Source organism: Fistularia commersonii, chromosome 15, assembly GCF_037954325.1.
Source record: "Fistularia commersonii isolate RoL2024-O1a breed Wild chromosome 15, RoL_Fcom_v1.0, whole genome shotgun sequence".
Taxonomy (NCBI): Eukaryota; Metazoa; Chordata; class Actinopteri; order Syngnathiformes; family Fistulariidae; genus Fistularia; species Fistularia commersonii.
This window is the reverse complement of record NC_141298.1, coordinates 18,561,431-18,697,500: the sequence shown is the minus strand read 5'-3', so window position 1 is coordinate 18,697,500 and position 136,070 is coordinate 18,561,431. Positions and strand designations below refer to the sequence as shown.

General features: G+C 52.1%; 4 protein-coding genes across 4 annotated transcripts; 1 reads left to right on the top strand and 3 right to left on the bottom strand.

Annotated features, from left to right (window-relative positions):
* Nucleotides 1-14,770: 14,770 nt before the first annotated feature.
* ftr83 (finTRIM family, member 83) lies at nt 14,771-19,515 on the bottom strand. Its single transcript, XM_086160299.1, has 7 exons — nt 18,856-19,515; nt 18,567-18,662; nt 18,184-18,417; nt 17,227-17,386; nt 16,847-16,903; nt 16,214-16,282; nt 14,771-15,572 (listed from the first exon to the last, which is right to left on the bottom strand). The coding sequence occupies exons 1-7, from the start codon at nt 19,432-19,434 to the stop codon at nt 15,046-15,048; spliced, it is 1,722 nt and encodes a 573-aa protein (XP_086016425.1). The 5' UTR covers nt 19,435-19,515; the 3' UTR covers nt 14,771-15,045.
* Nucleotides 19,516-22,763: 3,248 nt separating this feature from the next.
* On the top strand, nt 22,764-28,524 carry ftr82 (finTRIM family, member 82). The gene is made up of 7 exons (XM_086160300.1): nt 22,764-23,667; nt 24,708-24,803; nt 25,246-25,479; nt 26,634-26,793; nt 26,877-26,933; nt 27,040-27,099; nt 27,304-28,524. Exons 1-7 carry the CDS (start codon nt 23,077-23,079, stop codon nt 27,822-27,824), a joined length of 1,719 nt encoding a protein of 572 aa, XP_086016426.1. The 5' UTR covers nt 22,764-23,076; the 3' UTR covers nt 27,825-28,524.
* Nucleotides 28,525-29,849: 1,325 nt separating this feature from the next.
* On the bottom strand, nt 29,850-31,657 carry atp5mg (ATP synthase membrane subunit g). Its single transcript, XM_086160333.1, has 3 exons — nt 31,498-31,657; nt 30,890-31,050; nt 29,850-30,010 (listed from the first exon to the last, which is right to left on the bottom strand). The coding sequence occupies exons 1-3, from the start codon at nt 31,547-31,549 to the stop codon at nt 29,912-29,914; spliced, it is 312 nt and encodes a 103-aa protein (XP_086016459.1). The 5' UTR covers nt 31,550-31,657; the 3' UTR covers nt 29,850-29,911.
* Nucleotides 31,658-40,483: 8,826 nt separating this feature from the next.
* igsf9bb (immunoglobulin superfamily, member 9Bb) lies at nt 40,484-96,427 on the bottom strand. Its single transcript, XM_086160409.1, has 21 exons — nt 96,257-96,427; nt 92,448-92,553; nt 86,883-87,074; nt 79,964-80,110; nt 77,053-77,204; nt 76,424-76,541; nt 72,369-72,510; nt 68,248-68,393; nt 62,936-63,078; nt 62,633-62,773; nt 62,423-62,539; nt 61,800-61,950; nt 60,539-60,650; nt 58,642-58,817; nt 57,592-57,818; nt 55,757-55,841; nt 53,292-53,456; nt 52,823-52,868; nt 47,776-49,413; nt 42,524-42,651; nt 40,484-41,291 (listed from the first exon to the last, which is right to left on the bottom strand). Exons 1-21 carry the CDS (start codon nt 96,425-96,427, stop codon nt 41,077-41,079), a joined length of 4,518 nt encoding a protein of 1,505 aa, XP_086016535.1. The 3' UTR covers nt 40,484-41,076.
* Nucleotides 96,428-136,070: the final 39,643 nt, after the last annotated feature.

The following is a 136,070-nucleotide window of genomic DNA, read 5'->3' as shown; positions in this document are numbered from 1 at the left end:
CCAATGCATTCAGCTCCTTACCCCATAAGTTAGTCCAGCTCACTCTGGTGAAACGTCATGTGCTAAGCAGAAGTAGAGACCTCATCACTGACTACTACAACAACTACAGCATGAGGGTTTCTTCAGGAACAATTTCATCCAGCTGGCACAAGGTGGAGATTGGCATCATCACAGGGTGTACCATCTCTGTGACATGATTCTCCCTGGCCATGAATATGCTCACCAAGTCTGCTGAGCCAAAGTGCAGAGGGCCCCTGATGAGCTCTGAACAACGACAGCCACCCATTAGGGCATTTATGGATGACCTAACAGTCACCACAGAATCAGTTCCTGGATGTCGGTGGATTCTGAAGGGGCTGGAGAAGATGATGGTGTGGGCCCAAATGAGCTGCCAAATCTAGGTCGATGGTGCTAAGGAAAGGGAAGGTAGAAGACAAGTTCCGCTTCAACATCGCAGGTGCAGCAATCCCTACAATCTCAGAGAGGCCAGCCAGGAGTCTGGGCAAGATGTTTGACAGCTCTCTCAAAGATGCAGCATCCATCCAGACAGCTTGTGGGGAGTTGGATGTCTGTGGACAAGTCCGGTCTACCTGGAAAATTCAAGGCTTGGGTCTACCACCACGGCATCCTCCCCAGGATCCTGTGGCCGCTCCTCATCTCTGCCGTCCCACTCTCCACAGTAGAAACCCTGGAGATGAAAGTCAGTAGCCACCTCCGAAGATGGCTGGGGTAACCAAAGAGCCAGAGCAGCATTGCTCTCTATGGGCGCAACAACAAACTGCAACTGCCCTTCAAGTCCTTGGAGGAGGAGTTCAAGGTAACCAGAGCCAGAGAGGTGGTGCTGTGCAGGGATTCCAGCGATCTGAAGGTGGCTAATGCTGGAATTCAGGTAAGGATGGGCCGAAAGTGGAAGGCAGAAGAGGCCGTACAAACAGCTGAAGCTAGGCTGCGCCATAAGACTCTGGTGGGAGTCGTCACACGGGGCCAAGCTGGCCTGGGTTCCTTCCCAACCCCCCGAATGAACATCAGGGGGAAGGAGAGGAGGCGCCTGGTCCAAGAGGAGGTGAGAGCGGCTGTGAAGGAATCGAGATCTTGCAAGGCGGTGGGCATGAGACAGCAGGGAGCCTGGACAAGATGGGTAAATGCGCTTGAGAGGAAAGTTACCTGAACGGAGATGTGGAAAGGTGAGCCTCATAGCATCAAATTTCTTGTCAAGGCAGTGTCAATGTGCTGCCCAGTCCATCGAACCTGCATACTTGGGGCTTAGCAGAGTCGCCAGCCTGCCCATTGTGTTCCAAGAGAGGCACCTTAGAACACGTCCTAAGCTGCTGCACCACGGCATTAGGAGAAGGGCGCTACCGATGGAGGCATGACCAAGTCCTGAGGACCATCGCTGAGGCACTCAGCACAGGGCTGGCCACAAGTGACCAAAGTCCTGCGACAAGTCGCTGCGGAAGGAGATCTACACTGATCTCCACAACATCCTAGAAGGGATCAAAAGCACCACCATGATGAAGTTGGATAGAATGGGCGGGCTGATCTATGCCTATGGAGCGGAACGGTTGGGTGTGGTCGAAAGCAAGCGATCACACAAAGCAGTTCCTACCAAGTCCAGAAGGCAAGCAGAAATAGACCGCCTAGTCAAGGAGAGGAGGCAGCTAAAGAAACACTGGCGGAAAGCCACAGAGGAGAAGGAGGGAATAAACCTGCTGCAGGAAGAAATTCAGAGTAGGCTTACAACACTGAGGAGAGCTGAAAACCTCTGCAAGCAGCGCCGAAGGAAGGAGCAAACAAGATCACCCTTCTACAAAGACCCCTTCCACTTTGTGAAGACTCTCTTCACAAAGGAGAAGAGTGGAAGTCTCTCAGTGTCAAAGGCTGACCTGGAAAAATATCTGGAAAAGACCTGCACAGATGACCGTCACCATGAAGAGGTTCCCCTCCCAACTGACATGCCACCAGTCAACCCACCACAGTACGAGCTAGACATTAGCCCACCCAGATGGAGTGAAGTGGACAAAATTGTGCGTAGAGCAAGAGCCGCGTCAGCCCCAGGCCCCAACGGAATACCATACAGGCTCTATAAAAACGCACCAGATGTCCTGCGATTTCTCTGGAGGCTGATGAGAGTGGTGTGGCAAGAGAAGGAAATACCGACGTCCTGGCGGAGGGCTGGAGGGATCCTTATCCCCAAAGAGAAGGATTCATCAGAAATCAGCCAGTTTCGCCAGATCAGCCTTCTAAATGTGGAGGAAAAAATCTTCTTAACCCTCTCAGGCTCAAATTAAGTTGTAGTCACAGGAAAAATCTGATATTTGGCTGTCGCAAATCTGCAACATCTGCCTGGAGAAGGTTAAGTTTGGTCACTCATAGACTGGCAGGATTCCTGAAGGAAAACAACCTGATTGACACATCAACCCAGAAAGCAGGCATCTCCAGCTTCTCCGGATGTGTGGAGCATGCTAGTATCATCTGGCATCAGATCCAGGCTGCCAAGAGAGAAGGAACAGATCTTCATGTGGTGTTCCTGGATCTTGCAAACGCCTTTGGCTCAGTCCCTCACAACCTCCTGTGGACAGCCTTCAACTACTTCAGCGTCCCACCAGCTCTTACAACCCTTATCAAGGCCTACTTCCAGGACATTCAGCTCTGTGTGACAACTGCAGAGTACACCACAGCATGGCAACAGCTAGAGGTGGGGATCATGGCCAGCTGCACCATTTCCCCCTTGGCCTTCACCTTGGCCTTCACCTTGGCCATGGAGGTCATCATACGGGCTTCACGATGGGTGGTTGGCGTACAGCGAATAGGACCCGGACTGAGGCTGCCACCAGTCAGAGCCTACATGGATGACCTCACAACACTCACCACAACCAAGGCTTGTACAGAACGGCGAATAGGCAAGCTCCAAGATAACATCAAGCTGGCTTGCATGAAGATCAAGCTGAGCAAGTCCAGAAGCATTTCCATCGTCAAGGGGAAACTGTTAGACCACCGCTTCTACTCACTGGCTCTTAATATATAAAATGAAACTTATCCAGACAGTACAGGACCAGAGGAAAATCAAATGAGAACGGTGTCACCTTTGTATAACACTTTAAATTGTGGGCCCACACCTACACACCAGCTGGTGATCAGATAAAAAAAAATAAAGATAAATAAACCCCCAGTTACAGGCCTGATCGACACTAAAGAACGTGGGAGCCAAAAAAACGTACAGGCCCTTTCATTCGGTTGGTAGGAGAAAAATAAGAGGCGAATTCTCCCTCTTTGAGCAGAGTCAGCAAACAAAATGAAGCGGAATACTCACTCTGAGAAGAATCAATGTCAGCGTTCTTTACTTCACCTCCTGACAGTGCAGACTGGAGGAGTCGGCTGAGGCGGCGGGCGGGAAGGGATGATCGCCGTTTCCCTCGTCGCCAGAGGAGCTACCAGGCTTTTCCTGGTCACCTTGAGCGCTATCTGGGCGGCAGTGGATTGTCGTCCGCGGTTAGCGATCCAGTTAGCGTAGCCAGCTAACTAACACGGCGGCAAAGTCCTTCTTTGGTGTCGTCAAAGTGTGTTTTTTTCTTGTCGCGCCGCAGTCCAGTCACTGTAGCAGGTACAGTGTTTCACCGCTCGGCACTTTACATCAAGCAGAACCTGAATTTTTTCAGTCCAGAAAGTCCTGCAGGTGCAGCTCTCCTGCTCCCTCTCGTCTCTCCCTCACACCCAAACCTGGTTGCACCTAAACCTGGTAGCACCTCACCCTGCCTTACTCCCGCCCCCCAGCCAACTGGAAACAGAAAACTGACGAGACGATTCGACGCCCAATCACAGGTTGCAAAAGAAACGCTGCTAGTTGCATACTCCACCACAAGATGCTTGGATTGGTACAAAAAAACAACAACAAAAAATATAATACAAATCTCTAAAGCAAAATTACTTTTAACATGAAAAAAACAGTAGAGTCTAAAAATACTGAAATTCCTTGAAACCAAAATAAAATGTATATGATTAAAGAAATACCAAATTTCCCAGGGGTTACATGTACAACTCTGGATCTCCAGGGGCTCCACGCCAACGTTCCGGGAATCCTTGTCCAAAGTCAGTGCATTATTGCTGGCCTGGAATCCCAAACACCCCCCCCCACACACACACACACACACACACACACACATTACCCCCACCTTGACTTCCCCACTCATTCTCATGTGCATGTCGGGAGCTCCCGGAGCTCCACACCGACATCCCGGGGATCCGTGTCCGAAGAAAGTGCATCATCGCTGGGCAAGGGCTTCACCCCCCCCCACCCCACCCGCACGCGCACACTCACACGCACAGGCGCTACGACTCTAAACACGTGCGATGTTCTATAATGAACATAAGCATCTTTTAACAATACATTCATACATTTTCAAAGGGGGGAGGGACAAACCTCTTTTCTTTTTTTCGCTGCGGTGTCCCCGTCGTCTGTCATCTTCCGGCCCCGGGAGTCTCTGCTTGTGCCATATTTGACGGTGGATACGTCGGTGCCCCTGGTATTCCCGAACCGCGGGGCTTAGTTTAGGGCGGTCCGGACGGCTCGCGTGTCCGGTATTCTCCGTCCCGCCGTTCTCGTAGCGTGCACGTTGCCCGGCGGGAACCACGAGGAGGTGAGGACCTTTATGGCTCCCAGTGGCGTTAACCAACCGCTGACGGATTCCACATTACCTGCCATGGGTAACCCTTATCCTCATCCTCAGTCTTATACTAACGCCTAACCCTCGTGACTAAATTTACCCAAATATTTACTTGAACATTTTTAAAGAATGTGGTTCAGACCTGCTCTACATGGAAAGTATCACGAGACACTTTGATGCTTTTTTACAAAGTCTGACCTGACATGACAAAAAACACTTTCTATTTATGTAGACAGCAAGTCAAACAAGGACCAGGAGTGTGGTCGTCCCACCGATTTGAATCTGTTTCTGTACATGAACATTTTTAGTATGATAGAATGGAAATCGTCCCTCCAGCCTGATATTGCTATTCAAATCGTTTTCTTGTTAACATTGCCAAAAAGGAGAATTTGCGACAGGCTGGCTGAGCACCTGAATTTGATTCTTTCGTATGCATTATGGCCTAGAGAGGTGAACGAGATCAATGCCGTCACATAAAAACGTATGAAAGTGGTTTCATTTTGTTTTCAAAATGTTGATGTGGCTCAGTGTGTTATTACAGAGCCAAAGATTTCACAAAATAGAAAAGAAAGACTTGAACACGGTTAAAGATGAGCTCATTTGTCTCATCACAGAATGCACACAAGCTAATGAATGTTAAAGATGAAATTTAAACAGAATGCTGCTCGTGACTTTCAGGGCTCGTTAATGTGATTTAAAGGTGATCACGAGACACACAGCACATTCTTCCCACCACCTTTAAAATGTCCTCCTCTGTTGAGTGACAGCACAAGATGAGTCAAGTGCATATTGTCAAAAGCCCTATGCCGACACAAGACAAAAACATTTATAGAAACCATTTAGATCCAAAATAACAGAAAATAATTCTATATACTAAGTTTATTTGCTGCTGACGAGGCTCAGTTGGTTTCTTGTATCGATCTTACACACAGGCACTCACGCACACACACACGATTATTTTGTTTATATTGTGACAGCAGAAGGACAGGTACAACTGATGATTTTGTGGAACTGATGACCCCCAAGCTCTTGGCAGAGACGCCCAGCATGATTTGACTGAAGGAACTCAAAGATGGTTTCAGGGAAGTGAGCGCAGGACGTCTCCACGCCCCTTCCTCTTGGTCTCTGGCACCACATGGTGGACGTACATAGGAACGATGATCTCGCTATTCCAATGTTCCCTGACGATTGTTTGCGCTCCTCTCCGCTCCGGTTCAATATCGATGGCACCATCACATCTGAAGAGCTGAGGAGTGCCATGGTGAAGTTACTGGGTGAACAAACCTGCAAAAAGAAAATTGAGGTCCTGGTGAAAGAAGCTGACAACAATGGAAATGGAACTTTTGACTTTGAGGATGAGAAACGAAAACATTAACATGGATGCATTGGGTTTTTTTGTTGTTTTTTTTTAAATTGCTATAATCCAAGTCATAGAATTTAAACCTAATAGAATGAATCATCAAAATATATTTTGTGTGTAAAATACCATTATAGTGCCAAATTATTGACCTTGCAGTTGTAAAAAGGGACACAGGGCTCAATATCCTCTATATGTGACATCCTGTCATTATTTCTAAACATTATTCTAAACAATTCACCAGACTGATGGTGACACAGCAGGCTGGGAAGAAGAGTTTAAAGAAGAATCAGTACCTGGAATAGAACCGGGTTCTATTCCAAGGAATAGGAAGTGGGACGAGGCCTTCATAGAAACTCCTCCAAAGTAAGGCAAGCATAGAACAGACTGTGGGTCAAGTAGACCCGTATCTATTCTCACACCTTTAGTTTGTACAGGAGAAGGTCAAGGCCTCAGTTCTCTAGCTTTAATGCAGCTTTAGGTAGGTTCTAAAGATTTTGATTCGTTTTTCAATTGTGTCCATTCATTCTATTTAGCTCTCATTAAAATCGCCAATGACCTCTTAATGGCAGCTGATTCCAGACACCTTCCCATCCTTATCCTCCTCGACCTTAGTTCGGGCTTCAATACCATCTGTCACTGTAACCTCCTCAGCAGACAATCCTCCTAACCCTAACCCACACTCCACTAGACTGGTTCATGTCTTATCTCACTGGCTGCACTCGTTTCATTCAACTTCAGTCCTTCAAATCCATCCCTTCCCCTGTCACTACAAGTGTGCCCAAGGGCTTCGTCCTGGGGTCCCCTGCCTTCTCCTCTGCAACATCTTCTAAAAAATCAGCTCTACCTCATCACTAAACCCTGGTCCACCTCGCTCACTGACTGCATCTCCGAAATACAAACCTGGTCAACCCTAAACTTCCTCAAATAAAACAGTAACAAAACCGAGGTTCTCCATAACGATCGACGAGTCGTCCGTCTCTCCCTCCCCCAGGGTAAGAGTCTGGGTGTTATCCTTGACACCATCCTTTAAGTCCAACATCAATAACCAAAACTCTACTACGTCTAACCCATCACTAACATCACCTGGCCTGCCAACTTCCACCTATGTAACATTAATCGTCTCCGGCTCTCTCTCACTCCCATACCGTCGCCATCCTTGTCCTGTCAGCCTCCCTCACATATCCTTCCAGAAACTTCAAGTGTTCCAGAACTCAGCTGCCCGTATCATCACTGAGAACCCTACCCTCTACCACATCGCTCCTGTCCTCCAACAGCTCTGCTGGTCCCTGGTTCATTTCCGTATTCAATTCAAAATCCTCTTGCAACATTCAAGGCAGCCGACGGCCTTGCCTCCCCTTACCTGTCCAGCCTCCTCTATGTTCCAACCCTCTACGCTCCCTCACATCCTCTTCCCATCTCACCACCACAGGGAGCAGAGCATTGGGCCGCTCTATATGGATATGGATACATCTAAGTACATGCGTTTTTTGTTTTTTTAAAACACATTTTCACTTTTATTGTTTTCTTTTAATAGTGTCTTTGGATCTATATTCTTTGTATATGTATATGTCTGTACAGTATCCCTGAGTGTTTGATAAGACGCCTCAATTAGAGCGGATCATTATTGTTATTATCATCATTGTTCAGTTTACTGGGTTCCCGGGCCCTGAGTCGCTGATGCTCTGCATGTCGGAAGGACAGCGGCGCACGTTGAACAGTGAGGCTCTGACTTGGTCAAAAACTCAACAGTTTGTCATGCTTGTAGCAGTCGCTGCTTCAGCCATTCGCAGAGGAGCCTTACCCCGCTGCAGCTGGCCCAGGAGATTGCGCCAATGAAAACTGCCGTGCTCAGGATCACAAAGAAACATCAAGTTGTTGCTCCACGGTTGTGAAAGAGAGGAGCTCCTCCCTTTTGCTGTGCAGCAAGACAAAGCTGTCAAACACCTGCATCTACAATAGCCAAACACAAAAAACAGTGATTAAATCGTACCAGCTCGAACAGCCTTTTATTTAGACCTCACCGTGGTGCAAGATATGAACATAAAAATTCGTATGAAACATCTCTTAGCGCTGGTTCAAGACCAGAGAATTCCTCGTTAGGTAAAAATGTATCGTAAATAAGACAAAACCTACAGCTACTCATCAGCAATAAAAATCAAAATTGCTGTCAAAGTGAATACTGATCGTTGTTCATGCATAACAGCTATGCCTGACCTTTACTTTGAAAATATCCCTGTGACAATTCTGTCCTCGCTCAACTGTCTGTCCTGCAGAAATCTTTGGACTAGAAACTCCATCTTTGCGTGCATCCCCCTGGCCTCTGCTCACCATGAAGGTCCAAGCACAACAGTGGGGAAATTGACATTCTCTCTTCCTGCACTTTCTTAACAATCCTGGGGCAGCACCTTCTTGAGCCCTTTCTAAAGTCAAGGGCACTGAGGTCACCTATTCTGTTACTTGATGTGCTATGAAGAGTCTACTGAGGAGGAATCGCACACACAGTCAGTAACATAAGGAATCAATGCAGTGTATTTTAAGTATTCAGATAAAAATAACAACGTTACCTCAAGGACAGACTCTATGCCCGGGCTACCATCAGCGAGGCCGGCGCTGACAGTTCCTCAGCTCATCCGGGTTAGGTTTGGTTTTGGAGCAGCTACCCTCTGATCAAATATCACAACAGCATTTGAAAATGAAATACATTAAAAAAAGCATTGGTAGTATATCCACTTCAGAAATCATTAAACAAAAAAATACGAAAATACAGTTCTTTAAATGATGCAGAGGTTGTGACCTCGGTCAGTGTGCTTGGAAGCCACAGTCGACTCGGCCTTCAGGAAGAGGTTCAGTCTGACAAAGGTGAGGAGCAAAAATCAGCTCGGCTATCACAAAGACTTGGCCTCTACCACTTGTGTCCTGAAAGGTAAGAGTGAGCAGATCTGGACCTGAGCATGTCGTCCAGGGAACCTGAAGCAACATCTGACCACCCATATCTTGCCTTTGGGCCTCCTCACTCACATCTCAGGTCCCTTTTGAAAGTGTTGCCCCTTTTCACTATGAACGGGAAACGTGGCTTCTATTCGTAGCAAGATGCACAGCGGGGCAGCTGTCAAGCTGATGTTGGTGCTTCATGGCTAGCGACTCTTTGATTTGTTCACACATCACATTCTCCACTAAATAACTTCTCATTTTCTTCGCTGAGGTTTCAACAACCACAGAAAAGACTGCACGACAAATGACAATCCACAGCAGAGTCTGAATTTAATGGATCACACGCCGTGACAAGTTATCGGGACAATCTACCAAACCTCTGCATCTTCTTCATCTTCACCGACCAACTTCCTGTCCTCTTTCCCTCCATTTATGAACTTCCTCTATGGTCTTTCCCTATACATCCTGCTCCAGGTCCAACCTCAGACGACAACTCTTACCCTCGGTTGTCTCGGTCCACGGCAGCGGTCGCCATCCCGAGAAGAACTCCGACATTCAAATCAGAGCGAATTAACAGTCACAATCATTCAATGACAGGATGACAGGATGAGCTGCACCTCACAGTCTGTGATGTCATCACAGTGGGACAGGGCGAGTTTCCCCACATGCCTGGAATGTGTGTGTGTGTGTGCGTGTTCATCTGAATGCCATGAAACCAGCTTGTAGGCTCCTCAGTGACATCACTGGCATCAGGTTGTAAATGGAGGTGAAGGTGCCAGGGTTAAAGCAAAGACCTGGCATGGAGATGAATTTGATCCTTTTCATTTCATTTGTCGTCGGCTTCGGCTTCGGTGTGGCCTACCTGTTCTCCGCCTTTACCTGTGCAAACTCCACCAAATAACTTACCCGACGCTATATCCTGAATCTGAAGACATTACATTACATTTGGCAGACGCTTTTATCCAAAGCGTCTGCCAAATGTAATGTAATGTAAAGACAACCCCGGTCAGGTTTGGCCCGGATACTAACCCCAACCCGAACCCAAAGCTGGTTATTAACGCTAACCTGGTTACTAACCCTAAACCTCCCTCCATTATTTGTACTCATCCATTCATCGATGGCCATTCCCAGCAGCCAATCACCTGGGAAGGTTTGATCATTGACTGACAGGTGTCGTATCTTCTGAAGAGTCGCTCCTGAAGAAGAACCCTATTGTCCACAGACTGGAACTTGTCTGATGGCCTCCTTTTCTACACTGCAGAAGGATGCTGCCACATGTCCTTGTGTTCAGGCGCCAGGAGGCGGAGCATCGAACAAGTGCTTCTGAAGATCCTGGCGACAGAAACACCTTAGTTTCTTATTAGTCCCAACTTTTATTTTCAGATTGTGAAGACAGGAACCCCGGGGCCGTTCCTCAGGCACGGGACGTGACAGGCTAGCAGCTTCTAAGCTAACGGACCTGTGAAAGACATCCAGTTCATCATTAAATTTGGGATTTCTGTGTCGAGAATAATTTTTTGTTCAATATTTCAAGACGGAAACTCCAGTTTTGCCTAACCCTAACTCTGATCTGGGGGCGGAGAGTAAAGTTGCTCCTGAGGAAACTGGATCAACTCTGCTCAGGGTAGATCAACCCGACACACAGCACCTGGTGAGCACCACGCTCCAACACACACCACACAAACCTACGCAATGTCCCCAAACACTTCAGCACACACAACACACTCATGATGTTCCAGTTGTGAACGAACCATCTTTTTGAAGCAAACAAAGGGAGACGGCTACTGATTGAAAGCCAATTCTTTTTGGTTTTTGCTTTTTTTCAGTTAAAGCCATGGGCGATTGTCCAAAATATGAGGTGCGGTCTGCGTGCTCACATGGGCAACGACAGTACGACTTGGAAGGGCCTGATTGGGTGGAATGGCTCCCCAGATATGAACCCGAGAGGTGTTTTGTTATTGGACTTCTATGCTCGTTACAGATTGTCCATAACAAACACTATGTTCGGGCATAAAGGTGTCCATATGTGCACTTGGCACCAGCGCACCTTAGGACGCAGCTCTTCGACCTTGTGGTTGCGTCGTCTGACTTCTGTCCTCATGTCCCGGACACTCGGGTGGAGAGAAGGGCGGAGCTGTCAACTGATCACCACCTGGTGGTGAGCTGGCTCCGATGGTGAGGGAGGATGCTGGTCAGGCCTGCCAGGCCCAAGTGTAACATGAGGGTCTGCTGGGAACGTCTGGCAGAGTCCCCTCTGAAGGAGTTTCAACTCCCACCTCCGGCAGAACTACAACCACGTCCGGAGGGAGGCTCAATGGATCGATGGATCGATGGCTTTTCAGACCGAAGTGAGACGCTGAGGAGAATAAGGGAAACAAAACAGAGTAAAGTCTGGACAGATTTCAATGTCATGGACAGTTGAAGTGCAAAGTGTAGACTGCTATGTGGAAACTTCATATTGATTAGGCTCCACAAACAACCTGCACAGATGTATGAGAACAGTCTGTCTGTCAGTGCAATTAGAGGAAAAGAGACAGACAAGGTAGACATGCTATGAATGAAGGTGCCAGTGTGTCCTGCAACTGCTGCTTCTCCTTCAACATCTACTGCATCTACAGCTTCTTCCATTACACCAGCACAACAACCCAGAACTCTGAAAGTTTTTACTGACGACTATGACCCCAATAAAAAAAAAAAAACACATTTGATGAAGAACTGGCTAAAATGATTGCACAAGACTTTCGTCCATTTTCAGTTGTGGAAGACAAAGGATCAGAAGCTGCACTCATGCTCAATCCAATGAATGCACATCCAAACAGGAAAACACGGCAGAAAATCATACCAGATTTCTTTTTTTTGAACATTTATTAGAACAGGTTCCTTAACAGAGTCACACATTCTTACAAAACCTCATAACAAGATATACATTATACACTATTCTTTATAGGTCACTTATTTCCTCAATAGCAAGCGGAAAATAAAATAAAACTGAAAAAAAAAAAAAAACCACAAAAAAACATCTAACTCAGTCAAATAGAGATAATATCTTCAACCCTCCAAATATTTTTTAATGGGTGCCCATTTGTCAAGATATATCATACCAGATTTCTATGACAGAGAGCATGCTTCATGGCAAAAAAGGGTCCAAAATGCCAGAGTTGTCTGGCAAGTGACTGCTAGTCATCCCCAACCACCGCAACCTGCATGCCAGTTACATTTCACTTTGGTGAAAGTAACAAAATGGTGTGCTGTGTCCTGGATTGCTTTGTGCTCAGTGACAGACACTCTTCTGAGAACCTAGCAGAGAAGCTGCTCAAAGTGGCAAAAGAATGGACGTAGAAAACAAAGTAATGTGCTGTGTTAGTGTCCAGCCTAACATACTTCTCTGCCACTCCAGACTTCCTCATATAGTACCAGAGTTTCTCTCTGGGCATCCTGTCGTTTGCTTTTTCTTGGTAAACAAAAGTGCAATGCAGCTCCCTCTGGCCTTCCCTGTACTTCTCTATCAGTATTCTCAAAGCAAATACTGCATCTGTAGTACTCTTTCTAGCCGTGAAGCCATGCTGCTGCTCACAAATGCTGACTTCTGCTCTCAGTCTAGTTTTCACTACTCTTTCCCATAACTCCATTGTATGGCTGAACAACTTTATGCTTCTATAGTGACCACAATTCTGCACATCCCCTTTTTCCTAAAAATGGGGACCATCACACTACTCCATTCTTCAGGCATCTTCTCACTCTCTAAGATCCTGTTGAATAATCCAGTCAGAAAATCTACCGCTGCCTCTCCTAGACACTTCCACACCCCCACAGGTATATCATCAGGACCAACTGCTTTTCCACTCTTCATCCTCTTCAATGCCCTCCTCAGTACACCTTAACCAATTTCTGCCACTTCATGGTCCTCAACGTCACCTTTTCTACCTTTCCCTCGCTTTCATTTTTTTTCATTCATCGGCTCTTCAAAGTACTATTTCCATCTTCCCATCACTCTTCTAGCATCTGTCAATACATTTCCCTCTCTATCCTTAATCACCCGGACCTGCTGCAGGATCTTCCCATCTCAGTCTCTGTTTTACCAACCTGTATGAATCACCCTTCCTCCTTACTGTCCAACCAAGCAGACAGGTCATTGTACGCTCTTTGTTTGGGCTTTTCCACCTGTACTTTTACTTTGCGCTGCAACTCCCTGTACGGTGGGAGTGGGAAAAAAAGAAGCAACTGTACTGTTTTCATGGCCAAAGAATTCCCCTCACAGGACACTAAATGTTTATCTGACCACAATCAAGGGGCTGATGAGAGGGAAGCAGGTGCTGACAATTAGCATCATCATCATCATTATGAGGGGGAATTAGCTATAATGTCATAAGACCAAGATGACATATGCAAAATACATGATCTACAAAATAGACAGAAGGAACAAGAAAAAAATAAGTCAACTTCATGAAAAAATATACTAGAAGAAATTAAACTATTACTTATAAACTGTTGAAACCTGAGAAGGAAACCAGAAGAAGAGATGGATTCTCAAAGTCTGTGTGAGCCTACCTCTGCTGTGCAGACATCAGTGCAAAGGTGCGGAGGTGAAGAAGAAAAAGCAATCGACGGCGCAGTGAGCCGACCCGTCCCCTGGGGGCGCCATGTTGCAGTGTAGAGAAAACCACAGTCCTGATTGATGAGTAGATGTGGAGCACATCTTCAAAGGCTGGCAATGAATAAATATAGATTGTGGGTTCTTACATATGAAGTGTTGCACCTGTGCATTTTTGCTGTGTGTTATTCAACTGCGATGCGGTTTAACGATCCTCTCAAATAAACCTTTTCGGATGCAGAGCTATGTTTATTTCTGGTATTTGTCGTCTGAAAAATGGAGGCTTTGCACGCTATCGGCTGACACGATGTCTTGATCGTGACTTTTTGTGCACATCCAAATCTTTGAATGCGGTCAATGTGCATTTATCTGTTTGGCATCCTTGATCGGACAATGAGCGAAGAAGTAAAATCCACAGCTACATCCCATGGCCCGATGTGTGAAGACACATCTCCTAAACAGTGGCTTGCTGGAGAAGAACAGCAGATTCCCGAGACACCACAGAAGTCAGGAGACTCTTCAGAGGAAACAAAGTTACACTCTTTCCTCCATTTGTTAAAGAAGAAACAGTGCAATTAATGAAAGACAATGGAGAATACATGGAGGTGCTCTTGGCAGAACAGATAAACAGTTCACCGTGTGAATAGAGTCTGTTTCATTAAGGATTCAGAGCACGATGAGGCACCTGGCTTGTCTTCATTTCATCTCCATGTAAAGTCACCCTCAGCTGCCATTCCTCTGGGAGAATCCCCCAAACGTACCGTGAACGTGTCACCTGATGTTTGGCCGGCCTTCTGCCCACCACCTTGAACAGCCCGGAGAACAAAACACACAACTTTTTGCTTGTTTCACATCGTCAGCACTATGACTGTTCTTGTTATGTTGTTTCTCATCATCTTCTTTTCTTTTGGGCTGCTCCCCTCAACGATCATCACGATTAATCACCCCCCTTCCTCCATTTAACCTTCTCCTCTGCATCTTCTCCTCTTACACCAACCACCCTCCTGTCCTCCCGCATCTTATCTATAAACCTCTGGTCTTCCTCCAGACCTCCTGCCTGGAGGAGCAGACAGCCGGCGATTAAAAAGCAGGGTTTTTCTGCAAGTCGTTTTCCACAGAGCAAGTAATTTCCTTCCATCTTCCCCTTGGTGTTTGGAGATCGGAGACTGGAAGATTACGAGAAGTAACGAAAGAAAAAAATAAAATGAGATAAGGGAATAACCTCATTATAAAACCTTTATTGATACAAAAAAGCTTCTGGAAATATACTGATTGTCGGCGACCAGATCACGTATCAATCACATGTTTACTTTCACTTTGATCGTTTGAGCTGAAAATTTGTTGCCTCGCAGAAAACTTGCATTTATCATGAGCACGACAATCCCACTCCCCCGACCCCCGACCCTCACCAGCTCTTAACTGGTCATGATAGAATGTATATGTATAAAATATATGCCATATGTATATCTGCATTCCACAGGTGGCTATTGATGGAGGACTGGTCACAGCTGGATGATGTTGACTGCAGACTCGTACCAAACCCAGAAGCCGGGATAGACCGGCTCGCTGAAGGAGGCCTTGAAGCGGTGGATGAGGGACATGGTGTCCTTCACAGCGTAGAAGGACAGGGTGCCCCCGGCGTGGTCCAGGAAGACCCCGATGCGGGAGCAGTAGGGGGCGCTAATCTCTATCTGGTCCTTGTTGTGGCGGGCAGAGTAGCTGGAGTCGGAGCAGAAGAGGCTCCAGGACTTGCGGTTGTAGCCGATACGGCAGCTATCTCCGTAGCCTGTCCGCTTGATGCCCCTGTAGGTGACCCCGATGGCGGCCCCCTCCCCGCTCCAGTCCACCTCCCAGTAGTAGGCGCCCCCCGACAGAGCCTCCGCACAGAGGACCTGCGGCAGGGAGTCAAATCTGGCGGCGTTGTCGCCGAAGGACTGGGGTTCTCGCTTCAGGGCCGCTTTTCTGTTGCCCCGGGACAAGTAGAGCTGCCTGTAGGCTGTGTTGGTGTCCAGAGTCAGCTGACAGGCGTCTGGGGAGCACATGGCGCAAGATCTTCAACAATTTTTGCGGCAGGCTTTAAAATCACATGTAAAATGGACAAGAGCAAAAAACAAGAAAAAAAAGACAACCCAAGATCAGGAGGCCTCGTCCTCACCGTGGCCAAAAAGCCCTTCACCTTTGCACCAGCAGATTTACAGAATGTCAGTCAAGTCCCACCCCTCTTAGATGTTTAAGCAACCTAAACAATAATGAGATTTAAAGGGAAATAAAAAGCCTCTCTGGCTGAACACAAGAATCAAAATTTTTCCAGGTGTTAGACGTCCATCTTCACCTGCCCGCTGTGAACCTTCACCGCTGCGGATCAGAGTTGGTGAGACACCCGGTGGCCTCGGCCAGTTCTGCCCGGCCTATTATCTGGAATCGCACAGGCATCGACAGCGGCCGTGAGTTTGGCCGCAAGCAGAAACGCATCCTACAAAGTTCATCTTTAATTTTATTGACTCTCTAAAGTCACGCGGGCCACCATTAATAAAAATGCTCAGGTTGTCTTTGTCGGGATTTTTTTTGTTTTTTTTGTAATTAGCCACGGGGTCTGACAGGGAAGCGCGCCTGACGTCAGATTTTCATGCTGTAAAAAGTAGCGGGGGGTGGGGTGACGGCCAGACTCACATTTGAGGAAATCGTCCCGGTGCTGAGGTTCCTGGACGGGGAGGGACCTGTACACGGGAGCCTCGTCAGCTGGAGGAGGAAGCAGAGCCCCGTCAGGACACACGCTGGACTCATGACCTTCTCTCTTCAGCACCAGACCACACCCTCACCTCCTAGCAGGTCCTTCATCTACTTTTAGTCCATCTATTCATCTTTTTTTCTTTTTTAAATACACATTAAATATGGTGTGTGCGTGTGTGTGTGTGTGTGTGTGTGTGTGTATGCAGCATATACTGTATAGTGACAGTATACATAGTGACTTTTGTAGTATTAATGGAGCAGCTCCAAGGCATTAGGGCTCAGGTTCAATCATTGGACCGTGTCACTGATCACACACACACACACACACACACACACACACACACTAACACACACACACACACACACACACACACACACACAACCCTCATGGCTTCCTGAGTGACAGTTTCCCTTTGAATGAAAATGACCCCGAGGGCCAGTACAACTTGAAATGGAGTGTGAGAACGGTGTGTGAGGGATGGATGTTGGGGTTGATGGTGAGATGAAGGGGACACTGTGTGGAATTCATTTTCAAAAAAGTGCTTCAATATGCCGTGTTTCCGATTGACTCACCTTTTGTGGACCGTCTCTTCTTGGATTCCTCCAGTTGACAGAAGGTCATTTTGTTGACTGAAATACAGAAAGGGCGCATTAACCTTGATATGGCTTGACTCATAATGCATTCACACCAAATCCACGTGTGTTGAAATTCATCTCCGTTGTAACTGGAGTGGCCGCGTGGCCGCGTACAAGGACCTAACTCCTGAGCTCGGGTAAACTTTCTTTTTCCAGAGACTCCCTAAGGAGGTCTCGTTTGGCCAGAAATGACTTGTTGTTCTCAGTTAATGCCGACTTTTCACATTATCCAGTCCCACCTGATCCCAGACTGACAGATGAAGGACAGAAGGTTTAGATGAATCCTGCAAGTGCTGAAGTCGTTTTGCTCCACTCACCCGTCTTGGCCACTTTGACCAGCTCCTCATTTCCAAAGTCATTAAGGTGCTGCTTCATTTCCGAAACAGCCTTGGTGACGGGGCCGAAGCTGAAGTATGGGTTGACGGTGACGGTGGGGAGCTCCTCTGCCTCCGTCTGGGCGATCAGCATGTGGTAGCTCTGATGGGGGGATCGGCAGCGTGATGACCCATGCATTGAAAGTAACGGCTGGCGTCACAGTTCAGTTTTAATTCAGTGAATATTTTAAAAAGCATGACGGCTGTTGGGCCTTCCCAACCTCGTTCATGGTTTTTAGTTTTCACCCACCGGCCGGCGGCCTTTAAGAATTAGCTTCTCATCAAAGACCAGATCAACCCATACTTTGTTGGATCCCAGCTGCATGTGGCAGTTTGTCCTGATATGGGCCCAGATAGTGGTTCATAAAGCTTTATTACCTATTAACAACTTGACAAAGACATTCAGACTAGGAGTGAGTGAGAAAAAAAAGTTGTCCTTCAAAAGGAATGTTAACATTTAAACATTCCTTGTTTTTGATAAGAGTCCTGAGAGCATTATAGGTTTCTCTGACTTCTTGGTTTGTTTGACTGATGAAGATAAGAGTGAAATAGAAGCTTGTTGAATTTCAGAGGTAGGACAAAGTCATGGTTCCTTGAACGCCTCAGCAGATCGGTAGGTCTGAAGCACCTCTAGAATATGGCGTTAAGGCGCATTTTTAAATGGGCACCTTTATGCAAAAACAGGGAAATAAAGTTGAGTTGTCTAACATTTAATGCTCATGAAACCAATCAGTGTGTCTTGAAGTTACGAGTCGTCGGCGTCAAAGTCCGGTTGCGAAAGTCTTTTACGTCTTTTACGATCCTGTTGGGTAAATGTGTGTCATCAAAGTCCGCCCCTCTGTGAACCCCTGCCGGCCCAAAGGCCAAGAGCCAAGGCTTCACGGGCGTCGCTCGGCATACCTGGATGAAGTGGATGTGGTCCTCGGTGCGAGACAGCTGGGTGATCTCATTGTCCCGCCTCTTCAGGTCGGCGATCTCGTGGCTCAGACGCTCCATGTGACCCTCAGCATTGCTAAGGGCCGCCCTCTTGTTGGTGGAGATCATCTTGACCATCTCCTGCTGCATCCTCTCAATGGAGCGCATCATGTCTCCAAACATCTTCTCGCAGTCCTGCAGGGCCCTCTGGGCCGAGTTCTGCACAGCGGTGGGAGCGGGGGGGCAGGGTGGAGAACAGAGGCCGTAAATCAACACCGATTCAACTCACGCACTCGGAGCCGTCAGCGGCAGGAATTCTGCCCGCTCCGGCGACTCTTATCTGTCAGATGGGTGACGGCAGCGCAAACCTTGAGGGAGTCCACGGCCTGTTTCAGCTCTTCCATCTGCTTCAGTCGGTCATGGATCTTCTCCTGGATCTCGGCCTGGGTGGCACCCAGTCGTTGCTAGGTGGAAAACAGCGTTTGTAGAAAAGCTACGGTGAACCGATAGACCATAAAGTGGCGAGCACATCGGGTTTGACCTCGTTATTCCATTTCTGCCCATCTCTCAGATCCCCTTATCTATGACTTGCCCGGACCTGTCCCTCAGCCGGAAAAGCGTGCCTTTATATACACCAGCCTCAACACTGTTGCCTACCTGCTCCTCAGCACGTTCCTGCTCGGCAGACACCATGTCGTGACCTTTGTGTTCCTTGACCGTGCACAGTACGCAGATGCACATCTGATCGGTACGGCAGAACAGCTCCAGGCCCTTCTGGTGCTGGGGGCAGATCTGCCTGTCCAGGTGGCCGATCTCGTCCACCAGCTTGTGCCGTTTGAAGGTGGCCGACTCGTAGTGGGGCTTCAGGTGCTTCTCGCAGTAGGACGCCAGGCACATCAGGCATGTCTTAATGGCCTTGTGCTTTTTGCCGATACAGATGTCGCAGCCCACGTCCTGGGGTCCTGCGTAGTTGTAGTCCGGAGATGGAGGCGGTGGCGGGAAGGCTTCGGCGCTGCGTTGCAGGGTAGAGTACCGTGAGCCTCCACCCACCCGCCGTGGCGTGGGCCTCTTGTTGTAGGAGACCCTGCACTGGGGGCAGAGGAAGGAGCCGGTGTGGTCGGCATGGTCCCAGTATGTCTTCAGACAAATGTTGCAAAAGATGTGTCCACATGGAATGGACACGGGGTCCCTGAGGTACTCCTTACACAGGTAGCAGTTGTCCTGGTCGGACGCCATAGCTTTCGGGGACTTGCTTTCCTTTCTGAGAGCGCTGCGACAGCGAGGGACTCGTGCATGCACAGTGGCTAAGTGCTCCCACAGGTACTACCAGCACAGGTTATATAGAGTAAACAGAGAGAGAGAATAAACTGGTTACACCGAAACCAGTAAAACAAGGGCGGGGCCAGGAAAGGACACAGTGAATGCCTTTATCAGTTACAGTATGCGAGGGGAATGAATGAAATGTGTGATCGCGGGTGCCGCTGTTTGGTCGGCGGCAACAAGGGGATAGGTGTTTTTTTTTGTTCCAAATGTAGAAACCCAGCATCTGAGGGTCCGACCCCGTAGCCGGGAAGAAGAACAAGCTAGGGCCGGAGAACGGCTGATTGCATCTGACTCTTACAAAGAACATGATTGCGTTCGAAGGCGTTAATAAAACAACGGCGTGCAGGAAATGACGGGCGTGTCACCACTTTCCCGTTTGATACGCTCTAATTGAAGGGCCTCGGAGTCTGATGAGGCCTGCGGCGGACGGACGAAGACCACAGAGAACTGGGTTTTCTTTTCTCTGTTTCTGCAGATTAAGAGACCGGCCGACTTAGCCCGACGAGTTGTGAGGCAAATTTTTACTGCTCCGCTGGTTTCAATTGGTTTACTTAAACCTTGACCTCGCCGCTGCCAGTTAATCATCAACCCGTTTTTGTGTGTGTTTCATTGCATTTCATTGCGAGCCACCTCTCCGGACATCCAGCATGCGGTTTCTCTCAAAACATGGCTGAGAGCGTCTTCCTGCCTCTGAATTCAACCCCAAACACTGAAATTCTCATGACCCCACGAGGACAAGCTCATTTCTTCCTTTGAGTTACAAACCTCCCTCTGGATATTTAATTCTATAGTGATGTAGGTGCATGTCTCACACACACACACGTGAGCGCGTGCATACACACACACACACACACGCACGCATGCATGCGCACACGCACACACACATACACCCGGGCCAAGATGTAGTTTCAGGGTTGTTGAAATGAAGATAGGAATGTAACTCCACTGGATGGGCCAGATAACAGGAGGCCTGAGAAAGTCTGCCTCAAAGATTCCATTGTGTCAAAACCGACATGGCGGAGCGGCGTGTTCTGCTCCGCTGTCCGTCAACAACAGAAACCTCAGCTGACACATAAAACAGCACGTAGAGGACGATTTGAGAAAAGGTAAAACGAAAATAAACCATTTCAGTTGATAGGGGTTCCACACTGCAGAGGGAGTGACGCAAACAATGGAGGTCATAATCAGCTAGATATAAATGTAATACAACTGGTATTCAGTTGCAGTAGCTGTTGCAGTTGTAGTAGGAGTGGTCATGGTAGCAGTAGTGGTACTAGTACTAGTAGTAGTTGTCGCTGTAGTAGTGGTGGTAGTAGTAGTTCAAGGCTTTTCTTTCAGACTTTAGAAAAGTGAATGTGTCAGTGCATATCTTTTGTTATAAACCCTTTCAGAAGAGATAAACACAATGCATTTTGTTTTTGTGACGATGTACATTGCCAAGGATGCTTAAATGAATATCGAAACATCTTAGTTATTAGTGTTTGTGCCATTTCAAATGAAATGCACGTTTTACTCGCTTACTCCATCCATTAAAAGTAAAATGGATGCTTCCTCTCTCTATTTCCTTTAAGTGGATGAAGAAGAAAAAGAAACAATGCAGAGGAATGGATATTATTTTGGCACGAGTTCAGAATGTCTTTGGAGTTGTGCTGTTTTTCATCAGCACATCATGTTGTTTCTCTCACTTTGTTGTGAAAAAACTTTTAAGGTCCAGGATTCTCAGAACATATATAAACATAGAAGTACATTTTATAGTCATTTCTTGTGGAAGTTTATGAATCACGTTGCAGAGCCTGATTGATTTCTCAGTGCTTGCTCATGTGCACGTGCAGTTTCCACTTCTAAAGTCTGGACGGCCTGTCCATCATGTTCAGCTGCAGCTCCTCATGGCTGCACTTCACGCAGCCTCTTCCTCTCTGGCCGCAGAGTTGCGGCAATGAGCTCACCCTCCATTTCCCGCAGCGCATGTGGATACGGAGTCTTCCTGTTTGCATCACTCACACTTGGGGAAGCGGCGCTGTCCGGCCCCTCGCCACAGGACAGCTGACCTTTCCGCCTTGAACTTGGATGACTGCGGTCGCTCTGTCCTTCGACAAACACTCACTTTTTTACACTTACCCGCGATTAGGGCTAATTAAAGTCCCCTGTTTCTAAACACTGGATCCATCTGGTTCGAGGCGTCATGTAAACGGACACGGCGCTCGCAGGATTCTGTGTATTATGCAAAGTTGTGTCCCTTGGCAACAGGTAGTTAATCTGTAAGCACAGACTGATCCCGTCGCTCCGAGGCGAGGAAGGAAGGAAAACTGGCTTATCGCAGTCCTGACCTAATATGGAGGGCCGAACTCCCGAAGCCAGATATGAAATAAAGGCGTGGGCAGCTCTTCTTGCTGCTTTACGATTACGCGCGTTTTTTTTTTTTCAGCCAAGGTTTTCGTTATTCCCACTAATACTGAGAAACGAGAAGAGCATAGGGACTTCCATGGTAAGACGAATGAATGGAGCCGGAGTTGTTGGAACCCTTTATTGAAATGCTAATGAGTGAGTGTGATGTCAGAGAATGCACACACACACACACACACACACACACACACACTTCATGTTGCCAAGAAGCTCTGGGGATTTTTTTTGATGTTGTAGCACCAGATCAGGAAACCTTCCCTTCCAGCAAGTGATGAAACACTCAAATATGCAAAGCATCTTCTGCAGCCACACACCTGCATATCACAAGAATGCTCATGCATGTACGTTTCCATGACTATGAATACACACAACACGCGCGCACACACACACACACACACACACACACACACACACACACAGACGTCAACGGCCTGGTTTGACTGGTGACAGTGTCAATAGGGCACTCTGGCTGATCTTGGGAGGGGGAAGAAAAAAATAGAAAATAAAGACGGCAGCAGCAAAATGAAAGCTTCAGCTTCTATTTGGGTGAAAAAAAAAGTGTCAGGAGTGCCGCTGGCTTTGGCTGGCAGAGAGCGTGTTTGTTTATTGGGTGGTCCCTCGAATTCCTCGCTACCTTCGGCCGCATTGGTGTTTGTTGGACTGTAACCGGTTTAAGACAATGGCGATTCTGTCCGACAACAATGGCAGGAAATGCAGCTGTGGAGAAATGTGCGCACCTCAGCCGCCGATGAGCCACAGGAGAACTTCTCCGGGAGAGGAAGCTACGAGGAATGGAAGAGCTTTCCCGCACATACGCTGCGCCGATCTCTTTTTTTAATCAAGCTTTTCCAGTTTCATTCATTCCCTTTCTGGTAGTTTCACTCGCTCCTCTGCCTGCTTGACCCCCCCCTTCCTCGCTCGACCTGCTTATCTGAGCTGGGCAGGGCTCGATCTACTCCCGGCTCAGGGGGAGGGCCTTGTCTGCTTTCAATCAATAACCTCTGGAATTCAGAAATACAAGTAGGTCCTGTCTCTGGCAGGCTGTACCACTGCGGAGGGCGGTCTCCCAGGCGGGCTGGGCCAAACCTCCATCTGCTCCGGGCATTCTCTCTCTGCTCTCCGTGGTCTGACGGCGCTCTGCCTCCCAGCGTCATGGCCGATCACACTTCCCCGGACTACTTCAGCTGCTCTCTGTGCGTGGGCCTGCTCAGGGACCCCGTGGCCATCCCCTGCGGCCACAGCTTCTGCATGGACTGCATCAGCGGCTACTGGAACGAGGCCGACTACACGGGGATCTACATCTGCCCCCAGTGTAAGATCACCTTCACCCAGAGGCCCGTTCTGCGGCCCAACGCCACCCTGAGCATGGTGGCGGAGAAGATCAAGAAGAGCGGGCTGAACTTGAACGTTAACGCGTCCCCGGGGAACGTCTACGCCGGGCCCGGCGACGTCCCGTGCGACTTCTGCTCTGGGAAGAAGCTGAAGGCCGTGAAGTCGTGCCTGAACTGCCTGGCGTCCTACTGCGAGAAGCACCTGAAGCCGCACTACGAGTCGGCCACCTTCAAGCGCCACAAGCTGGTGGACGAGCTGGGAAACCTGGACAGGAAGATCTGCCCCCAGCACCAGAAGTCCCTGGAGTTATTCTGCCGCACCGACCAGATGTGCATCTGCGCCATCTGTACGGTCAGCGAGCACAGAGGCCATGACATCGTGTCCGCCGAGGCCGAGAGGAGCGAGAAGCAGGTAAGAACACCTGCCTCGGGGGAGCAGAGGGGTGTGTGAGCAAACACATGTTTCGGAAAGCTAAACTTTCCAGGGGCAAAGACGCGACTCGGTGTGTTTTCTGGAGCGTTGTCTCTTTATCCTGCTCTGCGGCGACTCCTGTACTTTGACCCATTTCCATCTATCACAAACCCTGGCAGGCATTCGCCGCCAAAACAAACGCGGCTCTCCGATTAGCCGAGGAGAGCCTGAAGGGGGCGGGTCTTAGCCTTTGCCAGCGGGAGCCGCTTTGGGAGGGTGGGAGGGGGTCCAGCTGCGGGGCAGAAACTGGGCTTCCTGCGCTTCTTCCCACCTGTGGGAGTGTGGAAATACCGGAGTGTCACGGAGTCAAGCCCTCTGGCGGGTCGCCGACATGACCACATGACTCAGCGGCTTGCTGGGAAACAGCGGCGGGAGGATAAAGGCCGCCGCCTGGTCCCGACGTGGAAACCGTCAACGGGTCCTCCATCCCGGGCGCTCGTGAAGGACGGGTTCATCTTAACCCAGATGATCCATCCTCAAGAGTTCTTTGCAACACAGAGTCTGGTTCCTCTCATCCCAACCTTGTTTTCACACATCGCCCGCTCTCCCTCCCCTCCCCCTCATCAGCCCCCCCGCCAGATTCCCCGCATTCCTCGAGCTTATCTTGAAGAATGGGTCGGTGGGCTTGAGGAAAGCAAAAGAGCCAAATTAGAAAAGCCCTCCATTCTGTGTGTCCGCGCTGAGAGCACCTTGAACCATCTCTTTAAAAGTCAGCCAGCGGTAGTTTCACATTCCTGTCGTGGACTGAATTCCACGGGAGACTCTAACGCCCCCTGACAGCGTCTCCAACCCAGATAAAAGCGCACGTACTCTTTCAATAGGCCACATTAGGAATGCTGACATCCATCCAGACACTTTCTTCTCTGCATCGTCAAAACCAAAAAAACTAAATCCCCTATAACACACCTCTGCTGCTGGACCCAAAGCAGCCCCCCCCCCAGAAGTTTTTATCAAAACCACTGAAAACATGGTTTCTGCAGAAACTGCTGGGAGTTTCAACGGCTGAGATCAGACAGAAGTGCCAGGAGAGGGTGAAGGAGCTGGAGGAGCTCAAGACGGCGGTGGATTCCCTCAAGGTCAAGACCCACCACACACACTTTTGTACAGACATCTATCAACACATACACTCTATACACACACACACATATACATACATACATATATATATATATATATATATATATATAAAAAACGGTTTCCTTGCCAACATTCTGTTTGATTGGTAATTAGTTTATTATCCCATTTTCAGAGCAAATTATTGTTCATTTTCCAGCACATTCAGGCCGGGTGACTCACAGTACATCTTTCTGAGAACCGCAAATTAGGAAGTTATTCAAAATTGATGAAAGGGGCTGGTTATCCTTATAAAACATAAGCTATAATAATAATCAAAATAATGACAATTTCACCAACATTTTCTAAACAGTGCGCCAAACACAGCAGTTCCTTCAGTTACAAACTGTGGAAAAGGGCCGGCCAGCCCCTCCTGGACACTGACGCTCTGAATGTCTTCTGCAGAACTCCGCCCAGAGGGCCATGGTAGAAAGTCAGAAGATGTTTGAGGACATGATCCGTTCCATCGAAAGGATGAGGTCGGAGGTTACTAAGCTGATTGGCATCAACGAAAAGGCCGCCTTCAACCAGGCGGAGTCGCTGGTGGAGCGACTGGAGCAGGAGATCGAGGAGCTGAAGAAGAAAGAGGCGGGCTTGAAGCAGCTGTACGGCACAGAGGACCACATCCACTTCCTGCAGGTGACAGGACATCCACGTTTTAGCCTACTCTGGGTCGCGGGGATGCTGGAGCCTGTCCCAGCTGCCATCGGGCGAGAGGCGGGTTCATCCTGCCGGACTGGCCGCCAGTCGATGGCAGGGCCAGGACAGACACATCTACATGTGTATAGTGCATACATGTTCAACATATACCAGTGGATCTTCTCCTTTCGGCTTTCCCCTTCAGGGGTCGCCACAGCAAATCAACCTTCTTCATCTAACCCTATTGTCTTCCTCGAGACCTCCTGCCTGGCAGCTCCAATTCCAGCATCCGTCTACCAATATGTTCACTCTCCCTCCTCTGTCCATGACCCAACCATGTCAGTCTGGCTTCTCTGACCTTCTCTCCAAAACATCTAACATGAGCCAAAGAGAAGAGAATGCAAAGAGAACCTTAGCATTTGCGTCTCTGCGACCTCTAGTTCTGCCTCCTGTCTTTTGGTCATTGTAACAGATTCTAGTCCAAACATCATCGCTGGTCTCACCACTGTCTTGTACACCTTTCCTCTCATTCTGGTCGTTACTCTTCTATCTCTTGGTACAAGACACTTTTCTCCACCCATTCCAACCTGCTTGGACCCGTCTCTTCACCTCTTTTCCACACTATCCGTTGCTCTGGACTGTTGACCCCAAGTACCTGAAACCCTACAACTTCTTGATCTCCACTCCCTGTAGCCTCAACATTCCACCCGAGTTCCTCTCATTCACACACACACATATACTCTGTCTTGCTGCGACTAACTTTCATTCCTCTCCATTCCAACATATATCAGTGAATACTGAGAGAATATAAGAGCCAGCTGTGCCTCTCATTCTACGCTTGTTGATGCAGAGGATGTTACCGGCCCAGGATGAGAAAGGGTCGCATAAGAACATACACTGAGATGGCAGTTCCAGAGAGAAGCTAAGATGTTTTCCATCTTAAAAAACTGCAAACGGTCTTAATGCAAAGAGCATATTTATAAACATCTGACTGACGTGGGCAAACAAACATACAGATTTCATTCTACAACTCATTCTGCCACGAATTTCTATCTACAACCTTCAAGTCTTTGTTATAAATTAGAATCCAGGCATCAGGGACAGAGGGGTCCTTCGTCCACCCACCCTTTGTTAATCCACACTTTTGACTTCAGAACTTCAACTACCTGTGCACCCCCACCGAGGACGGCTTCATTCCCAGGGTGACGGTCAACCCGGACTTCTCCTTCGGGGCGGTCAGGAAAGCCGTGGCCGAGATCAAGGAGCGCCTGGAGGAGTTCGGACGAGAGGAGCTGCTCAAGATCTCCAAATCAGGTCTGACCTCGGCGGCGCCGGTACGGAGCCACCCTGAAATCTGATGTCGGGATTATTTAATCTCAACCCAGGCTGTTTTGCAGTGAATGAGGTTCCGGTTTACACCACAGAGAGCCGGACGCTGGAGAGACGGAGCAGAGGTGAGCCGCCGGTCTCATCACAGCCCACTAGGAGACACCTGGAGGACAATTAAGGGAATGAAAAGTATATTTTGGACGGGCAGCTGAACGTGTTCTTCTTCTGCAGGCAAAGATACCATGGACCACAGTCCTTCAGAGCCCAGGGGCAGAGCAGACTTCATCAAATGTACGTATCTTGATTTAAAGACCCTTAACGTTTGGTTAGTCTCCTCTGTGTACCGTGAGTACAACAAAGTATTACATATACATATACATACATGATGTACGTAACCCTAACCCCCTTTGAACATCGTCATGAGGATGCAGAGTGCAGGAGCTTACACTAGCCCAATAGAATAATGTTGTTGATGCACACGTTCATGTCTGCCAGACTTCTGCCACTTGAAGCTGGACGCCAACACGGCCTACAAGGAGCTATACATCACTGACAGCAGCAGAAAAGTCACTCGCACTCGGGACCTGCAGCCCTACGGGGAGAACCCGGAGAGATTCGACAGCTTTGCCCAGGTGCTGTGCAGGGAGGCCCTGTCCGGGGGGCGCTTCTACTGGGAGATCGAGTGGAACGGGGAGTTCTCCATCGGCGTGGCCTACAAGAGCATCAGTCGCAAGGGCAAGGGCTCGCTGTGTCTGCTGGGCTACAACGACAAATCCTGGAGCCTCCTGTGCTCGGACACGGGCTACTCCGCCTGGCACAACCGGGTGGACAAGGCCGTGAGCGGGCCCCACTCGCCCAGGATAGGCGTGTACCTGGACCACATCGCCGGCGTGCTGGCCTTCTACAGCATAAGCAGCACCATGACCCTCCTGCACCGGTTCGAGACCACGTTCGTGGAACCCGTCTTCCCGGGCTTCGGGGTAGGAACCTCGGTCAAGATCTGCAGTGTCAAGTAAAATGTGAGAATATCTGTATACATTTCCAAGATATGCCTTTGGAATATATTATATTTTTACAATACCAAACCACCCGAGTGACAATGTATTACTAACCGAAGCAGCGCTTTCCTACTGCGTGCATTATTACACAAAGCAAACGTGACACAAAACACTGCGCCATAATCAAAGCCGTCACAAAAGTCTTATAGCCTTTAGCACCCAATAGCCTCGGCCAGATAACGTTATAACGCCATGATAGGTGAGACGTGGACAAGCTGTGAACGGTTACGTTGGCAAATACCAGTTACAATGCATTTCACCAAAAGTCATTACTTCCCACAAGGCTGTGAGGTATTTCAAGCGACGATGTCACTCCGGCAGTTGCTCTTCATGATCACTGAAAGCCACATGAAAGAAGACAGAAAGGATTCCCTCGTGGCTTTTCGTACATGTTCACGTTACTGCCCGGATACATCGTCCTAAAGCTGTTTCCCCACCTGAGTTTTGCTCCCCACTTCAACTAACCCTTATTTAATTTTGTGCATGTTTACTCACAAATATATAAATGATATAAAAACCACCAGAGTATAATTGTTATCCACAAAATACTTTTGTAACAGAATTGTTCATTTTGAATAAAGAACTACTTTTGTATTGTTGACATGTATCTATTTTTACACGCACAAACTGAAACAATAAACTGGGAATAAAATGTAAACCAGAACAGTAACTGTGTTACTTCTCTGAGCGCTGATGTTTCAAAGAGACACAAATGACCTTGGAGAAAGAAATGTGCTTTTGGCACTTGGAAACCCATTGAGCCCCGCGGCTTCCCGCTGGCCCACTCTGTGAAAAGACCTCCAATAAAGAAAAAAACAGGAACGTCTGGTTTCTGTAGTTTTGATGGGAAGCATTAAATCAAATACTCACCTCGGCTTGAGGAGCATCCATAGAAACACATTTCATGTCTTCTCTCATGAAAATGCTTGCACTCCTACAAATGCCAGGAAACGTTTTGGTTGACGGGTCCATGTTAGTCCTGTTACCCATCAGAGCAGAGCAAGGCACGCGCACACACATACATGCACGTGCACACACGCACACGGAACGGGCAGGTCACATGACAGAAATGAGCACCAGAGGCTGGAATCCACCTCCCCCTGCAAAGAGCAGCAACGCAAAACATATTTGACTTTCCTGCTTCCATTGGGACCAGCCGGACCGTGTTTGTCCTTCAATGGAAGAACAAAGATGTCTGCCATTGACTGGCGACCACTCCGCGGTGAACCCGCCTCTCGCCCCATGGCAGCGGGGATAGGCTCCAGCATCCCCGCCACTCTGAGTAGGGTAAGCAGAAGACAATGGATGGATGGACATCAGATGTTTGGCTGGCACACACACACACACACACACACACAGCCTTTTCAGTGTTTGCTCAGCCACAAGTATCTGAAGTAAATACTGTAGTCATGAGGAGGAGCCGGTGAAGACATCTCCTCCCACATTGACCATGACCTCAAAATGTTTCCAGGATGTGAGCATCCATTCTATAATCCAGGTTGTCCTTGGCTCACTTTCCAAAAAGACGGGGTTCTGGACAGCCTGCCAGCCAGTTGGTAAAACTGTTGGTTTAAGCAGTAGCAAAACTGCTATCAACTTTGCAGAAACTCACGTGGAGTGTGATTCACATGGAGTTCAAACTGGGTTACTCAGAGGAACAACCTGAAATACCACAAGCAGAGCCACCAGGGCTTGGAAAATAAAGGAGACCACGTCACATGGAGGAAACACATCCTGAACATTGAGCGTATACTTTTGATTTCTAGCATTTGATCTTTTTCTCTGCCACTGAGCCAGTGATACCACTGATGCTTTGCATGTCTGAGGTCCAAGATTCAATCCCTGACATCTTTGATAGACGTCGCTTTGGATAAAAGCATCAGCCAAATGACTGTATTCTATTCTTCATTTTAAAGTCAATTCAAGAGCCTGGTAAAAAAAAACAACAGTCCATGCGACAAAGAGAGAGATGAGACAAACAGCTTTTTGTTTTTTTAAACAACAGATAGCTTTTATTGGTTCCCCGAATTTTTGCAGTCCAGTATTCAGACATCGTAGCCAATGATGCCTCCTTTGCCGATGCACTCGCCGATATAGAACCACATGAGCACTTCAGTGGCCACCAGTCCGTTCCTTAAAGCATCCTGCAAGGAAAAAGCATCCCTTCTGTCAGCTTTAAAAACAACGGTTGTATTATGCTTCCAGCCTAACAAACCCAGTGGTGAGTTTTAACCTGATTGCGCTTATTGCTCAACTAGGAAGCTGCCGACACTACAATTACAAACTGCTTCAAAGTTGAACTGTTTCGCGACCTTTTAAATTAACGAATAAGGTAAAACACAACTGCTATGAGCAAAACTGCACTGCACATGAATCCACAGATAAAACTCAATGACACACAGCTCTGCACACCTGCAATGAAAGGCGGTGGACTCCTGAGGTTCCTGATCAGAGGGCGTTACAATCATGCCAAATGACACCAGGGCTCTTACATTCCCAGGAGATTATTTTAGCACAAATTTCCCATATTCTTGGCAGTGAGCGTGGCTGTGACAAACTAAGTAAATCCTGTTTATATTCTGTCCCCACTAGATCGTCATGTCATCCATTGTCAAAATGCTGGGAGAATGAATTAAATATGGCATTTGTTGGTGCTCAAACACTAACATGGCTGTCCATCAATCTGTTAACAGAGAACGCCAATCAAGACCGTATTGTGCTGACAGAGGATTACCTCTCTAGTCAATTACAATCACTGTAATGTCCGCTTGTTTTTTTTTCTTTAGCACAGGAGGAGATAGTCGGTAATCAGAGGTTGGCTGGTTTGGTCCCCGTTTCCTTCATGCAAGGTGACCATGAAGATGGTGCCCCCCTAACTTGATCGTGGGGCCTTCAGTATATGAAAGAAGATATGTTGCACCATAAGCATTTGGTGGCGCGGAATGCTGTCGTGCTTGTGCGGGCCGTTGGACTCGAACACGGTCGATCCACCCAACAGACTTTGGCCCTAGATCTCCTCTCACCTTGACGGTTGTTTGACCCAGGCGTCCGCTCTGGAACCCCTTGATCAGGTTTGTTGCCCCCTCGATGGCCTTGGGGATCTCGGCGGGGGACGGAGGGACAAGCTCTACTCGGGCGTAGTGCCAGAAGGTCGCCAGTCGGGGTTTGGAATAGGTGACAGCGGCTAAGAGACAGCGAAAATATGAGGTGTGACATAATTGTTGTTGCTGCTGCTGTCTACCGGGTTTGTATAAAAGACGAGAAAGCAGCTGTTGACTTCTAATTAGCTTTGGTTACGTCGCTCGCTGAGATTACACTTCGCGTTAGCAGCTTCCACTAGCAACACAGCTAGCTAACATCAAGAGTCCGCGTAAACACTATTTGTACTCGTCACTTATTGACAACAATTAAATTCACTTCCTGAAAGAAAAGAGTTTCAATGGAAAGGTAAACCAAGTGTTTCTTGCAAAGACCGCGGAAATGAAATTCATTTCACGCAGCTGGCAGCCAGCAGGGTTCTCTTTTTAGCACCGGCTATGCTACATCTTCTCTCCCGATTTAACGCTTTAAAAAACGGGTTGTCCGCAACAACAGCAGAAACTTCGCAGGAAAAGACAAGGATTTCACGTACCGCCGACGAGGGTTGGCACTTTAGCAACCAGTTTTTGCACAGCCTGTGCCATGTTGGACGTTCACGATGCACAGCGCGCTGCACCGCCTGCTAGCCGATGAATGTCACCTCCAGCTCGAAGGACCCCGAGCCGCAGCGGAGGTGACCGGACGCTGCCTGAACACAAATACTGGCGGCGTTGCTCTTCTTCGTTGGTATCGACGGCGAAAGAAAACGGTATCAGAAATACGAGCGCCGCCGACCGGAGGGGAGCGCGGAACGGAAAATTTGCAGAGAACAGAAACATTTCAAGCCTCGTCCGTTTGTAGTGATTCGTCCATTCCTGGTTCTTCACAGACGACCAGGGCAAGACCTAGCATTTGACTCTTCGTAGCAACTGAAATTCTTTTTCTTGACCTTGCCTGCCCTGTAGCTCTCCAGTACCCCCGTCATAGTGCACAGAATGCCCGCCAGTTTCAAATTCCTGCAGTTTGTTTGCATGACAGTAAGTGCTTCAGATCTGGTGATGGTAATCTGAAGCTCTACGCCCGGATATTTCAACCCTGATGCTCACTTGATCAATTTTTCTTTGTCACATGGGTTTCATCTAATACTCCATGGAAGATGCGTCATTGGTTGTTTGTTCAAAGTTGCATTTGAGAGCCGCTGTGCTCGGAATGATCGGTTGTGGCCTGAATAACCCAGCCACACCCTAGTTTGTTTATTCTTCTCCAGATTATGTGTACATAAGAATTGGGGGTGGTGTGGCGCAGGAGGTTGAGCGATCGTCTTTGGAGGTGAACAGTCCCGGTTGGATTCCCGGCTCCTCCAAGTGTTGTTGAGCAGGACACCGATCCCCTCACTGCTTAGCAGCCTACTGCTCATGGTTCATCCATGATGGCTTCATAGCAAAGAACAAATTTCCCCACGAAGGATTGATAAAATAAAATGCATTATTATCATTATGAGTATTTGTTTTTCAGGCACCGGACCTTACATGCAAACTTCCTTGCTCAGTGTCGAACAAAGTAATTCGATCTGTAATCCCTTTCCTTTTCTAGTGTCTAAGAATCAATCTCTAAATGGCAAGTCTTACTATATCAATTCATTTTAGGGTGTTTAAGCCAACAAATACCACATTATTGCTACTTTATCATATGTTTTTTATCCAGCAGTTGCACCTTTGCTGTGTGACCAGTTGCAGGGAGGGTGGAGCACACATGTGGTTGTATTTGCATGGAACTGCATGAACGCATAACATCAGGACCCATTTTTTCAGGGACTTTAAATTTAGTTAATGTAAACCTCATCCAAAACACCTCACTTGAAAAGAATGCAATGAGTATCACTGTTAGAAGCAAACGATCCCTACAGCGAAATGTTCCGCAGATATATATATATACATATATATATGTAAAATATTTTTAAGATATGCTACTGAGCTTGAAGGCATCTGTGTGTGTGTGTATTTCTCTGAGTGGGTGGATGGGTCACTGTGTACAAGGGAGGTGGAAGGAGTTACTCAATATTTCTATAACAGTAAACACACTCACAAACACACACATATTCACACACACACACACACACACAAGCGCATACCAATTTGTCAATATGCACACAAGCAGCACAACCTGACCTCCACACCAACACACCCACTCTATTTTTTGTTGGATAAAATCATTTAATTGGCTGAGGAGCTTTATAATATAACAACAACAATAAGAACAGAGGCTGTGAAAACCGGATTGGATTTATCTCCATGAAAAATAGAGGAAAATGGGTCAGTCTGGAAACAAATCATAAAAAGTGCATTTTTGTTCTGCAGGACGACATCCAAACCTGGATTTCTGGTCTCCTGATGACGGGATCAAATGGTTTTGCAGTTTCGATGGGAGTGAATGAGCAAAAATGAGCATCATAAGAGTTTGTTGGCTGTAAGCTGCCTTATTTTAGACTTATTTTAGAGGCTGGAAATGAATTGAGCATTGAAATACTCCGGATGTCAGTTCTACAGATTCACACTGACTTCGTTATTTAAAAACAACCCCCCAAAAAAGCGCACATGAACTAAGAAATCAATGTAAACTGAAGTAGGTGCAAATAATCTTGATCATAAGCAGAAATATAATCACTCAAACATTCAGGTGGCTCTGTTTTGCACCCAAGACAGCAGCGAGTCCATGGGAGTGGAACCCTGTTGAGTAGAGAAAAAAAAAGTTAAATTGAAAAATAAGTGAACCACTGTGACGCTCCCATTTGCTCAAAAACAGGACAAATCATCATAGAAAATTTAAACATTTTAATAAATAAAAACTGATGTAATATACACCATTATGAATATACAACTACAACAAGCATACCAAGACATTTGAAATACAAAAAACTGACAGTTCAATTTAGATGCTTTTCAAAGCTTCACTTTTCAGAAGTGGGGTGAACAGGAACTACAACAGCCATAGATTCTCCTAAGTGTTTGTGCCGATAGATAGAAAAAGCATGATGTTGATGTGTACCAACTCCTCGGAGACCGAAAGAACGTGAAAGAAAAAGGATGGTCAGAAGATTTCCATTGAGATGCATTCTGAGGTACTGAGTTGTCTACGGTTGTAACTAACAGTGAGCACACTTTTTTATTTTTCCAGAAGGTCGTCAAAGCAAAAAATTTCGCAAAACTCAAAGAGGAAGACTGAACAAATAAGAAGGCGGTGAGTTCAATTTGTTCTTCTTCCACTGTATTGCAGCTTCTGATGGAAAAAAATCGTACGACGCCAGCTTCATGAAATATGTCAATATAAATGCTGTCATTTATAGAAGCTCCACAAAGGTCAGGTGAGTGTTTGCAGCAAAATCTCTCTTTGTTCTCTCTCTTTGTTTTCTTTTAGAAGATCGTCTTTTGAAGCGCCGGTCTTCCAACACACTGAAGTAACGCTGCAGGAAGCCTCTGGGGAGACCGTCTCCCTCTGGTGGTGGAGACACAGAAGACAGGATGCAAAGGACCTGCAGGTGGATCCAGTGGGTTTCTTTGACCTCATAAAAAGATTACGGCGGGGGGGTTAAATATCAAAAGTCATGACGAGCACATCTGAATGACTTGCTATAATGTCTTTTCACCGTTGCTCAGCACCAAATGTATGTGTTTATACTATTTGCAAACCACCGGCACGTCGTTAAAGCACTGTGAGATTCAGACCCAAGAAACCGACGAGAGAAAAGTCACAAATTCTGTTCCCAGAAAAAAATTAATGATGGCGGGTGTTTTCAAAATGACCGTTAGCCCGTTTGATTTCCTTGCTCTGAAGTTGACCACTCAAAATGTTATCTGATCCGTGCGCTCTGAGACGGCAGCGGTCAGAGGGAGACCGGCGGAGCGGGTCCAACAGTACAGTACAGGATTGAGACGCTACATTTTGTCCGAAGCAAGGAAATATCCAACTTCAAATTAAAACCAACAGAAAAACAAAAAGCACCAATGGTGTTTTAAAATAGCACCAGTTTTCTGAATGTACAGGTAAATGACGTGTGAGTGTGTGTTTCTTCTGGTTTTTTTTTTTTCATTTTTGGCAAAACAGCACTGAATTGAAAGTCGACCGATGTGCGGAGTCACTCAGGCGGCTGCTGCGACGTTCCACCTCCTTTCTGGGAGTGAAAGGCCAAAAACATTCACGGCATTGAGATGCACATGCTTATGCTTCAATAGAGATAATCAAAAGGAAATGCAAACACACACACACACCCACACACACATCCACCCACACACACTGATCCCTTCATGTCAGATCAAAGCAGAGCCATGACACACTGCATGGGTTACACACATCATGTAAATACGCACGCTGGCATCGAGCGATATGCTCCGCGTGACACCGACTGCCAGCGCATTCAAACCTCAGCATTCTTTCATGCCCAAAAACAACCAAACACTCAAAATGTTCTGCGATGGGTTTGGGTGCAGGACAGCAGAAGCCCCCCTCCCCGCAGTATTTTGAAAGGACTAAGTAGGAGATAAGGTTGTTGTTCCCCTAAAAATGATAAGACCCCCCACCCCAACCCCTGCGAGTCATGAACTGGTACATCTGCAATTCAAAGCAAAGCGACGCTGCTGTGAAACCTCTGCTCGTGTGTGTGTGGTGAAGTGGGATATACAGTATGGTGACAGCCATTCTTTTTGTTTTCTACACAGATGGAAACTTCACACACACGCAGGCACGCAGGCACACAAGAACACACACACACACACACACACTCTCACACACACACACTCTCTCTCTCTCTCTCTCTCTCTCTCTCTCTCTCTCTCTCTCTCTCTCTCTCTCTCTCTCTCTCTCTCTCTCTCTCTCTCTCTCTCTCTCTCTCTCTCTCTCTCTCTCTCTCTCTCTCTCTCTCTCTCTCTCACACACACTCACACACACACACACACACACACACACACACACACACACACACACACACACACACACACACACACACACACACACACACACACACACACACATACACACACACGTGTTCTTTGATTTTTTCCCTCTATATTGTGTAGGATTCTGCATTGCTACAATACAAAGCAACAAATGGATATAAAAATAATAGAATATAGACTTATACATTCTTGAAAACATCTACGGTCTTCAAATATTCAAATATAGATACTCATATAACCATTTGGCTCCATATGTGTCTGTGAGTGTATTTAGATATAGTATTCTTATATTTTTTTTTCTCTATTTCCTGGCTCTATAATATTTAACAATTAAAATCTAATTTCTAGTTTCAAAGATGTCCATCACTCATGTTGAGACGTTGGTCTGTTAGACTATTATAACGTCCTACGCTACTCAGCTCCGTCCAGTCTCCAAGTTGATGTGCGTTATATTCTCTTCTACAAAAAATATAAGTGACAAGGTATGCTTGTTTGAGATATTATTTACAAGGTGTGGAGATTTCCTCTCATTTTTTATGAATTTTTTTCTCTTATGATACACTCGGATTCCTTGAATACTTTTCCGGGGCGTTTGGTTACGGACCCACTACCGGCGAGGGCGCGGCGCAGCACCTCGACGCCCAGGAAGAGCAGGGGTTTGGTCTGGAGCCAGCGTCTCTTTCACCTCCGCAACAGGGTATCAGAAAGCAAGCATTAGGTTGTCTGTTCTTTTGTTTTGGTTGTAAGGTGTTCTCTCTGCGTCCTTGGGGGACAGGAGCTCCTTCTCCTGACTGAGGACTGACCGCTGATCTCTGTTGTCGCTGTGACGGCGCAGGATTCTGTGGTGGTCCGCAGTCCTGTCCGCCGTCCTCGCTCTGCCTTAGGAGGGCATGTCGCCCTTTGAAACATGTCTGCGGACGGCGTTCGACCTCGAGCGCTCGGCGAAGGTCAGAGACGACGTGGCAGCTCGTGATGCGATCGAAGACAAAGTTGAGTTTTCTTGAACTTCTCGTGTTAGCACCAGAGATTCTTCTCCTTTGGCGAGTGTAGAAGTCAAAGGTGTCGCCGTCCGTGGCGGTGTCGGGTGACCAGTGTGTGGGAGCGCCGGCTCGACCCGACGGGCCCCGGACACCCAGCGGTACAGTACTAGGATTTTCTTTACACGTTGAATTCTTACAAAAATATGTGTTTCTTTACCAAACTACAAGTATCATTGATGCTAAGCTATGTTGGGTCTCTGCGGCGCCCCCGTGCCTTCATTAATGATGGGATGTACAGCGCTCCAGGGGCCTCCATAGACTCAAATACAAGGGAATCCGACGCTCCTTGTATTCCAGTCACGGATCTTGGAAGCCAAGATGGTTTCTCGTCAGTGAAACGGCTGGTTTGAAGGTCGAACGCCTGCTTGCTCACCCATTTCCCTCCTTGGGCTCGGGATGCGGCGAGGACGTTAGGGGGGCCGGAGACGGAGGGCGGCCGGCGGGGAGGAGCTGTTCGACGTGGTCCCGTGACCGACGCCGCCGGTCTGAATCCCCGTCCGACCTGCGCTCGGCAGCCCGGCGTCGTGACGACCAGACGCCTTTGGGTATTTCATTCTCCCCCGTCTGTCGCTGCCCGAATAGCACGCCCCTCAGAGATGAGGCCGTGTCATTTTCCAGCCAGACGTTTGTTTTCGACGTGGAGAAACAAAAGCAAAACGTATTCTTCTTTTCAGGACTGGAGCAGCTCAGCCACCTTCCTGGTAAGCGCCGTCTCCATCAGCCCACGATCAAACATCACGTCCGCAACTTCTCTTCCTGGTTCGTATCAGTTATTATTTGTTGTTTGTTTCCATGCAGGTGAGATATCTAAAGGTAGGGCTTCCTCAGAGGCATGGAGAAGCACTCAGTGCTGCCGTGGCCTCTCACTCGCACTCAAAGCCCTTGAGGGGGAAAGAAATGTCACTTTTCACGTTTTTTCTCCGTCTTTTTCAAAGTCGTGTTTTTTCTCCTCTCGGAATTCAGTCAAAAATAAATCATTAGGTGAAACTAAATCCAAAAATAATGAGACAGTGACATTGTCGATTAAATATTTCAGCGTAGAAAGGCAGGGGTTGAATGAAGTCATGGGTGATTATGAATGACTTCCTTTCTATTGACTCAATGCACTGGCTTCATTTTTAAATAGTGATTTTGATGTTAATCACACAGCAGTGTGCCGAACATCTGGCTGTGGTCCACATCATCTATAGACAGGTAACCTGGTGTCAGGGCTCCACAGGCGTCCCAGAGCCCCCAGATGAAAAAAAGACTCGAAAACTGAAGTAGCCAAATTCAAAGGAGTGAATTTCGTTTGTACTTTCTGTCAGTCGAACACGAATCCAGTCCGTTTTAATTCCATGTGAAAGGAACGTCACTGCTTCTACTTCTCCACTTGCTGGTATCCACACCCGTTGGTCACTTGACAGACCAGTCGCAGAAGAAGACTAGAAGAATGTCTGCTTGCCAGAACCCAAACCCACCGGCCTTCTCCTTTGGTTTGGTCGATCTGTTCCGCCAACATCAAGCATCCTTCTGACGGAGGTGCTTCTTTCCAACAGCAACATCAGAAACCAGCGGAACCGAATGCCAACAAGTTCAACTGTCACCGCCGAGAAAAAGAAAAAGGGCTTTGGAGGAAAAGTTTCTGATTGGCTGCAATTGTAACTGGATGCTGACCAGTAGGAGAAGAGGCTCGGTGCTTTGTAATCCCCACCAGATCTTCGGGAAGGCACCAAAGACAAGGTTAGTTGGTCAGCCCTTCGTCACTCGGTGCCTTAAAAAAGACGAATGCCAGGCTTTTGTAACCTTTTCGTTCCTCCAGCTGCTGCAGGGCCTCCAAGTCTCCTCATGCTTGGAACCAAATTGTGTCTTCATTTGGTTTCTGTGGGTCAACGTGACCTTTGACCTATTTTTAGGTGATTTCCACGTGATAGAGCTCAGAGGGAATCATCAACTGCTGGTCACCAACTCCGGAGAACGCACGAAGCACCAAGAAAAAGGCACGAGCTAATTTGTGACTTTTTTCTTATTCTGCATGCAGGACGTGTAGGAAAGTAATTATCTATGATGTCGTTCTCGGGGGAAACTTTTGGATTGGCAGAAATGGAGAAAGAGCCTCTGCTGAAGATCTCACTGAAACCCTGGCGGAGACAGGGAAGATGAAGTTCTGAGTAAAAGCTGGAGAAGCAGCAGGTCAAGGGTGAAGCAGATCCTGGTTCTGCTCAGGTTGGAGGCCAAGGCTCGTTACCACAACAGATAACTCCTGAAGGAGCTGTGCACCTTCTGAGCAAGACTGGAGAGACGGCAACGCATGTTCCATCCCTACACCCACCAACCAACCAACCAGCCCGTCTATCTATCTATCTATCCAACCATCCATCCATCCATCCATCCATCCGCCCAGCCTTCCATCCATCTGCCAACCAATCTGTCCATCCAACCATCTGTCCATCCATTTGTCCATCCATCCACCTACCAACCAATCCATCTTCCCATCTGTCCGTCCATTCATCCATCCAACCATCCGTCCATCCATCCGTCCATCTATCTCCCCAACAACCAATCCATCCAACCATCAGTCCATCCAGCTTTCCATCAATCTACCAACCAATCCCTCCATTTCAACAGGACATATTAAGTATCTGACGTCTATGACGGGTCTCTGCCTGGTCTCTGTCAGATTATCTCCTTTGAATCCATCCCTCCATTCTTCTATCCCTCTGCCCTCTGAGAACATGTTCAACCTGCCAATCACCTTGCAAAGCAGAGGTGTGAACAGATCTGCTCGACCCAGTCTTGGCCTTCAGGTATCACGTGGTGGCTCTCTGCCTGCCTCTTCTTGCCCCCTTATCTCTTTAATCAGAAGATGCCAAACAAAGAGACTAAATACAAAAGCTATGATAGAAAATGGCCATAAGTGACAAACATTCTCCCCCACAGACGCACGATTGTGTAAAAACTGCTGGAGACAAAGCTGAGGTTGAAGAGAAGCAGGAACCAAAGAGAAACTCCGTCAAAGCCCGACGATGGTTCTCCGGTCCCTGGAATATGTATGAAAACACTCACTCAGTAAAATATGGCACAAAGTCCTGTCATTCACTACCAGCAGTTGTGTTTGATGGTTTTCCTTCAATTGTTTTGGCTTGATGTTCTGACCAGGGTTCTGAGCCCTCTACGCTAGCCTAACAAGAAGACCGGGGGTGCGGAGACGTGAAGGATCCCAAGCGTCGGAAGGGTCATTTGTAGATTTTGCTCCAGTGCAAACTGTTAGGGGGAGACCAGCGGCATGGGGATGGTGAGGAGAGGATGGAGACCAGCCTCGTGGGGATGGACACCAGCGGCGTGGAGATCCAGCCGCGCCTAATTGTGGGGAAGAGATGTTGAGCTCCAGGTGGACCTCCCCGCTCACTGGGAAGGTCAGTGGGCTGGCGTGCGTGGAGGTGTCAGTGGTGAGGGTCATTCACGCGTCAAAGGAAAAGCATAGATTGAGGTGTAAAAGACAAAGAGCAGGAAATGGACCCCAAGGACCAAGACAGCGAGAGTCTGCCCGACCCCGAGCCGTGGCCCCGCCTCCGGCGCTCTGAGGTATATCTGGCAGCGGCCGCAAACCCCCGTGAATGTGAGGCGAGAAGATCCAGCGGGAGGTGCTGCTGTAAACGGAGACCTGAAAAGGTTTTGTTTTTTTTTTAATCGTTGGTCTGGAGACGCGAGACGAGCCTGGAGGAGCCTTCGCACCCATGAAGGACCGAGAGAAACTTGGACATTAGCCGGAGAATGGCCATGGAGCTTCCACGTTTGATTCATAAAATCTGTTTTGCACTGGAGTAAAACTCAGGTCAGAGGGGGGAACGGCCCTCAATTTAAGCATTCTCTGGAATCAGACAGTAAAAATAATTTCAATCTGGGAATCCGTTGCGGAGAGCAAGAGGAGGGCGGCGCTTTGGACACCATCGGTCTTCAACCTGAACGGAGCGACACGCCAGTCAACAGCCGGCCCGATGTGGATGGGATTAATAGGGATGGAGGTACGGATGCTTAAATTGAGCGCTGTTCCTTTTTGCGGACGGTAAACTGAAACGTCTGAGACGGCGGTTCTTCCAGCTGTGGGTATCTGGGAATGGCAGCACCAAAGCGTGTCTGTGACCTTTTTGTCCTGATGGGCTTTCAGAGAAGGGTGGTGTGGTCTGAGTCTATGTTGTCCATGCAGGCCAAGATGGCCTTCTGGTCCTCCCGTGGCGGGCGGCGGTACAACAGTGCAGAAAAGCGGGTGTATGGGTCGGTGAGGATGGGCCGTTTCTTCTTCTTGCAGAGGTAGAGAGCTTCTTCGGGCTGGAGTACCTGAGAGGTGTAGGCCTGCTGGGTCTGAGAGGTGGAGACACCTGGAGGAGGGATGACAACAGGAAGGTTATGGCCTGAGCACAGCTGGAAGTGGACTAGAAGACACACACACACACACACACACACACACACACACACACACACACACACACACACACACATCAAACTGCAGTATTTGTACTGACTGTTCTCACTAATTGTCCCATTAGAGCTGATCTTCCTGGGTTGACACTTTGTGCCGAGTAGTTTTAGCTTGTCCTCTTGTGGATTTAACAGACCGGACGCACCAACACATCCCATTAGGAAAGTCAATGCTGGATGTCTCAGAGAATCGACAGTAAATAAGCCAGTGAATCCAGGTTTTAATCCACTGATATCTACTGAACATATGAGTTTTACATGTATATGTATATATCTTCCCAAATACTGAAACTCGGGCTTTTGCGCAATTAAATAGGTTTTCAAACCAGAGTTTCGAGCATTGGTCCTCTCATGTGATCCTACAACCCTTCCTCCTCACGCCAGAGCTTCCTGACAGTCACCATTCTTAGACCTGAGGTTGTCGGTGGTCCTTTGGGACTCGATCAAACCAAGGCTGTTGTAAAAAAGACCAAGATGTGTGTTTGGTTTGCGGAGCCGGTGAAGCTGCCTCCCAGCGGAGCGCACAGATTCTCCCGGACTCAGACTTTCTCATCTCGTTCGATACGGTAAAGTCATCTCCTGTTGCTGGTACAAATGTCGGCGGCGACCGGCATCATGAATGATCCCTCTGCCGGTCGCTGCCGACGGAAAGAATAAAGTGTGCGCGTCCCCGCCAAAGATAATCTGCAGGATCAGATGCGCCGCTCATCGTTGTTACTGTCTGAACCGGAAGGCCTGGCGTTCAGAGAGACTGGCCTGTGAATGCAGAACGTCAGAGCCAGCTGGGCTCCTTCTCCCTCCGTGTGTCAGATGCAGCTTTTGCTTGTCATCCACAGACAGTCAACCTTTGCATCCATGACAGGAAAGGGCCAGAACAACCAGGATCAAGAATTGGGAGCCTTTGGGCCTGGAGAGAGCCGTTTGAGACCGGCTGATCTCCGAGGAGAGAGGAACACCGCGAACAGATCATTCGCTGAAATAAGACATTAGAAACATAAGACACGAGTGAAAATAAAGTGGGCGAGGACAAAGAATAGATGGTTTTGTGGAGAGGAGAACATCCCGGGCTACAGATACGTCTCAGCGGGAAATGGAGACGTATGGGAAGCCAGCGCAGGAACACGGTTCGCACCTGCTTTCTTCCTAGCCTTGGAGTTATTGTTGTTCATGGTGATCTTCTTGGCCTTTTTCACACGTTGGTATCTCAGTGCATCAATCCTCTCAGACCCCGGAAGGGCACTCGGCGCACCTCGACGTTTTCTGGATAAGGGAGAGCGAGAGGAGAAAGAAATAACGGGTAACTCCGGGCCAAACGTGGATATCAACCTGTTTTGTTTGTGTTTGCGCTCTATCGAGTATCCAATCAAAAAAGGACAAAACGGAAAACCCACGCAATCTCAAAAACAGCACCGCTTGGCCAAGCAGGAGGTGCGGCACATCGCCGGAGAATCGATGTGAGACACCTTAACAGCTGCATCTTCTCAACAGCGTGGTGAGAAACCTCATACCGTTCACTGGTGCAATCATCTTGAACGTTATCTGGATTTACAGCAGATTACTTGGAGATCAAATTTATGAATCGAATTCAATAAAAAGCGCCCCTTGTGATTCTGAGGCCTTTCGGGGAAATGCATATATATTGCTCAAATTGATCCAAACAATCTCTAACCAAGATGAAAGAATAAAGAAAGACAAAATAAGGAAAAACACATCTGCTGAAACTGAGAAGCTCATGGACGGATTCTGGACGGCCGCTTTAGCTTTTCGGAAATGTCCACATTCAAGACTTGCACTGTTGGTTTCAGAGGAATGTTCTCCAAAAGAAAAGAGTTTGAACAGGATGTGAGCGGGACGCTCAATGAAACACCTGCAGTTTTTAGGGTTCTCTGATGAGTAATAATCGAGCAGACTCTGAAAATAACAGATGCAAATGTTTCATTGGCGCAGAGCCGCTCGTGACTGCATCTACAGACCTCCGGCCTCCCTGCACCGAGGCACTTAGGACTTGGCAGCACCAGTGTTCTGCCATGCACACACACACACACACACACACACACACACACACACACACACACACACACACACACAGAGTTCACTCAAGGTACAGAAAACAATTAGCAATACAGAGAGGGCCATCTTCCCGCCGTAGCTGAAGAGAGAAACCGAAGGCTGTTAGTGGAGGAAGAGAATCAGAGCTGAGCAACAAAGCATCTTCAATGTGTATTCATAGACATGGATACTGTCTACAATGGGCTTCACCATGCTGACAGGGGGAGAGATGGCGGGAGGGGAAATGACTACGCAGGAACAGTCACATGATGAAAAATAAGCCAAAGAAAAGCGAAGCACTAGGACAACAAATGTAACAAGAATTTATCCATATATATATATCTTTTTTTTGAAACGGAGGAGCACTAGTTAGCAATGGCATGCATGGCAGTTTGCACATGGAACAGAACTTTAAAGGGGAATACATTCAAAAACTTTTCATCGGGCAGTTCAGTGTGGAACACTGGGGAATCCTCAACCATCCGTGTGCCATCTCTTGCAAGCCCACACAAAAATCTTTGTTCCTTATGATAAAAAGTACAAGATCTGCGTTCTTTTTCTTGGGGACCTTGCTTCGACCTTGGGAACTGTTCTGCAGTCAAGCTTACGGGCGAGATGTTAAACCTGGAGTGACGGTTTGATTGGTGCGCTATATGGATGCTTAAAAACGGAGGGTTAAGGCAAAGTGTCCGCCAGCAATGTGTCTTTTGTTATTTTTGGCTAAACAGATGCTTGTCGGAAGCGCCGGTGATGGTTTTCTGCTTCAGCTGCGCTCGTTCAAAAACCCGCTGGATATTTGGGGAGTTAATGTTTAAGCAAGAGTCTTCTAAAGTCTAGACGCATGCTAAGCTCCTTACGCCACCAGGAACATGCAACAGCAATTCTGCCGAGGTGTTAATGCAAAAGAACAGAGGCGTGAATGATGGCTCGCAGTGGACACACACCTTCAGGGGACATCATAACGCCAATCGAGCAAAAATATTCATTGGAGATCGGGGTCCAACATATTTTCAATTGGTGTCATAGAAGAACAAGCATCTGTAGAGTGTCAATGTCTGAATGTGTCACACTTGAGGTGAATGCTAAGAGGGCTTTTACAGAGCGATCGTCTCAGAACGAAAACCCAAGTCAACGTCATCAACCCTTTCATAAACAAAAACGGACGGGGAGCCGCTCGGCAATAAAGCATCGAAATCGGGTATGAAATCTATCTAGTAAAATGACAGAACAATTCTAAACTTGCAGCAGCTTTGCTGTTAAATTAAAAAGAACAAGTTACCGAGAAAGCGCAGGTGGCCATTGAAAGTACTTCGCTCTTTGCTATTGGCTGTTCTTGAACAAAGAGGCAATGAGTGAGGTCATATTTTTACTTTTTGTATTATTTTTTTGCTTTCCCTCTGACCAAGGCTGACACCCCCAACCCCAAAACCTTTGGGACCCAGTGGGCAAAAGAGGACAGTGAGAGGAAGTGTGTTGGGTCAGCAAGCGTGAGGATGGCAAGGCAGCTCCAAGGACTCCCCAAAGGTGCCAGGATTTAAAAAACTGCAGGCATCACATGTTAACTGAGGGCCTTGACCAGGCCTTTGGCCCGAGTACTACCATAGAGTTGGGCACTTGGCAGTACTTCTGTCCATCCCTGCTACATGAACGTACCAATGACCCTGTCCCTCAACGATAAACCCCTGAGCCCCAGCTGCGCGATCGGTCAAAAAATGAATACTTTGTTGAGCCCCAAGAGAGAAATTTTGTTGCAGGAGCTCCAATTTGGGGGGTTATGGGCACTAACTAAATGAAAAGATATAGTGCAGCTTAAGGTTGGCGGTTGTGAGTCGGTGCGTTCAGAGGTCACATTGATTCAAGCAGAATATCCTGGGCTGACACTACCTGTGAAACAAGCATGGCGAAGTAGTTTCTCCACTTTGTTATGTCATTGAGCAGTTCTCGGTTTTCCTAGCTAACTGCACGATAAAGATACCGAGTTGCTTTTGGGGAGAATCTTATTCGAGGGAAATCAATCGGGGAGTCCGTAGAGGGCCGAACACGTACAAATTAGCCTCATCCAACATTTATTTAACGTTTGCCGGACGACAAATCCATGAGTGAAACGAACCCAACCATACAGGTTCTCTCTCTGCGGTGGAGTTTGTTGACCCTGGTCCTCAGGAGCTGCTGCTCTGCCGCCGCAGGGTCAATGAAACGGAGAGACCGTTTACAACCTTTCACCGGTCTCAGTTGTGTCGAAGCAGGAAGGAGTTTCACACTCGGGAGCTAGACCCAAACCCAAACCAGGGCCGAACCGACCCTGGACCAAATGTTTGTTGTAGAGGTGGCCCTTGTCCAGCTCAACCTGAACCTCGGTGGAGGTTTATCCCTGGTTTGGTTGACTTGCTCAGATATTGTCAAGCCTCAATGGCAGATTTTAACCGGCAGGTTGAAGTGGAAAAGTTATTGTTGATTTTTATGGTTATATTTTTCGTATGCCTGGCTGGTAGCAATACCGAGAAACACTTGCCTGATTGACGAAATGCCAACGCACGTCCTGCCAACACGAGCCAATCAGGCACAGGCAGACGCGGCTGTTAATACATAATCAAAAGTGTACAAGGTCGCAGATATAGGCCTTAGAATTTAGACCTGACAGGACCAGGACCAGGACAGGGACCGGGACCTGGACCTGCACCAGGGTGCAGAGTTATTGCTGGAGACTAAAGGGGTCTGTGGCTTTTAGCCATGCGCTTTGAGGACAGGCGGGTTTAAGGACATGCGCGGTGGAGTTCTCAAACAGCGAGACCCTGTTCTATATCAGAGGTGATCAATTAAGCCCGGCTTATCCCCAGAATCAGGCAACTAACGAATGAAAATACGGACAGGATCGTGGCGTTTACGGATGTGGCACCAGAAGTGGAGTACTCTTATGGAGAAAAAAAAAAGGCAACGCATTGTCTGGTCAGTTAGCAAACCACTCAAGCATGAGATCATGTCGGCGATAATCTCTGAGCGGATCATCTATGAAATAAGAGTTGGCATATGCATGTCAATAAGGAGGCCTTCTGTGCTGGGAGACTGCAGAACTTAAAAATGCATAGCCACTTGGAGAAAAAGGTGGGAAACAGCAAAGAACTGAAAATAAGTTCACGGTCGACTGAAGGAAGGAACAAATCACACAAAAGACTCAAAAGTCTTGTATTCCCCTTTAAAGGACGAGGTGATCAAAAAAGTCCCACCTGCTAACCCCCCCCTTTCAGACATGGATCCAACCCTTACCTATTGCGGTGTAGAGGACCTGGTCACAACAACGCTGCCCAGATAGCTGAGATCAATCAAAAACAAAGCAGGTAAGACTCCAGGAGTCATCAAGAACCACCACACTGCCCCTATTTCATAATGATGGAGACATTGCGATACATGAGAAGCGGACAGGCCCTGTGACACACTTTGCCCAACAACCTTCCCTTGGTGGTCAGACCTGGGGTTGTCCTGGGGCAATTAGAGAGGGTTCTGGAGACGAGGGTTACAGAAAGGGAAGGGAAAGTAAGGTAGGAAAAAACCAGCAAGGGGCGGAGGGGAGGGGAAATTGGTTATGAAGTTAGGTTACTAAGGCCGAGGATGGGCCGCAGGGCCTGCCAAGATGAACTCTTCTGAAAGCATCCCTCTGCATGACAAAGGCATCGTCAAACGCTTGGAGCTAGACATAACAATGGGTGACTTGTCTGGGGAATCGGTCGGATGAGTAATGTGGGATTCCTCCTGTCGGGTGAAAGCAGGGAAATGCATGGCACGAATGGAAAAACAGAGATCCCGCGTTGACGTCTGTTGATTTCCGGGCTTTTCGGCGCCGGCGAACAAACAAATTACACCTTGCGCCGCGTCGACGACAGACTGCAGCGCCAAACGGTCTGAAACATAATCTGCGGAGCAAATGCACGTCACGCTCATCTTGCGAACGACACACTCGGTAAATCTTTGGTCGCTCACTCGGCGAATTTCTCCCTCTTCTACGGCAATAATTTGGACGGATGCTCGACAGAATCAGACCGGAGACCTATTTGACCCGGGAAAGGCAGCGCTGACCGCATTGGAACTAAACTGAGAACTTGGAAAGGTCATCAGATGAATGGCTTAGAAAATAGCCGTCCTTCAACAAGAATTGTGTTGTTTGTGAAACGAAGAAAAAAAAAACACGTGAAAAAAATTCAAACTATGGAACGAAAATGATGGATCAAAATGAAGACACTCTGTAACGAAAAGCGTCAAAGCAATCGATACACGCAAGCGTCATGGGTGACGGCGGATGACTCGGATGGTATCCCTTCTCTGCATGCCCACTGCACCTACCCTGAAGCTGACAACTGGGATGGAGAGGGCTCAGATGGAAGTATCTCCTCCTCTGTCCTCCTTTGAGACGGTATCTGCCCAAATATGTTGCTGCTTTCCACGGGGGGTGACGGGGACTGGGAAGCTGGATAGCTGGTCGCAGTGGTGGCAAAGGCCAGGTGGGAGCGATAGCTAGGACTTGCTCTCCTGCTACCCTGGCCTTGGGCGGGTGAGGAGGAGGGGGAGGATCTCCGTGAGAAGCTGGCTGTGGAAGGAGGGAGGAGGGTAATCTCAGACATCTCCGGGGGCTTGGAGGGTTGGACAATGCTCGGGCGTGGTCGGGGACGTACGACTATCTCGGGGGATCCTTCGTGAGAACTAAGGGGGCTCTGGGTGAGGGGGGAGAGTCGAGAGGGCTGCAGAACCACCTGATGCACGCCAGAGTCCATCCGACGGGCCTGCCTGGGACTGAAGCGGGTGGCGGTTTCGAACCATCGCGTGTCCAAGCTACTGAACGTGCTCGGGACAATGTGGGCCATGGGATCGGCGTAAGGCAAAACTGGAACGCCCATACCGTGGCTCGTGTGTCGTAGCTGCCCTAGATGTGCCTCTTGCATAGCTAAATGCTTGGCTGGGGAGCTATGAGGCTTGGCCTTGCTGGGTGATTTGCTGGGGTGGCTCTTTGGGGCTTGCAGCGGTAAGACGCCCGGGTAGGTCGGCATCGGGAGCGGGGAGGGCTGGAAAGCACTGAGGGGAAGCACGTGGGGCGGGGGAGGATAGGGGGAGTCGCGGCTGAGGTGCAGAGGGCGACGAGGCGGAAAAATGAACTGGGGACCCTCCAGACTGGTGAAGGTGAAATCCAGTCCTTGCCAGATCTCCGGCGAGCGGGAGGAGGAGGTGAGAGTCAGAGGGAGGGGAAAGCCGGACACAGCATATTGTGGGAAATCACCCTCTGCCATTTCTTCAGGAATCACAGGGTGACCGAAAGGACCTTCGGCCAGGTACGGAGGGGAGGACATGACAGAGCTGAGCGGGCTGCTATCAGGCATGTAAAAAGGAGGTGGGGGATCGTGATCCCCGGGGGCGCCCAGATAGCCATAGAACGCTCTGTGATGGAGAGAGCCTCGGATCTGCCCCGTGGCCTGGAGCCGGCTGCTCTCCATGATGGTCATACCTTCGAACGGCCTCTGGAAACGAGGGCTGTAGGCCGGAGGCTGCAGGTAAGACTCTTGACTGGAAATGGGGGAAATCTGGTGAGGCCGAAGAGGGGCCATGACCGGCGGGAGAGGCCTGAGGTCGTCGTTCTCTTCGTCGGACTGCCGAAATTCGGGATAGAGGTCCGATTCTTCCACGAAAGGGAAGCCCTCGATCCGCCTGGGCTTGACGGACATTTCCGCGTCCGAGGGATCCACCACGAAGCGTCCGTCGGGGCCTCGGCTGATCAGTTCGATGGGTGTCGTGGCTTCGGCTTCGTGCTTGGAGATGCTATACTTCTTGCTTGTTATTGCTCTTTTAGTCTTCTTGTACAAAGACAACTCCTCCTTCCTCCCTGGGCTCGGGGGTGGTTTCTTTCCACGCTGATCCTGGCTGTCCTCGGAAGTTTCTGATGGGGACGCCTTTGAACGAATGCTCTCCGGGCTCACCTTTCCTGATGATGTCCTAAGAAGGAAAATATAAAAAATGTCAACACGCAATACAGTCTTGTCTCGCTTTTCTGCTCTATTGGAATTTAAATAAAACCAAACAACAAACCCATCATCTGGCGTTCTGGACTGCAGCACAGTTGGGCTTGGTCACAAATTCAACCATAAATAAACTCACTCATGACAGAAAATGCGATGTTCAAAAACTTATTTTGTGAAGAAGTTGAAAGAAGGGATTTCAGTGCACATTCTGACATGTAGAGGATGCATATATGCATGTGTGTTCTGTTTGGACAACCAGACAGGTATTTTGATTTGGGATTATTGTGCGAGATATGAAAGTCACAGCACGTCATCTCAGACAGAACTTTGGCCAGCCGGTCCCTGAACGCCTCATAGAAATCGTGGAAATCTCCCAAACCAAGCAGAGGAGGGGATTTGACTTGGGATAATCTACGCCTAAAAGCCAGGGGCTTTATTCGCCTTTGCTTCTATGCCATCTAATCCTTTCACTTGCACAGCCGTCTTTTCAGGCTTCTGGCAGGAAGAAGTCCGGCCAGCGGACACGCTCTGCCCCTCTGCGACCGCCGCTGCTTTAGAAGCTAAGCCCGGAAACACAGCGCCTGAAAACTCAGCTTAGCAGAGGAAAGATGGAGCGCTGCGATAAAAACGACAACTGGTCTGTCAAGCAGGCAGGATGCTTGCACTCTCTCTCTCTCTCTCTCTCTCTCTTTCACACACACACACACACACACACACACACACACACACACACACACACACACACACACACTTGTGTTGATGCAGAGTGCCACAGCACAAAATGAATGAAGTCCTGGCTTCTCCCAACTGGCCAGTCTTAACATGCGCTGTGCTGATGTAAAGCGTGATATTGTGTCTGTGCGTGTGTGTGTGTGTGTCTGTGTGTGTCTGTGTGTGTTTGTGTGTGTGTGTGTGTGTGTGTGTGTTTGTGTGTGAGGACAAGCTTTAACCCCCACATTTCCAGCAGGAATCTTGAGCAGGTTTTAAAAGCAGTCCATGTGAGCTGATCCTCCCTCTCAGTCCACATGGAGTCCAGAGCAGAGGTGAACGTCATGGTCACCTACCGTCTAGGTTCCACAGAAGAAGCTTAAACCCAGTGCGTTTTGTTTTCCATCCAACAATAACAACACCTGCGGTGACCGTCCAGGACAGAGGCCTCCATCCTGTCCCCCCTACCGTTTTCAGAACCCCCGTCCAATTCCATATTGAAACTTGCATGAGAGAATCAGCAGAGTGGTTGGATGACGGCTGAATTCTTAGCGAACGCCTCGGCCATCCCGGTCCCTGAGGGAAACGGCATGGAGTTCAACTTCAAGAAACAGGACGGTGTTTTGCGGGGACGACGCCTTCGGGCATTTGCACGGGTAGAAAGCGCAGGTTGGATCGGGTGCGAGCGACAAATTGAAGCACGTCTGCGTTTGTTATTCTGTATGGCAGATGATCCATCCTGAGCTCTGCAAACAGAGCGCTGGAAGGATTGCTGCCTTCAAAAGGTCACCGGGGAGGATGCGGGGACGGACGCTAATGGAGGATTGGATGGCTTTCAGTTTGATTTGTGACATGAAGATGAAATACAGACACACAGAGCAGAGTGGATTATCAAGCTGTCAATGTGCAAACACACAGAGTGTGTGTGTGTTTGTGTGTGTGTGTGTGTGTGTGTGTGTGTGTGTGTGTGTTGGTCATTTAAACAGCTTCCCACCAAGGAGCAGACGGGGAAAGTAGATCTGCCGGACCAAAGCAGAGCATATTAGCCCTGTGTTTGTAGAAACTCCGATGAAGCGTCCGGATGCCGGCGAGCCGTACGGCGGTCGTACCGAAGCACCTGGAGGAGGGTCCGGCCAGGAGAGCGTCAGAAAAAGCTCCGGCCTTCGACTCTCCCTTCGGAGGCTTCTTTGACCGGGCGGACGGAGATGATCGGATCCAAACATTAACCCGTGCCGCACGAGGCCGTGGCGTGCACACCAGCGCCCCAAAGTACTGTCCTGTGTCCACTCCTCTTCACCTCCGACCTCCAGTACAACTCCGGTTCCTGCCACCTCCAGAGGCTCCAGATGACTCTTCCATCGTTGAATGCATCAACGAGGAGGAGGAGGAGGAGCACAGAGGTCTGATTGCAAGACTTGTTGAGTGGAGCAACCAGAGCCGCCTCCTACTCAAAATCTCAAAGACCAAAGAGGTGATTGTGGACTTCAGGAAGAATCGGAGGAGACCGGTCCCGATGAGGACGCGGAGGTAGCGGACGGACTCCTACGAGTACATCTGGGTCCATATCAATAATAAATTGGACCGGTCACACGACACTGATGCCCTCTACAAGAAGGGTCGGAGCAGGATGTTCTTCCTGAGGAGACTGAGGTCGTCTGGGGCCTGTAGGTCCTCAAGACCTTCTACCGGTTGACAGAACACAACTCTGACCGGCCTGAGTGCACCTGAGCTGCTTCCACAATCTCACTACTTCACCCATTCATGTTCCAACTCTGCTGTCTCTCCAATCCCTCTTTGTCCCAGCACACACACATCCTGACTGTCTTTTTTTATTGATTTTATTCATTGCTGTTTATTTTTGTCACTCTATTTATATTGTTGTTTAGTTCTAGTTGTGTATTTTTCACCCTCACTGTTCCTCCATGTTGCCCATCGATATCCCTGATGTTGTTGTTGTCTGCTGTCTATTTATCTGCTGTCTATTGATTCCTGGATGTCTTGCTATCTTCTATCTTCAAATTTATATTCATATTTATTTTTCTTTTTTTGACATAACTGTTACGCTGCTGTGACAAAGCACTCACATGCACAACCAGTCCATAAACACTCTCTCTCTTACACACACACTCTCTATCACATACACACACACATACACACACACACACACACTCAGCTCTTTTAATCGTAGCCTGCTAATGAGGCTCCAAAGGGATCCAGGATTTCAACTAAAATGGCACAATAGAGGTAAAAAGCTCGGTGTCTGAGGTGAAACCCTGCCGAGATATTAATCGTGCGCTGGAATGAAGCTCTGATCACCGGACTGTAACCCCCGAACCAGCGGGTTGACCTCAGGTCTTTTCTCCAGGAACGCTGAACAACAGCCACACAGGACGACATGATTGTGACGCCGCAGCACCGGTCGTGTTGTTGCACAGAGGAAGACGCCGCTGGCCTCCAAGCAGAGGACATCCTATGTGATGCTGGACCAGAAGAACACCGTTGATGCTGGACCAGAAGAACACTGTTGCCCTCAAGGTTCATGCGGAAATTATGAAGAGCTTGTAGGTGAATCGAGCAGCCAAAAAACAAATCCTGGGTTGTACAGAGCAGTGCGGAGTGGAGATTTGTGTGTGAGTGTGTTTGTGTGTGTGTGTGTGTGTGTGTCGGGTACTTACGGAGTTTCCATGCTCTTTCTGCAGTGGGTGATAGAAAGGGGGGGATCTGGAGGACAGAAGAACACGTGAAGGTCAGACGCTTATTCTGACTTTATTCAGAAGAAAGGGCTGAGGGATACGTCTTTATCATGAGCATGTGTGTGACACCTGATTACCAGCGTACGGCTGTGAACACACACCTCATGTGAACACACATGTGGTGTGAACGCACACCTCTTGTGAACTCACCCCGGTGTGAACACACAACCGGTGTGAACACACACCTCGTGTGAACTCACCCTGGTGTGAACACACACCGGCTACACCGTGCGAAGGTCCGGGGCGGCGCCAGTGCAACGGTGGGTAAATACAGGTGTACGATTATCACTGTGCTGCATTGAGCCAGGCGAGCCATAGCCGCTCCCGTGGCAACCATGGGGGTCCAAGCGGCTACTGTGGGCGTCCCCGTGGCTACCAGGGGTTTCCTTACCTTTCTTCCTCTTCAGCTTGCGCCGGCGCTGCTTGTTGACGAAGCAGGCGGCCATGGTGCTGAAAAGGACGGCCGCCGCCAGGAAACAGATGGTGGCCACGATGCCGGCCACCACCGGCCGCGCCAGCCCGGCCTCCTCCACCATCTCTGGGGGGGGGAAGAAGTCTGCGGGTCCAGGGGGCGAGAAAGAAGAACGCAGGAAGGAGGATTTGTTAAAAAGACAGAGCGCAGAGGAGAAACACAGCTCCTCCTTTCCTGACCACGTCTCCTCGACTCCACCCTCACACACACTTACATCCACACCCTCAAACACACACACAGACACCCACATCCACACCCTCACACACACACACCCACATCCACACACACACACACACACACACACCCACATCCACACCCTCACACACACCTCCATACAGACCCACACCTCCATCCGCCTCATCAGTCTGCTACACTCCTACAGTCGTGGCCATAGGTTTTGAGAATGACACAAGCATAGAAACATCTGGCAAACACCTAAAAACCCTGAAGGAACAGACTCAGTGAAAGTGTCATTCTCAAAACTTTTGGCCATGACAGTCCTGCACTAAACTGTGCAGGAGTGGAGACTCGTGACTCTTTGGCAGAACTAAGAAACAGATTTCCAACCAAAACAGCCAGAAGAAATCGTTGTGCTTCACTCCTGCAAAGAATTCACATTTTCTCCTCGGCCGTCGGGACATTTCCACTGAATTATTCCTCGTTCGGCGAGGGTTTCGCTTCCTCCCAGACTCCGTCCACCTCGGCCCCCATCAGCACGGACTCACAAATGCATCAGGGACACAGAAAGCGCGCAAATCCGTGGTCGCGGCAAATCCGGGCTGCACGCCAGCCCTGGTTATGGCTGCTGGACGACGACGCCGGCGTGGGAGGGAGAAGTGGCCGAGGTGTCGGCGGCGATGAGGACCGTATGGTGGGCTGCGCTGCGACAGGGAATCATGATACAGCAAAATGCAAAGGCTGCGTGTCAGAATGCAGACAAGCGAGCAGGAGCCATTCGTCACGGCGCCGCTCGCCATGTCAGCAGTAGGGGGCAGCAAAGAGCCGCCAGCGGGACGGGGCCTTCGCAGCAGATCCTCAAAATATTCCCCAAAGCTGCTCCGGCGCAGGAAGGGAACACCAATCGTTGATCATCCACTCTTTTTTTCGGCGTAACTTTCCATGGATCGAACAGCCGAGCGGCGACGTGGTTCCCCGGCCACAGGGGGACGCCTGCACGTACGCAAGGCTGCCATTTAGCAGAGAGTGGATTGTAACATTGGGGCTGCTGCTCGTGGAAAAGATCCTCAGCCTCGACCTCTACCGGACATCAGCACAGCCGACCTTCGGGCTGCTGCTCGCCACACGGCCAACGGCCGGCAGGGACAACAACCACCGGCGCTGTCTCAGCCCCGCACAACATGTCAGGTGTGGTCAGGTGTGGTCAGGTAGGTGTGGTCAGGTGTGGTCAGGCGTGGTCAGGTGTGGTCAGGTGTGGTCAGGTAGGTGTGGTCAGGTGTGGTCAGGTAGGTGTGGTCAGGTGTGGTCAGGTAGGTGGGGTCAGGTGTGGTCAGGTGTGGTCAGGCATGGTCAGGTGTGGTCAGGTGTGGTCAGGCGTGGTCAGGCGTGGTCAGGCGTGGTCAGGTGTGGTCAGGTAGGTGTGGTCAGGTGTGGTCAGGTAGGTGTGGTCAGGTGTGGTCAGGCGTGGTCAGGCGTGGTCAGGCGTGGTCAGGTGTGGTCAGGCGTGGTCAGGTGTGGTCAGGTGTGGTCAGGTAGGTGGGGTCAGGTGTGGTCAGGTGTGGTCAGGTAGGTGTGGTCAGGTGTGGTCAGGTAGGTGGGGTCAGGTGTGGTCAGGTGTGGTCAGGCATGGTCAGGTGTGGTCAGGTGTGGTCAGGCGTGGTCAGGCGTGGTCAGGCGTGGTCAGGCGTGGTCAGGCGTGGTCAGGTGTGGTCAGGTAGGTGTGGTCAGGTGTGGTCAGGTAGGTGGGGTCAGGTGTGGTCAGGTGTGGTCAGGTAGGTGTGGTCAGGTGTGGTCAGGCGTGGTCAGGCGTGGTCAGGTGTGGTCAGGCGTGGTCAGGTGTGGTCAGGTGTGGTCAGGTAGGTGGGGTCAGGTGTGGTCAGGTGTGGTCAGGTAGGTGGGGTCAGGTGTGGTCAGGCGTGGTCAGGCGTGGTCAGGTGTGGTCAGGCGTGGTCAGGTGTGGTCAGGTGTGGTCAGGTAGGTGTGGTCAGGTGTGGTCAGGTGTGGTCAGGTAGGTGTGGTCAGGTGTGGTCAGGTAGGTGGGGTCAGGTGTGGTCAGGTGTGGTCAGGTGTGGTCAGGTAGGTGTGGTCAGGTGTGGTCAGGTGTGGTCAGGCGTGGTCAGGCGTGGTCAGGTGTGGTCAGGTAGGTGTGGTCAGGTGTGGTCAGGTGTGGTCAGGCGTGGTCAGGCCGGTCAGGTGCGGTGCCTCACCTGTGCTCGACACTCCCACAGTGTTGCTTGGCTCGCTAATCATGTCATCCATGACGGCCATGACACGGAACTCGTACCAGGCTTCCTTTGAGCGGGACAGACAGGCAGACAATTTATGAATCGTTCTTATTGGGAACTTAAAAACAAACATTGAGGAAAATGTTGGTGGAACAGACAACAGACCGAAAAACAAGTGTGCTTGTGCTGGAAGGAGACAGGAAGCGACGGCACAGACGGAACTGAGTTTGGTGTCGGTGATGTTATTCATTCATCAAAGACCAGGAAAACATCATCTCTGGAGGGTGAGATTCTTCAACGGAGATCTCTTCTGGTGTGAGATCCTTCAATAGCGATCTCTTGAATTACAAAGACTGAACTGAGCTCTCCACAGAGAAGGGGACGGATCAAGAGACCAAAATGTTAAAATCACGTCATCTCCGAACGTCCCATCAAACGGATTCAGAATAAGAGATACACAGGCTCAGAAAGTGTGTGTGTGTGTGTGTGTGTGTGTGTGTGTGTGTGTGTGTGTGTGTGTGTGTGTGCGTGTGTGATGGAAGGAGAGATGAAAGCATCTGCATGGAACCTAAAGCGGTCATTGCACAGAGAAACAGGCTGGTAGAATCATCTGACATGAGAGGGAATCCAGAGGGGAGGAGAAGAAGCCCACAAAGAAGCCCACAAAGAAGCCCATGAAGCCCACAAAGCCCATGAAGCTCTGTGGAAGGTTTCTCCTCTCCACGCATGGACTGATCAGTGCCAATTATCATATAATTATAAGCATTGATTGGCAGGTTTCAGCCCTGGTCACAAACACCTGGAGGTTTTTTTTAGCAGGGGTGGGGATAATGGTGTTGGTGCGTACCTGCACTGTTACCATGACAACCAATGGGAGTGAAGGCACATTAATACAAAAGACAAATAATTAAGTCAGAGGTGGTGCAGGGTCAGTCGCCCAAAACTCCCCAGACCTTCCAGATCCTACAGACCCCTATAGACCCCATAGACCCTCCAGGGGTCGCAGACCCTCCAGACCTCCTAGCGCCTGCAGACCCTGCTGACCCTCTAGTCCCCCAAGACCCTCCAGACTCCCCAGACCCCGCAGACCCTCCACTGGAGCCCAGCCAGGGCAAGGAGGCCACTCAGATGTTCTGGAGCCACAGCGTTGAAGAGGCCCGCCAGATCTGAGTCTGTATCCTGTGACCACACCGAGGAAGTGACGGTTCTGGACCGGGGAAGATTCAAGATTCAAAGCATTGATTGTCACGTGTACAGTCTAGAAACAAGTTTCCCTGCACAGTGAAATTCCTACTTTGCTGTCCACAGTGCATTTGGATACGTGCTGATAAACAGGTGCATGAAACCATGGAAAGACCTTCATCTTCAGTCAACGGCAGTGACCTCAGAATCTCTTCACCCCTCCACCCCAGGTGGAGGCCCCCATGTGGCCTTAAGGAGTATCTCATTGCAGATCTGGACCAGCGGAGACTCGGCCTTTACTTTGTAAGTTCACTTCTACCTTCCTGACTGATACTGTACGTCCTCGAAAGCTCAAAGTACAATTCTTAAGTACAATACTAGACGCGTGACTTGAGGTTCTGCCAAAGTCAAGAGAAACTCGACAGTGAAATGTTCCTCGCGGGGAGGACAACATCCGGGGGGGGATTCATGGTCGGCCACCACTGGAAGCACACCTGTCATGCACCCCGGATCGGGAGATAGATGACGGGGTCGGTTGTTGGGTCCAAAAGCTGCAGAAGGTTCAGAAGCTGAGACCCTTCTCTAGCCCTGGAGAAACATGTGGGCAGCTAAGCGGGTCAGAGTCCGGTCTTTACCTGGATCAGGTCTCGGGCTAGTAGCTCCGTCTCCCCGGCAGGAATGCCGTCATCGAGGACCTCCCATCGCTCCCCCAGGCGGAACTCCATGATATAATGCTGGACAGGTGCTGTGTGATTGGCAGGTGGGATCCAGGTGAGCAGGACTCCCTGCTGCGTGCGATTGGCTGTGAGGCACCGTGGTGGGGTTAGCAGCACCAATGGTTCAGGGGTAGTTATAGGGAATACTGGAAGAGCACAGGAGAGCAGAGATTACACCGTGGGCCTGAAAGTCCACGCTGGAGTGAATACAACCCTTCACACGGAGAAGGTATTGACCACGCGTGACATGGAGACGGTTTCAACCGTGCGAGGCTGCATGTGATGATGGTTAACCAACTTATCTTCTTTGCGCCGCCAAGCAACCGTGTCCGAATGAAGGTTTGATTTCCCACCCGATGCAAAGCTTTGCCCCCCCGTTCTCTGTGCTCGGGCTGAAAATGACAACTTGGTCACTGTGAATCGAAGACAAGCCTCTGCTAACGTTTGGCAAAGTCAGAAGGTCTCTCCCCCACAGCAGCTCCAATCCGACTCCTAATCATCATTCTGTTTCCAATAGAGGTCGAAATCTTTTCGTGTCAACTGGACTTTGAATGTCTTCAACTGGACTTGAAGCCAAGAGGCGGAAGTAGCCTCTCGGTCAGAGGTGAAACCTCTTCAAGGGAATGAAATTCAAGTCCGGTCGGCACGTAAGGGTTTGGACAAGAGTTAACCTTGATGACCGAGAAGCTCCCTCCACGTTCTCCCCCTTTCAATGGGACTTCGGTTTCGGGGCCAGAACTATTAAAGAGGCGGATTTAAGAGCCAGATGCTGAGCCTCCATCCCATAGTCCTGAGAAGGTGAGATGTCGGTGTTTGAATCTTCTGCTGTCTGTTAAAAGCACGGAGACACGGCGATGGTGTCGAACCTGATGAACCTGCTGTGGAAAATGGCCGAACGTTATGTTAAGCGGCAAACAGCTTTTTAACCCTTTCAGCTCCGGCCTGCCCGCGGCGCCGTGGCGTCCTCACCTAGTGTGTTCACAGTGACGACTTGGCTGAAGGGGCCCGTGCCCAGCTTGTTCTGGGCCAGGACGCTGAACTGGTAGGTCGTTTCCGGCTCCAGGCCCGCCACCGTCATCCAGTCGTGCCCCCCGGGCACGGGCGTCGACAGCCAGTCGTGGGGACCCAAATGCTCCCTCTTCAGCCTGGACGAGGGTGGGGGGGAGAAGAACTTGTGAGGTGGACACGCAGAAGACAGCTTCTCCTTGAGATCTGCCACATGGGCTCCCCCCCCCCCCTGCCCACAGCTCTGCCGGCAGCTTGAACGCCTCCTCACAAAGTCCATGGTGAAGCCCATGCTGCAGGTTTGCACAGTGCTGGCCAGTCATGCCCCCCCCACACACACACACCCACACACACAGAGAAAACCTCTGACTGATCCTCATGCATGGAGCCCATACATTGATTTGTGCTGCCATTGCTTTGCGGTCTGCGGTCAAACGCCATGCAGGATGTCGATCACAGCCTGGAGACGATGTGAAACCGTACCTTCTGCTGGGGACAGTTTGACAACCTTCACACTTTGACTTAGACATGTAGCCTTTCGCCTTGTTAGCATAGCGTTCCGTTCACTGGCTTGAGGGTGGAAATCTATTCGCGGCAGCGACTCTCATCATGTGTCTTTTGTCTCCTAGACGACAAATTCATGCAGCCTTAGCGGATTTGTTGAAGTGAAATAAGGCGTGTGAGAGTAACAGACCCTTCCACGGCCGTAAACCCATAGATTACCTGCTATCGTCGGGTTTACAGAGGACGATGTCTCCCATTCCCACCTTCCTCCCCGTCCCGGAAACCGACAACCACAGCTCGGTCATAAAGGTCACCACAAATATCTGGTCCACCTGCAGACACCTTCCTCAATGGACGGGATAAAGGTAACAAAGACTTGTTGAGATGCCTTTTTCCCCGTCTCCGCTCCAAGCCGGCGTGTCACGCTGCCGTCTTCTCACCGCTACGTCTGTCCTGGTAGCAAGCGGACCCCCCCCCCCCTCAGTTTAAGGGAGTTTTCCAAAGCTGCCGTCTTAAATCCGAGGCGTCTGCCTTGCTTTCCTGCAGGCGCCCTTTGGTTTCACACCGAAGAGCTCCGAGCTACATGAAGGCGTTGCGATGCGTTCAGGGTCAAAGCGACCACCGGCAACGAACGGAGCTGAGACCTACCAACAATCCGATGACCTCCCCACACCACTGCATCTGGTGGTGAATCCAGAGACGACGTCAGGAACTCAAGCAGGTCTTCTGAAGACCCACTTGATGGAGAGCACCTTCCAGGCCAAAGCGTCTGCTTTTCACCCTCGATGTCACGCAAATGCCTTCGAGTCCAAAAGAGAGGAGCCTCTCCTGCGTTAACCGTTGTAGTTTTTCTCTGCCGTCTTGTATTGTCTGACCTCGCAGTGAAAGCATCCCACTGGCAGGCATGTAGAAGAACCTCGGACCGCCACCCGTGTCTGCACTATCCGGCGGGCCTGCATCCGCTGTTGTCACACTAGGTGTCCGACCCCCCCACTCATTGTCAGGTGCTCCAGGAAGCTCATTTTAGCATCGAGACAAAGCCCTTCGACTCTTTGGCGTCCCGATGCGTCGCTATCCGGATGCTCTGCACAGAAACACCTCACCAGGAGCCCGGGTCCCGCCCGCAAGTCAAGCAGAGGCAAAGCAGCGGCGGCGGCGGCAGCAGGACGGAGATGCTGGGGTCGTGTTCAGAGATGCAACGGTTTGTCGTTTCCCGCACGAGTTAGAACGTACTCACGCCGGGAGCATTCACTACGGCTCTGAACACAACTCTGGAAACACAGTGGAGAGGTCACCAGTGGAAGAAGAGAAGAAGCAGGAAGCAAAGCATGCAGGGATGACTCACACATGTCCGTACCAGACTGAGAATGTCTGCTGGAAGCCTCCGTCGTAGCCCGCCTCCCAGGACACGTTGGCCCAGGTGGAGGACGCCGCCACGTGGACACTGGTGGGAGCGTGAGGGCTTGTGCCTGCAGGCAGAACAAACCACAGTGAGAAGGTCGGACCGATTCAGAAACCTCGGGACGCAGCTTTTCCCGGTGGGGAGGGTTTGGTGGCTCCAGGAGGGATCGGCTGATTTTGAGGAGAATCCTCTCTCGAAGGCGTCACAATGTCAGCCGTGTGGAGACGCAGGTGGGCGCCTGAGCTCCGGGAGGACGGAGACATCGGCCCGCTTGGCTTGGCCTTTGGACTGATGAGCAAAGAGCGTGTGAGGCCTCTCGCTGCCTCCATGGTCTCCTGCAGGAGTGACTGTCCTCCATCATGCATGGTGACCGAGAGAAGCTCCTCGCAAAGATCAAAGCGGTTCCTGAGGGTTTCTCCGATGCTCTGATGTGAGAGGAGACCAAGAGCTCCTCCTGCCTGCCAGAGGAGGTCTGAAGCCAGCAAGGAGCTGCAGAGATGGAGGGCTTTGAGTTTCTTAGATGAAACTTATGAAAGTTTAACAAAGACACATTCAGTGAAATTACTTAAAGGCTAAAAATAGCTCAGATCCGGGGTTGGCCATGCCGCTGGAATGAGTGTGTGTGTGTGTGTGTGTGTGTGTGTGAGCGTGTGTTATGCAGCGGCCAAGCCTCGCTTCTGAGGTCTGCATTGCTGCAGAGCGTGGCCCCGTTCCTGTGGATGTGCACGTGAAGCAGCTCCTCAGCCAGTTTGATGCTCGGAGTTTTGGACGATGACTTTATTCCAGAAAATGAACCCTCACTGATGCTGCCGGGAAGGTGAACAAGGGACAGTGCGTTTATCTGCACACCTTGAACGAGAGCTGCTGGTTTCCTTCTTCTAAGGGGAGGCAGGACCAGAACTCTGTGTGGGTCACATCAGAAGCTGTTCCTGCTGATTGCTCCACACCAGCAGGGATGAGAAGACAATATTATTCTCTCTGTGGAACTAAGGCTGCTCCTCAAACACCAGAGCAGAATGACCATCCTCACATCTCTGCAGAGAGCACCACCTATTCAACTGTAACTGTGTGTGCAGGTGTGCGTGTGTGTGTACACGTGTGAGTGTGTGTTTGAGTGTGTGCTTGAGTGTGTGTTTGTGTGTGTGTGTGTGTGTGTGTGTGTGTGTGTGTGCGTGTGCAGATGTGTGTACTTGTTTGTGTGCGATGGAGGTCATACCTATGACTTGGACGTGGGTGTTGGCAGTGATGCTCGTAGCAACGTTGGTGGCGACACACTCCCACTCCCCGTGGTCCTCCTTGGTGAGTGACTTGAACTGTAAGCTGCCTCGGGGCAGGACGTTGTGCTTGCTTTTACTGGGCTTTCCAACCTGCGGGCCGGAGAACACAGCAAATCCCATAAAACACAATATCATGGTCTGATGGGTCTGTAGGACATGTAGGAGCAGAGAACCTCAACCATGGATATAAACGTCTCACAGAGGCAGAAGGTCCACAGACCAGAAGTGACAGGTCGCGAAAGGAAAAGGGATTCACCAACTTTCAAAGGAACTGTCCTCCGCGCACTATGGATGTTCATCACGTGAGCGGTCGGGGCAATGCGCTCGGTGAATGCATGTGTTATAACACACTCCAGCTGACCTTGGAGCTGCAGGAACGTGCGTTTGATGAATTCAAGTAGCGCCGACACATTCTGTGGCCCGGCATACATGTACGAAGGACAGGGGCGAGGAAGAGGAGCGCTTTAATTTTTTCCCTTTACCAGCAGGATCGCAGCAAACACTTGGCATTCGCTTTAGAAAACAAACATTGGACGTGACGGTGAAGACAAGGCCACCCTACCTTCCTCCATGTGATGTTGGGAAAGGGGTCTCCCTCAGCCTCACAAGGGATGACAAGTTCTCTCCCTGCTTCCTGCCTGTACTCCCCGCCAGGGACCACTGAGAATTTGGGAGGGTCCTGCCCCCAGGTGGACAACCACAGCCGTTAGTCGAAGGCACACGAGGTGTCCCCGTGTCCCCGGACCGGAGCAGTTCAGTGGGTATGATGTACCTTTAGCACCAGGGGAGCAGGAGTGGACCATCCCATGGAGCCCAGAGCATTGTAAGGCATGCAGGTGTAGGTGCCCAAAGAGTCCTCCGTCACCTCGGCCACACGGATGCTCCCGTCCTCCATTTGACTCCAACCAGGGTACTGGGGACGGGCCGACATCGGCGGTGGACGAAGGTCATTGATCGAGACCAGAAATAATGAAAGATGAAAAACAGCAATGGAGGCGAATGAAGCTTCAGCTGAAGAAGCATGGGGGCGGGGGTAATTGAGCAGAACCAAGGGTGTAGTCCTGCACCGGCGCACCTTATCTATCCGGAGAGGGAGGCCATCTTTCTTCCACTTCACCATGGTCACAGGCGGATTGGCATCTATAGGACAGCGGATGAAGCCGGGCAGACCAATTGCTGCGTAGATGACAGGTGGCATGTTTACCACTCGGGCAGGATCTGGAGAGCAAAACAAAAAGAAGATGAATGAAGACGGCCGGGCTCACCGGGATGGCGGTCGTGTGGCGATCCTAGCAGCTGTGGAGAGACGAGTGAGAAACGGCAGCGTTTATAGGCGTTGGGCTCGTCATGAAATGATAAATGACTTCCTTGGAGAGCAGGTGGTCCGGGAGCAGCGTTCGGACGGCTTCGGGAGAAAGAGTCCTCAACACTTAGAACTCACAGACATGGCAGCGCAGGTGATCACATCTACGGTAAACCACACGCTAGCATGTGTCCACCTCTGCCGCACCTTCCAGTCAAATTGAAACAGTGGTGATTTCTTGCCTGAGCTTCAGGGAGAAATCGCGATGTTTCTGCTCCCTTACTTGGACGAATGCTCTTCATTAGAAGATCCTTCAATGGCATCTTCATATAAGCTCTTGCCCAAAAGGAACAAGTTAGCTAGCCCCAAATCAGCCCCAATGATCACCACTGGAGAGCAGAACCATTCAAATCTTCTTGAAGAGAGACCGCTGCCAAGCTATGGAGATCCTGAGGAACAGAAGTCAGCTTGCTTTCAAACAGGAAAACAAAAACAAAACTAACGCGTCTGGGGTCCAGAATCTAGGTTAGTTTTGAATATCCCTGACGACAAATGCAAGCAGGAGTGCAAACCCAGTCTGCGCCCTGTTGTTGGGAAAGAGGCATGGCAGCCAAAACCTGAACTTCGCTAACCTCAGAATGCTAACGCGGCCTTCCAGCTGCACTCGACACGCTTCTTATTGCATCTCCGTCAGGGACGGAGTATTGAGTACATCTTAAGTACCTGGTACTTCTTCAGTACCAAGTCCATCATCAGTACCTGGTACCAGGCACTAGAGAATTTCCCAGTACCTCTTCAGAGCCCGGTACCTCTTCTGTATCTGCTCTGATGAGGATCAGGGCCAGCCGGGTCAATACAAAACCCTGACGGTAACAGACTGGTCTTCACTGATCAAGTCACTCCGCTAAGAATTGAACCTGCTGTGTTAAAAAGAACCTGCTGGAGCGCTACATCTTAGCATGGCTGCTGCAGCGTCTCGCCACCGGTAGCCCTCTCTAGATCCTGTCCTGCGCAGCGGAACAAGACGCTACAATCGGGGCAGCGGGTCCAGCACCGCCTCCATGTCCTGCATAGTTTGGGTTTAGCGTCACGGCAGCTTTTCACCTCTGTGTAATGACAACGGGTCCAAATCGAGGAGGAACTATGAAGTCACTGAGAAACACCTGGAACGAGTGGAGTGGAGACAGGAGGTGCTGGAACAGTTGTGGAGAGGTGAACCAAACACACCTGCAAAGTTGACGCTGATCTGATTACCTTCAACACTGCGCAGCTGACACTGCGGGGCCTGCTGTGTGCTCGCGGCCAAAGAGCCGAGGTCTTTCATGGAGCGGGTGTTGGGCCACAAACGACAGCAGCTGATGCAGGTGAGAAGCATCACAAGTGTCAATTCCAATCGAGATGTTTTAACCCAAAACAACCCGAAGATGAAGCTGTGGATGAGTCAGGTGTTTGGCAATCATACTCTTAGCCATCTCGATGTCTGCGTTCCATCTGAACCCTCGAGTCAATTACGAGTGGAGTCCATCAACGCTCCAGCCGTAGATCCGGGAGCAGCCACACTCTTCTCTAACACACAGACTGCTTCATCCACATGACATTACTGTTGATGCAGTGACGGGGAGGAGATGGCAGGCAGCAGATGTACCGCCTCCTACATACTTCAACATCAGGGGGAGTTCGTCCCGATGGATGGAGGAATGAACCTTTAGACAAGACCAGAAAAGTCATCAGAACATGGCCCGTCAATTTTATGCTTCAATTCAAAAGTCATTCCTTTCCAATTCCATCATGCATGGTCCGAGGAGACTGGCCGTCAACACCGTTTGCATGAAATGTGTTTGTTTCCGGTACAAATTCAAGAGTCCCAAGTCAAGAGTCACCGCTGTAAGCCTGCCAGCGATCGGCTGACAACGTGTCCTGTGTAGGACCGAACCGATCCAGAAGGCCGAAGGGTCCATTAGACAGGCCGTGGAAGACGGACACAATACTTGACGCCGCAGTTTGTTCGGGATGTCAAACCCAGAAACGTCACGCGGGAAGTGAATCCTGACACGGTGAGCGAAGACCTGAGGCTTCTCCTCCAGGGGGATCTCGGAAACCCCGGAGCCCCAGAGGAATGGAGGAGGAATAGACAGGGAAGAAGAAGAAAAAAGGAAGCCCTTTATTGTCAAATTCAGTTTTGACGCAGCATCAGTGCAATTTGAGAACTTCAAGTCATCACGGATAAACCTGAGCTGAGCAACGACATGGGAGCAGGAAGGGGTTCAGGGTCCTGCTCAGCAACACTTGGACAGGCTGGGAGGAGCTCGGGAATCCAATGGGGAATGTTGGCTCCTGAGACGAGCACTCTGACCCGAGTCACGTCGCTCCTGCCTTAGACGCAGAGAAAAGGTGCAGATTTGCGTATATATACCCCTCACGTACAGATAAGCACATTTTGGAGCGTTTGACAGCTCAGCTCTGCCGCTATAGAACCCTCCGTCACACTTCTCTACCCAAACTATGGCGACACCAGGACGTCCAGTAAAATCCTCTGCTTTACGCCCAGCGTAACAAAACCGACTCCACAGCGGCCTTTGCCTCCTGCTCTCTCTGAAGCTCTGGCCACGCCCCTCAAGCGGAGATGTGCACGCCATCAAAGAAAATTTGTGGAGAGGAAGGAAACGAGGGCCGGATGCTAAATTATAAAGAGAGGCGGGAGCGGCGTGGTGCCCAAGGCAGGTCAGGAGCCGGATCCTGGGAGAGAAGGCTGAGTGATAAGGAGAACTGGATGCTATCAGAGCGGTGACAGCAGCAGCAGCAGCAGCAGCAGCAGCAGGACAGGTGAGGGAGGGAGGTGACGTAATGCAGAGGAGCCGGCGCAGGAGGAAGAGGAGGGGATGCTGACGGTGAAGGTGAAGAAACGGCGCCAGTGATGCTGCACCGGAGCGCAGAGGGGAGGCGGAGCCGGAGGATGATTGACAGCTGGACAGAGGGACGGAAACACCGACGGATGATCGACCGGGCCGTCGCCACAACATCTCTGCGTGACGGCCGCTGCCGCCAAAGTCTTCACAGCCTCCCAGACCTCCGAGGAGCGCCGCCGGAGCTCCGCCTCCCAGAGACCCGAGGAGCGCCGCCGCCGCCGGAGCTCCGCCTCCCAGAGCCCCGAGGAGCGCCGCCGTGGGCGACGCAGACAGGGACGTCAGCCAAGGCACTAAATATAGCCCTCAGACAACGCTATCGCTCAACGCACGCCGGCTAACACTGCAGGATGCTTCGGAGAGTCGTTCATGCCAAGCACTTCAGGGAGGAGGAAGAAAGCGGGAGGACGGAGAGAGAGAGAGAGAGAAAGAAAGATTTAAAGGGAATTAGAGAAAGAGAGAGAGATGAAATGAGAATCTGTGCAAATAATGGGCCAGAAAGAGGGAGAGAGCCCTCTGCAGTCTGATGGAGGGACGTCCCACTCTCACAGCCATGATGTCATCCCCCCAGAGCCTGCCTACACACACACACACACACACACACACACACACACACACACACACACACACACACACACACACACACACACACACACACACACACACACACACACACACACACACACACACACACACACACACAGATCGCGAGTGTACAGCCACTGGAAGAGGCAAGAGAGCGAGAGAATGCAAAATGTCTGTTGTCGTGACGACAAGCGGTGGCTCCCAGCCAGAGACAGATGCTTTTCCAAAGTGACAAAACACCCAGACTCATGTTTCTGCAGCGTTTGAGAGGGGGAGGAGGAAGAAGAGGAAAGGAGGAGGAAGAAGAGGAAAGGAGGAGGAAGAAGAAGAGGAAAGGAGGAGGAAGAAGAGGAAAGGAGGAGGAGGAAGAGGAAAGGAGGAGGAAGAGGAAAGGAGGAGGAAGAAGAGGAAAGGAGGAGGAAGAGGAGGAAAGGAGGAGGAGGAGGAGGAAAGGAGGAGGAAGAGGAGGAAAGGAGGAGGAGGAGGAGGAGGAGGAAAGGAGGAGGAGGAGGAGGAAAGGAGGAGGAAGAAGAGGAGGAGGAAGAAGAGGAGGAGGAAGAAGAGGAAAGGAGGAGGACCATAATGAGGAGACCAGAGAGGTGTGTTTATCCACATATACACAAATCAAGAACATTATAGGGAGCATGAACGTCTGCAAAACCACCAGTGGGATGGAGGGATTAGAAGTTCCAGAGAACATGCCCGTGGAGGTTCTCAGTCCTCTGGGTCATGGTACATTCTTGTTGAAATCTTCTTGTCATGGCAACTGGACATAAATTTCTTCACTTGAAAACATTTCACGCTCATCCCAGAGGCTGCTTCAGCTCTGCAGAACTGAAGGTTTATTCCACTGGGAATATTCCACTGAGTTTTTCTACTGGGTTTAATCCATAAGTTTATTCAATTGGGTTTATTCCATTGAGTTTACTCTATCGGGTTTATTCTATTTGGTTCATTCCATTAGTTTATTCAGTTGGGTTCTTTCCACTGGGTTTATTCTGTTGGGTTTATTTTATTGGGTTTATTCCATTAGTTTATTCAATTGGGTTTATTCCACTGGGTTTATTCTGTTGGGTTTATTTTATTGGGTTTGTTCTATTGGTTTATTCCACCTTGTCAGTGAGCGTTTGGAGTCATGATCTCAGCATGATACACACTAATTATGTAATTTAGCCCCACCGTCCTCAAACAGGCGCCTCATAATTAGCAGCAACGTTGCTTATCACGACGTCTAACCAGGTTCAAACCTTGATAAATATTTTCACCCTGAATATCTTGTAACATCAGAGTAATCAGAGTACTTATATCTTGTTTCACTGTGATGGTAGAAGCAGCTTCATCAGAAATGGAAGCAGCTTCTCTTGGAGAAATGGTCTTTAAGTGGGGGTCTCAAGCGCAGTGTCCTCATGTGAGGACAGCGGTTAGTACGTGACCTCCACAAACACCTCCGCGGTCCCGGTGGACCACGTCAGCGACCTCCCCGGTTCGACCCGAGGCGGTCGGTCACAACAGGTCTCCTGCGGGCGCGATGCGAAGGCAAAGGGAACATCTGGTAGCCTGGCGGCCCCGCTAGTCGGAGGAGGTCGGGACACTCACACTGCACGGCCAGGTAGGCGTCGGCGGTGGGGGGCCGGCCCAGGCTGTTGCTGGGGGCGCAGGTGTATCTGCCGGCATCCTCCGGCTTCACCTGGGCGATGATGAGGGAGCCGTCGATGAGGACGCTGACTCTGCGCTTCAGGTCGCTGTGGAGGCGGCAAGCAGAGGAGATGTTAGGGGAAGCCCAGGTGACCCGGGCGAGTCTAACCGCAGGAGGCCGTTCATCTTCTGGACGCAACCTAGAAATCGAACGCCGTCGCGCCCGGGAGACTTCCTTCCCTTCCCGCTCCGAAAACCGCACATGGAACCGGTCGCCTGCGGCTTCTGCTATCCTGTCACGGCGGACAAAGACCTGCTCGATTCAGGGTTCAAGGGAGACCATGGCCACGTCCACCTGAAGGTCTGCTTCGAGGGGAGCCGGAGACCACAGGGACACTTTCTACCCGGGCTTCTTCTGCTCTGCGGGGACAATCTGGAGATGAACCATTCAACATCCACACTGGTTTGTGTCTGGATGCAGGATGACGACCGTACAGCTTGAGATGGACACCTTCATCCAGGGTCTCCAAGGGGTTTAACGGTCACCTTGCTCCAGTTACAGTTAGATTGTACCTCACCGAGAAGGTCCGCCCCTTTTTGAGATCCGGCCGATGTGTGCGATTCACGGATGGATGTTCTACCAGGGGACCGAGAACCTGTGAACCCCTTAGACCTTTTCACTTCTCAACGCATCTTTATTCACGGACAAGTTCCCGTATCTCTCACCGACTCCCAGTCCCAGAGTCCAGAATCAGAATCCGGAGTCAAAGGAGAAGACAGCCTTCAAAAGGGAGAGAACTTCCTCAAACTTCTTCATTTAGTCCTTAACTGGAGTGAGAGGGGAGAAGCATCTGCACCATCTCCCTGGTCTGAGGAGCATCTGCAGCACTTCCACAGTCTAAGGAGGGAGGAGAGTCTGCATCACCTGAACGCTAGACCCCATGACTTAGTCCAGACCAGACCCGACCCTGTCCAGGAGATTCTGCTGTCGGACTCATGGGATGGTTGAGGAATATTTTTTCGTCATCAGGCGACGCAAGCAAGGCCACGCTCTCCACGCCAGGAGCAAAGCTGGCCTGCCGTTGGACGGACAAACCAAAACTTAACAGAGCGGACCGGCTCGTCCGTGCAGGAAGCAAACATTCCCGGTTGGATTCCCGGCTCCTCCTGGTTTGAGCGAGACTCTGAAGCCCTCGCTGCTGCCCTGGCAGCCGAGTGCTCGTGGTTCATCCATGATGGCTCCATTGCAGAGAACAAATTTCCCCATGGGGATTAGTAAAGGATAATAATAATAATTGTAACAGTAATAATGATATTATTTTCACTATCCAGGTCTTAGTAATCGGACGAGGGATGAAACGTCTTCGAGTGAAGAAAGTCAAGTCCAGTTGCCACGACAAGAAGATTTGGACAAGAACGCCGACCGATCCCGTCCTTTAGAAGATGTCAGTCCGTCTATGAATCCGACCTTCATCCATTGATTCTGCACTCGACCTGCTCACGGTGAATCTCCATCAACATGAAATGAGCACTCTATTCAAGTCCCTCCAAAGCAGAAGGTCCTCTCCCAGGCGCCCAGTTCATGCGCAGAGCGGATCTCCTGTCCGTGCGGCCAGGCGGAGGACGATGCCTCGTGACTGCGCCTCAGAATTGCAAGCGGCCCTCCAGGTATCCTGGCCGCGGGGCGCTTTGGGCCAAAGCAGAACGGACAAGTGCAAGGGTTTCTGCCCGAGCAGCTTCCACACACCGCCAGAGGAAACCTCATCACAACAGAGAGAGAGAGGCTGTTTTCTTTCTCCATGGAACTGATGGACGTTCTGGAGATCCTGCCTGTTTCCTGTGAGGAGATTCACTTGGCGGCAGAGGCTCGACGCTCCGAGAAGGTTTGTCTTCAGTGCAGTTGAAGATCCAGGAGGTGATGGATGAAATTCAAAGCAAACAGAAAGAGACAGATCAGGCCGTCTTACCGGTGGAGGTGAAGATCTACAGAGCCACATCAGGACAGAACCAAGGACGTCCCGAGTTCCAACCGGGGTCTTTTGCGGGAGTGGGGGCTGAAAGAGGACAACCGAGGACAAGTCTCAGCCTCCAAAAGAGTGAAGTCCTTCACAAAGTCAGAGAAAGGACAGAAAGGACCAGATGAGTCACGAGGACAAAGTCAGATGGTCGTTGGAGGTCGTGGAGCCTTCTGAAGAAGTGTGAGGGAGTCTGAAGGGAACGCCCCTGAAGGACTCATTGACACAAATAAGATTTATTGTTTGTTAAAAAGGCACTAGGCATCGGTCTTCCTTTGAAAATCACAATTTATACTATATTTGAACCTTTGGTTGCAGCCATAGTTTGACAAGCGCAATGCACACGTCCAGCTTCCTACAGAGGAGAAGAGAGGGAGTGGGAAATTGCTCGTGGACGTTCACAGCTTCCTGAAGGTCCACGGCCGTGTTCTCGCCGCCTCTCTCCGGATGCGTTTGATGAATTTAGCGCAGCTAAGCTAAGCCGCTAGAAGAGCTCACGGGCACGGGCTGGTTTTAAGCAGACAAAAGCTGACCACGAGTCAGCGTCAGTGCGGCGGCCGGAGGTCTACAGCAAACCGTCCATGCCTGATATCAGACTCTCTATGTTAGCATAGCAACGCAGTTGCAGCACAGACACACACACACACACACACACGCACACACACACACACACACACACACACACACGCACACCCACTGCTGACTAGCCGCCTCCGGTCTCCGTGTTCTCTTTGTTGTTGTTGGTCTTCATTTTGAAGCTCGTTTGGACTTCTGTCTTCAGCGTTCTCCTCGCTCACGTCTCTCTCGGGTTCAAACGGGAGGATTCACAGAAGAAATGTTTTGCATGATAAAATGAACGGGCCGAGGCCGGCCGTCCTCATGGCGACAGCGCTCAGACCGCTCTGCCACAGGAACAACAACGGCGCCCGTCAAGCAAAAGCTTTCTTTACAATTTGATGCCAGCTAAGATCGGTGAGAGACTTTATCACTGTTTTTATGTGGCTGGTGCAAATATTGATCAAATAGGACCATAATTGTAGAAACTGGGGATCCCTTGAACAAGTCTGACGAAGTTTGGAGGATTCTGATGGATTCTGAAGGCGTGTGAAGGATTCCGATGGATGGATTCTGAAGGATTCTCAAAGATTCTGAAGGATTCTGAAGGCATGTGAAGGATTCCGATGGATTCTGAGGGATTCTGAAGGATTCTCAAAGATTCCGATGGATTCTGAAGGGGTTTGAAGTCGTTTGAAGGAGTCTGAAGGAGCCCCCCCGTTCCTGAACCCTCCAGAATGCCAAACTTAGTTTGGACTCCCGGCTTCCTCCTGAAACGCCACTGAAGAAAAACTGAGTTTGTGACAAGTCGAAGAGGAAAAGGTTCTTCTTCCTGTTTTGCAGGAACAAAGAGCCTCGCTGAGGTGTGAAGGTGCCAGTGGGGGTTCAGAAGAAACAAAAGGAGCTGCACATATTTGCAGTTTAATGTGGAAGCAGCTGATGCGTCTGACATCGTCACCGCCAGGGAAAGCTGCAAGTTCAAAGCTCGCTGAGAAACCTCCCTCTGCTGAACATCTCTAGTATCTTCCACTCGCAGAAGACCTCATGTCTCAGCAGCTCTTCTCAAACCTTGCAGAGGACTGGATTCGGCTGAAGACCGACCGGCCGGCCTGGAACCCGGAGAACCGGCTGAGCCACGTCTCCGGCAGACGCCGCTGAAGCTGCACACATACCTTCACGTCAGGCGTCGGCTTGGGACGTGGAACCCTTTCAGAAGAACTGAAATGATTCCCAGCCAGACATTATGGGACAGGTATCTGACAGAACCATCACAGCATCACGGTAACAATGCTAAACATCCTCAGAGCCATTTAAGAATCTGCCAGAGCAGTGGAGATGCTATGTCTTTGACACTCAGGGAGAAGAAGAAGGAGAAGGAGAGGGAGAAGGAGAAGGAGAAGGAGAAGAAGGAGAGGGAGAAGGAGAAGAAGGAGAGGGAGAAGGAAAGGAAAGGAAAGGAAAGAAGAGAAGAGAAGAGGGTTCAGATGACAATGAAGATCATCATAACTTTACTTCTTGAAGAAGACATTGTCCTCCTCCCAGAACCAGGTGTAGGTCAGGTTGCGAGGGTAGGCCTCCGCCTGGCAGGTGAAGAAGGCGTCCTGTGAGATGTTCACCGTGATGTTCTCCGGTGGTGAAACAATGAAGGGAGGGCCTGGAGAGGAGAGCAGAGGGTCAAAGACAGCAGACACCTCCTTCTTCTCAGGCTGGGGCTCCAAACTGAAGATCAGTCCACCTCCGCACTGCTGCCAATAACCAGTTTCCAGCTGGTCAAAGGTCCAGTTAGCTCTGAACAATATCTTGGTTCACTTTTCCTCTGTGGATATCAAATATGTGTATATATCTACACAGACATATATAACGCTGTGTGTGTGTGTGTGTGTGTGTGTGTGTGTGTGTGTGTCAGCCCTGCTTTGGTGACTGCTGTCGACACTAAATTACATGCACAGCACTAGTTTGGGCAGTGGGCGGGGCTAGTTTGGGCAGTGGGCGGGGCTAGTTCCAGCGGTGGGCGGGGCTAGTTCCAGTGGTGGGCGGGGCTAGTCACACAGACCTCAGTGGCTGTCAATCAAATGTGTCTGTTCAGAGCCGACTCCAGACCGCTGGTTGGGCGAACGTCAAAAGAAAGATGGCGGACAGCGAGAAAGAGGGTGGAGGAGACGAGGGTGAGGGCTGGCAGAGGCAACAGCCGATGCGAACAGCAGCGACAGCAAAGCGGAAATCGAATTTTTTTATTCTCGATTCTCTCGGACACGGCGAAGTTCACGCAGACGGTGTCGTTCTCGGCAACGGGGTCGCATTGGACAGTTCGATCCCTTCTGGTGTCTCCAGGTGGTTACAGATGTCGTGAAGCCAATGATCCCTGATCAGAGGTCGAAGGTCCATCCCCGAGTCTCCCGGAGCTCATGAAGGAGCCTGCCGGAACCGATGGGGCAGAGGGACCCCAGCTGATGAAGTCCATCCAGCACCAGCTTTCCCTCTCCTGTCAGACCAGGTTTCTTCTCCGTTCCCGCCGGATGTCCGGCGTCTTCCGCAGCTTTGATTCCGCCGACAGCTTTGAAAGTCGCCTTCTTGGGATCCGGACGTCCTCGTCTTTGCTCCTCGGCTCTTTTAGCTCTACCGAGTGGGAAGATGGAACCCCGGACGACCATCGAGAAACAAAGCATCACGGAACGATGGCTGGGAAAGGCCCTGCAGACGTGTGTGGACACTCACCGGGATTAGCAGCTGCAGCGCTCACGGCGTCTCCTGCTCGGCGCCAGCGCCGACCCTCGGAGCTGAATCAGACTTATTCTGCACTCAGGAAAGGATTAAGAGAATTTATCGAGTGATCCTCGCCGCGGCAGATGGATCATCCATTCCTGCTCGCCGGGATATTTTTGTATCATCACAGTGGAAGGAAAGCAGGGATTGATTTCCTGTCCTTTCCGTGTCCCCATCACAACCAAGTCAAACAAAGGCTTCCATCTTCTCCCGGGAACACCAGGGACTTGCATTCATCTGGAGGACCTCTTGAAACAGGAAAGGGAAACATCCTTTCAAAGTAAGTCCACTGTATTCATCCTTGTAGAGGCTGCGGGGTTTCCCAGGTTTTTAACAACGCGGTTTTGAGCAGCAACAAACCGCACCGCCTCACAGACAACAACCGCTGCTTCCAAAATAGTCCCTCGACATCACGTTAAGGATTTGTTTCAAAATGAAGGACGACTGCTCGCTCCAGAAGGGGTCCAGATCATCCAGAGCAAAGAATTAAAGGAGCACAGAGGTCGCGGTCATTGAAATGTTCTCGGGCCGAGTTTGTATCGTCGTGGTTGGGTTGTTTGTGGTGTTTGCGTCTTCCAAAGCGAGGGTGCCATGAGCGGAGATAGACTCAAAGGAGGTGGAAGAGAGTTCTAGTCTCCTGGTGGGAATCCTGATAGGACACACAACGGCCAAGCAGCCAAACACCCGGTGGCGTCTTGGAAGCATTCCCTCGGACCAGCCGGGCTGAAGGCTCACACTTTATAAAGTCCCAGAGAAACAAATGTCAAGAAGTCCAGATGTTTGCCTTTGGTCCCAAGTGAACCTCGGGCGGCCTCAACGCCACCAAGAAGGCTTGAGAAGGCAGATTGGTGAAGCTCAGCTTCTCCCGGTGACCCAAACACTGCCGCTCGGTCCAGAGGCGGCGCCGGACCTCAGACTGCTAGTCCTGATTTGGAGTCCAAAAACTGGACCTCCTCACAGGCAGAGCTCTCCATCTGCCAACCCTGAGCTGGACAGGCAAGGACCAGTGTGTGTTTGTGTGTGTGTGTGTGTGTGTGTGTGTGTGTTTGTGTGTGTGCCAACCTGCCCTATTTGGAAGCAGCTGATGTGCAGATTTGTTGGCAGCGTGGTCCTCTGGTTGATCTGCTGCTCAGTGGCTTTCCAGGAGGGCCTCCATTAATCCTCTTCTCCCATAAAGTGCAGCAGGACGCTGTGGCTTTGGGACCTCGGTCCACATGTCCACCTTGCCGCTCTGTGACCATTGACTGACCATCTGACCGTCAGGGAAGCCTCCTGTGGCTCGTGATGAACGCCGCACTTGGTGTTCGACCTCTTTTCAAAATGTCCATTGATCCCTGGTGTCTTCACCGAACAAGCCGAGCTATCAAAGACAGTGAGGAGAACATTCTCTTTCATGCCGACACGCCAAGATCTTCATCGGCTGCTTTGAAGAGTCCGGGCGGCCAAACGCTCCTTGGAAACGACCGCAGAACCCTTTACATCCTTATTTAGAGGATGTAAAATACTGAACCAGAGCAGTGAAGGCATCAACGGAACACAGGTGATGCCTTCATTGCCACTGGACAGGTTGGGAGACACCAGCTCTCCAGCACTGAAGAGGTCGGCGGAGAAGCCAACAAAACACCACCTTTGGTCCTTGTCAAGATGCATAATGTAGACCAGAATGCCTAGGTCCGGGGCCAGCGGCCCATCCGGGGGCCCGGCTGGGGGCTCCGGCTGGGGACCCGGCTGGGGGCCCGGCTGGAGGCACGGGGCTGCATCCGATCCTCCTCCGTCCACTGAGGAGGATCCATCCAAAGAGACGTCCACAAGTCCCCATTCTTTTAAACAGTGTTTCCAGGAGGTTTGAAGATCTTTGGGTCAGAAGACGGTCTGAGAAGGTCCAGCAGAGCCGGTGGGTAGAGGGATGGTAGGTCTACATCAGACGGGGTCGTGGAGACACACCCTTTTTAAAAGCAGGATTAAAAAAGGAGGACGGCGGCAGCTCGCAACGGAGCTGCTGAATACCGAGGAGCTGCTTTCTGAAATGACGAGAAGCTGTTTGGGTCACGAGACCTTCATGCAAGCATCATCCTGAAGGAGGAGGACGTCACCTTTAACACAGCTGGAGAACTGGTGAGTACTTGTTACCCGGTCGGAGAGGAGGCTCCAGCAATCACCCGGAAAGCCCTTGAGGACTCCTCATTCACCTGAACTTTCTTCACCCTGTCAAAATTCTCTCTGTACTCATGGAGACCAGGAGATATCTGGGGTGTCTCTATGAAGAAGAACCCTGCCATCTTCTCTCCAGGGTGTCAAGGGTTCATGGTCTGGATGTTTTTTGTACTGTATTTTCTGATCATCTCAGTGGGGTCAGACCTTTGTGCTGCCGTCTTGGACCTCAAAGCAATCAGGCTGCAGCAGAACCTGGCCTCCTGCCTGGAGACCAGGTTCTGCCACAGAACACTTTGACTGCCGCAGTGTTTTTAGTGGAGAAAGATCAGCCCGGACACGCCTTGCTTAGACCTTCACGTCCAGCCCCCTCACCTGTCTAATCCTACAAAGATCTTCTCCGGTGGCGTCTCGAATGTTTCTGAACTTTTCTCCGAGTCAAACTACCTCCTCGAAAGTCCTGTCAAGCCATGCACTGGATCAGGCGGTCTTGAAGGTTGGAGAGAGTCTTCACCGCTCACAGACAAACCTGATCAGATGTTCCTGTCCAAAAAAAATGGGTTGCTCTTCTGTCGTCCTCCACCTCCTCAGAGGGTTTCATATCTACTTTCTTAAACGGAGGGCAAAGGTTCCTCTCCGCCTGGACCACCCACCTTGGACCAGCAGCCGTGTTGTGTGAACGGCCTCTCCCTGGGGGCTGAAGGCTCTGCAGGTGTAGGCTCCTCGGTCTTCTCTGGTGATGGACTGCACCGTCAGACCCCCGTCGGACACCTACAAACACATCACACTCCTTCACTGAAAGAACGAGTCTCCCTCTGGATCACAGAGACGAGCCTGGGACCTCGGCCTTCGAGGGCCCATCGCCGTACCGCCTCTCAGCCTCTGAACCTCTGAACCTCTGAATCTCTGAACCTCTCACCTCCATGAACCTTCATGTGGACATCTCCTGTTACCAGGAGAGAGCAAGCGCTCGCACTAAATCTCCAGCATTCGATTTGGGATCCAGTCAGGGAGCTCCTGCTCCTGCTCCGGCTCAACAACACTGGGAAAAGCTGACGGTGGTCAGCTGGGGTCAGCTGGGCCAGCCTGGACCATCTGACCCCAGCTGACCTCTGCGTTCCAGCTGAACTCTGAAGTAGTGAAAGCATTCCTGCAGAGCGTGGCGGGAAACGGTGACGGGCTGAATGATTTACTCCAATGTTCAGACCGCACACACCTGAGGCTGGAGGAGATTCACGCACCGGCCCAAGAGGACGAGGAGCGCTGGGTGAAGAAGAAGTACCTGGTATTTGGCACCGCTGACCAGCAGGTTTCCTTCGCGAAGCCAGCTGACGGAGGGTTTGGGGTTTCCGAAGGCCATGCAGGTCAGGGAGATGCTGCCGCCCTCCTTGGCCTCCACGTACTGCGGCGGCGTGTCTGTGAAGGTGGGAGGGGCTGAGGAGGACAGGAAGGAGGAGGTGGTTATTCATGAGGTTCTGAGCGGGTCCGGCTCCACCTCACCAACACCTGTTTAACTGCAGAGGTCTGAGGTCTCAGAGAATGGAGACCAGCGTGGAGTCTGTCTCCCGCCATGCAGGAGGACATCTCTGAGGCTTGAATGGACGGATGGACAGGAGAAACTGTTCTCCTTTCAACGACGCGGCTCCTCGGCCTTCAGAGATGTTTCTTGCTCTATTTTACAAAAGGAGTGGAATCAGACCACGTGTGTGTGTGTGTGTGTGTGTGGGGGGGGGGGGGGGGGGGGATTGGCTTCCATTCATAAACCCATTTTTAATCCCCTCTGATTGGGGCGTGGGGTTATACACCACATTCTGGCACGTCTTCCCACCAAAACACACCAAAGCTGCATTTGTGTGTGTGTGTGTGTGTGTGTGTGTGTGTGTGTGTCCTGCCCCCGTATAGCCACACCCTGAAAGTGGTTCAATACAATAATTCCTGTTTTGATATTCTCAAACTAATCACTTTAGGCTGCAGCTGATCAGCTTACACGAGTAATCCTGCACACTCCCTCCGCTAGCTTGTCCTTCCATCTGCAACCCAGAGCCGCGCTGAGCGGCGGGCCTGCAGGGATATCTCAGCTCCAGCCAGGCCTGCAGAGATGTCTCAGCCTCAACCGGGCCTGCAGGGATGTCCCAGCTCCAGTCGGGCCTGCAGAGGCGGCAGGAGGAACTCCTGGAACCCGCCTCGAGGTAGCTTCCGAGCTTCCAATGCAATTAGCTCATTGAATCTTGTGTGACAGTGGGAGGCCGTAATATCCTTCCTCCTGACCGCAGGAGACACGGCATCTGAAGAGCCAGGCCTCGTCTTGATCAGAAGACGGAAGTCGACGTTCATTAGATCCCTCACAATGGCCTCGAAGATCAGGTTCAAGCCCCAGTGGTGCGGCGCTCGTCCATAATTCATGCTTTTTATCGGGCAACTCAACTCAACTCAACTTGAGCTCCCTTGACAAAAAGACATGTGAAGGTGGTCTTTCAGGAGGGACCCATAATGATCATATCTCCACGTTCCAGCAGCAGACAGAAGAAAGGGAAGCATCGATGTCTCCGAAACCAGGTGAAACGGGTGGAAGTAATGGAAGTACCCCGTGACACACATTGGGTCACAGACGAGGTCCGACGTTCCTCCGCTGGAGATCTAAAACAATCCAACGAGGCCGGTCGTACATAATCGCGGGGCGGCAGAGGAGAAGACGTCGGCCTACAGAAGAAGCGAGAGCTCTCCCGCCGCCCGCCGCGCATCTCTGCCGTCTGCTCGCGTGGCCGAGACCCGGCTGGGAGCCATCGCCCAGCGCCGCTGATGGTTGACAAAGACGTGAATATAAATAGAGCCGCTGCCGAAGCAGCCGAAGTGGCAGAGAACCCGGGAGATCCTCCTTCTCCCCGGGAAATGGACGGCCTTCTCCGCACTCGTTCGGCACCATCTCAGCGCCGAGGTGACGGGAGGCCGTCCCGACATCTTGGGTTCTGTTTGCTGCGAAGTTCCACTGATGTTCTGCTGCTGTCAGACAGTCAAGTCGAAAGAACCGGAGCAGCGCGTGACCGCTACGTTCGGCCCTACGTTAGGCAGGATCCACAATCCACGCTGACACACACACACACACACACACACACACACACACACACACACACACACACACACACACACACACACACACACACACATACACACACATACACACACATACACACACACACATACACACACACACATACACACACACATACACACACACACACACCGTGAGACTTGAGTTTTTGGAGCGTGGAACCCGAAAGCAAAGAATTTCCGGAGATGCACTCCAAAGTGAGCAGCGATACGAAAGAGAAGAGTCTCCTGCCGAAGGTCCTCCCATCCAAAGCTCCGACACCTGGAAACGCAGGTGCTAATAGAACGTCTCCCGGCCGAGCCGAGCAGCTGCGCCATCAGACGAAACACCAGGAACGCACAAAGACCACTGAGCTCTTCGGCAGAGCCGCCTCCGCTCCCATGACCTGCTCGCTTCCCTTCCTGGGTTCTTCCAGGTTCTTCTCCCACGCCGCACCTTCAACCAGATGGTCTGCCATCGAAACCTCACGGGTAACCCGAGGGTGGCTAACGTCGGAGCCAGAGAGACGCCGGTCTCCAGGGATGGCTTCTGAGCTTGTGGAGCATCGGTAAAGGCTAAACAATCCACGACAGCGAGGGGCTTAGCTTATCTTCAGCAAGGCAACCTCAGAAGGAGATCGGTAGCAGTCTGCAGATCAGGGGTCAGGTCTCCTGCCGCCAGACCCCGTTGCTGTTCTCAGAAAAGCGTGTCTTTTGTTAAGACCTGGAAACGTTCACCTGCAGCAGAGACGTCACAAACATCTCGAGGTACCGACACAACCTACCAGGCACTCCTGCCTGCCTTGTGGGCAGATGTCGGCTCTGAAGGCGGATTACGAGAAGTTCCTCCTGCCAAGTCTAGGGTGAGCATGATTCTTTGGCGGACGTAAATAAAGTGGCATTAAAGGTTGTGTAAAAAGCACCGCCAAACCCAAACAGGGCTCCTCATAACGGGACCTGTGTCCTTGTCCGGATTCCACAAATCCCTCTGCGGTAAAACTCTCCCGTGTCAGCTTATCTCCAAGGGTATCCCCTCGTCCGCGGTGTCATTTTTGTCTAAGTGTGTGTTCGTGTGCGTTCAGGGACCGCGCACACGTGGCTCGTACCGTTGACAGTTAGATGAACCCAGCTGCCGTTGTGGAAGGTGTCATATTGCTGCTCCAGCATCAGCACCTTACACTCGTACCAGCCCTGGTCGTCGGAGCGCACGCTCTGGATCCGCAGGGAGGACTTTCCGTGCAGACTGGCCCGGCCTGAGGAGAGAGAGGAGGCGTCAGCGGGAAGAGGGAGGGGACAGTGATGGAGGAGGGTAGAAAAGGGAGAGCGGGCGCATGTTGAAGATCAACCTTCAAACACCTGGGATATAAATAAGCCGGGATCAACAGCTCGCGTGGCGGCGGCGTGGGCGTCTCGCCTGAACCACGAGCGCATTCCCAACGCCCTAACTGAGCGCAACGCGGCATCACTGGCCGGCGAATGCGGCCTGGAGGGTCACGGCTTCCTGCGAGGAGGGGGAGGAGCCGGCCGGGCCGACAAATCTGTCACGACAGATAAACTTTTGATTTGGAGGAAAGCGGCGGAGGAGAGGCGGCGTTTCACCGAGCCGGATCGGATGAGCGGCTGCGCGGGGGGGGTAGGATGGTAACCGGATCCTAACAGATGGTGAGCGGCAATAAGGACTAAACAAAGGGCTTCCAGGGAGCAAAGCACAGCCCGGCCAGTTAATCCCCCCCCTCCCGTCCGCTAATTCTGTTTGGCTTCCCGAATCCCCTCGGCGGCGCCTGGCACACCAGGTGCAAACCTCGGCCCGCCGGCAGCTGTCCTAGCAGGTTAATTTAAAGCAGCGTGTGCTTATGTATCACATTATATTCATCCGCCTCAGACTTCACGTTCCACGCTGAGAAGGATCTGCCTCTCCTGCAGAGGGATGGAGAACGTCTGTGTTTCGACGCCGCTTCTCTTCAACCGAGCGCACCTACAAACGCCGGTGTCGTCGGCTCGCCCGCCGCCTCCTCCGCCCAATGGGTTTCCGCGTGAAGATGAACGATCAAGAAACTGAGCTGCAAACGCCGGAATCTACTCTGACCTTCACGATGGAGGCCCTCTGGCACTCCACTGACCTCCATCAGCTCCCTGGAGTCCTGACCGTTTTTTTTTTTTTTTAAACGAAGCCCAGGAAGATACCGTTCATAATGACTGGAGCCCTAAAACACATCTCCGCTCTATGGGGTCCAGACACTCCAGTACCAAAGGCATCAGTAGATCAAGGATTTCCAGTCCCAATGTCCATGTTGGGGTACATTTTCCTTTCTCATCTGTTAGATCAAACTCAGAGGCCCCTGGTTACAAGCCGCCTTGAAAAGCCCCAGGGAACGTAACCGCAGATCCAGGTCACCGCTGAGGGTTGTCAACCCCACGGTAGGACTCGCTCGGTGGCGCCGGGACAAAGGTCTGCAGAAAGGAGGTCTGGAGAAGCACGTTCATAGCGCTTCACATGACTGACAGATCCGGAACGGACTCTGACAGCATTTCAGGTTACCCTCCGGACCAGGAAGGAAAGCACGACAAATTCGGTCACCTCTTCATGAAGCCACCACAGGACCATCAGTGCTGTGGTGGCTTCCAGTCAACAAATGTGTTTCTCCATCCTTGTGACCTTTCAGTGGACACTGGTACTTTTAGTGAACATGTCTCTGTTAATGAACACCATTTCAGATAGTGAACAATTCAGATAGTGAACATGCTTCAGCAATCTTGTGAAGAAGTGAAGCATCATTATAAATGTTTGATCCTGGGAATCTCAGAAGGTCAAGACTTAGGAGGCCTCAGCGCCGTCGTCGGTCTGTGTGCCGAAGGCTCCGGTCTTCTAACCGTGAGATGTATCCCTGCCATATTTGTGCTCGGGTGTTTTGTAACTTCATAATTCTAACGTCCCGTAAGATTTACGCGAGCACACGTCTGACTGCGGGGACGAGGCGGCCGACCGGACAACAAGCCTTTGGGAGAGTCCGAACACATCCGTTCCCGCTGTACGCTACCTCAAGCTGGGAACGCGACCTAACAGTTCTTCATCCTTTCCTCCTGGTGTGAAGAGGTGGTGTTAACACGCTGCTTTCCAAAGCACATCGGCGATACGAGCGCTTTCCTTGAAGAAAGCGGCCGTGAAGCTTCTCACTGGAAATGAACGTCACCGAGATCCTCACAATGACCTTGAAAGACCTTCGAAGCTGAGCTGCAGGAATGTGGTCTATTCCGGCTTCGACCAAGTCACCATAACACTGATGAACTTTGAACAATCAGGATTCTGCTTGTCTATTCAATACTTGTATGGTTCTTTCATCAGGTTCTTCACCGTCTTTACAAATCACTGGAAGAGTCATTTTGGAGGGGCCTCTCTTTTCCCGAGGTCTCGGACCTTCACACCCCCACCAAACTCTCCCTGCCAGGGCCTTCTTTAAGACAAGCAACATTTGTATCGGAGGTACGGGTTCATTCTTATTTTGTTTTCCAGAATATTCCAGGCGTGGACGATGTCCTCGCCCTGCAGTTTATCCCTGGCAGGGGGTTTTGTGAAACTGTCACATTAGCCGTCGTCTCTTCTGGGTTCCTCCACTTCCTTGCTTCTTCACTCAGCTCTTCTCCTCGCCGTCTGCCCTCTTTGCCACGAGGACGAGGCTAATCCATTCAGATCCAAGCTCCTCCTTTTGCGGCAAACAAATCAATCTTACTCGGTCTGCCTGATGAACGTCCGAGGCTGCAGAAACCTTTCTGGATGAGAACCTTGTTCCTCACACTCCGATGGAGAGCATCTCGCTGGGATGAAGCCACGTCTCTGACTCCTAATGGCAAACTTCTGGCACTGACTTACACAAAGCCGCAAAGTCTCCCGTTACGTCTGAACGAAACCAGCCAAGTAAAGGGTCTGTCACCGCTTCCTCTCAAATGCCTTATTCCTGGACAGTCTCAAGTTAAAGACACGTAAACCTGGCATCCGCACGTCGGTCACTTCGCAAAACGGTGACACGGAGTTCTCGCCTCCTCGCCAGGTTAGAATCTGACCGAGCAGCGGGACCCGGTCCTGCTTTTCACCACAGACAGAGGGGGCGCTCGCCGTGGCGCCTACTCGTACCGACGTCTGGGACGGCGAGCTGGGTCTCCGGCCCTCGTTGTGCCTCTGCTCCGCCAGACCAAAGGAGCCCGTCAAGATCCGCCACCCCCCCTCCGCTGTGGGGCCGGAGAACCCCTGACCTCCGATGAATTACGCCCAGGGCTCTTCTCCACAGGCACGTCCTCTTTGGCGCCTCTCCCGCCCGTACGCCTGCAGCCGGAGACGGGGCGAAGCCGGAGACGGACTCCTGCCATCTTGCTTCAAACAGCTAACGACAACAAATAGGTCAGTGATTTTCGACGCCCCAGTTTCACTCGAGGTACCTTTGGTTATCTGCCAAAGCCGGCACTCAGAAGACCCGCTTCCAAACCTTTGTCTGCCTGATTTATTCCCGTCGTGTAAAAGTGATCTTGCCGTGAATCAGCCGCTGTGAAAATGGAAATGTCCCCGGTTCCTCCAAATTCACGCCTCTTTCAGAGGATTGCGGGTAAAAGCCGGTCGTGGGCAGATTCGGCCCTCCTCGTTCTCCTCGACCTGTGTCAGATGCATTTTCTCCAAATGAAAAGTCTTGAGATTTGCTCCCGCAGAGGAGCCAGGAGGTGACGCAAAGTTCGAGCCGAAGTTATATGACTTTACTGCGACCCGGTCCTTGGCGAGACTTTCAAGTCTCGGCTCCTCCGACACCTTCACTCGCACCCCCATCGGTTAGCCGACCTTCTCACTGGACATACGGGAGGCGTCCTCCTCTGCAAATTCAGGGGTTTCATCCAAGCTTGCGAAGCCCAAAGAGTTCCAAGCGGCTTCTTGGTGAAAGGTGTGAATCGGCGCGTGGGCAGAGGACCTCTGCTCGGAGCCGAGCACCACGGGGAACATCTCCGCCTTTTGTTGTGTTGGCACACAGATCAATGAGCAGGTTCCTCTGCGGCCTCTGGCCGGGCTTCACCAGCCAGGACCACCCAGCAAAATGTTCACAAATTATTTAACAGTGAGAACCTCACACACACACACACACGCACACACACACACACACACACTCACACAGAGCCACTCATGGTCCCATATTTAGTTGTCTTCGATGTTAGCGATGGTCTTCTTCACCTCTGAGCATTGGTCTTCTTCAGTAGCTCAGGTCCACACAGAAGATCTCACAGAAGTAATTACGCGAAGCCCCAATCGCAATTAGAACGACAGAAAATGCAGATCGATTTCAAATCCGGCCGTACGGATTCAAACATCACAAACATGTCCCTCAGTCATGCCTGCTGGATGAGGGGAAGCTTGAAAGGTTGAACTTAAAGCCCAGCGGAAAAACGTTCCTGTCCTTCTGTTGACGCTCACTTCACCAGGTAAGGGTTCCTTTAGGGACTCCTGTGGGCTCAGCCGAGGAGTTCTGGTTGTCCGAGGGCCAGTGTTCCTGTCCAACGCTGAACTTTTCACAGATCCTCTGACGGCTTTGTTTCTTCGTTCAATTTGCATTTAACACTTTGTCCAATCCAGATTTAGATCTGAGCCCTGAACCTTGTGATCTGCTGTGACAGGAACCACCTCCGGCCAAGAGTCCTTCTAAAAGGCTCCGCTCTTTTGGAGCAGCTCGGAGACACTGTGAGGGGAAAGGGCAAGTTCCGTAAAGGATTCTGGAGCGTCTTCCTGACACGTCTTTAGACAACATCTCCGCCGACCTTCCCCTTCCTCTGTTTTGGCCACTGCGAGATGTTTCCCAGCTTCCCCCCCATGAAAAAGGACACAAGTGCTTGTTTGAGACAATTGGACAAGGAGGCTTCTGGGATGCTGCTGCGCTGCCGTCGCCGCTGCGCCGCCTTCCCCCTCCACGCGATCCGACCGGCCACCAACACAAGGAGAGACTCTGTTTCCTAGAGGTCCTGAACGCGACCTGAGACTTCTTCTCACGACACACGCGGCCGCCCGCCTGTCGGAGGGCTGCCGTCCACATCCGCTTAGTCGGAGGAAGAAACATGGAAGAAAAAGAACGTCCCGTTTTCTGACTGATTGTGGGAAAGCCAGGGCGGGGGATTCAGACGAGCTCTGATGTTTCTCCTGCTCCCCTCTGACCAGGTCATGAACACCGGACCGGCGTCACTCATTTCGTCCAGTTTGTCACCGACGTCCGCAAGAATCCCTGAGAATTAACCTTCTGCTGAGGAGCCCGTCGAGACACCGCTGAACCTCTAGAAGGAGGTATTTCAGGCCTTCCCTCCTCCTTCAGCTGCAGCGGAGACGCCGGGATGCTGGCAGAGGCTCCCGACACGCGACACGCCCTGCTACGTGATCTAATCCATGATGACAAAGTGTGTGAGGGACGTCACCAAGCTTTGGGGTTTTCTGCACCGATCTTCTGGGCTGTCACATGTCCCTTCCGGGGATGTGTGAAGGACACCCTCAATCACATGAGCTGATCTGCGGGTGAAACGTTTGTGATCTGAGGGAAACGACTAGAGCACATGACCGCCGCCGACACATGCACATGTTCACATCTCCACAGCAAACCTTTAGACCAGGCGTGTCAAACCCAAGACCCGCAGGCCACATCAGGCCCGCCCCGGGGTTGAGTCCGGCTCGCAGAGCTAAAAGATGTCGGGATTCGGGAGCGAATTAAACAACAGGTGCATTAACGGTAGCTAATATGTCCTCTCCAGGATGGATTTTCCTCCACGCGGCTCCTGAGCTACAATGGGTTTGACACCCCAGCTTTAGATGGTCTCAGGTTCTGTCCACCCAAATCAAAAGAAATACTTCAGAAATACTTCCAGTGTGTTGACTTTCAGTCCCCAGATCATCTTTCCAACTGGTTTATCAAACTCTATCTCTGTAGCTCCACTCCGTTCAGGGGTCGAAGCTGAAACGAGAGTTACAGGTCAAGTTGGGACGGGGCCATGTTTTGCAGGAGTTGCCTCTCCTCTGACCAATGAATCCTTCGCGGGCGTTCAGCCCGAGAGCACCCGATGAAAACGCTCCCCCTGCTCACCCAGGCGCTTCCGCTGACTTCTCTCAGGTCCGGGTCACGGATCCCGGGAGGCCGAGCCGACGGGGAGAAAATGTCGGCGTCGGATACGAGGACACCGGCGGAGTCGGAGCGGACGCGGCGAGGTCGACGAGTGTCGGGGAGATCGAGGCGTCACCAAGAGGGAGACCGTCAGCAGGACGAGAGGCTGATGTCGGGTGTCGGAGGTCCCGAAGCGCAGCGTCGGAGCTCGCTCTTCCAGAGCCGCTCGGCCTCCGGTTTCTCGCCCTCCCGGAGCCTCTGCCGGCTCCGCCGTCCGGCTGCCTTCTGGTGTTTCTGCTGTGAAATATATCTTAACTACTCTGGAAGCTTAAAATCGATTGGGAAAGAATAATTCCTCTGCTTGAACTGAGTCTGAGTTTCGCCCCAAATCACCCAGCATGACTCAGGTGGGACTCCGGGTCTGGAGAGACAACGTATCTGCACACTAGCAGGACGTCCGGCTGTTCTCGGTTCAGCCGATCAACAGACGAGGGCTTTCAAGCAGCCCAGGACGCTGTGCCGGTCAGGACGCTCTGCTCCGCGGCTCCTCGCCCCACCAGACAAAAAAAAAAAACACTTCCCAACATATTGACAACATTTTTGCACAACAATTTGCAGGAAAGTATCAGAAGCAACTCCGAACAAAATAACATTTTGGAAACTGTCCCCCTGCGTCGCAGAAGCACTGGGGTCGAGGCGGACAGAGGAAATGCCCAGGGTTCTCCGGACTGAGGCCCAGAATAGTGTGATATGAGGACGATGAGCCAGGAGAACATCTCCGCACCCTTTCAAAAACCACCTCTTCCTCTTCCACTCACAAACTCTGCCTGTTCCAATGTCAGATGTTGAACATGAAATCAGCGCGGCGCTTCACCGGCGTAGAGCCCCGTCCGCCCCCGAGCGGTCGTCGTCTTACCGGCATATTCCGGGTCCACGTGAGGAGGGTAGAAGCGGAAGTTGATGAAGAAGGGGATGGGCATTCCATACTTGAACCACTCCACCACGTAGGGCTGGCCGTTCAAGGGGTGGGACACGTCGCATCCCAGGGTGACGTCCTCGCCTGCCCGCGCCGTCACAAACTGGGGTTCCTCGCGCACTCCGTGGGCACCTGAGGAGACACCAGGGCGGCCGTCAGCGGAGAGGCTCGATGGTTTGGGCAGCTAATCTGGTTTTCACCGCGTCTTAGGGGCCATAACCAGCCGTTTGTCCGGGTCCTCGTACTTGAAGCGAACAGACAAGAAGACCCACCCCATTGGCGCCGCCCGTGCGGGACGCCCTCGCCGCGACAGCGGCTCTGACAGATGGACCGACCCGACCTCCACAAACACCGAATTCGGACAAACTCATTCCAGGAGTTAAAAAGGCAGCGGCAGGTGAGCGTTTGGGTCTGATAACGGGCCGCGGCTCCACGTGCCATCGGTCACCAAGCCGACAGATGCAATACAGAGCCGAGGCCGGCCGGGGCGGGGGTAATTAACGGCACCGGGGCGGGGGTGATTAACGGCACCGGGGAGGGGGTGATTAACGGCACCGGGGCGGGGGTGATTAACGGCACTGGGGCGGGGGTGATTAACGGCACGCCGCCGACATTTATCTGTCCGCCATCGCTTTCATCTTCCATCTGCGGAAAAATGTGGACCTTTTCCAGGAGCGGCGCTACCCTGGCATGGTGTCACTCATCCACCCCTCCATCCATCCATCCATCCATCTCTTCATCCATCCATCTATCCATCCATCCATCCATCCATCCATCCATCCATCCATCCATCCATCCATCCATCCATCCATCCACCCATCTCTTCATCCATCCATCCATCCATCCATCCATCCATCCATCCATCCATCCATCCATCCATCCATCCATCCCAGCCTAACTGTCCTGCAGCCTGGCTCTATGAGCAGATGTCAGCACCGCAGCGCTGGAGCAAACCAGGCGCACTGCAGGTTCCTCTGCGGCCTGAGAAGAAGACCTGCGAGCGTCCGCTCACTTGGACGGACCGCCGCCTCCCGTCGGCGCCCTGCGTTTGAATCAAGCCGAGGCCGCTCGGAGCCGGAGATCCTTCCAGGATGGACTCCATCACCTCAGCCTATCAGGATGAAGCTCCGCACACCCTACGCCGTCATCTGCTCATCTTCTCGAGCACCCCGCCCTGGCCCTCCTTCAGTGCTCTGCACCGAGTGAAGGTGAGCAAAAGGTCAAGGGTGAGAAAAGGAACCAGCCAGAGGAAAAAAACACCTTTCACTGTTGCAATAATTGGGTTTCCTGTCCCTCTGACTTTTAAAAGCATTACATTACGTTACATTCCAGTCGTTTGGCAGACGCTTTTATCCAAAGTGGCGAACCAAAAGAGCAGTTCAGTCACCGAAGATCCGAAGATCCGAAGTACCAGTAGTCTGAGGTCAGAAGTGACCGCTCTACCAAACAGCATCTCAAAGCCACATACAGTCATTTTATTTATTTTCGGGGAGGGGGGCGCTAAGTGCGACTAGTGGGGTAGTGCTTGGGGAAGAGGTTGAAAAAGAGGTTGAAACCGTTAGCCCGAATCATTTCTGGGCGTTTTTGCTGCACATTCAGACGGCAGCACCACGGCAACGGAAGCCTACGAGGTCACCTTGAACGGAGCGCCGCAGAACGAACCGCTCATTGTTTTCACTTTGAACAAAAACACAAAACCTGACTTTAAACCCGGACGTTTTCCGGATTCGAGGAGGCTCCTCTTTCTGCGGCGTCACCAGGACACGCGGGGAAATTAGCATTTCAAACGACATCGACGTTTATAATCTGCATATAGAATCTCCGTTCACAGTCTATATATTACATTTCTAAATGGGAGCTCAGCGAGGAGGAGGCTGGAGCAGCCTGTGGATTCCTGACGCTTTCCAGCAGAATCACATGATAACTGAGCGAGTGTGCTTCTCCCAGCGGTGAGCCCCCCCAACTCTCTCACACACACACACACACACACACACACACACACACACACACACACACACTCTATCGCGAGCGGCAGAACGTGTTGATTGGCTGCTGGTGACATCATCGCAGAGAGCACAAAAACAGGCCCTGGGAGGGAATGACTTCACTGTTTGGAGACGATGAGACGAAGCAGCAGCAGCAGAAGCAGAAGACGAGGCCGGGCGGAGAAGAGAAGACGCGCTCCTCGTCCTCGACCGATACGGTCGGGCTGATTTACGATCGAAGAGGGACGGCGAGGCCGGGCGTTCCCGCCGAGGGACGGCCCGGCGCAGCAGGGCGCTCCGGGGTTCGTCTCCAGCAGCGCTCCGTGGGTTCATCCAAAGTTCAGAAGTGAAGTCCAAAGTTAAGGCTGTCCAACCAGCCAGGGCGCGGCGGCTGAGCAAGGCAGTTGCTGGTCGCCAACCCTACGAGCCACAGCGCTGTCACCGTAGAAGGACGAGTCCCGGATTCATCTGGAGACGTCGGGCAGAGCACGTCTGCACACGGACGACTGGTGTGCAAAAGGGATTTTATCTAAATCGGCATTCATTTTACATTTTACCCAACAAAGGCCATTAAACATCTATAGATATACGCAGATCTACTTATATACGTGCTTATACTCTATTATTCATAAACTTGATTATTAAAGAGGGTCGTTATTATTAACGGCCATTTTACTGTTCGCGTCTTATAGAAGGCGATGGATTTCTTTCGATTTATTTCAAAACATTTTGCCAAACCAGTGTTCTTCCTCTGACGAGGTCCGGCCGTCATGGGTTCAGACGGGTTCAGTCTTCATCCGGGCCGAGCTGCAGAAGCTCCTCAGACCTTGCGAAGGTTCCTCCTTCCGTCCCCTGCTCCCTGCTGGCTGAATCTCTGCTGAATCTCCAGTGACATCGGGAAGCTGCGCTCAGTTCCATGATTCACCGGCAGAATTTAAAAAGCAGGTGCTGTTCACTTCTGGCTCTTTGGGTTCCATGAAAGGATATTTGAGAGCAAACCGCGGGCGTGACTGTGTGTGACGGCACACTCGCATCCAATGCCACATTCACACCTCACACAGGGCGAGGGAGGCCTCTTGTGAACGCTTTGCGAGCTGCTGAAAATAAAATAAAATGAAATAAACAAAATGCAACGATCCGCGCAGGCCAGAGATGCTGCAGAACCTCAGCCGAGGGTCCGGTCGCCACTTTGAACGTACTGGAGGTCCCTGGGTTCCTCCGGAGCAGTGACGGCCCAAAGGGATGAAAGATACATGAGAATTGAACAAAACGCCTCGCCAATTATTCATGAATACACAGAGTTCAGCGCGAATCACACGAGCCGCTCTTCTTGCGCGAGCACTTTGTCTTCCTGCAGCCGCCTCCAAAAGTCGTGAAATGAAAGGAGGCATTAATAATTTGTCCAGGTGAGGCAGCGTGTGAGGAGGTTGTAGCCGCAGAATAATATACAGAAGAGGCCATTAATCCTTCCAACGAGCCAGAACGAGAGGAGCACAAACAACAGCTTGAAGCTGCTCCATCTCCTTCCAAAGATGGACTGAATTCTAATCTCGCGCTCCTGTTATAATATCAACGGTCAGCCAGGCAACCTCGGAGGAAGGAGCAGAAGGCAGACCGGACTCCTGAAGGTAAATTCTCAGTCATGGTCCAGGATTTCTCAGTCCGTCGGCAGGGTCGCAGCGTTTCCGGAGCCGATCTCCGCAAGCCGTCTCCTCCCGGGCCGTCCGGGTGTCGCGGATCAGACGTCGAACCCCGACCTGCAGCTCAGGAACTGCCTTCTGCTCAGGATCATCCACTGGGCTTCGGTGAAGTAGGAGAATTTTCGTGATGTTGTGCTCCGCACAGAGCCGACTGTGACAAGAAAGGTCTTTCTTCTCTCACCACAATTAGACCCACTAACTGGGGGGCTCATTTCTGGGAGTCCTGCTCCTTGGGGGCCTCGATGGGGTTGGGGGTCAATTTCTTTATTGTTAATCTTGAGAAACCTAGCGTAGCCATCAGGAATACGGTGCACGTTCCAGCGGTGGCCTAACGTGCACCGAGGGGGTTTGATCGAAGCAAACGTTCGACGTCTCTGTTCGTCCGGTGAGACGGCGGGTCGGAGAAGTGAGACGGATTCCTTCCAGCCAAAGCAGACGGGACAGAAACCCACTGGTACGGCCGCCCGATACGAGACCGTTCAAAGAACGTAATTGGCAATATGCAGATTGCAAATTAGAAGAAGAAAAGAGCGCGGCCCTTCCCCCATCCTGGGGGTCACTGTGACGGACAGCTTTGTATCTGTTGGCGCTCATCATTTCTCTGAAGAAGAAGAAGATAAACTCTCTCTCTCTAGAGACCGATCTGGAGTCATCCGAGCTCCAAGCCGGAGCGTCCTCAACAACCACGGGGAGACCGGCCTTCCAGCAGCGTCCCACACTGAGCTCCACAGCACTTTGACCACCTCATCAGAGCAGAGTTTGGGGTCCCTTAGAACGTGCAAACACTGCAGAACACACACACACACACACACACACACACACACACACAAGAATCTCCCGGAAGCATTATTTGCAAAGTGCAGAGAATGAATCCAGTTTCTCTGGAAAGGAAATGTAATTACTGGTTTGGTGTTTGTCAGCCTCTGCTTTAACCCCACTTGTGTCGGGAGGCTTAAAAACACTAAGGCCTCCCCGCAGGCTGGGGGACTTGACCTAATTCTGGCCTCTTGCTCTCAAGCAAGCCTCCCTCATCATTTGGAATTCAAAGGCTCTTTGGGAGCAGCGGCATCTGATCCCTCACGCATCCCGCGCAGGGCGGAGATGAGGGTCCCGTCCGAACGACAGCGGATTCATGTTCTTTCCGCAGCTCGCTTACAGAACAAAAGGGAAAAACATGGAACCGAGTTTTCTGGAAACAGGAGGCGTCTGGAAGACAAATGGCAGCGAGTGAAAAATACAGCGACAACGCGCCGGCGAGCAAACAGAGGCCGTCAACGACACCGAGGAGATTATTGCTGCCGGCCTCGCGGCCCACGCCAGAGGTGCTCGGCGTGCAGGACGGGCCGCCTTCTGGACGGGCGGCTGCAGCTGCACTGCCATGACACAGTATGAACCAGCAGGGTCGCGGCTTCGGCCACGGTTGGCACTCGGGAGGCGATGGGAGCGTTCCCACAGCCGGCCTGCTCTCTGGAGACGGACGGGACTTTAAGCGTTTGTGCAAAAGGAAACACGAAGACCTAGCTGCACAAAGTCCGCCCTCGAGCACAGAGGGGATTCTTCGGAAAGCAAGGATGGCATCGGAACGGGAAGGAATCCATGAAGCCGATAGAAACGGGACACGACTGATGAAAGTACCGGCGGGAGGATGCGCGGGTCCAGCGCCGGCGGCGCAGCCCGCATGCAGGTCAGGCATCCGTCCACCGCACAAATGGCAAAAGTGGTTCTCGGTGCATCGGCTCATCTGGAGATCTCAGAAATCAGTTTTGTTCACGACAATAACGACCGGACCCCGTTGCTGTGCTGACGTCTCTCCGACAAACCTTCGGATCCCGAGGACTCTCCGAACCTCGAACCCCCGAGACGTGATCCTGAGAGGCCGACCGAGGCCGGACCCCGACCCCGCATCACGCCTCCGGCACCTGAGCTCTTCGGACACGAAGGAAAGCCCCGGGTGAGCTCACGGAGCTCGCGGTCCAGCAGAAGGTCTTCTAACCCGGATGAAGGTTTCCGTTTATCTGGGCCGATGCAAACGGGCCGCTGTCAAGGTGACCGTCCGCCTGCTACCGGACCACTTTCAGACGGCGTCCTCAGAGCCGGACAGAAGGCTCCGTCGCAAAATGTCCACTAAGTATTTCGATCGATAATTCTGTCCTTTTCCATGACCCACTTCTCCTGGAGCAAAGGATTAGCATTCGTGTCCCGAAAAATCCCTTCTGTTGGAGCTCTCTGCGGCAGACACCCGTCCAAAGATCTGCGAGAAGCAATTAACTGCTGACGGACCACGATTTCGCCTGGTCATAATCCCAGCAACGGTTCTGCAGTCGGAGGCCGGCGGATAAGACATCTGCACGGGGTTCCTCTGCGCGGATCCTCGGGTGGAACCTCTGTCGGCCCGTCCTCAAGGCTTTACCCCCCCGCTCCCCGACAACCGTCCCACAACCGTCCGACTCTTCCAGCATCGCATGGAAGGATTCACAAAACACCTGATCACAACTGGAGGAAAGACCTGGACGCCGGCAGAAGGCCATCAGGCCGGAACCTGCTCCGTCACACACACACACACACACACACTCACTCGTTCATGCCACGTTACATGCTCCCATCTGCAGAGCTTGTATTCCACGTAGAAACGGCCACCAACATTACCATCCCTCCCACAATGCTTTGCATCCCGAGGTTTGGCGGAGAGCGTTGAATTAAACTAAAATACTACTGCTACTGCTACTGCTACCACTACTACTGCTACTGCTACTGCTATCCCTTCTTCTACTACTACAACCGCTATCCCTACCTCTACTACTGCCACTACCAAACAATGAAATCACGGAGTAGAAATAAAAAAAAATCTCTACTTTTCAGTTTAGTATTAAATAACAAAAACTAAGAGGAAAGGAACTGAGCCAAGAACCAACGTTGGTTCAGAACAAATGTGAGCGCCGAGTGCGGGGACGCCTCCGGCCGTCCTCACGTCCAGCTGGATGAGCGAACCACATCCTGACCCTCGGCTCCTCTGAGGCCGAGAGCTCGGGGTCAAACACTCCGAGGTGAAGGTGATTTCTTTTGACCGGAGCCGACGTCGCATCCAATCCGTGCCCGTTCGATGTCGTCCCTGCGCTCACACCGATGCGCCAGCGATCGAGGGGGCGGAGCATAAGAGCCACCTCGTCACCAAGGAGTTAGCGGTGCTACCGCTCCCCGGGGAGTGTCCTTCAATAAGCCTGAGTCTGGAGAAGGTCTGGTTGGTGCGCGGTGTGGCCGGGTCAGCAGGATCTGAACTCCTTCAGGCATGGAAGTCCCGCTGCATCTGTCAGCTGCTTTTCACGGGTTTGAAAACCGAATCCTCCCCGGACGTGCACAGCGCCTCGTCCCAGGATCCTCCGGAGGAGCACAACTCGACCACGGCGGCGCTCCGACCCACCATACCATCTCCTGATCGTTGACGATGATTCATTCCAACCCACGCCTCTGCTGATAAGACCCGGCTTTCTCCCCCACAGGAGACCACCTCCCCGTCTCATCGGGGATTTCCTGCAAACCTTTGCAAACAGGTCTGCAGGGATAAAAGAATCGCACCTTCATCCCAGGCAATCCCTCTGTGTGCAGCCCGGACGAATCCACCTCGCGGAACGCGAGGAGTCAGGATTACTGAAGTGCTAACCTCGGAGGTCCATTGAAGCCCCATCGCCTGGTCAGTATTTAACAGGCTTTTACATCATTTAGGCATTTTTCCCGCAACTTCCAAGATAAGTCAGTTCAACCCACAATAGCAGCTGTATGGTGGCCTGCGATGAGAATGGCAGTGGTCATGGCGAAATGTTCTGCAGCTTCTGTTCTACATGTTGCCATGGGGAACTGGAGGAACCTGAGGGCAAGAGAGGCTTCTTGATTTGGTGTAAGTGTCCTGCAAGCGCATCAATTCCGACTGAAGGACACGCAGGCATGGCTCTCTTTGTTTGGAAAACACCGAAGGAGCTCTCCATGACTTCATAAAGCAGGAGCTTCAATCTGAGATCTATAGTTTACAAAGTGATCTTCTAAGACCAACCTATTGGAGTCCGGACATCCCGCCCAGACTCGGGAGCTGCGAGCCCTGGCGCCGGCTAGAAGCCGGTCAGTGAGAGGAAATCACGACATCGCCGAGTGCAACCATGTTTCCACATTTTGCACCTTTTGTTCAGCACCTAAAGCGACTGATCGGACCATCCCTGGCTCCTCTTGCTCCGTCAGGAGGTTGTCAGTCCGCATCCCAGCTCGAGTACCGCTGACAGCGATGCTGCACAGGCTCCTCGCGTTTCTAATTGAAAGCACGGGGGTAGAGTCGGTAATTATTCAGTATCCAGCCCTTGGCAGGGAGATTCAATCCGCCGTTCAAAAACACCGGGGCATCTCGGATCGAACGCTTGAGACGCGTCGGACACTTCTGGCGTTGGCAGCAGACCAACGAGTCAGAGAAACTTTTCGTGAAGCCGCTTCTTGAAAATCATTTGTGACAGATGAAGTGACCGCTTTCACAAAGCAATGTCAAGCGCAAACTTGTCATCGCCCGCGATCCGAAGGCCTTTCGACCCGAGGGAAGCCCAACGCCGTGCTCTAGCAGCTCCAACGGCCACGGGACACGACCTGCGCTCTGACTCCTAACAGAAGAAACCTCCCTCACAAAGACAGATGCACGGATTGAAAGCCAAGAGGCAGCTCTCTGAGACACCGTTCAAACGCTTCTCCAACGACTCCTTTATCTCCAGAGAAGGAACTGAGTCAACTCAACGGTCAGAGGCGAAACAACCCCCCATGGATTTCTAGCTTCCTTGGAGATGCAGAAGAATCCGTTCATTTACGTGCGGCCGCCAGATTCTTTTCAGTCTCCATTGTGAGCAGGAGCTCTGGCCGTGCGCTGCAGAGAAGCCTATCAAGACACAATCAGAAAGGTGCATTATTGTGTCTTCTGAACACTGACTGGATCCGTTCTGACCGGCCTGGGAGCAAAGGGGACGTCACCGGCATGAACGGCTGCAAGCCTTGCAGCCACACCAAAAAAATAAAATTTCCTTTTCCCAAACAGGTCTCGCTCTGTGGTCTCTGCGTGGTAGAAAACAGCGTTCCTTGTCTCTGGCGTGTCGCTGTGTGCAACAAAGAGTGACAAGTGAAGATTCAGGGCGGTTCATTACTGGAAGTGCAATAAACCCCTCCCAAGGACTGTTAATCTGTCTGCAGGACGGAAATGGGCAGATGTGGACCACAAATAGTCAGAACAACGTCAGACACAAATCCTTTTCCAAAAGACACCTGAACCTTGGGAGGAAGCACAAGATGCAAGAAGCTCTGTGGAACACCGCGGACTAACCGCCGCAAATATGGGGGCAGCTGGTTTGGAGGACGTTCACGTTCATGGTCTTTCCTCATGTTTCCAACTCGCGGGCACAACACGGACGGGGGGTGGATGATGAGAAGAATGATAGTAATAGCAACCTTTTTTTTAAGACGCCTTATCAAACACTCCGGGACGTCGTGCAGACACGTGCATATCCACAAAACACACATGCAAAGAAACAATGTAAACCAAACAAGAAAAGTCTCAAAGTTTTTGGAAAAATAAATAAACAAACATCGACGCACACAAATAAATCAATACAGTGGCGGAGCAGCTGGCGTCAGGTGGAGCGGCGGCGTCGAGCAGGGGAACGGACGCTGTCTGAGCCGGGCTGGCGATGAACCCGGAGACGGGGAGCGGCAGAATGAAGTCCTCCTCGCCGTGGGGAGGATACTGGATGTCTGCAACGCCGACGCTTCCTCTCAGCCCCATGGCTGAGCTTTCCATTCCAAGTTGTAAAAATCCACACCGCTGCCGCCGAGCAGACGGGTATCGCGTATCCGTCCGGCCATCGACTTCATCGCTTCGTGTATTCCACGAGCTTCCTGCCGCTCCTCTCCGACCGGCGCCAATACTTTGCTGTATCGGCGTTATGATGCGAGTCCCCGATCGAGGATGAACTTAGAGCAGCCCGGCTGAGAAGACGGCGAGGTTTCTTATGGCCCCGGCCAATGAATGTTTAATCAAGCAGATCTGTTAAAGCGTGAATCCGTCGCTGGGCTCGGCCGTAAACCGAGACCAGGGAGGACGGCGGCCGAGCCGGGTCGGAGTGCAGGCTTCAGAAAGCCGGCCTCACCACGCAGGCCGGATGTGACCGCGTGAAGCCGTTCCGGGCGCCTCGGAGTCACATTTCAGAAACGCCGGATTCAAATCTGCGACGCGATGTTTGGATTTGTGAGTCAAGGTTCCAGCGGGACGAGGCTTTGAGCAGACAGAGAGGGGAAGAGGGGGACGCATTCACAGTAAATAAATCCCATCGGTCGTCCTTCGAGACCTCCTCTGACAGCTGCGGGAGCGGCCGCTGACGACAACCGGTACCGTTCTACTTCCGTGAGTCGACGCCCGGCGCCCACCGACCTACAAATCCCGCGGGACGCCGGGCTCATCATCGGAGGCGCTCGAGGGGACCGAGCTGAGTCCCCGTCCCTCCATCCCTTTGCCCACCAGCAGAGCCCGACCAGCTGCGACTGCAAGCAGATGAAGGTTATCATCTGCAAAAACCACGTGAAGAGGGAAACTGCTGCTCCACTCTCACTTAAGCAGAGCTCGCAGCACAGCGCCTGACAGCCGGACAGCTCATACACTAGCAGTTATTTAAAGGAGCAATGCAACCAACAATATTTGTCCTCGGCCTAAAAATAGGCCCAAACACACTATTTCCAGGAGCTCTTCAGAGAAGGTTCCTCTCGAAGGTAGCGGAATATCTAATGAATGGACGAGGGAGCGTTGCCCTTCATCGTGGCTCCGCCGTTTCTAAAGTCAGCAGTTGAAAGCGCCAACGAATGGAGTTGACAGCAAGAGAAGTTACTAAGCAGGGAAATATTTTTAACTCCTCTGTAAAAGTGAATTTCCTCAGAGACGAAGGCTGTCATTGAAATTCATATTCATGATCAACTCTTCATTTTGTTTTAGATTCACTTTGTAAGGCCAAAGGTCCGACACCCACACAAATGTTTGGCAGTCAATGATTCTGAAGTCATCGTCTTCTACGACAAATTCGTAACTGAAAATGTACGTCGGATACAAAAAAAATAACAAATGTTGCAGAATACAAGTACAAAGTACCGACATTAGCCCGACATTAGCATTGGCAAGCTATGATGGGCTTTGGCTCTGTCATTGGGAAAGTCCAACCAATAGCCCAGGACAGTAGATGTTAGCGTCCAGCTCTGGAGGATCTGCAACACTGACAGACACACACACACACACACACACACACACACACACACACACACACACACACACACACACACACACACACTCACACACACACACACACAACATATATATTTAAAACAGAGCCCCAGGGGAGAGCCTGGTTATCAGGAGTGCTGGTGGACTCCCTCTGCTCCCTCGATGGGACACGAAACCTACAGGTGACCTTCTCTAAACGAGGTGTGTTGTTTCCGTGCAAACGTCTGAGGACCGGAGCGGCCGAGCTCAGCGATGGAGCTCACCGAAGGAGCTCACCGATGGAGCTCATCGATGGAGCTCATCGATGAGCTCTATCGATGCAGCTCACCGATGGAGCTCATCAATGGAGCTCACCGATGCAGCTCAGCGATGTAGCTCAGCGATGGAGCTCATCGATGGAGCTCACCGATGGAGCTCACCGATGCAGCTCACCGATGGAGCTCACCGATGGAGCTCACCGATGGAGCTCATCGATGCAGCTCACCGATGGAGCTCATCGATGGAGCTCACCGATGCAGCTCAGCGATGCAGCTCACCGATGGAGCTCATCAATGGAGCTCACCGATGCAGCTCAGCGATGTAGCTCAGCGATGGAGCTCACCGATGGAGGTCTCCACGGCATGCGGGACGGCTGTGACACGGGGCTTCCTCCGGCAGAGAACAGGTGTATTCTGGATGAAACCCAGCACTCCTCGGGTCCCCGAGCCAGAGAGAAGTATAAAGATGGGCTCTTTATCACAGGGCCTCGTCTTCTCCTTTACAAACACCCGTCTCTCTCCGGGAGAATGACCTCCCACGCTTCGGATGAGGAGACGGACAAATCAAAATGAACCACTCCATCATCAGCGGCTGCCGTGCTTGGCGTGAAAAGTGCTGTGGGATGAACAAGCTCCTCCGGGGTTCATTTCAAGGTGGAATTGGAAAGTGAAAAGCACCGGAAGCCGACAAACTCTGGCATGTGAGGCTGTTTGTCGGGCAATAATTTCAAAACCGATAAGTGTCTCCTTGAAGCAGAGGAGATGCGATAGGTTCAGTGTGATGGGACGGACTCGTCGGTTGATTGGTTCAAAATGTTGACTTTGGCGGAAAAAAAGCTCACACGGAATCAACACTTTGCATAACTTCCTGTTTAGGCTTTGCGGACGTGGGACATTAAAGAGCTGAGCGCTCAGGACGCTACATGGGACCGCATCCGACCCTCACGCCGGTCCTGCCTTCTCCACACGGACCCGCGGATGCCCGCCATCGGGCTGCAAGCCAGTGAGCGCCACACCACCGCTGACGTTTCAGAATTTTGCTGAACGACAGCTTCAGGTGAAGAAGGCCAAGAGCTGAAGTGGATCACCCGACGTCCGACCCGCCCTGCCAGACGACTGAAGTGCAAATGCCTGTATTTTGAAGTTCTTTATGACGACTTCGGTCGTCCGATCGTCTCGCAGGCTCGCACGGCTGCACGGCCAGAACAGCTGCGGCCGGTTTCTCCGCCGTACGTCGCACTCATGGGAGCGCGACCGTCCGAAGCCTCTCTGACTGACAACCCTCTGCATCGCGTCGTCCCGCCCCGCGGACCGACTCGCTCGCTCGTCCCAAATGGTGGCCGCGGGGAGCCGGGCTGGCCGTCGGCGGCCCCCGCTCGCTGTTCCTTGGCCCAAATAGCAAATTGATTGACATGTTAAGGTTGGTGACTTTTATGAAGTGTGCCATTTGCCCCGAGCGGCGGGGATGCTGCTTTCCATCAAGCTCAGAGGGAGACGGAACAAACTGTTCCTGCACAAACCTACGAGTCTTAGACACCGTTCAGCTTCTCTCCACAACCTGCCTGCTGTCTGAAATTATCATACTTAGCGATAAAGCAACGCTGACAGAACGGCGTCCAGAACGTCACCAGATCCCGGAGATCCTTTAAGAAATGGAGTTGGACAAACCGGGGCGGCACCGACAGGCTTCAGTGGTCGGTTGGAAAAACGGTAACCTGCAAACGGAGGGCATGACGGGCAGCCGCCTCCGAACGCTCCGATACACATCATCATCTCTGAGGTCGGCGCTCGCTCCGGCGGAAGGCCGAAGATGACGTGACCGCGGAGCAGAAGGGTTGGGAGGCCGGGCCGACCACGGATCCGCCGGCATCCACTTGAAGATTAATACCGGCGTGAATCCTTGCGGCGCAGCTTAGCGTGACTGACGCCCGGCACATCTTACTTGGCGTCCACTGTCACAACATTCAGGCACTAATGAACGCGCTTCCAGCTCAGCTACAGTCGCTGCCCTTTTGCACAGTCACAACCACGTTTGGGTGCGGGGATCCGTGCGGGGATCCGTGCGGGGATCCGTGCGGGGATCCGTGCGGGGATCCGTGCACGCCCCACACGCGCTCGCATCCGGCCACGGCCCCGAGAGCAAACACACCCGCGGCCGTCAGCCGGTCCTTCCCTTAAAGAAGGACCGGCTGACGATGGTTACTTCTCGTCGGAGCTAAAAGGCAGCGTTTCTGGATTCTCCGGCTGCTCCACAGCAGAAGAACATACATGACGCATCCATCGGAGGCTCCATCCATCTCCAAAACCCATCGCTGAAGACGACGCCAATCACCGGGTGACGTGTCCCTTCTTGAAGGACGAAGCCAGTTATGGGATGGAACCCCAGGGGGGCAGCGACCCGAGACCCCTCCAGGCTCCCACCTCTTAAAAACAAGGATCTGAAGCCACCCTGGACCACCAGCACACAGCTTCTCTTCCTCCACTGGCCGGCAGCCATCGCTCATGAAGCATCACACCAGGAGATCTTACCAGAGTCTCATTAGGCACCAGTGTTTCATGCCAGCTCCATTTACCAAAACACACACACACACACACACACACACACACACACACACACACACACACACACACACACACTCTGAAACAGAAAGTCCAACAGGAAGTCCAAACATGCCTTGCTTCAAGGCTCCAGAAGAACCTAATTTCCTTCAAACACAGCCTGAACATTTGCAGGCTGTTGGATCAGCTTGTCAACAGTCAGAGCAAATCAACATCCCACAGGCGTCAGGAGCCTCCAGGAACCTGCACGGGAGCAGAGCTCCATACATCCACATCATCTGAGAAGATCCACACGGGAGAAGATTCATGGAGCACACAAGCTAAAGAGTTATCAGTGCCAAGTTCTTCATAAACTGCTTGTCACAGACTGTCCTGGGTGGAGAACGCTAAATATAAACATGAGCACACAGTACATTACATGTTCTGCACTGGTGTGTGTGTGTGTGTGTGTGTGTGTGTGTGTATGTGTGTGTGTGTGTAGGGGGGGCAGAAAAGAAGGGCTGGGATAGACAGAGCATCTCCTGGATAGGGGTGAACTTTGTCTCCAGCATCCCCGAGCAGCGGAGCTTCCTCCAAAGCCGGACGGTGCTGAGATCCACCACGATGAAGGTCTTTCTCAGCGCGGTGGATTCACCGACAAGAATGGTTCTCCTGCTTGCGAACCATCTGAGCAACGACGGGTCATTCGTTAAGGCCGAGACGTTCACTCGCCGTTCGAGGGACCGAGCTGGGTTAACACGCGTCCCGTCTGGACCCGCTGCTGTGGAGGGTTCTTCCTCAGTGGGACCTTCAGGAGGGACACAGCAGTGCAGTCAGGGGAGGTCCTGGTTGATGCTCTGCTGCAGGAGCACTGAAGCACCTCAATCAGACATCAGGTCCAACCTTCAGACGCCCCTGGTGTCTGGCGCTCACAGGTCCTGAACCGGTAGATCAGAATATGTGACCAGAACATGTGACTGCTGAAGAAGGACGTTTCCTCGGATTCGGAGGACGAAGAGGCTCCCGGATGAACCGAGACCAGTTTCATGGAGGAGCATTCTGCTTCTTCTGCGGCTGATCTTTACCCTCTTGCTTCGCCTTCTTCACCGAGTCGGGCCGACGATACGTCAGTAATCGCAGCGGTGAGAAAGAGGTCAGAAGAGCTTCCTGCGACCTTCTGATGTGTTTATTCCAGGGACCCTCAGAGACGGCTGAAGCTCTGAGGAACAAACGTCCGTCTCATTGCGCTTGGACGTCCCTACGGCTCCAACCTGCTGATGGTCCAGAAAGTCCTAACACCTACGGTGGTCTTTCGCGGCCGAGGGGGTTTATCTCTTGCACCTGCACCATGAGGAGTAGCAGGCAGATGTTCAGACCAGCAGACCAGGCTGAAGAACACTAGACCCAGAACCTGTGTGTGTGTGTGTGTGTGTGTGTGTGTGTGTGTGTGTGTGTGTGTGTGTGTGTGTGTGGTGGGGGAGAAAGTGGAGAGGAGGAGGGGACAAGGAGAAGGTGCAGAGAGGAGGAGAGGGTTGAGAGGGCGGTGAAGGTCGGGATCACAGAGGGATGGAGGGATGAGGTGAGGTGAGGAGGAGGAAGAGGAGGAGGAGGAGGAGAAAGAGGAGGAAGAGGAGGAGGACGAGGACGAGGAGGAAGAGGAGGAAGAGGAGGAGGAAGAGGAGGAGGAAGAGGCAGCCTGGCTGGAGTTCAGGGTTCTCGCTGGCAGAAGTCAAGGTGTTTGCACACTGCCAGCTGGAGATGTTTCTGCCGTCCCCAGGACCTCCATCTGCTGCAGGAGGACCCGGCAGGAGCGGAGGGGGCGCAGCAGCCACGCTCAAAAACAGCCGCTGAAGGTTTGGAACGTGGTTTCTTCATCTGGTTGGAGACACGGGAGCAGACGCCTGGTCCTCAGAGGCACCGATCTAAGGGGGTCACAGTGCCCTGGACCTTCTCCTACTGCGAGGTCACGGCCCCGCGACCCTCGCCTCGATCATCTCGGCCGCCGGACGGACCGCCCACTGCGCTTCTGCTCGTCCTTCCGAGGACCTTCTCCTACTGATGGGTCGATTCTCACCTTCCTCCTGCAGATGCGGAGGTCCATTGGTATTCCAGCTCTGGAGGATTTCCACTGCAGTGCTGACAAACTGCTTGAGGAGCAGGAAGATGACGTTCAGGAACCAAGCGACGGACAGTCCGGTCCCGCCGGTCTGACCGACTCCCATTCTTCTCTGCGTCCCTCATCTCCTGAACTTCACCTTCTTCAGGAGAGCACCTTCCCAGTGCGCCTTGTCACAAATTTTGTCAGAAATGGAGAAGGAGCGGCGTCCTGGTTTGCAGGGTCTGAAGCTCTGCAGGGGCTTCTTCTGTTATCCAGAGGACCTCCCCGGGAAGGGCGGAGAAGGGTCAGAGGTCAAACATCTTCTCCGTGAGCCGGAGTCCTTGTCATCAACGAAGTACGACGCTGCACGGATGAATGACCTCAGTGACCCCCCACCCCCGGCGCGCACAGCGCCCTCTAGCGGACAGAGAGGGTACTGCGCAGAGAGCGCACCGACATAATCACATTTGGCTCGTCTTTCCAGCGGCTGCTGAGTGAACGAGCATCCTACCGGCTTCCAGCAGAACCCCTCCAAGCACACACACACACACGCACACACACACACAGACACACACACACACACACACACACACACAGGCACCGAAAACTCACAGGTCTTGGGAAGGACCCCCGCAGACGGAGCAACTCCGCTTATCTTCACATAATCTGATCATTATTTTAACATCATCCGATCCTTATCACATCAGGAGCTGACTTCCGGGGGGGGGGGGCACGCACGGCACCCCCCTTCCGGTTCGCTCGTGCGCACAGGTGCAGCCCATCAACCCGCGCACGGACGCGCACGCAAAGTTGCGGGGCGGAGGTCGCCCCCCGGTGGAAGCGTCCCCCGGCGTGGACTCACCTTGAGCGGCCGCTCCTCGGGCGCTGAGCACACTTGCTACCAAAGTGGCCACATACCAAATCATAGTACTGCCGCCGGCCGGAGGAGCTGCTCATACCCCGCACACCCCGCACACCCCGCACGGCCCGCCCGGCTGCTGCGCTGCCCGCCGGCGGCCCGGGTCGCTCAGGACGGCTCTCGGCTGTCGGCTCTCCGGCTCCGGCCCCGCTCGCTGCCGCTCTCCGCCGCGCTCCGCTCGCATCCTGAGACGGATCACCTGCGCCAATGGGACGGCGGCTCGGCGGCGCCGGGAAACCAAGCCCGGTCCTTGACGGCGCCGCGGCCCCGCCCCCGCTCGACGCCGATTGGCGGAGGCGGGACGAGCCCGCCCGGCCATTGGTCGCCCGCGCCGCCGGTCCCGCCCCCGCCCGCAGGAGCGGTGCGTTCCCGGGACGCGGTCATCGTCGGAGCTCCGAGCTTCCGCTCAGCCGGGATGCGTCCGCTCGTTCCAGACGTTTGAAACCGTCAGACCGCCAGAACCAGCGAGCGCCCCGATGATTCCGAGTCACCTGCGTGGAAACACGGCGCGTCGCGGTGCAAAAACACCCGAGAGGCGGCAAATCCGGTCAAAGCGGGAGAGTGGGCGGACGTGAACGTCAACGATAGTTGTTCACCGCGTCATGACGGATCTATAAATAGATGTGTGACTGTCGGCATCATCCGTCCGTCCCGCGCCAGAGATGAGCTCATTGCTGACGGATGACCCGGACAGACGCCGGTCCGGACCCCGGCCGCAGGGACGCGCTCCAACAGGTGGTCCTCCCGGTGGGCCGACGGGACGAGTGAGTCATTGTTTGTTGGAAGAAACCCTGCGTGTCGAGCAGCCGCGGACCTCGAGTGGGCGTCTGTCACACGGACATTTCCGTCAAGAGTCTGTCTCCACGAAAGCAATTAAAACAAAAAGAAAACCCTCGGCGGCGCAAGTGGCGCTGCAAAGACCGGACCGCCTCGTCAGACCTGAAGGCAGCACTGGAAGAAGCCGTTCAAGGTGGGTTGGAGTGCGGAGCCGCGGCTCAGCTGCAGTATCATCCTGCGCAACAAGATGAGGGAAGTCCTCCCATCTGTGCACCATCACAGCATCGCATGTCCGCCACACGCACGCCTTTAACAAATGTACACAAAGGAAGGGTTTCCAGACAAATCGGTGCTTGGTGCGGCAGCTTCCCCGGAGCCGGCGGTCACCCCGCCGCCCCGGCTGGTCTCGCCACGGCTGTTTTGGAGTTAACCTGACTCAGACCGCCCGGCTCGTTGGACGTCCTGTCACGCATCGTCAGAGCCCCCCCGCTCTGCAGCCGTCCTCCTCTGTGGGGGCGCCGGCGTGGCGGGTCCGGCCGTGCAGGAAGCCCCCGCAGGAGGGAGAGGTTTGCCTCCGAGGCTTTGTGACGCCGAGGCTTTCTGGCAGCGAGACCCGGGGAAGTCGGGTGACCGAGACAAACGGCGACAAAGACCGGGTCCGGGACGGCGCGGGACTCGTCGAACGACCGAGTCGGGAGTCCGGATCTCCGAAAGCCATCCCCGGACCCGTTCGTCCCACATGTTTTATTTGTGTCTCTGAAGGCGCCGGGCGCCCCGAGTCCGCTTTGAGCAGCAAGCTCCGCTGATGGATCCAACAGAGGAACTGAAACATTCACGACACAGCGCTTCGAGGGTTCTTCCGGGTGCGTTTCTGTGGAAACGCACGGTTAAAAATACACAAAACGTGTTGAAACTTGTGCCGCCTGGTTTCCCTGGAGTGAAGGTCACCGCTGTCATAACCAGCATCTGCTCCTGAAGAGCAGCAAGTCGGGCGACGCTGAAACATTCCCAGCCCCCGAAGTGGGTCCGGCGAGAGGGCCAGCGTGGCAGCATGGAGGGAAAAGCAAATGTCCCGATGAATCTTCTCCAGTTCTGCTAAATGACCCTTTGGTTTTTGAAAAGTCACTTTCACCCAAAATATCAACCCTCTCACAGGTGTGAGAAGTGGCCCTTGTAGGTGGGTCTCTGCGGCGGGCGCCCATCTGAACGATCGGCTTCGGCCAGGGCGCGGGTTCCCCTCGGGAGCCCCTCCTCCAACCTCCGGGTGAGCTCGTTCCTTCACACGGCGGAGGAGGTCGGGCCGGTTCCGCACGGACGTCCTCGGAGTGACGATCGGCTGCGTTCTGACTTGTTTTTGACCAGAAGACCGAAACAAGGCACTTGTGCCGAGCACGTCCTCCCCTCTAATCATCTGCAGCCGAGCTTTGGTGCGTTTTGTTGTTGTGTGAGGTGGTAGAAGACTCTGCTAAGACATTTGACCACCAACACGATGATCAGCGGTTCTTGAATTCAGGCCGGAACGCGGCTCTTTTTCCGTGGAACCTTCCAGAAGAACATCTGCTCCTCCTTCGGGGTGCGCGGTGCCTCAGGGGTCGGAGGGATCCTCCGGTCGCATTGCCGACTCCTCCTGGCCCGTCTGCCCAGGAGCTGCCCTTTGCTCAGGCTCATCCATGGTGGCTTCAGAGGATTGATAAAGTAGAATAAAATGTGGAAAAATCCCCCCCACACCTGCTCAGGCTACTTGTTAGAGCGACTTGTCGTCTCTTGGACTGAAACATGATCATCTTGGTCAAATATGGACGGCACATGTACAGAAGATGTGTATGTACTATATGCACTGTATGCACTGTGAGTCACACTGGCCGGTTCTGCAGCAGCCGCTTGCATCAGGAGCTCAGGTGATGAAGCTGGAGACGAGTCCTGGTCCTGAGACCGGCCCGGACCCGGTTTTCCCCCGGCCTCAGGTCAGCACTGAATGTGAGACCTTCAAAAGCAGTGAAACTCCCATCAGTGGATGAAAGCAGCACATCTCTGAGGGATGGATGGATGGATGGACGGACGGACGGACGGACGGACGGACGGACGGATGATGGCTGGATGATGGATGGATGGATGGATGGATGGATGGACGGATGGACGGATGGATGATGGCTGGACGGATGGATGGATGGATGGATGGATGGATGGATGGATGGATGGATGGATGGATGGATGGATGGATGGACGGATGGATGGACGGATGGATGGATGGATGGATGGACGGATGGATGATGGCTGGATGGATGGATGGATGGATGGATGGATGGATGGATGGATGGATGGACGGATGGATGATGGCTGGATGTTCTCCTGAGATTAAATCACCAAATATTAGGTCTTTCATTTGAAACATGGCAAGTTTGGTGGAGCAAGGGAGCAGAACCCTGATCCGTATGCATTGGAGGGTCTCCAGAAGGATCCTTGAAGGCTGCGCCTGTGGAAGGTCCGGCGTGCGAGGAACAGGCCGTGCAGCGCAGCCGGGGGCCTGCGGCGCCCGCCAGGCTCAGCGCTAAAGAAACAAATAGCTGTTAAATGAAAGCGAAGGCCCGGAGAAGCCTCCATGGCTGCGGCGGGAGAGCGCACAGGGGTAAAACGGCAAACCCAGAAGGTTTGGACTGGACGGCAGGCTGTCGCCGTGTTGTGATAAATGGGTTTATTCACATTGGAAGTGGCTGCGCCGTCCCGGCCCTGGAGCCGGCAGCGGGCCGGGGCTCCGGTCGGCTGCTTCTGCAGGTTCTCCATTTAGAACGTCACACCGGGCCTGCTTTGCTGCTCGCTGCGGTTCTTGAAGCTGCAGCCCGAGAGGTCTGCCGATGGTGGTCCCAACTCGTCCCCTTCGGATAGAGATTTGCTCCTCGGGTGACTGAAGTCAAGCGTTTGACGTCCATCCGATCGCCTGTCAGTCTCGGCTTTGTCACTTCAGCCGATTCCATCGGAATGAGACGCCCGGAGACTCATCGGACGGTCCCTCGGTTTCCTCGAACCTCGAGACGCTCGGACCTCGAGACGGGCGACTTCCGCCCTCGTTCATTCTTCGGTCTCCATACCGCGCTCACGCCCACTGACTGGAACCCAAGGAGACCTTCATCATGTGACCTCCGGTCTCCGTCTCCTCCCTGCGTCAAAGATGAGGCCGTGGTCGGTCACTCACAGCGGCGGCGGCGGCGGCGTCAGCTCGCTGTCACAGAGGCGTCGCCGGCTTCAGATGCACCTGAAGGCCTCTTTGCCATTTCTTTGCGCTCGAGCCGGCCGTCACGCAGGGCCGCCGCTCAGAGGCCTGTCGAGTGCAAACCGTCTCTTCAGATCGGACTTTCATCGTCCCGGCGTTCTGCATCCATCTAATGAGCCACATGTGACCGCAGACCTTCTGTCGGCTTTGGGATGATGCTGTCGGCTCCTCACAGCCACGGCAGCAGAGATGTGACGGGCGCTCGCGTGCTGAGGGAATCAGAGGTAAACCTGAAACTCTTGAGCCAATCAGAGGCCGGCCGTGGAGAGGCTCAGGTGCCGAGGTCAGTCCCGCCTCCGGGGCCTTCCGTCCGTCCTCACGGCTTCATCGGAGACCGGGTCAAGGAGGCATCGGCTCGGGGAGGAAAGGTGTCGCCGCCTGAATGCGGTCTGGGGAATCTGAGGACGGAAGCCGGCGGCGGCTTGGAGCTCGGCTTCTTCTCTCCGTGACGTCATACACCATTGATCCGCCTCCGCTAATGGATTCTGATGGAGCACTTGGCTAATCGTTCCACGGATCTTCTCACAAACGGCTCTCCGGGGGTTCGCGTTTCTGCACTTTCCATGTCGCGGTTTTCGGTTTGAAACAGACGTCTCCGGTTTCTGCGTCTTTTGAAAATAGAGTCATTCAGGTATCTGATGCCATTTCTCTGCGAGGTCATCCCTGCGGAGGACCGGTCCGTCCCCCTGAGGTTCCTGCACGTTCCCTGAAGAACAACTCCAAACACTTCAGCCTCTCGCCAGCCCTTCACAGGTCCTCCCTTCTGGCTTCAGTGCCCAATGAATCCACAACCCTTCCAGAACCACCTCTGTGTGGCTCCAGGAGAGGCATCCTTCTTCTGCCTGACAAACCAGCTTCCTCTTTGACCTTCACGCCACTTCTGACCTTGGAGTGGCTTTGGACGGCGCAGACGTATCCGGGCTCTGGGAGGAAAGGTCCTCTGTTCTCAGATGGAATCATTCAACATTTTGGAAAACACCCCAGAATTCATTGTGTCATTTCTCGTCATTTGATTGACAGCTGTGGTTTTGGGACGGGCGCACCCAGGAGCTTCACGTTCATTAAACATGTTATATTTGATTTATACCGTACGCCCACACACACACGTAGCCACCAAACACTTCAGAAGGACTCAGCTGTTGGTTCCACCTCCCCCCTTCCCACACACACACACACACACACACACACACACACACACACACACACACACACACACCGCCTGTCAATCACCGTGAGCGGCTGCAGACTTTGGAAAGTTTCATGAGCATCCAGAAAGCTACTGAGATCCTACAGTCCTGCTCCTCTGGACCAGTTTCTCTTTCATTTCACTCGTCACGACTGAAGAAGAACTTCGGACCTCAGATACTCCGAGTTGTTAAGTTCAACCTGGATCGTCAGCTGTCAGTCGCATCCAACCGCTCACTCCCTCCCTCACACTTCTGGGACATTTACGCTCTTCAGTTTACCTGAAGAGCGTAAAGAGCACACGTTGGTGGACCGAGGAGAACCCAGAGAACTCGGTCCCAACCGGGACGTGCGCACGCATGTGTGTGTGTGTGTGTGTGTGTGTGTGTGTGTGTGTGCGTGCGTGTGCGTGTGCGTGCAGATATTAACTTGCAAAGTGAAAATTGTCGTCACATAAACTCACTCAACCTCTGCTGCCAGGCGCCGTGGGGAGGTCGGCCATCAGAAAGCTGGTCAGAAAGCTTGCGTTCTCTGGTCTGCAGCTGCTGGACGTGGAGCTCAGCAAGTGTTTGTCAAAGACCTGCAGGTGACTTTTGGAGGAAGACTCGTGCTGCCCCTGGTGGCCAGAGCAGCTTGATGACCGCACTCCCATTCCTGATCCAAGTAATCCTGAGTATAGCAAAATCCCAGAGATTCACCGGGGAGCGGAGATGGCATCGACCTCTCTGCCGGTTCGGACCGAGCGCTGGCAGGCACGTGATGAGCCGGTTTCCTTCAACCCGTCAGGAGAAGGTGGAGCATGAGGCCGTGAGGCCGTGACTCTGTACCTGGGCGGTGAGAACAAGAACAGCTCATGAAAGGAGACACCGTTCCGGCTGCAAGGTGCTCCCACAATGGCTTCATCCTGCTGACCTTCAGCCCTTTTTGAGAGTGACGCTCTCACCCTCTGGTTGCCTCACGGTTGCTTATCCACCTTTTTGCCAGAGTGGCGGCCAGTCGGCCGCCCTCGGCCTCCGGCAGGACCTCCAGACGGTTTTCATTTGAACGGTGTTTTTAAGGTCCGATTCCATTTCCGTTAGTCCTGATTATGAGACTGCAGAGCGTCAGTCAGGAAGCGACCCCTGCAGTCGTGGCGGCTGCTTGAAGAACTCTGCCTTCCTCCCGGCTCCCGCCCACAGAGGGCGCAGCAGCCATGATGGCTGTCCATCTCAGCGGGTGCTGGATCTTCTCAGGATGGTGGCACCTCTACAATAACTGCCAGCACACAGCGCACCTCTTTCTTCACATCGGACGGCAACTGCAGGTCCGGATGTTTTTCCAGGAGGCCACATTTCAGCTTCATAGGTGCGCAGGGGAGACAAGAAACGAGGAGAAATGGACGTGGCTCGATTTTTCGTCCGAAGACACGCCAGCTAGTCTCCTTTCAAAGGAGCGTCGGTCGCTCTCCCGGCGCCTCACGCCGCACTTTTACGGCTCCACCTTCCTGCCGGATGCAGAGGGAGCCATTGATTTGATTCAGTGTGGCATTTCTCACTTTCTGCAAGGTAAACTCAAGTCCGAAGTGAGTCAGCCACCTCGGAGAGTCCTCCCTGGACTCGGACACTCAGCCCCCCGGCCGCCATCTGCGGGTGAGTCAGCCCGCCTCCATACGTCGCACAGCCGGCTGAATACGTGACGCGTCAGAAGTTAACAACTACTGCACTCGGTGTCACATCAGCTGCAGAAAACACCGGCTGTGCCAGTTTATCCGACAACGCCGAGAGAGAACCTTACTGAGGTGTAGGAAGACAGCGGGATTGCAGACGCGGCCCTCGTAGACTCAGATGGGGGCTTGTTCAGACGGGGGCTTGTTCTCTACTTGGGTGTGAAGGGGATCCGAACCAGTGCTTGTGCTGGTTCAGGGGTCGACCCGGCAACGGAGCACGACATCTACTGTCATCTACATCGACATGCAGACCCGCGGTCAGCGGGCCGTCGTTCGGGCTACTTCCTAAAAAGACGCTCTTGGACGACACCTTCGAAGGCAAGCTCGTCCGAAACCGCCCAATTAAAAATGAGAACGTATTCATTTTTCCAAATAAACAAAATCAAGTACTTCCATCTTTGGTAAACTGAAGAGAACCCAGAGCAAGTCATCGCCGAAGCTCAGACGTGTGTGACGAAGACGGGTGAGAAGAAATCCCACCAATGGGAAACGAGGTGTTTCATGTTCATTTCTGACACATCTGACTTTCCTCTCCGGCTCCTCGTACTCCAGAAAACCATCATCGACAAACCTCTGATGTAGAATTCACGCTCTCAGTCCTCAATGACGGCGGCGTGTTTGTGCGGAAGGCGCACGCCGGGCCACCGTTGAGGCTTCAAGGCAGAGGAGCATTAAACAATCAAACACCACTGAATGCTTGCGAGAGCATAACAACAATGGACGCCGGGTTACTGTAGTAGCGGGTCCACCCTCTGGAGACGGTGAGTAGCAACAGAGAGATCATTTGGGCTTTGGGAGCTACGACTGTGTTCACGGTGCTGACGGATGTTTTGAGATTTCCCCTGAGGGGGCAGAGTGTGTGGACCCGCCCGGGCTATGAGAGGGAAAACGCAGCGCGTTGCAGAACCAGGGAAAGTAAGCATAAGAGCGGACGGAGGTTGATCGGCTGTGGGACGAAGCCTTGTCAAAGTCCATCCCGGCCGGTCGTCCGTCCGGCCGTCCGACAGCGGGCGTCCCGCCTGGTCACGTACGCTGCCATCGTTGGCATAAACGCGGCACAAAAGAACCTCGCAGTTTGTCGCAGGCAGAGTTTCAAATGAGCCTCGGGGTTGAATAGAATCCCGTCTTTAATTTTATGCGCATGTTAAAAATAAAACCTGGGCGCAGCCTGGATGCTGAGTCGGCTATCGCCAACTGCAGCGTATCAAAGCCGCATCCTGGCTTTCAAAAGGCTGAATGATCCCGGACGGCTCGGCGGCTGCTCGCCGTCCATGTCGCCGCCTCCGCCCGCCCCTCCCGCCCCTCCCGCCGCCTCAGGCGTGACCAAACCACCTCTCAAAACCACGGAAGTTCATTGGAGGGTTTGAAATCCGGCAATAATTCTTGACGGACCCGATCCCGGCCCCGGTTGTGCCGTGCACGGGGCCGAGATCCGCCGGCGCCGGGCGGTTAGCGTCAGGGTTAGCTATCAGTCAGGGCTGTCCGATGCCTCCCCCCTCGTACACAAACAGATCCGGACTCTCCCTCACGCAGCCTTTTTCCATGGAACCCAGGACAGCTGAAGGTCCAGCTGGCACGCAGCCCGGACCGCCACCCCCCCTCGCCCTCCCAGAACGCCACCGTGGGGATCCGGCCCGGAAACACAAACACGGTGATATCCAGGTCACCACACAACTGTGGCGAGGTTTCAGAGACACATCGACGCGTAACCCAACCTGGGCCCTCGGCCCTCGGACGCCGGGCGCCACAGCTGACCTCGACACCAATACCCGGCGACGAGATCGACTGAGAGAAAGAAGAAGATGGTTTGCAGCAGAAAAATAAGTTGATGATAGAGACTTTGCTTTTTGAATGAACATAGACTTGATCCAGGTGCAGAAGTTTTTGACCATTTCCGGCAACTTTGTTCAGCTCCTCTTTGCCAAACGTGCACCTCAGCGGTCCGTCTGCTGCGGTTCCGATACGGTACCCGACCGGGCCCTGGATCTTCGCTGGCTTTGGCTGCAGACCGGTCTGAGGAGGCAGCGGAGCCGTCTTCACTCACACATTGCTGCTTTGTTAGCAAGCATGCAGATACATGTGAGGCCTTGTGAGGCGACGGACGATTGATGGGAGGACGTCATGGATGGGATTCCGTCACGAAAACGATGGAGAGAATTACGTTATCAAAACGTTCGTTCTTGCGTCAAATACTTTTGGCTGCGGCGACACGATCACTCATTATGAACCCGCACAAATATTTATCTGGCAGAGCTGCTTACGATAGGATGATTTACTCTGGCAGGGCAAGGCGAGATGATAGGGATTCAGTGGAGAGCTTTAATCCACTGCGGTCTGTGGAGGAGGCTGTCCAGACCCGCCACGTCCAACGGTACGACTGCGCCGTTCATCCAGGTCCTGCTCCGAACACGCTCGTGTCAATGTGAGCACCGAGATGCCCCGCAAGGGTGGTCCCTAGACCCTCGGTCCCCGGATCCGTACCGGTCCGCGAAGAAAATCTGTCTTGGTACAAATTATATTTTTTTCTTGTTTTGAAAAACGGCTGTTTCCTTCCGCCTCATTGTAATTACCTGATATGAAGTGTAATGGTTGTATTCAGATTAAATACTGTGAGCGGATCAAAGTTTTCATTGTTTGACCCCTTGCGCCTGCAACCCCCTTGCGGAAACATTTTCATGCATAAAACTCCCTGGTCCAAAGTAGGCTGGGGACCGCTGCCCGACAACCTTCAAGGTTCTTGCCGGGCCAAAGAGGGATGGTGGAAGGAAGCGCGGAAGCAAAGATTCAGCCAGAACCATCGGCTGCACTTCCGAACCGACGCCACTCCCCGCATGAAGCAGGAGACAGGAGCAGCGGATTTGATTCGTCATTTGAAAAAACATGCACAACTCCAACTGTTACCAGTCAAGTCCCATGATTCCGCCCGCCACCGTCTGTTCTGGGTCCTGGGTCATCAAATAACCGAAAATCGAGTCGACCCACTCGGGCACCTTGGGTTCTAAACACCAACGGCCCCACAGCCAGCTGAGCGGCGGCGAGACTGAAGAACGGCGGTGAGACTAAAGAATAGCGGTGAGACTAAAGAACGGCGGTGAGACTAAATAATAGCGGCGAGACTAAAGAATAGCGGTGAGACGTCTACGGAGCAGCGAGACGTCTCAGCTCAATTACAGATGTTATTTTCCCTCATGCAAATTTTGCACTTTCACCTGATCTACTTGACTCGAAGGTGCGAGGCACCTTCACCAGCCATGTTCATTCTCTATTATCTCCTGCATCTTTTTTCAGGGCTCCTCTTGCATTCTTTTTTGTCTTTATTGAACATTTTTTTATTTTACCGAGTGTCTCACACACATCTATCGCACTCTATCTGCCGGTCTCTTGAAACTGGTTTCGTGGCATTCTCCCAAAGTGGGACGACCCCAAAAACCCTCGAGTCCTTGAATCCTTGAAAAGCGAGTCACCGCGTAAAAGATCTCGCCCGAGCCGATCTTTGATGCGGCGCCGCCTTTTCCGTGACTTTGCGGCGGCGATGGATAAAAGTAGGGGGAAACACCTCGGCAGCGGCGCTGCTTTCAAGCTCGGATCGAGCCGAAGCGCGAAGCGTGGCCATCAACGTGTCGAAGCTTCGACGCGGAGCAGTTCGTGCCCTGTATTTTTCATAAAGCTCATTCATTTATTAGGACTATGCTGTTATACCCTTCGCCGTTTTAGTTCGGCCCCAGTAACCCTTCCTGATGTGCGGATGACATTATATATATTTAAACCTGTATTATTTAATAGATGGCAAATTCCATTTCAATCATATGCAAGAGCATTGCGGAATTCCGGTTTCACCAGAATGAAAACAGTATCTGGACGTCGAATGACTCTCAAGGCAGGCTTGCAGTGTGTAGATGAAGGTGGTGTCCAGATGCACCACCAGAAAGCATTCAATCCAAGCCCTTCACGGCACGTGGACGCTTCGGGAGAACCAGCTGATATACGATGTGGTCCTTATGAAAAACAAGGCCTGGGGGCGTCAGCGATGACAAGCTAGCGTTACATACAGCAGGTGTCACGGATCCCATTCAAATTCCTGAAAAGGCTGGACGTTTGATGCACAAATGCCACTTGCTGTTATAAGTTGGCAGGTGATTCTGCTGAGGAATCCTCGCTCTTTAAAACCGTCAAACATCAAGACAGGAATAAGTGAACGACCGGACGGAAGCACTGGTTTTCTTTGCTCCGTCTGTACGAGGACATTGTACTCGGATCAGAGTCCCGAGGAGACGCTAAATGAGCTCGTCATGGGGTCCGTCAGAAAAGCCTCCAAATTAGTCGGGCAGGGTTGGGGTTAGTTAGAGGATAATTTGCTAATTGCAAAGAAAACCACATCTCTGCTGGATGTAATTATCTACTTCAGAATGGCAGAACCAATGATGACCAGCTTGAAGAGTTTGTTTCCCATTTCTGACTTTCTACCACAGAGGGGAATGTAATTTCAGCCTTGAAAACTCACATCTAGGAAAGAGTGATGCCATTATCCCCAAACAATTGGAGATTTAGCACTGAGAGAGATAATATAAGGTTTTGCTTTTCATGTACTTGCTGAAAAATACCTATTGGAAATAAGTGTCTGCGTTTGGTTTCTGGACAAAGAGAGAATCTTTAGTACTCAACGGCTGAAGCCTTGACCTCTGCTTTCTCTGACACCACTTTCATTAACCGTCCGAGGCTTTGAGAAAGAAAGTTAAACCTGCAGTCTATTATGGAAGAGTTTGCTTGCTATTTCTTTTCTGGAGACAATACAGACCTTTCCGTAAAGTCTTCAGCACATTGTAATGGACTCCGTGTAATTAGAGGCTTCGTCATCGTTAACAGCGCCGGTGTTGTTGGATCTCCCAGACCGACGTCCCCGGATGTCAGAGGCGCGTGAGCAGACGGGTGGAATCAGGAGGTCGTATGCCTTTCTGGTGTCTGCGGAGGGTTGAGGTGCAGGAAGTGGGCGTTGATCCCGCTGCCACCGTCCATTTCCATGACGCACTCAAAGAGCCGGGTCGGGGTTACGTCGGGCTTTCGGTCCCGGTAGCGAACGATATTTTTTACATTTAAACAGCAGATTATCTGCGGGGGTCGTGCCAGCCCTTCTTTGTTTGGCGGTCGGGAGCGGCAGGACGGGCGACTTGCTGTACAATCGTACAAAGACCGGCAGCTGCCCAACGCGCCCGGGAGACGGAATTATTTTCTTCCGGAGCCAGCAGCCAGATCGCTGTTCGCAATTCACTCTGGACGGTTTTGCGCATCGGAGCACGGCTGAAGTCTGGGCAGCTTCACTGCGACGTGCCGGAACAACGTGCGACGGCGGCCGGCGCATCTCCCACATGTAATTGCACAAAGGAAGTGGCGCCGTGCACTTTAAGAGCCGCTTCCAACGTCCGATTCTTTCCGGTCACCTCGAGCTCTTCGCGTGACGTCTGCCCGCGAGGCTCCGAGCTCGCCCGCATCCTGTTAGCCGCCACCGCTCCCCTGGTATCACAACAGTCCACACACTCCCACGTGCACTTCGTGCTTCCTAGTGCACGGCTGCCAACATGCAAACTTTTACATCCTTTATCATCTATTGGCCATTTTTTCTCACGAGAGCAGCGGCAGCAGCAGCTCCACGAGGAACAGACGGGCGGACGAACGCTTTCCTGCTTGGAAAACATGAACTCGATGTGACAAGTGCACAAGTCAAGCTTATGAATTGGTGGGAGTGGAAATCTATCTTTTAGTCTTCTATTTTGTGGAACAGTTCCAATGACAAAAAGACGGGAGGCGGCGCTTGAGGTTGCAAAGATGAAGATGTTGAGGTTCTCTTTGGGAGTGACCAGGATGGAGAGGATCAGGAATGAGTCCATCAGAGGAACAGCACATGTTAGATGTTTTGGAGAGAAGGTCAGAGAAGCCAGACTGAGATGGTTGGGTCATGGACAGAGGAGGGATAGAGAATATATTGGTAGACGCTGGGATGCTGGAATTGGAGCTGCCAGGCAAGAGGTCTCAAGGAAGACCAAAGAGAAGATTTACGGACGAATCGAGAGAAGATATGAAGGTAGTTGGTGTGAGAGAGGAGGATCCAGAGAATAGGGTTGGATGGAGAAGGTGGATTTGCTCCGGTAACCCCTGAAGGGAAAAGGCCAAAGGAGAATGAGTCTTTTATTTTGTGGGTTCACTGTTGTTGCCGTCGGGTTCATCTGAAGCAAACCTGGAAGCGTCTAACGTTCCTCCTAAACGTGGCGGAGATGTTCATGCGGCGCAGGACTTTTGCATCCAGGCCCTCCGGCTCTGCTGCTTCTGAGCCAATCACAAGGACACTTTTCAAAACAAAGCGTGCCGTTGTTGGGCGCCAGACGCCCGAAGGCTGATCTAAAATCCGGCAGAAGTGCTTCTAGAATGGCCAATGACAGCGATCAATTTTGAATTGCAAGTTCAAAAAGGGCAAACATGATTCTGAAGTGGAAGAACGCCGAAAGGCTCCGTTCTAAAGCGATCGTCTGCCGTTCGGTCTTGACAGGAAGCGGCTGAAATAAGTGGCTCAGTCTTGCTGTTTTAAACGCCATGAGATAAATAACAGGAGGGCCGAATAAATGTCACCCTCTTCCAGGTAATTGAGTCTGGATTACGCGCATCAGTGAGACACACGGAAATGTTAATTCATGTTAACTTTCATTTTTACAGCTGAGCAGGTGCTCGCTTGATCCTGCCGCTAAGGGTTTGTTTTTCCCCTCTGTAAGTTTAGGTCCAGCCTTCACAAACAGATCTCAGCAGACCAAACCCAGGTTGTTTGGGGGGTTTAGCTTGAGAGAGAGAAGACCTCTTCGCCGTCTTGGTCTGAAATGTTTGTTAAAGCCGCATTCACTCTCATGACCGACATCAACACCTTAAAACACACCCGCAGGCCACGCTTTCCTTGTGAGCTCGGAGTCGTCTCGTGACAGCGAGGTTTGCTGAGGAACGACTCCCCGGACGCTGGTCTCGAGCTCAGATCTTGAATTCTGCTGCCAGTCGCTCTAACGTGCAATCGTTTGACTAGATCAGTGGTCCGCGCTCTACAACCCGGTACTGTTCCTCTGCACGCCGGGAGATCGGCCGATGCGACTGGACGGAGGACAGACCGGCAGGGCTTGGTCGTACCTCTGAGCATCTTGAAGGCATCGGGCCGAGTTGTTCCGGTGCCATTTGCTAGTTGACAAAGCAGACCGTAATCCGAATAACGGCAAAAACAGAAATCAGGTCACTGAACCGATGACGGGACATTTTGTCACGGCCGCGGACGTCCCGTCGTAACGGATGTGTTTCGCAGCAGATGAAACGTTCTGATTCCCCGCTTCGGTGTCTTTTACCACGTCCCCGCCAAGAGCATCGTGCCCGTACCTTTCAACGGATGTTCAAGTCGGACCGGGAGGACGAGCCTGTCGAGACAAAGAGGTTCTTCCCTCAGACGAGTGAAGATCGTCTCAGTTGGGTCATTATCGGCGAGCCCAGACGGACAACGGGGACGGAGGCGGGTCGGAGGAAAGCCTCACCCTTACCGGGTCGGTCCTCCAACCGGCGTGGAGCCGCTCCTCGGCCTCAGCAGGACGGCTCTCTGGAGAGGAGAAGTTCCCGGCTGGCTTTCGGGGAGATTCGGTTACAATTTCCTGAAGGTTTACCATCTCTTTTGTGAACCAACAACAATATGAGAGGAATTTAAATTTACCTTGAAATGTGGCGATGCTGCGGGCATACGTTTATAGATTCGGACAGAGAGATGGCGGTAAAGATACTGTTGCCCACCAAGTGTCAAGATTTTCAGCAAACACCTGACCCAAACGCAAGGACGCTGTGAGGAGGTGAGACATTCTGGGGCTTTATTTAGGAGGACAGGAACGGGGAAATCCGACGGGCCCGAGTTGATTCCTTGGTTGCAAAAGTCTCAGGCATTTGCGGGGAAGCCGGCGAGATGTAACTTTCTGGAACCTGCGAGGAAGGACCAGACGGAGAACTCTGGAACGGGGGACTTGCGAAGAAAGGGAGAACAGGCCAACGGAAGTGACAGGAGTTGAGATGGACTGTGGGGAAGCTGGCTTCTCATGATCTGTCCGGACTAGCACAGGGTGTTTAGGCGCACTCCAACCGCTGCCGCCGCTCCTTCACGGCGAGGAGTTCCCGATTCTCCACATTGTACTTGCTTCCTGCATGGGACAACCTGCGTGAGAAAGCGGCTCAGGCGTGCCGCCTTCCGTCGCCCTTTGCCGAAACCACGACGGATCAATGTGTCCAGAAGGCTGGCGTCAGGAGGCTCCTCTTAAGCTCGGCCCGACGAGGCCTGATGATCTGCAGGTGTGCGGTGCACGACCGCCGGAGTCAACACTCCTGGGCGGCCGCCGCTCCACGAGGCTCTCTGGCGAAGAACGGCAAAGGCCGATAACCTCGGATTCCGACAGCAAGATTCTCGAAAAGATCCGCCTCGGAGTTACAACTGTTAGGGGTTAATCCTGAGATGCCGATCGGGATTTGCAAATTATCCCTCGCAAATGCGAATGTATTGAAATTGGTCTTTCATTTTTCCCACTGGATATAATGTGTGTATCCAGTGATGAGTAGTGTCCCGTCCCTGACAAGGCTGTCAGATGTATCTCTCCACAACATCTCCGGCCGGCCAGCGTGAAACTTAACGTGACTCAGCGGCTGACATTTCTGTGCGTGGGCTCCGACTATGAGTAATCCTGACTAACATCAATGACCTTTCAGCCGACGCCACGCGCCGTTCAGGCCGAACCGGGCCCGGTCCCCCGGCCCGGGTGCTGATCCGCTCGGCGGCCGCCCGCCGACACCCGGCACGAGTCCGTCATCGCCGTCCTTCGAGCGCCGCCATCGAGACGCCGCCAGCGACGGGCCGCTCGGCCGACGGGGGAGACGAGCGAGTGAGTCAGCCTCCTCTGAACCTTCATCGGCTCGCTGGCGCCGCTCGGACACGTCCGAGGCTTCATCTCCATGACTCACTGGAACCCACAGATCACCTCAGAACCAGGCCTTCCACGGAGCAGCCGCGCCGCTTCACGCTCCAACACTTATTTTACCCAACCGCTCACATGATTTGTTTACAATAATAGATTTTTGCTCGTGAGCAACCGGCAAACATTGAGCGCGGAAAACACCCGTCTTTGCTTCTTTCTTTCCGCCGGTGCAAATGTGTGGACGGAATTCAGGCCACTGAGACAAGTTGCTCTATTACATTTAGCATCATTTGCATCATTTTTGCATCATTTGGTTCGAATCCTATAGCTGGGTCGAACTCTAAACATTTTACGTGTCGTTTCTGCTCATTTCCTTAATAGACATTACATTGCATAAAATGATCATTTACACAAACCCAGCAGCAGAATGTCGGTGATTATGCGCTATTTTCAGACGGTCGTCGTCGAAAAATCAAACCCTGAAGCGACGTTTCTCCTCCTCGTCATCATCCTGCAGAAGCTCCGTCCCCAGCTAACGGGCCGTTAGCATCAACGCTATTTGGCCCGGACCCGCGGCCTCGAGCGGAGCTCATGTGTGGGCAGGCGGTTTTATCCTTAATCATATTTATTGGGTGTAAAACGAATAGTAGCATGTCATGCTAATGGCAGCTAGCGGTGCGGTTGATGAGCAGAAATGGCAGTTCATTTCAGATTTTGTAAATGGAACGCAGGGATATCCAGGAGGCTTTGTCATCGCTGGAAACCACAATAGAACTGAATCACTTGATGCTCATTTCACAAGTGCAACCAAATTAAGACATCGGCTCAAATATCCAGTGCTATTTCACAGCAGGATGAATAAGGCGGAACACATCGAGAGCCACGAGCATCAGTCTAAAGTGAACCTGAATATCTCGGGAAAGGTTGCGGGGAAACGAGATCTGGCCGATCCAGATTCCAGACGGCTTTGCTCCCGTCCTCACGTAGCCGTGTCTTAGCGATGCTTTCTAAATCTCTATCCACCGCCCATCTCTCCACCTTCATTTCTTCTGATACGCATCTTCTGCCCTGCGCTGCCGCGACACCCCAAGTTCCCCAACGGAGATCCATAAAGTATCCTTTCTCATCTTGTCCTATCTCGTTTCAGAACGACCCGGCCGAGCACATCTTCACCCCCTAATACGCCCGCTCCGGCTCCCGGAGAGAGGAGATCCGTCCCTCCAACCTTCACGGACCCCGAGTGTGTTGACGTGAAGTTGCCGTTCTAACCCGGAGGAGATGGCACCTCGTGGACCGCCGCCGCCCAGAGAGGCACTCCTGCAGGCGCCCATGCAGTTGGCCGTTGGCTTTGTAAGCTCACATTCAAAGTCTTCCAGCGCCTTTTTTCTTCTTCTTCTTCTTCTTCTTCTTCTTCTTCTTCTTCTCCTTCATCTTCTTCTTCTTCTTCTTCTTCTTCTTCTCCTTCATCTTCTTCTTCTTCTTCTTCTTCTTCTTCATCTTCTCCTTCATCTTCTTCTTCTTCTTCTTCTCCTTCATCTTCTTCTTCTTCTTCTTCTTCTTCTTCTTCTTCTTCTTCTTCTTCTTCTTCTTCTTCTTCTTCTTCTTCTTCTCCTTCATCTTCTTCTTCTTCTTCTTCTTCTTCTCCTTCATCTTCTTTTTCTTCTTCTTCTTCTTCTTCTTCTTCTTCTTCTTCTTCTTCTTCTTCTTCTCCTTCATCTTCTTTTTCTTCTTCTTCTTCTTCTTCTTCATTCTCAGTGGTGTGTTTGAAAATGAAGGATGGTACTTTATATCTCAGAACTATGAGTCAGATTGATGGATTGTCAAATGGTTTACTTTGACGGGCTGCGCTGGGATCGGATTGAAAAGGACGAATAGACGAGGTAGAACCCACAGGGGGAATTCCAGCGCCGCAGCAGCAAAAGGCAGCGCTGTTTCCAAAGGCCGGAGCCACGGCGTGAGCATACTGCAAGAACATATCTCCGGAGTGGTGATACCAGTGGTCGTGCATCTGAGCAGGTTATGAGCTGTTCTGCAGTCTGAAGGCTGCAGGCAGGAGAGACCCGCAGGGAGGCCAGGAGGACCTGCCCGGGTTCTCCTGGGCGTGCTGCAGGAGGGGAGGTGTTGTCCAAGATGGATGTCAGTCTTCTGGAGTCAGGCCAGGTGTTTCCTGTCCAAACTAAGGTATAAATATTATATGATGCACCGTGTCTCGTTCACACGCGCACATTCAAAAGAATGGGGTTTGTACTTGGATGTGATGATGGTGGTGTTTTGCTCCTCACTCTTCCAGCTGCGCCTCCTGGCAGGTTCCTCCTGGAGGCTCTTCTCACCCTCCCGTCTCATGAAGGAGTCTCTGTGGAGATGAGCCGTATTATTTCGGCGCTGACGGCCTGCCGAACACAGGCCCCGGTCTCGCACACATCCTGTCCGGGCGCCGCCGTCACCAGGCAACCGGAGGAGACTCCAGGATGTTTTGCCGGTAGGAGAACTGTGGAGGAGGAGGTGTGGGGGGTGTTTCCTTCAGCCAGAGCCGGACCAGCTGCTTCCTCCTGCCTCCGCTCTCCTCAGCCGCCACAGCTAATGGCTGCTAAACACAGCCTTCTGCGTCCTGGCGTCAGGCTTCTTCTTCTTCCTGTTCTGGCCTCCGGGACGCCGGTGATGAGCCTGATGTCTGTAATCGGGCGGAACAAGTGCAGGTCAGGGGAGATGAAAGCTCGAGAAACACTGAGAATGATTATAATAATACCGGGGTCAGGTTTGTCGGCGCCGCTGATACCGACGCAGACGGCGAGGAAGCGCAGACGGACGGCATCACCAGAATATCGAATTGACTCGGAAGAGTCTGGAGATGCGGGCGCTCAGAAGATCTGACATCACCTGGCTCAAGAGAAAAGCGTTGCCGGTGCTGCTGGAGGCTGCGGACGTCCAGTCCTCTGCTGGAGGTCACCGGGAGTTCTGCTGTTTTGGGTTTGGGAGTTTGGTCAAAAAAGGACAAATATGGAAATGCATCGATTCCTGTGACTTTGATCAGAAAATGTTTGTCAGTTTTTGAGGATTTGTGAAACAGGAAGCGGCTGAAGTGTCTGGCTGGCGGCCATCAATATTAAAACGTCTGCTTTGGGTTTGAATGTTTCATTAGCTTCCTGTGGGCGCCGCGACTGCTCTGCACAAACACACTCACACACACTCACACACACGGGACGCCTTTCACTCATGGTGAAAAACACATACTGTACAACTTTTGTGTGTGTGTCTGCGCGTGCTTGCGTGTCTGTGTGTGTGTGTGTGTGTGTGTGTGTATGTGTGTGTGTGTGTGTGTGTGTGTGTGTGTGTGTGTGTGTGTGTGCAAATTTTCTCTTCTTTTATTCATAAGTTGATCAGACAAGAGAAGCAAATGTTCCCACGGAGAATAAAATGATCTCATCTTCTCAAATTGTCCAAATCATCTGCGGCTCCTGACTGCCCACGGCGAGGCCGTAGAAGAAAGGATCATCTGGAGATGAGCGCGTGTCTGAGAATCCCAGGGCCGGCGGCATCTCAGGGCCGGCGGAGCAGCTCCGGCCCGCCGTGCGCCTGCCATCTGATCACCTGATGTCGGCGGGAGGAAGTGTCCGATGGCCGGCGCTGAGCCGCTTGGCTAAAGCAGGAGATGCAGATGCTGTGTGGGCTCCAGGCTCAACCACACGCCGGAATCCACAGGTGTCTCTGTGTTTTCTCCGTGCACTCCCGTCCACATATTGTGAAGAAATCTTCTCCACGGCGTTCATTCACCTCAGGACCAGACCTCCCGGATCCATCGTGGACCTCCAGAACGACTCCTGACGTTGACCGAGAGCCGTGGACTCGCTGCTGATCAGCCACCAGAGCACAGCGGACAACTCGGAGGTACAGGTCCAACTCGGAGGTTCAGGTCCAACTCGGAGCTTCTCCGTGCAGCTGCTGACTCTGACACCAGGAGGCGCCGCTGTCCAACTTCTGGAAGGTTCATGTAGAACCTGCAAGGCTCTTCAGAACGACTCCAGCTCCACAGAAGACTAGAAAACATAGAACGTTGGAACCAACAGACAGGCGGATAGATAGATAGATAGATAGATAGATAGATAGATAGATAGATAGATAGATAGATAGATAGATAGATAGATAGATAGATAGATAGATAGATAGATGTTTTTACCTGCAGGCCCTGAAAAGGCCATCAGATGGCAGCAAGCCTCCACGCAGGTTCATCCAGAGGCCCCGTATCTTCTACATACATTTCAACTCCAAAACACTTTACAACATATACTATAAATATCAGTGACGTGGAGGTTCATGGCTGGCGAGGCACTGACATCATCACCGCACGTCTCTTCTTCATATTTGAACGGTAAAAGTGTTTGTTTTATTTTGCGATTTTGAAAAAAAATAACTGAAAATGGTGAGGCTACGTGGAAAATAACTTTATTGTACAAATCACTGAATAAATATAACCATCTAATTTATTTTTTCAGTTTGCATTTTTTTTCTTTCGGTGATGACGGTGAGGCCCGGCATCTTCTGCCTCTGCTGACTGCACCTCACTGCTCTATACATACGGCAAACACTATGTACAATATATACGACATAAACTACATATAGTGAATACAATATACAATATACACCTTTTATGATGTATAATGTATGAACAACGTATAGTAATATGTACTATCTACAGCATTTATGAAAATAAATACAATTCATGGACAAAATCATAGCATGATTAATAATTAACATTGATTTTATCTTGACTGAGGTGTAATGATGTCTGGTATGCGCACACACTCACACACTCACACACACACACACACACACACACACACACACACACACACACACACACACACACACATGCATATGTACCCCCCTTAAAGTGAAGGAGAGGGCTGTGTGGAGATGAAGCGTGCTGACAGAGGAGCACGGCTGGATTGATGGCAGGTGAAGTGACGGACCGAGGCCACCGAGCGTGAACATGTGAGCCCTCAGTGAAGCTCCCTGAGGAGGACCGAGGAGGACCGAGGAGGACCGAGGGGGACCGAGGGGGACCGAGGAGGACCGAGGAGGACCGAGGGGGACCGAGGAGGACCGAGGAGGACCGAGGAGGACCGAGGCGGCCGAAGTCCAGCGGGGCGTGGAGGAGGGTCCGTGCGCTCCAGGTAAGCTGGAGGAATCCGGAGACCATCTTATCTCTGCGTCTCCTTCCGGCGGCACACGGGGGCGTATCATTTCCACCGAGCCCTGGGTCGGACGGCGCGGAGCTAAATCCCGTGCATCGGGTCCTCAGAAGATCCACGATGGAGTCTGGCTCCGTCCCCTCCTCCTGTGTTCGCGCTCATCCCGGCCCTCTGGTCTCCTCAGACCCCTCCGGCGCTCCCTGGATCTGCTCCAGGTTACTGCTCCTCAGAGGAACTGACGTGCTGAGGGAGCGGGAATAGAGTGGAATGGTGGAGGTGGCTTTGGAGGACTGAACTCAGCTGAACTCAAACTGAACTTCCACGATGAAGACAAGATATCCGGTGAAATGGTTTCTTTCTGAGCTTCACATCTGGAGTGGAAGGATCATGGGAGACAAAGACGGACCTGGAGGTACGTCCTCCTCATCTTCTGTTAACATGAATGTCTCAGCCCGAGTCTACAACCTCCCTCGGCAGCTCATCTTCTGGATCCTGTCTGCTCCTGGACCCTCAGGAGGGGTGAGGAGCATCGGAACAGAAGGAGCTTCTTCTCAAACTGCAAAACACCTGCTCCTTAATGGACTCCAGCTCGTCTTGCTTGCTTTGGAGGGAAGAAGCAAAGCATGGGGACGTCTCTGCCAGAAGATGCAGGTGTATCTGCAGCTGGTGAAAATAGGCGCTGTCACTTTCAGGCCCGCTCGATGTCACCGTGACACGCCGGACATCTGGCGCCTCCGTCTGAGACGCCGCAGGCCCGGCGTCTGCAGGGAGCGGCCGGCGGCAGCAAGTTAGCGCCCGTCTTCCTCGGCTCCGGTCACCGTGTGGTGTGTGTTCGGAGACGGAGGGAGGAGGGACGGCAGCAGAAAACGTATCCCCGCTCAGCCAAAGGTATCATGTTTCACAGCCCCGCACATCAGCGGGGTGGTATTCTTTCTTCCAGAGGCCGATGTCTCCAATCAGATCCGTGCCGTGCACAGATGCTTCGCCAGGCGCTGCCAAGAATCTTCCACGGGGATCCACCGCTTTCAAGGAGTCACATCCCAAATGTGAAGAGGAACTTTGCCAATTTTGAAAGAGACCGGCCTCCTCTTGCAAGGGTTGAGGAAACACAGGTGGTGGCGATGAGGCGGAAGACTCACGACGAGACCCGGGCGAGGGGCTCGACCCCGGGGCGGCTGACAAGCGACAGGGTGAAAAGAAAACGGCGTCAGATCCCGAAGGCGGTACGTGTCCATTAGCAGGCCCGGATCGGCTCCAGAACAGACCCGGAAGAAGGGGAGGCGGTGCAGAAAGGCCTGGCCCTGAGAAGCTGCCTGGCACCTCGCTCACGGGTGCAGGACCACTGTGGAGGAAGGAGGGTCCTGAAGGTTGCCACGCTGGGAGGCTCCAGAGACACAGCCGGGGCCGCCGGGGCCTCCGAGGCCACCGGGGCCACCGGGGCCACCGGGGCCACCCCTTCAGGCCACGTCTGAAGAGCGCATCTTTGCCATCCATCTTCATTTGTTGAAAAGAGAATATTTGATGGATCAAATATGACACAAAATATAGAGTCAAAAGTGGAAATCCATGCTTGAAATATGTTTTTGTTCGTAATGACCAGTAAAGTTTCCACAACGTCCCCTCGAGTCTCGCTGGTCTGATGTAATGCCGTGGAAAGGTTTGGGTTGCGGGGGGGTGGGCGGTGTTCGGATCATCTGCGAAGGATCAGAAGCGGCAGCCGGAGCCAGATGCTAATTAGCACAAGCTCTGCCATCGGGGCGAAGGGGGGCGGATCTGAGGGCCACCTGAACATCACCGCACCTGGAGCCCGTCCACGGGAGGGGGGGCATCAGGGCCCATCAGCCAGGCCCACCGGCCCGGCCCTCCCTCGGCCCGGCCCTCCACCGGCCCTCCACCGGCCCTCCACCGGCCCTCCACCGGCCCTCCACCGGCCCGCCTGCTCCAGATGTCTGCGGCACGCCGGGATCTGCGACAGCTGTGACTGCAGACCACGGGGGATCACTGAACATCTGATGAGTCCTGCTCACGTGAGGAGTTTAAGCCCCATATATGATGACCCTCCTGCGTGTGTGTGTGTGTGTGTGTGTGTGTGTGTGTGTGCGTGTGTGTGTGTGTGTGTGTGTGTGTGTGTGTGTGTGTGTGTGTGTGTGCGTGCGTGTGTGTGTGTGTGTGTGTGTGTGTGTGTGTGTGTGTGTGTGTGTGTGTGTGTGTGTGTGTGTGTGTGTGTGTGTGCGTGTGTGTGTGTGTGCGTGTGTGTGTGTGTGTGTGTGTGTGTGTGTGTGTGTGTGTGTGTGTGTGTGTGTGTGTTGTTCAGCCTGGCTGGATGCATCACATCACAACTTCACCTCCTGAATGCCACCATCCTGAAGATGGACACACAGAGGAGAGGAGAAGATGCTTCTTCAGAAAAGACACTTGTGAAGAAGCTCACCAGCTCCAGATGGCTGATGGTACAAAAAGCACCCCGAGATGCATTTGTGGTCAAACCTGAGCGACACAGCTGATTAACTTCAATAGATATCATTCATATGATGCGATTGAAGGCGCCGCCCGCAGATCTTTCTCAGAAAGATCGTCGTCTTTGCCTCTTCTGCACATTCCCTCCATTTACAGTTTCAGGTTTTCTGAGCTGGTTCTTGAAGGCAGCTCGGGTTCCTCAGATGTTTTCCTGTAGTTCCTCCTGGCCTGCGGTCAGGAGCTGGGCGCCTTGCGAAGCACCGTGCGACGTGGCCCGTGGCCTTCAGTAACTATCAGACGCAGCCCTCGCACGACACGAGTGAACGGGTGATGTTTTCATCGCTTCCCGCAGAGGCCGGAACAAGTCATCTGTGCCCGGTGGGGGGGCGGGGAAGCCCTGCAGGGGATGGAGGACGGGCGATCCATTGTCGGGGTCAAAGGTTAAGTCAGGCTTTAAAAAAACCCAAAGCACGATCTCGCCAGAGCTCCGAGAACCTGCGACTCCCAGCGCCGCGCAGGTGATCATCCGACAGAATATTCTGGAGCAGCCGCTCAACCCGTCGCAGGAACTGGATTACGAGAAGCGGCGGCGACACGGTTCCGGAGGAGTCCGGGTCTAAGAGGAGGCCGTCACCATGGCGACCCCATGAGAACAGCTTGGACAAGACGCACTGATGACAGATGTGCAAAATTCAGCCTGAATGTCAGAAATTATGGGCAGATTAGCAGGGTGCAGTCTGGCAGCTCAGGGTTTCATGAGCCTGCCTGTGTGTGTGTGAGTGTGTGTGTGTGTGTGTGAGTGTGTGTGTGTGTGTGTGTGTGTGTGTGTGTGTGTGTGTGTGTGTGTGTGTGTGTGTGTGTGTGTGTGTGTGTTTTGGTGGGGTTGGATGGGTTGGCTCTGCTGAAAGTCTTGGCGTTTCATGATTCCCCTCCCCGGCAGAGGTTTTCCCATCACCAGAAGTGGACCTGAGCTCCAGGAGGTCCAGAGGAACGTCCTTCTACCTGGAGGTCCCTGCAGAACAGAAGCCGCCCGCTGGGATCGTCACGTTTCCTCTGCGCCGGTTTGAGAGTGTGTTTCCTTAGAAGTGCAACCGAAGGTTTTGCATTTCCTGGTCGGAGGGAGAGGAACATCTCCGGCTCGTCCGCGGCGTCTCTTGGGTCGGTGTTTGGAGGCGACTCTCCACGCTTTGCCCTGCAGATGAAAAGGCAGGAAGAACCTCCTCATCCTCGGTGTGACAATCGATTTCCCGTCACCTTGACGACAGCCTGGTCCTCCGTCCAGCCCGAGTCTCAGTCCTCCCGACCCAATTTCCCATCTCCTTCCTACATTTCACTTTGGACACATTTTTCATTTTTCATTTTTTATTCCTCCCAATTGGATCGTCCACTCTTCATTTCTGATGGTGGCTCAGCCCCGGCCTCCTCGTGGACTAATCTGTAGACTAACCCGTGGACTAACCCGTGGACTAACCCGTGGACTAACCCGTGGACTGACCCTTGGATCCACGGACCCATGGACCCGTGGACCCATGGACCCATGGACCCGTGGACTCGTGGACCCGTGGACCCGTGGACCCGTGGACCCTGTGGACCCTGTGGACCCTGTGGACCCTGTGGACCCGTGGACCCGTGGACCTGTGGACCCTGTGGACCCTGTGGACCCATGGTCCAGAAGCGGGTCGAGGAGCCTCTGCAAATCCAGCCTGTAAAGATGGACCGGCCGCGGCATCCGTGCATGTGTGGCGTGCTCATGCCTGCTGTCAGCTCCCATTACCTAATTGGAATTGAGACGCATCTGGCCTGCATTTTTGTCTGTGCCACACACACACACACACACACACACACACACACACACACACACACATACACATGCACTCACACACAGATACACATTCAAACACACACACACATGCACATACACATGCACTCACACACACTCACACATTCTCACACACACATACACTCACACACACACTTTCACACACACACACATACACAATACACACGTACTCACACACACTCACGTACTCACACACTCAAACACACACATTCTCACACACACACACACACACACACACACACACAGACACTCGCACACACACACACACACACACACAAACACACACACACACACACACACACACACACACACGCTCCCACGCTGTCCCACTGCGAGCTGTGTGTCCGTGCAGTGGTTTCCAGCGTCCTGCTCGGAGACGAAGCTCCCTGGATCCCTGGAGTCTGATGCTGATCAACGGGATGGAGCTTCATTAGCAGCTACAAAGAGTCTCTGTGAGGGGATTAGTTCCTTCACTGAAGATCCAGGAGAGAAGATGAGGGCTTTCATCCCTCCATCCCTCCTCCGCCGCCACCATGGCCGTCTTCTTCTGCCAGATCCTCCGGTCTCTGCGGTCGGGAGGAAGTCACGCAATACTTTGATCGCTTCAGCTCCTTCTCCCACCACAAGGGAGGCCGACGTCTTCCAGAGGCTTCCAGTGAGGGGGTGGATGGTTGTGAGATAGAGGAGCTCCTACCTGAGCTTTCCTTCACTTCTTTCCATCCATCCATCCATCCATCCATCCATCCATCCATCCATCTTCTACCGCTTCAGGGTGGCTGGCGCCCCCACAACCCAAAGTGGTCGCCGGTCAATCGCAGGGACGCAGACAAATTTCCCTGATCAACCCGCTGCATGTTTTTGGACTGTGGGAGGAGACATGAAGACTCCACAGGAGAACATGCAACCTCCACACAGAAAGGTCGACTCCCGCTCAGAATCCAACCGGGATCCTTCGTGCCGTGAGGCCGAAGCGCTAACCGCTGCGCCGCCGTGCAGCCCCGAGTATCTCCAGGTCTCTCCAGGTCTCTCCAGGTCTCTCCAGGTATCTCCAGGTCTCTCCAGGTCTGGGGGTTTCCATCCTGGAGGTCCGAAGGTTGTCGGGGTCTGAAGTGCTGTCAGGAGGGGAGAAGGAGTGAAGGAAAACCTTCACACGTTGAGTCTGTTCCTCCTCGTACCAGGAGTGAAGGACATGGCGGACACGCTGCAATTAATGAACTGGGATGGACCCAGAGAAGCCACCTGGAAGGAGGCATGAGAAGACACGAGGAGAACCTAGAGGAACCCAGGCAGACACGGAGAGATCATGGAGCTTCTGCCGGGATCCAACCAGGGACCTTCTAGCTGTGAACTTCGGTCGTCCAGAACTGACGAAGCTCTTTCACTTGAACTTCGGCGACGAACATCTCCGCCTCTCTGATCAAACCTCCTCCTCCTTCTTCTCCCCCGTGGAACATCTGGACCAGTGTGACAGGGTGAACGTCTGGATGATCTCACGTAAGCCTTCCCTCCCCCTCCTCCTCGCTGACCACCATCTGGCACGGCCCTGCCCGTGTGTGTGTGTTTGTGTGTTTGTGTGTGTGTGTGTGTGTAAGCCTCACACACCCGGCCTCATGTAAACACAGCGGTGATCTGGCTCTTGATGGTCCACGGAGGATCAGACCCCCAGGCGCGAGGAGGACGTTCTGGTGGAGATGCGGTCCCGTACCTGCCGTGCACGCCGAGGTCCAGACCTCGGCCCCCTGCAGCACCAGAGCGGTGAGTGTGTCGCTCAAACCCCAGCGTGACGACGCCATCGTGCTCGATGCCTCCCTGACAGATTTGTGAACCCCGAGAGATGATTTCCTGGACGGATCGTGACCCCCGAACCCTCTGCACCCCGAGAGGAATAAAGAAAGCCCAGTTTCCTCCTCCTGTTCTTGGTTGCGCCGCCTGACATCCCAGAGCCCTCAGTGGGAATTTAGAGGAGGAGGAAAAACTATTATTAACCCGTAAAGTCCAAACATCCCCTCTGTGGCGGCTTGTGCTCGGGGGGGGGGGGGGGGGGGGGGGCAACATGCCGCCATGGAGAATTTTGTGTGACAGAAGCTTTCAGTTTGCCTGTCTATCACTTAGTAGGATGTGAGACTTGAGGGATATAAATACACTGCCTGGATCCCCTCGCTCCATCCTTGGCCAGCCCTCCCTGCCACGCTCGCTCGGATTGTACGCCGCACACACACACACACACACACACACACACACACACACACCCTCCCCCCCATGTGGGCTGGAGGTCCAGCGCAGTGCTGAGAGCGCCTGGTCCTCTGCCGCTCTGATAAGGACCCGGAAATAGCCGGGGCCTCAGAGACCGTCGCCCCGGAGGCCCGACGCCGTGAGGAGCCCGACGGCCGCCAGGGCACATTTATGGAGTCCGAGCAGGGGTGGGCGGGGGCGGGGGGGGGGGGGGGGGCATGATGGACCTGTGAGGCAGCAGGTCAGAGGGCACGTGGACGATGAATGCAAGCATTTTCCCCCCCGGCCTCTGGAGCAGAAGCAGCTCCTGAGATATCCGGCGGCTCAAACCGGACCGGCTCCGTGTCCTCCTTCATCTTTACCACTTCATCGGGTCCTTCTAAGCCGAGACAGGGAAAAGAAATAAACGTGGTAAAAAGGCCAAGTCATTTTTATATGTATAAAAAATATATACATATATGTATATAAATACCTGTATGTGTGTGCCTGACATGGGCGGCGGGCAGTGCAGAGGTTAGCTCCTCCCCCTCAAAGCGAGGACGCCCCTGGCTGGATTCCCACGGGGGGCCTTCCCTTGTGGAGTCTCCATGTTCTCCATGTTCTCCATGTCTGCGTGGGGTTCCTCAGGGTTCCTCCCACAATACAAGCGGTAGGCTGGGCTGAAACCCTGCAGGGTCGGCACGTTGGAGCGAGAGGCTGAGCGGAGGCTCGTCAGCAAGCGCGTCCCTGTGATCGTCCGGGGCGAACGCCGCCGCTCGCCAATGGCAGCCGGGTCGGGCCGCGAGCCGGGGCGGGTGAGCGGTGGATGCCGAGTGGACAAATATAGCATTCGCTAGTTGGTCCAAATAAATGAATGAATGTGAAATCGTGTAAAAATGGACATGGATGTAGAGCCGTAGCTCAGATGCGTCACATGACGTGTGCATTTTGGAGAACGTCTTTCTTATTTACAAATTCTTTCCATCTCCGCCGACGCGGAAGCGGGGGTTCCAAAAACAGACGGAGGTGTTGGACCGGCGTCCGACGCTGAGCCACGCCTCCACGTCTGCGGGGTCACTGTACTAATGATGGCGGTTTCACAGCGCGAGCTCAACGAGAGGCACCGGCGGCAAAGCAGGTCGCTGCCGTTTTACATAAGAGCGGCGGCCGTGGGCGGCGCGCTGCCTGCCGGAGGGCCGGCGGCCGCGGCTGCGGCGCCGCATATACAGAGCATAAGGGGGGGGATTGAGGTGTGTTCGCTGTAGATTGTGCACGTCACGCACGGCCTATTTTCAGCGCTTCGGTCTCAGAAAACGGTCGGATGACGGGCCGTTTGTGCCGCTGTCGGGTCCGATGAGACGGCCGTCTTCACGGAGCTCTTGCTTTTGGAGGTAATCCCACATGAATGTATTCTTCCTCATCCCGCCGTGTGCTGGACCGCAGAAGAGCAAATCAATAATGGAGGATGGCAAAGGATTTCCCGCGGGCCGCGAGGGGAGCGTCCGGTTCGGGCTCGTCCGATGCCTCCAAGATCTGAGACGCTCGTGCTGATTATTGAAGCTGATTCTGGCGCTGCCAGCGGGAGGCGGGAGGCGGGAGGCGGGAGGCGGGAGGCGTCACCGGAGGGTTTCTGCAGCATCTGTTCTCATTTACATTTCCAGCATCAAAGACTGAACCTCGTGCGGGGTCGGAGGCTCTGTCGGCCCCCCGGCCCACAGCCAGAGACACTCTGGTGTCAAACACCCGCGTTCCCGGGCGTCACTCGACGGACAGGGAGGTTTTGGACGGCGGCTTCGCGCTCCAACCAGACGGTCCGCTTACGGCGGTCGTAACTGGAGCTTTTCTCGTCTTCCTCTGTGAAATTTTTACGAGTTTTACGGGCAGAAATCGGCACCTGCGGCGAGGAACTCACGGCTCGGCTCGGAGGTGTGCGAGTGCGACGGCTCGGGTTGTTTGCAGCAGACTCTGGTTCCACCGTGTCACATTCTCTGGGTAGAACTGGCACACAGATGAAAAATACATGTTTGGAGGCGGCTCAAGGTGGCTTGTCAGCGTAGCGATGAGAATAGCCTCTGTAAAAGGTAGAAAACGCACGGAACCCCCTGATTTATTGATTGATTGATTCACTGCGCAAGGTTGCGCTTTGTTTCCGAGTGGCTCCGAAGAAGTTGATGTGACGCCGGGAGCGGACGAACGCCGGAATACCTTCTGCGCTTCACTACTCCGTTCGTGGAATTCCGCCCACTGCTTTGCTGTTTGATGAGGATTTAGTCGAATGGGAAGTGAAAAAACGGCGTTTAAAGTAGTTTTGAGTTTGTGTATTTAGCTAGCGAGCGCCGTCGTCCGTGCCCACCCGCGTTAGCCGGAAGGGAATCTGTGGCGTTGTGACCGCCAGACTCTGATTTTCACGCTCCCTCGACTAAACGCGTGGAAACCTTCACGGGGAAAACCAGTAAATGGCGTCAGTGCGTTTCATGAGTAATTGTTCCGAAAGGCTGTCCTCACACCACATCGTTGGCTCCAAGCGATAGGAAGCCTTTTAAGTGTCCAGGTTGTGGAAGCAGCTTTTATTCCGCCTCAGTATCAGGCGAGATAAGACAAAACAAGATAAGATAGGGTAGGAATTGAATCGCTTTTGTTTTAAGATGGTTGACTTTGTGTCTGAGCTGTTGAGCCGCAGCCACCGGCCAGGTTGCTCGCATTTGCATAATTCCTGGAACTTCTGCTTCACGCTTCTGAGCATCGGTCCGGCCCGCGGGGCAGATCGCCTCGCCCGCCGGGCCGAACGCCACCACTTACGACGCCTCTTACTCTGTTGTCTCGCTGGCGAAAAGTACTGGAGGGACCGCCTCTGTCGGAACTTGTTCCGGGACCTTGTCCGATCAGCCGGAGCCGTCGCGGCGCAATGCAGAAAAAAAAGACGTGCCTTTTGAAGCGAAACTATCAATATTTCAAAATCATTGGCAACGAGACCCGTAACAAGCCACAAGAGGGGCGGTAATTTGATGAAAGTGAGATGTGGCTGCTCACGCCTGGATGGCTCACAGCTTTGCCGCCTCTGGGTTAAACCTAGAGGAAAGGTTTCGCTTTTGACAAAAATATGCTTGTTAAGCGCAAACCGTGGTGAAGTATTTATGGGCCGAGCAAAAACGACGACGTGTTTCCAGAGTCCGCGGAGCGAGGCGAGTGAAATGAAAGAAACTCCGGAGTCTCGGAGCTGGTGTGTGAAAGCGGCGTGTGAAGAAGTTTATCTTCATGAGTTAACACACATCTGAAACGCCCAGCCGCTTAATCCTCATCAGTCAGAATTCACCGCGGACGTCTTCGGAAAGACATTGTCCTGACGGCTCAGCCCGTCGGCGGAACTTTGGAGGCTTTTATTCCTGTCTTAGGCCGTAATCGCCTGCGGGCGTTCATCTGGGCCACGACTGTACGTTTGTGCGTTCATCCTGGAACCGCGGGCGTCGTGAAGGATCTGCATGCGCTGGTAATTGGACGTTCAAGGCCCGGAGGAAGCAGAGAAGTTAAACCGAAGGTCCCGTCCAAATATTTAGCCTGGTTGTGCTGGATGGGGAGGCCGGCCGGGAGAGTTTGCCTTCTGGACAGGCGTTTTTCCACGTCCTCCCCGCTGTGATGGTTTGGAACCCGACTTGACCCAGATCCAGAATGCGCTTTATTTGGTTTCACGTCACAGCGATCCTGAGCTCTTTTACCCGGTAAACCCTGCGCGATCGTGGCCTTCACTTCGCTCCCTGCAATCCTTTCGAGGTGGAAACAATGTGCAGCACCATCCCTCTCCCGCAGGGTTCAAGATTTAATGCGCTTGTTACAGCTGGATGAGATTAAATATACACTGAAAGGGTCTTCTGTGACTTTTCTTCAAATACAGGCCGTCTTATTGGACTCGCAACAACGCGCTGCAGAAACCCTCGGATTATGTGTCAAGTATTGGTGTTTTATCGCTATTTTGCCTTTTGGAAAGTCTTTTGTTCTCCTGAACGTGGCTTTCTGGGCTCCTCTGGCCGTGTGGACGGGATATCGATCACATACCTGCTGTGTATTTTAAATTTCACGGAACAAAATTCGAACGTTTTTTTCAACGATGGCATCTCATCAGATTTCACCAACTCGCCTCTTGACGAAGGATACGGTTCTATTTACACGTTTCCCAAACGTACCTTGAAATGTACAGCAACTGATGACGTACAGCGATGAGCAAGAAATGCAGAGCCTGATCTGACAGCGGCTAGCACTAGCGCATCGTCCGAAATATCTGATATTCTGATGTTACACAACATTTGCCCGGCGGCCCTCAGGAAATCTCTGGTTTCAAGTGCATTTGTGTGCAATAAACTCGGGCAGAATCGTGACTCTTGAGAAGTCAGTAAACATGACAGTCAGTCCTGAATTGGCTGCAGGTGAAAGCGTGGCCGGCACACACTCCGCCGCTCTGCAGAGATCACCGCCAGCGGACCTGAGAAGGCCTGGAATCATACCTATCACTATTTCACCATCGTGAACCTCTCCCTCGGTGAAGGTACCCGTTAGCCGCGAGAGCTACGGGAAAGGCCTTCGACGGAGCCGGACACCGAACGCTTGTTATCTTGGGTACGACGTCAGCCCATGTGGAGCAAAGCAACGAGCCGCCTGGCAAAACAGCGAAGTCCAGAAGACGCACGGCTCTCGATAATGTTTCTACTCTCACGGGTGCCGGCGCTCTATGACCCAGTGACTCTGGTCGCAAGGATGAAACG

Excerpts from the sequence above, each read along its gene's own strand:
- ftr83 (XM_086160299.1), bottom strand. The coding sequence starts at position 19,434 with ATGGCGTCCGACCAGGACAACTGCTACCTGTGTAAGGAGTACCTCAGG. Across the intron at positions 18,663-18,855 it reads AGGAACGTGCTGAGGAGCAG|CAACGACTGGGTGCCACCCA; the intron begins GTAGGCAACAGT and ends TTTTCCACCTAG. Across the intron at positions 16,283-16,846 it reads GAAGAGACGGTCCACAAAAG|CTGACGAGGCTCCCGTGTAC; the intron begins GTGAGTCAATCG and ends TTCCTCCTCCAG.
- ftr82 (XM_086160300.1), top strand. The coding sequence starts at position 23,077 with ATGGCCGATCACACTTCCCCGGACTACTTCAGCTGCTCTCTGTGCGTG. Across the intron at positions 23,668-24,707 it reads CCGAGAGGAGCGAGAAGCAG|AAACTGCTGGGAGTTTCAAC; the intron begins GTAAGAACACCT and ends TGGTTTCTGCAG. Across the intron at positions 24,804-25,245 it reads CGGCGGTGGATTCCCTCAAG|AACTCCGCCCAGAGGGCCAT; the intron begins GTCAAGACCCAC and ends TGTCTTCTGCAG.
- atp5mg (XM_086160333.1), bottom strand. The coding sequence starts at position 31,549 with ATGGCACAGGCTGTGCAAAAACTGGTTGCTAAAGTGCCAACCCTCGTC. Across the intron at positions 31,051-31,497 it reads AGTGCCAACCCTCGTCGGCG|CCGCTGTCACCTATTCCAAA; the intron begins GTACGTGAAATC and ends GCTGTCTCTTAG. Across the intron at positions 30,011-30,889 it reads TGGGTCAAACAACCGTCAAG|GATGCTTTAAGGAACGGACT; the intron begins GTGAGAGGAGAT and ends TTTTCCTTGCAG.
- igsf9bb (XM_086160409.1), bottom strand. The coding sequence starts at position 96,427 with ATGGGGCTGAGAGGAAGCGTCGGCGTTGCAGACATCCAGTATCCTCCC. Across the intron at positions 87,075-92,447 it reads AGAGTCCTCGGGATCCGAAG|GTGCCCACGGAGTGCGCGAG; the intron begins GTTTGTCGGAGA and ends GTGTCTCCTCAG. Across the intron at positions 57,819-58,641 it reads CGTCACTGTGAACACACTAG|TATTCCCTATAACTACCCCT; the intron begins GTGAGGACGCCA and ends GTGCTCTTCCAG.